Source organism: Microtus oregoni, unplaced genomic scaffold, assembly GCF_018167655.1.
Source record: "Microtus oregoni isolate MIOR12 unplaced genomic scaffold, Mior012 000008F_ref0000371, whole genome shotgun sequence".
NCBI lineage: Eukaryota > Metazoa > Chordata > Mammalia > Rodentia > Cricetidae > Microtus > Microtus oregoni.
In genome coordinates this window covers 32,815,345-32,920,312 of record NW_024543067.1, presented here as the reverse complement: position 1 = coordinate 32,920,312, position 104,968 = coordinate 32,815,345, and the positions used below count along the sequence as shown (strand labels likewise).

The 104,968-nt window shown below is 47.7% G+C and overlaps 1 protein-coding gene across 5 annotated transcripts; it reads right to left on the bottom strand.

Moving 5' to 3' along the window:
• Window positions 1–22,572: 22,572 nt before the first annotated feature.
• On the bottom strand, window positions 22,573–79,638 carry Smco4 (single-pass membrane protein with coiled-coil domains 4). 5 transcript variants are annotated; one of them, XM_041657414.1, is made up of 4 exons: window positions 79,527–79,614; window positions 50,207–50,245; window positions 46,006–46,082; window positions 22,573–23,305 (listed from the first exon to the last, which is right to left on the bottom strand). In XM_041657414.1, exon 4 carries the CDS (start codon window positions 23,221–23,223, stop codon window positions 23,044–23,046), a length of 180 nt encoding a protein of 59 aa, XP_041513348.1. In that variant the 5' UTR covers window positions 23,224–23,305; window positions 46,006–46,082; window positions 50,207–50,245; window positions 79,527–79,614; the 3' UTR covers window positions 22,573–23,043. The 5 variants fall into 5 exon arrangements, with proteins under 5 accessions (XP_041513348.1, XP_041513350.1, XP_041513349.1 ...); XM_041657416.1 differs by lacking the exon at window positions 79,527–79,614 and adding an exon at window positions 79,045–79,165; XM_041657415.1 differs by lacking the exon at window positions 50,207–50,245 and having other exon boundaries at window positions 79,527–79,638.
• Between the last annotated feature and the right edge of the window lie 25,330 nt (window positions 79,639–104,968).

Sequence of the window (104,968 nt, the reverse complement as noted above, 5' to 3'; positions counted from 1 at the left end):
AGTTTCAGCATGTCTGTCTCTGGCAGCTCCGTGGCTTCTCCTTGACTGTCTCCTTTCTCCCAGCATTCAGTTTAGTTTTCCACGCCTAGCTTTACTCTACCCTATTACAGACCTAAGACAGTTTCTTTATTAACCAATGGTATTCACAGCATACAGAGAGGAATCCCACATCAGCCCACAAAGGCCCCTTATGAAGAAAACCATAGGATTTGTGGTACTTTTATGTTATTGACTAGTTTCTAGCCTAGGCACAATGGTCTAACATGCTTTAAGCCTTGAGGTTGATCCTGCACAGCACAACAAAAATAAAAAGGACCAAAACCCTAAGCAAAAACAGAAGAAAGGCATGTCAGTGTTATCCTCAAAGATGGGAAGAAATTGTTTATTTAGAAATGGGGCCCATGATCAATCCACCATGAACTCATCAGATCTTGTCTACATCCTGTACATCCTAAACAAACAAATGATTGGAACGTTTAAACTTTCAATCTTCACCACATCCTAAGTCCCCGACCACTTGAGTCTCCTCAGAGTGACCTCATGGATCAACCTGGCTCATCAAAACCAAGATCTGGGATACAACAGTGAGGAGAACAAAAGAGAGTGTCCTAAGAACCAGCTGCCTCCATGCATGGGTGCATCGATTCATGCACAGGCTTGCATTAAATTGCCACTTCAGCCCTCCACTTAATATAAGCTTCCTTTAAACCATGCTTTTCATGGTTTGTTTGTTTTCTTTTTTCCCCCATAACAAAAGAAAAAACTTACTTTGCTTCATATAAGATAATTAATGGGCAGGCAAGATGGCTCAGAAGTTGAAGTGTTCCCTGCAGGTGCCTGACAGCCAGAGTCTAATTCACAGAACCACATAAAGGTGGAAGGAGAGGTCAGACTCCATGAAGGTAGCAAGCTGTGGTATGTGCAAACCTGAACACACACTACAAATAATAGATAATTTCAAACAACATACAGCTGCTCACCTATCCCGTCAATGTGTTTCACAGTGCAATGACCTGCTGTCTTAATCTATTTAGGCTACTGTAGCCAAATATCTTAAACCAGATGACTGTAAATGACAAAAGTTCACTCTTCACAGCTCCAGAATTACAGGTACACACTGGGGACTGTTCTGTGAAGAAGAAGGAAGAAACCAAAGAACGCCAAAGACTGACAGCAAACCAGCTAGGGAGGAGACCTGAATCCAGATCCTTCCTCAGAACACTCAGTGGGAACCCATCCAGTCAACACCCTGATTTCAGATGCTCTGCCTGAACATGCATTCCAGCCTGAGACAATACATTCTAGCTGTTTGAGGGCTTCAGCAACCCCCCCCCACCAGGAAAATACAAGAAGGCTGATCCAATCAGAGACCACAGACAGCTGAAGCTTTGTTAGGCTATCCTCTAGACAGCTGAAGCTTTGATAGGCTATCCAGTAGCTAGCTGAGGCTTTGTTAGGCTATCCATTAGACAGCTGAGGCTTTGATAGGCTACCCTCTGTGAAAGGTGAGGCTTTGATAGGCTATCCATGAGACAGCTGAGGCTTTGATAGGCTATCCACCTTTCCACTTTGAGAGTCTCCTTCACAAGCAGGCTTAAGCAATGCTTTAGTCACTAAATGCATAGATTAGCAAATGGGAAAAGACTCAAATCCTCTGCAGAACCTAGGAGCATAAAGTCCAAAAGAAAGAAAGCTGCAAAACAAGTAGGAAATAATGAGGCATAGAAAGCAATGACATACCATGCAAAGAAAGTAGAGAAAAACCAAAGAGCTGTCTCTAAAAGATAAATCAATAAAACTGACTAATCTATAGCAAAACTGACAAATTTAAAAAGAAAGAAGGGTATAAATTATCAAAACATAATAGTACAGATATGAACACAAATGGTTATCAGAAAACCAACTTAAAATGTACCAAGTCCTTAAAATGAAACCACAAATCAGTATAAAAGGCCTATGGAAACTCACATTTTGTAAGCTAATTTAAAAAGAAAAACTTTTAGATGCCTGTAGTAAGGAGCAGTGGGCTGCGTTCCTGCCACCTGGCTCCCCACTGCCCCGAAATAATTACACGGAAACTGTATTCTGTTAAACACTGCTTGGCCCATTAGCTCTAGCCTCTTACTGGCTAACAACTCTGGCATCTTGATTAACCCATTTCTATTCATGTGTGTAGCACCATGAGGTGGTGGCTTACCTGGAAGATTCTAACCTACGTCCATCTTGGGCCGGAGCTTCATCGTGACTGACTCAGCATTCTGTTCTGTCTACTCCACCTATCTAAATTCTGCTTTATCAGGCCAAGCAGTTTTCTTTATTAATTAACCAATGAAAGCAACATATAGAAATATGACCTTCCCACATCAGACGCCCTCCCCTTGGTTCAATACCTGTGGCTGCATTATCAGAGGCCAGGCCAGATCTAAGGACCCAAGGTGAGACATCACTACCCACCACTCCCTACCACTCCCCAACTCCACTAACATTCCTTAAAGTAGGCCCAACATTTCCTAGCAGCACCCTTCCCCTGGCTCCATAGCCCAGCCCATACCTCCAGCTTCTTTACTGGAAGTCAGGCTAGTCCTAGGGACCACAGGTAAGACATCACCCACCACCTAGTAACATCCCTTAAAGCCCATTCAACAACCCCAGACTGTACCTCCTCCCCTGGACTCCATATTCCAGCAAACAACTTCAGCAGAAGAATTCTGCTTTATCAGAGCCCAGGCAGATCTTAAGGACTCCGGGTAAGAAATCTCCCACTGCCCATATAAACACTCCTTAAAGCCTACCTTATATCCCCAGACTGTACCCCCTTCCCCTGAGTGCCATATCCCAACCCATGACCTTGGCAGAAAACTTTGGCTGTACTGGAGGCTGAACTATACTAGGAATCTCAGAGACCAAACAGGTACTGAGAGCCCCAGAGGCCACACAGGTACTTGGAACCACAGAGGCAATTTTGGCATTCAAAACCCCAGAGGTCTTTCAGGCTGTAAAAATGGCACTGGAGACAATCTACTAGACCTGAAGACTCACTAGTCACCAGAGCTCCTGGCCACTTAGGCTAGAAGATCAGATAAATCAAGGAACAAAACACTCATCCAACAAAAAATGTGGGAATCAACATCGAAACCTACAACCATCCCAAATCTAGATGCCTAAATGCCAGTGTAAGAATACAACAAAGGAAGGGCAGTATAGCACCACCAGAGCCAGCTATCCCATGACAACAAGACATGAACATTCCAGCATAGCTGAAGCACACGAAAACAACCTTAAAATCAACTTTATGAAGATGATAGAGGCCTTAAAGAGGAAATTAAAAACTCCATACAGAAATTGAAGAAAAACAGACAAATACTGGAGGAAATCAATAAATCCCTTAAAGAAAGCCAAGAAAAAACAAACAGATGAAGGAAACTGTTCAAGACCAGAAAATAAAAATAGAAACAATAAGGAAAACACCAACTGAGGGAATTCTGGAAATGGAAAATATGGGTAAATGACCAGATGCAAGCAAAACCAACAGAATACAAGAGATGGAAGACAGAATCTCATGAGTTGAAGATATGATAGAAGAAATAAATTCATTGGTCAAAGAAAATGTCAAATCTAGAAAATCCCTAATACAAAACATCAAGGAAACATGGACACTGTGAAAAGGCCAAACCAAAGAATATATTTAACAAAATGATGAAAGAAAATCGTCCTAACCTGAAGAACATGTCTATAAATGTACATAAGCCTCACCAATAGATCAGAACAGAAAAAGTCCCCCATCACATAATAATCAAAACATTAAACATACAGAACAAAGAAAGAATGTTAAAAATTGCAAAGGAAAAAGGCCAAGTAACATATAAAAGCAGACCTATCAGAATTGCACCTGACTTTTCAATGGAGACTCTAAAAGCCAGAAGGGCCTGGTCAGAGGTGCTGCAGATTCCAAGACCATGGATGCCAGCCCATCAGCAAATCCCTCAATTATCATAGATGGAGAAAACAAGAAATTTTGTAACAAAACCAGATTTAAACAATACCTATTCACAAATCCAGCCCAACAAAAGGCACTATAAGAAACATTACTAAAGCTTAAGTCATACATTAAACTTCACAAATTAACTCTGAGAGACTTCAATAACCCACTCTCACCAATGGACAGGTCATCCAGACAAAAACTAAACAGAGAAATAATGAAGCTAACATTGTAAGTCAAATGAACTTAAAGATATCTACAGATCATTTCACCCAAACATAAAAGAATACACTTTCTCCTCAGCACCTCACAGGACATTCTCCAAAATTAGCCATATACTCAGTCACAAAGCAAGTCTTGTTGACAAATACAAAAAAATTGAAATAACCCTATTTCTTCTTAGACCACCATGAATTAAAGCTGAATTTCAACAATAGAAACAACCAAAAGCCTACAAACTCCTGGAAACTGAACAACTCTCTACTGAATTATCACTGGATCAAGGAAGAAATACTTCCTAGAATTCAATGAAAATGAATGTACAACATACTCAAACTTACAGGACACTATGAAAGCAGTACTAACAGGAAAGTTCACAGCACTAAGTGCCTTCATAAAGAAATTAGAGAATTCCCATACAAGTGACTTAATAGCCCACCTGAAAGCGTTAGAACAAAGAGGAGCAGAAGAAGGTAGGAAATAATCAAACTGATGGCTGAAATCAATAAAATAGAAACAAAGAGAACAATACAAAGAATTGGTTCTTTGAGAAAATCAACAAAATAGACAAACCCTTGTTCAAACTAACTAAAAGGTAGAGAGATAATACTCAAATAAACAAAATATTCAACTTCACAAAAATGGAAATTTTAAAAGAAATGAACAATTTTCTTGATAGATACCACTTACAAAGTTAAATCAAGATCAGATAAACAACTTAAACAGACCTATAATCCCTAAGGAAATAGAAGCAGTCATTAAAAATCTCCCAACCAGACTGAACCAGCTACCTAGGCTGGAGTAGACCTGAGAAAGCAAGCTCCAAGGGAGTGGCAGCAGATTCAATCCAGGGACATTTGTGGACCAGGACTGAGTGAGTGACCTGGGCCAGAGCAGGAACAGGTTCAGGGGAGTGACCAGAGACAGAGACCACTGAGGGTGTGAATCTGGGACCTTCAAGAAAGTGTACCTAAGTCAGAACCTCTGTGGGTTTGGGCATGAGCCTAGGACCTCTGAGGGAGTAGGCAGGAACCAGAGATCTCTGTGGGTGTGAGTCTTGGGACCTCAGAGGGAGTAGACCTGAGCCAGGACCATTGTGGGTCTAGGCGTTGGTCTGGAAAGTCAAAGGGACTAGGCAGGAACCAGAAACCTCTGCGAGTCCTAGCGTGAGTCTGGGACCTCTGACGGTGTAAGCCTGGCCAGATCCTCTGCGGGTCTGGACAAACCTGAGCCTAGGAACTCAGAGGGAGTAAACTGAAGCCAGAAACCTTTATAGGACCAACTCCAAGCCAGGGACCTCTGCAGGAGTGGATCAAGACCAGGATTTACAGAAACAGGTCAAAGCAGTAACCTAGGCCAAAGTAAGCCTGAGGCAAGGAATTCCACCTTGGGCTGGAGCCAGCCTAAGGCAACAAATTCCACAGGAGTGGGACTGAACCAGCTACCTAGGCCAGAGTGGACCTAAGAAAGCAAGCTCCACCAGCAGTGGCAGATTCAGTCTAGGGACATTTACAAAAACAGGTCTGAGCTGACAACCTAGGCTAGAGCAGAGACAGCAAACTCCAAGGGAGTAGAGCAAAGCTTGAGAGAGCTGAGCATCCTCCAGGAACACTAAGTGACCAACAGGGTAACTAGAACCATGGCACTGATTGTACCATGAGGAACAACTAACTATCTGGGCCTTGGATTCACTGGCACCTAGAAGATTAATCAACAGAATCACTGATAGCCCCAACCACACCTATTAGAGGAAAAGATCAGTAGAAAAGGTAAGAAGAGGCGCAACACCACAAAGAGCAACACAACACCAGTAAAAACTAAAGACCCTACAACAGCAAGACTTGAACAACCAAATATAGATGAAGCAAAAGAAAATGACCTAAAAAATAACTTCAGGAGAATGTTTGAAACTCTTAAAGAGAAATGAGAAATTCCCTCAAAGAAATGGAGGAAAAGATGAAGAAAAAAATGGAAGACATCAGCAAATCCCTTAAAGAAAACCAAAAAAAAGCAATCAAACTTATGAAAGAAACTATCCAAAACTTGAAAACTGAAATGAAGACAATAAAGAAAATACAAGCCGAGAGAATTATAGAAACAGAAATCATGAGAAAATGATCAGGAATTACAATCGCAAGCATGAACAGCAGAATACAAGAGATGGAAGAGAGAATCTCAGGTGCTGAAGAGACAATAGAGGAAATAGACTCAAAATGCAAAAATTAACATCACCAACAATAAAAACTAAATTAACAGGAGATAGCAATCGCTGGTCTTTTGAGTGAGGTAACCCAGATACAGAAAAAACAATTATCACATGTACTCACTCTTAAGTGGTTTTTAAACACAGAGCAAAGAAAACCAGCCCACAAATCACAATCCCAGAGAACCTAGACAACAATGAGGACTCTAAGAGAGATATACATAGATCTAATTTATATGAGTAGTATAAAAAACCAAGATCTCCTGAGTAAATCAGGAGCATGGGGACCTTGGGAGAGAGTTGAAGCAGAGGGAGTAGGCAGGGAGAAGATCAGAGAAAGATGCAGAGCTCAATAAAAATCAATAAAAAAGAAAATTAAAAAAATCTCCCAACCAAAAAGAGACAGGGCCATATGGTGTTTGAGAAGTTCTGTCATACATTCAAAGAAGAGTTAATATCAATACTTTCAAATTATTCCATAAAAGAGAAGCAGAAGGAAGATTGCCAAATTCATTTTATGAGGCCAAAGATACCCTGATACACAAACTACACAAAGACTCAACAAAAAATGAAAATTTCAGATCAATTTCCATCATGAACATTGATGCAAAAATATTCAAAGTACTTTTACTCACAAACTGAATCCAAGAACATATTAAAAAGATCATCTACCATGATTGGGTAGGCTTCATCCCAGAGATGCAGGGATGGTTCAACATACAAAAACTGTCAGTGTAACCCACCATGTATACAAAGAAAAAAAAATCACATGAATATCCCATTAGATGCTGGAAAAACCCTAGACAAAAATCTAACACCCTTTCATGATATAAGTCTTGGAGAGATCTGGGATACAAGGAACAAACTTTAATAAAGGCAATATACAGCAAGCCCACATCAAATTAAACAGAGAGTAACTCAAAGTGATTCTACTAAAATAAGGCACACGACAAGGCTTTCCCCTCTCTCCTTATTTATTCAATATAGTACTTGAAGTCCTAGCTAGAGTAATAAGACAACTAAAGCTACATAGGCAGCCATACAGACCTGAGTGACATGCACTGACAATCAGGGCCATGGTGTCTTCCTGGCTGAGCTGCAGCCAAAGTCATGCCTGGTTCAGTGGCCCAGCTATAGTCAGAGTCTGCGTTGATGTCTGAGGCTCCTCAGGCATATCATCAGGGGCCATGTGGATACCCAGGATCCAGGCTATCACCTGAGGCCACGTTGGTGTTCAAGGGCCTTGCAGCAACTGGGTCATGTGATCTGAGTGTCACACACTGCAAACCAGGGCCGTGGTGACAGCCTGCCCCAGGCTACTGACAAGGACCAGGTCTGGGTCTGTGGTTCAACAGCTGGCAGGCTATGTGTTGATATCCAGGGCCCATGTTGCTACAAGGGTCACTCAGATATCTGGAATCTGGACCACCACCTAGGACCATGTTAGTGTCTAAGGGCCATGCCACTGCCAGGGCCATACAGATCTAAGAAGTTTGCACTGCCACCCAGGGCCATCCTGTCATTGGTGTCTGGGCTGCTGCCAAAGGTCTTGCCTAGGTCTGTGGCCCTGCTACAGTCTCAGTCTATGTTGATGTCTGTAGCTCTTGTTACCAATAAGACAGTAAGGATGGGGTTGCACAACTGGCCCTGCCCCAAACTGGTGCAGTACTAGGGAGAACTGGCCCTGTACCTCACCTTGGCAGCTCAGTAGAGCTGACCCAGTTGACGGGGTAGGGGAGAGTGGGTGAGTATGAGTGAACCTGCCCTGGAGGCTTGAGAGTAGGAGAGCTGTGGGGGCACCAAAGTGGATCCATTCCGCCTCAGCTAAAGGTCAGAGAGTTTAAGCCTATTCTTGCTCCTTCAAGGTTATTGACAAGAGATTTGACTTAAGGTGTGGCCACTAAGATATTTTGACCTAGGATGTGGTTCCTTGGTATTTTGGGTTTTAAGATAGTCATCACTTTGCTTATTTCTTATATCATGATTTAAAAAAAAAAGTCTTTTGCTTTCTCTCCCCCTTTTGGATTGGGGTCTTTAAAGATCATAAGAAATAAACACCAGCAGATTCAGTATTCACTAGGTTGCCCTCCAGGTACCAGCCTATGTCTCTGTATTTTTTTTTTATCTCTGTTCCTCTTACATAACATTTCTAATCCACATGTTCCTACCTTGTAACATAAGAAACCCCGCTGAGGCTGGACCCAGACAATGGCACCCCAATGTGTGGGTGTAATAGATGGCACCCACCGTGGGGCATGACAGATAGTGCCCAGATGTGAGGCCAGTGGTACAAGGGAGAATCTACTGGACAATGCAGATGACTAAGAAACCACATGTAAGTTTAAAAAGGGGGGGGGGCATGCTTATGTAAAAAGTAAAGATGTGGTGAATAACTCGGAAGTAAAACTGTAAATATTTGTAAATATGGGGAAAGGAAATAGTATTCAATTGTCTATACATTTGCTTAGATGTATTTTGATAGCCAGAGGAGCTGAGGTGGAGCAGAAACAGATTCAGAGATTTTTAGGGCTAGTAAATAATTTAAACTTCTGTCCCCTCTTCCACATTGGTAGTGAAACAGCTGTTGTGTTAGGTCTGCTCCTGGGCTGGGGGGAAGGGAAAGCAGGGAGGCCCCTCCCAGCAGGCCAGGTCTGTGGCTGCTGTGATGATGGTGGCTGCTGTGATGGTGACCGCTGATGCAGCTGGCTCCTGGAGCCAGTGGGAAATGGCCAGAGGCTACATTGCCTGTGAGCATAAGGAGCTTCTTTAAGTAGATCAAAAGCTTTTAGCAGAGGATACAGGAATCCTCCTAATTTTGTGATTACAAGATTTAAGATAGGAAAGTGGGAGTAATGAAAATGGCATGTCTCTGCCCACTTGAGTTCCCAACCAGCCAAGCTTGTGAATGTGGCGGTCTCAGAGCCACTGCAATGGCAGGCACCTGGGACCTGAGCTACAGGTAAAATATGCCAGCTGGTCACGGTCTGTGGAGGGACTGCTGAGTATCTCCTGTGAACACCCCCTCACTAGACATAGCAGGCAATGAGGGACCAGTGCCTCCAGGTCCCAAGTCCCTGGTGGGACAGCAGAACTGCATAGAATTCAGCATAGTTGTGCCCCACCCAGACAAGCATCTGTGAAAATGTAAATGAGCAAATTACAACTTGTCAGCTAGTGATGGTATGGGAGAATGGTCTGTATTCTGTCTATCATATATTTTAAATAAATGCTGATTGGCCAGTAGCCAGGCAGGAAGTATAGGTGGGACAACCAGACAGGAAGTAGAGGCAGGTCAAAGAGAACAGGAGAATGCTGGGAAGGAGGAAGCCCATTCCTCTGCAGTCCTGAGCTGACCACAAAAAAAGCAAGGTGTGACTGCCCCACTAAATAAGGTACAGAGCTACATGGCTAACACAGATAAGAATAATGACTAATAATGGGCTGTATAAGTTATGAGTTAATAAGAAGCCTGAGCTAATGGGCCAATCAGTTTATAACTAATGTAGACCTTTGTGTGATTTCTTTGGGACTTAACAATTGCAGGAACCCGGCAGGACAGAAACCCCCACAACAAAAGTGAGATTTGGAACTTGAACTAGAAAGATAGCTTACAAACTTTGATTTCCAAAAACTGCAAAAAAGTCAGATGGAATCTAGGAGATATTTTGGCAGGGAACCTAATGTGATCAATGTTCCTTATACTAAAAACCAGACATTCCTTATAATCAAGGACAAAGAATTGTGGAGCATGCCCATGGCTCCCTGAAAACACAATTTAAAAGATAAAAATGGGAGAATTATATTCTCAGTTGCCACATAATGCCTTAAATTGTGCCCTTTTTACTCTAAATATCATGAATGTGGATACCTATGAACATTCTGCCATGGACAAATTTTGTCATGATGGCACCAGAGCGACCTTTTACTTTAGTAAAATGGAAAGACACATGCACAGGATTATGAAAAGAATCTAACCCTGTTTTAATATGGGGTAGAGGGCATCTCTGTGCTTTTTCACTGGAGGAAAATGAGACATGATGGTTTCTGGAATGTTGGGTCTGGTGTGCACAGCAGAAGGATACCAGTCCTGATGATGTCATAGCAGTTGGTGCCCCCACAGAGGAGCCAGAGTGAGACTGCTGAACCTGTATTTCTGACCCTCTAATGTCATGCTGCAGTCTGAGAAAGCAAGGAAGATCGTGGTGATGGTTGGCAATTCCAAATTTCTTGCACAAACTCCCAGACCTTAGCGAGTCCTATTTACTTTGGAGCCTGCCCAAGAACACTGACTGGATGTTTGGCAGTTTATCCATACTTTATCTTGGGACACAGAACTCATTTTTTCCAGTATGGTGTTCATTCTGCTGTTGAAATGGAAGACCTGAGAACTGAAACCTCTGAAATTTCCCCTCTGGGGGAAAGAGACTGGTTAAAGCAATGGACATTATGATGGAGGCAAAGAGTGACTAAAGCCCCTCTCTAGAGATGAGAAGGATAGCATAAACATGTTCGCTGACACTGAGACTGACACAGTTCGAACTTATCTTTGAAAATTAGAAGCAGCAATACAATTAGATTGTAGAAAAGGAAAAAGACTCATAGTTCACCCATCACAGAAACCTTTTCTTGTCTTTTAATTAGAATGGATTTAAGAGAATTGCAATTTGACAAATTATGAGCTTATTTTTAATTTTCAAACTAGAATTATGGTCTTGACCTGTCAATGTGTGTTACTGCTTTAGTTGACTATGAAGATGTTACTGATTAGAGAAATGCTAAATCTTGGCTGAGAAAAATTTGACATAATGCCAACTAGTCTTTAGATTTGATATATTTAATAATACAAATTTGGATTTTGATGCAGCTAAGAAAAACTATTAGAGACATTCTGGACCAATTTAAAAAGGCCATCCCATCTTAGTCATCCTCCTCTCTTTTATTAGAAGATATTGTGGCCATAGGAACATGTATATTGCAAAACATTATCTGCTTGCATATGATTATCTAGTTTTCTTGATGGAAAGTTGGCTCAGAGGTACACAGAGCCTAGCTGAGACCCTTCCTTAACCCTTTATTTACAGTGTCTGATAGTCAATAAAGAGTAAGATCTTTATCCCTCCAGGCAATCTAAGACAGGACTTAGTGACAGAATGTATATATCAATGATGGGTAAGTCTGGAAAGTGAAAGAAGGATGCCTAAGTCAGGCACAGTCATCTGTCCTATAGCAGAAAGCAAGACTTTATTAAATAAATTAAAAGGTGAGAAATATATAGGTGCCCAAAGAAGTCAATCTGTTACACCTTGACTAAAGGCCAAAGAGTTATTGACGAGAGATTTGACTTAAGGTGTGGCTGCTAATAAAGATATCTTGACATAGGGTGTGGTTACTTGGTATTTGGGGTATTAAAATGGTAATCACTTTGCTTGTTCTTTGTATCATGATAAAAAAAGTCTCTTGTTTTCTTCCTCTTTTTTGGACTGGGGTCTTTAAAGATCATAAGAAATAAACACAAGCAGATTCAGTATTCACTAGGTTGCCCTCAAGGTACCAGCCTATGTCTCTGTATTTCTTTTGTATCTCTGTTCCTCTTACCTAACATTTCTAATCCACATGCCCCTATCCTGAAATGTACAAACCCATTGAGGTTGGGCCCTGACAGATGTCACCTCAACATGTGGCTATAACAGAGAGCTAGTCCCACTATCTTTCTGTGACATGGTGGTGTGGATAAGGGAGAGCTGACCCCCTCACCATCTACTGCAGGTGGGAAAACTAGTCCCAGGGTCAGCAGAAGGAAGAGCAGACCACGTCCCTTGCTAGCTTCAGCACTCAGGAGAGCAGCCCTGCACCTCACCTGGGCAGCACAATAGAGCTGACCCCTTTGACAGTAATGCAGATGATCTGGCCCAGTGATGGTGCATGAGAGATCTGTTCCCACCCCTTATCTGCCATACCTTAGTGGAGCGGGCAAAGGAGAAATACCCTCTCCCATCCCCTATCCCTTGCACCTGGAGCAGCTGGGAGAGCTGGCCCTAAGTTCATGAGAGTGAGAGAGCTGATCCTGTACCTCACCAGTAGCAGCACTTGGGAGAAAGAATGGATCCTGCACCTCCCCCAGGCAACAAAGTAGAACAACCCTAATGGTGGGAGTACAAGTGAGCCTGCCCTTGAGAGCTGGGGAACAGACCCCAGCCTCCTTCATCTGCCATGTGGTGGCATGTGTGAGGGAAAGAAGCTCTCCCCCATCATTCCTTGCCACCTGCAGCAGGCAGAAGAGCTGGCCTCAAAGTTACAAGAGTGGGAGAGCTGGCCTTGCTGCACGCTGGCTGCAGCACACCAGAGTGGACCCTTCCCCCTGCCTGGGCAAAAGACTAGAGCTGGTTCTGGTGGTGTGGGTCAGCCAGCCCCAAGGGCATGAGGGCAGAACTGGCCCCACTCTTGGCTGCCTGATGCATTGGGTGAGCTATCTCGGGAAATACTGGAAATCTCACCCTGGTAGTGAGGATAGGGGAGATCCCATTCATCTCCCCATCCCTTTATATCTACCCACTGCCCTTGCAATTCACCCGAATAAAATAAAATTTAAGAGAAAAACCAAAAACAATTGAATGTAACTAATATACGAAAGAAGAAAGGAAGGAAGGAAGAAGGAGGAAGGAGGAAGGAGGAAGGAAGGAAGGAAGGAAGGAAGGAAAAAAGGAAGAAAGGAAGGAAAAAAGGAAGGAAGGAAGGAAGAAAGAAAGTAAGGAAGGAAGGAAGAAGTCTTGGCATGGACTGCAGTGTGACAGTGAGTCACACATAGCTTTACTTGCAAGTCTCAATTGCAATGAGACATTGGTCTGGCTCAAGGCCCCTGGCTTCTGCTGCACCCTTGACACTGGTCCCTCACTGAGGCTCCCCTTGGATATCCTATTCTTGGCCTGGTCATGGAGATTCTGCAGCTTTGGGTCTGCAGATCCAGCCCTGCACGTCCAGTGTGGTGGATGCTCATGCTCAGCCTTCTTTCTCCTTTTGTATTCAGTTCAGGATCTCAGCACAGGGAACGATCCCACCCACAGGGGGCAGGACTTTCTGCCTCAATCAACCTACTCAGGATAACCCCCTCAAGCATGCCCAGAGCCCAGCCTCCTGTGCCTCTAGATCTCAAGGTAACAATCAAAACTGGCTGTCACCGGTACTGATAGGACCTGAGGTATCGCCTACACCAACACTCCCAGTAGATTCACAAAAATGCCGAAGCTATTCAGGAGAAGGTCTACAGCCTTTCAACAACAAATGCTGGAGGGATAGGACATTAAGAGGGAAAATAGTCATCTTACACTCAAATCAAGGTTGTATAATTAATAAATAATACAATTAGTAATTGTACAAAATAAATCGGGTGAGAGAACAATCCTGTAATCCTAGAACTTGGGACTCTCAGGCAGAAAGATTCTGAGTTGATCAGAGTCAGCCTGAGCTACCACCATCTGAGACCCTATCAAAAAGCAACAATGAAAAAAATGGGGGCTGGGGGATGGCTGGGTTAGTAAGTGCTTGCCATGAAAGAATGCCTTCAGATCTCCAGTATCCATGTAAAAATTGGGGGTAGTGGCCTGTGCCTGGTACCTCGCATGAAGACAGGCAGAAGCCTAGAGCTGCAGACAGCTGGACAGATAGCAAGCTCCAGGTTCAGTGAAAGACACTGTTTCCCAAAATTAGGTAGAAAGAGATAGAGGAAGACATTCAACATTGACCTTTGGCCTTTAGACACGAGCACACAAATATATGTGAATACAAAACACACCATAGACACTCAAATCCTGGATACAAATGTAAAGCCACAAATCTTTTAGAAAAAAGCCTAGGATAAAAACTGTGATTTGCAGCTAGGCAGGATTCGAAGATGTGACAGGAAAATCAAAATGCGTAGAAAGGCAAATTGGTAAGTGGGGACCTACCAAAACCAAAAACATTTGCTCAGCTAAAGGCCCTGTTAGGAAGATGAAAAGAAAACCTCCTGGGAGGATTTGCAAATCACAGGACTGACAAGAACTGGTGTCTAGAATGTATAAAAATCTCTGCAAACTCAACAGCAAAACAGCCAACAATCCAGTGAGAATACAGCTAAGAGATGTGAAGACCCATTTACCCCACTGCACTGAGGGGAAGCCAGGGCTGTCAGATAAGCATGTGGGGGATGGCTAAGCACCAGCATTCAGGAAATGCAAATTAAACTATAGTAGGAGCAGGGATGCTGGCTCAGAAAAGCAAAAGACGAAAATCCTCAAGCGAGGCTAGAAAGGCGGCTCCAAGTTTCAATCCCCAGCACCCACATGGTGGCCCACAACTGTAACCTCAGTCAGGGAATCCAACACCCGCCACAGGCACCAGGTTCGCATGTGGAACAGATACATGCATGCATGCATGCAAAACATTCATGTACATAAAATAAAATAAATCTAGAAAATATTTTAAAAAGAAAATTCTCAAATAAATTTTTAAAAGGGGCTAAAGATGAAAAAAGGTCATACTGCAACAGCAAGAGCAGAGAAATGAACAGTATGTGAAGTCCTGTGACAACCTGCGATTCATCTCAGTGGCACCAATGCCAGGCTACCCTCAGACCCTCATGATAGGTGTGAGAAAGTTAGTCTGGAGAGGGGGACGAGGTAAGGGGTACCCACAATCTTTGTGTCATTTCCTACAGCTATTTGTCAATCTATCGCTACTTCAAAATATAAGCTTACTTTTTAAAAACAATTATTCTTAGCCCCTGTCTGTTCAAGCAGGTGGCAAGCTGAACGTGGTGCACAGGCTATGGTTTATTCTGCAGAACTCAGTGCAAACAAGGTTTCATTAGATGGCCGTGCCAGAGAGAGCTGTCCTCTGGGTATGGCACGCCATTGCCCTCTTGACTGCTCAGCAGCGGATTACCTGCACAAGGTCCACGCAAGGTTAAACCCACAGATGTAAGGTTAAACCCACAGATGTTCCCACAGGGACAGCAAAGGGATCGTGGGGTCTCCCTTCTTGAACATACAAACTGGTTAGTGGAAAGAGAGCCATTTCTTCAGTGGTTAGCCACTGAGAAGTTCCCACACTCCCATAAGTAACTTCTCCACCGAACTCGTGTAAAGCAAGATTTGGAGTCTTCTGGTCCTTGTCATCACACTGCGGTTTCGTATTTGCACTGTGAGTTCATCTCATTTCCTAGTCATTTGGACCATCATTCAGCAGAAAGAAGTTTTAAATCATTAAAAAAAATCTGTAGTTAGACACTAGAGAGATGACTCAGAGGCCGAGAGTGCTTGCTGACCACGCATGAGACAGAAGTTGGAAGCTCAGCACTCGCGTGAAAAGCTAAGCATCGTGGTGCAAGCCCACAGTCCCGCCCTGGGGGGGAGGAAGCAGGAAACCTGCTGGGGCTTGCTGCCACCAGCCTCGCTCATTTCCACTCGCAGCAAAGTGGCTGCAGATCTTCCATATCCTGTCCAGCAATCGTCCGTAACCCTTTGGACAATACCCTGCTCCAACAGGTGTGCGTCCTAGCTCACACCTGCATCCCCATTCCTCAGACTGGTGGTGCCCAGAAGGTTTGACACACTCCTTGTCCAGTTCGATGGCTTGGCAGGGGGTGGGGTGGGGTGGAAGGAGGTGGGGGGATGTAGGGAGGTGGGGGACTTCTACTCAGATCCTTTGTCTTCTTTGCAATAGATTCATCTGCTTTCTTACTTTTGAGTTGTGTTCCCTACATATTTGGGATATTAACCCATTATCAGATTATAATTTGCAAATATTTTTTATCATTCTGGTTTTTTAAGGCTATTCACTGTTTCCTTGACTATGCACGAAAGTTTTTGCCGCCTCGGTTTGCCTATTGTTACTGAAGTCCTTACCCTAAGAGCCCCCCTCATCCACACCAGCCCTGGAGCTTCCCTGTTTCTCCCTCCACTCTTGATCTCCTGAGTCTGATTAGAGAAGAAATGAACAGCGCCCTTTCGCTTCCTTATACACCCCCCCCCCCCAGGCCAGATTAGCCACTTGCATTTCTCCTTGTCTTTCAGGTCACCTTTTATCATATACTGAAAGTTTTAGAATGTAAGATTCTAGCGACAGAGTAAAAGATAGACTTCTTATGTGCCCTCTTATTTTCTCTTCCCACTTCCCACTTGTGCCAGCTGTTCTTAAGCCGTGATCCCAGAAACATGACCATGGAAGGTGCAATTCTAAATCCCAGTGTAAATTCTCTTGCTGTACTTTCTCTATTTCTCTCTTGAATGCTTGAAATTCATATCCATAATTTCTCCATAAAATGCTCATGTGAAACTAATCTTCATGTGCTTCACATTCATAAAGGGTTTTTTTTTTTTTTTTTTTTTTTTTACTGCCATCTATGTTAGCCGTCACCCAGAAAGAATACACATCGTAAGAACAGGAACCAAAAAACTCTGTTTTCCTGCTGCTAGGTAATCAAGGTCAGGAACAGCAGCCAACACAGGCTACAGCACTCTGAGCACTGGGAACAGAGAGCTCAACCAGGAGGGGCCATGGACCGCCTGCTCCATGTGCATCTGCTTTCAACACCCCTCAAGATTTAATTTTGGTTTCCAGTGAACTGATCAAGGTGATTTCCTGTGATCTTGCTTAGCGCTTGTTGAGACTTCTGAATTGTAGGTCTGTATTTTTCACCCTATCTGGAAATTAAGCCAATTTTTATGCATGTTTCCAGGTGCGTGTTCTTAAGAATGCACATCTCCAGCTGAGGGAACATACTGCTTACATCTATTTATCTACCAGATCGAGCGTACCAATTTTATTATTCTGACATTCAGTTGCTTGAAAGATGAATCACAAAGCACAATCAGAATGAGCAGATCTCCCTGCCGACCCCCAGCAGTATGGGTTGCTTCCCAAAGATTTGAGGCCAGGGTATCAGCCCACACATCTGCAATCACATCATCCTTCCTACTGCCTGACTAGCATCCACCATCTCTTATTCCTCATAACACATCTGCCTTTTATTTGTTTCACTGATGTTACAACTGTTGCCATGGTTTCTGTTCATGTATGCTTGCCTCATATTTCCCCATCTTCTCATTCTCCATTTTTTTTAAATGTATGTCTTTGTAGATGTAACTATGTCTCTGAAAATCTGGTCTGAGAGGATTGTGAGGCGGGCATTTAATGTGACCAATACCGGAAAAGGAATATTTAAAAGTTGGAAAAATGTTCTTTCCGGGAGAGTTGAAAGGCAGACAATGTTTATGAAATGTGGGGAGGAAAATGCCAAGGGAAATAGAGAGGCTCAGCCAGTTTTACTGAGCATTCAGGAGCTCTCTGGGATCCACAACGCCTATGACTTAGCACCTGAAGGGATTAAAAGCTTTTGAAAAGGCTGATCTTTTAGAAAGAACTGGCAGGCAGAGAAATAACCCAGGACAGCACCTGACATATACTAATGTCGAAGAAGTTTGCTCGGGAAGGCAAGATACTATCCAAAAGACTCATCAGAAGAAATCAGGGCCCAGCAGGGCAGGCGTGGGAAGCCAGACAAGCCCACCTGTTCTTCCTAATATCAGAAATGTGAGAACAGGGACACTCACCTCCCAGCCCTGAACATCTCTGTTCTTACTGCAGGCATTCAGGAAGGACCTGGAAGGCAGCTCTCACATAGTTCCTTAAAGTGAAGACACTGTATCTCATGCCTGATGTCTGCACAGCAGTCTGTGGGAAATACCATCGAGAACTCAGAATCAGTAGGATTCCTACAGAGAGAAACCACATTTCTCGTGAAATCAGGAGACACACCGCATGGGTCGGCGTCAGGGAGCAGTTACAGCAGATGCCAACACACACGATGGTGGACAGAACCAAGCCACTTTCTCCTTCCTCTCCTCTAGCAAGTAAATGATGGTATAAGATCCTCTGCAGGGTGGGTGGGGAAAGAACCATCTGTTTAATGCTGCCAACAACCCAAGGCAAGTGTCAGCATCGCCAATACTCAGATGAGCCTGGCTGCTGGCAGGAAGCAGGGAGGGACACACGCCTATCACTCTTTGAACTAGCCAGGGAGGAATTAGAGGTGGCAACCTCAGAACTCATCAAACTGAGCCTTGCTCTCCCTGGTGCAGGCTCCTAAGTAACCAGAGCAGCCACACAGCACAGAGCAGATGGAGAGGCCATGCAGGCTTCCTGGAAGTTTCCATCCTCAGGGCTGCTGGTTCCCTGAGTTCTGCATGACCTTTTAACTCACACAGGGACTATGTTGATGCTGTATTCAGAATCTCTAGGGTATCAGAGGTTATAAGAGAAGCTATAGTCAGACATACCCACAGATAAAATGTTTAGCAAAACTTTTGTTCTCAATATTGTTTGTTATATTTATTATTTGTTATTATTGTATATAGTTGTATTTGGTTTAGTTCTGTCTTATTTAGACAAAAAGGGGAGATATAGGGATAAGTCCCGCCCCTTAGGGGGCATGTTCGCTTCGGGCTAATGTCTGCCTATAAATTTGGTGAGCGTGCTCCCAGCCACTACTTCTGCTTTCCTGGTCTCCGCCGGAACGGTGGTTCTGTAAGTCTATTTCGCCATTAAAGCTGTGTATATATTTTTACAATCTGTCTGCATTCGTTTACGCCGTTACAGAGGCGCTTGGCCAGCGTCACCCTGAGAGAAGACTGCTCTGAATTCTTAGTTTCCTACCCCAGCAGCCGCACTGATGGGTCACTGAGATTCTGCTTAGTCAAAGAATGGGTAAGCAAACACACAGGGTCGCACTGATTTAAAACAAGCAACAAATGACAGCATTTACACCCACTGCTGTGGCTCCTCTTCCTGTTTCCAACCTGGCTTCTATTCTGGAGCAGGCTCAGTAATGCGGCTTAAGCCCCTAGAGTCCCATACCCCACTGCAGAAACCGCAGCCTGGTTCTGACATGCCTAATACATCCTTCTGTTTCGGCACGAAGCCGCTGAGTACCTGGGGAGAACCCAGAAGCCAGTGCCTCAGCTCATTACCAAGTGCACCCACATGAGAGAACGCAATTTACTCTGAGAACTGGTGAGTTTCCACCCAACAGATCCACAGTATCTCAGGCCGGCCTGAGGGCAGCTTACAGCAAGATTGTATTAACCTCCAAAGTCTGCTTTAAGCCCACCTTCACTGAGCCTGCCTAGGCATTGCCTCTGTAGATACAGGTCAAATCTGCCTCCTTCCCCAGGACAAGAGGAAAACATCAAGGCAAGCAAGACATACATGTGATGTTATGGGCTCATCACATGTGTTCTGGGATATAAGCTGCTAGGAAAGCCCAGGGAACAGGACTGCATGTGTGTTCTGTGAGGTTCTGAACACACGGATCAGGGAAGAAATAGGCATGTTCTTAACACCTATACTGGATAGGATGCTATGTTGGTTTTGTATTTCGATTTATCTTCTTACCGTCCCAATGAAAAATCAACAGATGTGGAGCCCCGGAGTTCAACTGTGGAAGTCTGAGGCTGCTCAACTGGAAAGCCAAAGGGTAGGTTTGATCCACAAATATCTTAGCTGCCCAAACTCATGGTTTTAGATAACTCAAAATGTCGTATGTCAAAGAACCCCCAAATGTTTGTATAAGGAGCCCACAGGACAGACATCTCTCTTGATGTCTCCTGGCAAGGCCCTTCTTCACCTGAATGATGGCTTATGAAGTGCCCTGTAGAGGACACCAATGTCATCTACTAACGATATCTAAGACGCTGCACAGTCTCTCACCCTGTGAGGCCTGTTCAAACACTAGGAAGTGCAGATTTGAAGGAATCCACTGAAACTCTAATGGAGACTGTGACCTCTGGAGCTGGTCCCAGGTTCACCTCCTCCGCTAGGCAGATGGTAGCTTGAAGCTCATTAGCATGGGCCTCTTCCTCAGAATTCCAGCTTGTAAAACTGGGACCTCAAACTTCAGAACTCTGACTGCTGGCCAGAAGAATGGGATCCGAGTCAGATGTCTGGGCCAGAGTGGAGACGTGACAATCTGAACTGTCACACCGTTCAGTTACTCTTGAAGAGGAGACTCCTTCCAGCGAAGACCAAAGACCACCACTGTCCCCACCAACTGAAGTAAGCCTGTCAATCACCTAGATAGGGAAACACTCCTCAGGAAAACCTACCCAACTATGGAGGTTAGTACAATGGCCTCTGGGCCACAAGCTGCCATCCTTTCTTAAGAGGGCTCCTTTGTAGTAAACCTTTCCTGTCCTCTTCAGTACACTGTGGGTCTCATGGGAGTTCTTTTGAGGGAGACAAGGGTAAGTTACTGAGGAAAAGATACTGAGGATACAGATACTAAGTTTCGGTGTCGTTTCTATGACCTGAAGTTTCCAGAAAGAGAACTTATTGCCTTCCTGGAACATTCTACAGATGAATTGACCAAAAGGACTTCAACAATGCTAAGATGTAACAGTGTTGCTGATTCTGAGACTATCTTGGGCTATCTTGGCCACCTTGAAGAGCCTTTTATTGCCCTTCTTTATACATGACCTAACGCTCTATTAGACCCATCTTTTCGAGATGTATGAAGTCAAAAGTTAAAAATGTCATCATTCTATTACCTATGTGAGGCTTTAGCAGCTTCGCTCTAACCTGACGTTCGTTCCTACAATGTATCATAAAATGTCTTGATTTATGACTTCTTTGTTCTCTTGCTACAAAAATATCACAAAACTCTTATGCTGGAACATAAAATTTGGGGTAAACTAAATCTGTGTTCTGGAACCATGGTCATTCATATTTGGCTCCAGAAAAAAATTAATTCCTATCCCCTTCAAGGTGAGAGCTGGGGGTTTTATGCCATAGCGGAAACCTGTTAGTGAGCAAACACTTCTCAGTCATGAGGACCCTTACACAGTCTGTTCCTACTTGTGTTTGAGATCTCCCATAATAAAAGCCAAGGGAACAACAGGCCTGGGCCCCGCCACTGCAGTGGGACACGGATTCCTGGACTACAGGGCTCTGCCACTGCAGACCCTCACACCCACCCTAAGACAGGGTGACAACCATTGCCACTTTCTCCATAGGACATGGACTGAGTTCTAGCAGTGCAATCGGCATGAGAACTCAGGTCCACTCTAAAACTTCATTTTCCACTAGAAGCTTCCTCTCCCTAGTGTTTTCTAGCAGCTGCTCACAGAGAAACCAAGGTGCAGTGTGGTCATGCAATCCCTGTAGAATCTGAGGACTAAATGCAGACCAGACCACCAAGACACAGGCAGCCCTTGCTCTGTTGGTGGGAAGAAAGGCTGCTCTTGCCATGCCTTCAGGACATATACTCTGAGAGGAGGAGTCAGCCAGCAGCCTGGGGCCACAGTGGAAAACAGGGAATGGCTGCAAGCTTCCCCTCCAATTCCTGGTTGAGCAGGGCCTTGGGGCTGTGGCCTTCCATCTTTCCAATACCACCAGCTATTGAGGCTCGAAAGAGCCCCAAGTTCCCCACACTTGAGAGCTTGTTGTCACACACTCTGCCCACCCCACACTTGACCACTGACCCTCAGGGTGGGAAGTGGCTCCTAGTCAGTCACCCATGTTTGCATCTCCAGACTTCAGCTGGAGTCTTTCATCTTCTCTCCCAGAGAGGTTCCCTCCAAAAGTCTCCAAATATCCAGTAACATCCGTGAGTGCTGTCAGCGAGTCATTAACCACCACTGAAAATAGGAAAGCCCTTCCCTCCTTGCAAGTCTCTCTGTAATCAGCAGTGACAGAGCCAAGAGACACCCGTGAAACACTTACCAGGGATCTGACTTCTAAGGAGGCAGCTCCATCAGGCACCAGAACCTGGGAAGCTGCTGCTGGAATACAATGAGACTCAGGCCAATTTGCATTTAAAACTCAGTTGGACTGCCAAGAGCCTGCATCCATCAGCTAAGAACAAAAGCTAACCTGGCCTTTTACCACTAGGAATTAGGGTGTGTTGCCATTTGCAAATATAGCATCCAGCAAGAAAAGCTAACCAGGCAGAAAGCCTGTGTGGTCCAGTGAGAACTCTCACTTTGCTCAAAGAGGTCAGTTAGCACTCAGACTTCCTCCTTAGCCTTACAAAAATCTGGTCAAGATGCACCATGTTCCCGCTAGTGCAGAACAGTAGCAAGCTAATGGGGAGGTGGAAACAGCCCCAGGGGAAGGGACACAGAACAAGACAAACACCCAGTTTAAGACTATTATCTCCTTTATTCAAAAAATAAATATTTCACTTTGAATCAACATATTTCAAATCCCATCAAGCACAGAGCAGAAATGCTGTCCCCTTAGGAAGTCGTGAGCAGGAGCAGGAGAGCATGTTGCAGGGATGGGAGGGAGGTGGCACTGATTCCAACCAACAGCCTCACCCAGAGAGTCCTCGGCTCCCCAGGCGCAGTTATGCATCAATTTCAGCAGAAAAAGAAACACACGCACACACACACACACACACACACACACACACACACACACTGAAGTCTGAAAGGCACATGAAGTGGACCATCAGGTGTATGGCACATTCACTGATAAAATATTCCCTATTCCCTCCCCCAAACAAGTAGAGAAATTTTTAGTCAAGTCAAAGAGCAGAGAAGATAGGGCCCTCCTGCTGAGAGCTCGGAGCTGTAGACATCTCTGCAGAGGAGAGCTGGAACAGAGGGGCTCACTCGGTGACTGCGGGGCGCGTAGCCACATACACGAACACCACGATCAGGAGCACCACCACAGCCAGGGTGGGCAGCACCACTGTGGTGATCTGCTGCCGGGCCTCCTGCATGGCCTGCTTCCGCTCCTTCTTGTCCTTGGATGTCTCCTTCTTTGGCTTCCCCTTGAGCTGACGCATCTTTGCTAGAGGATGCTGGGAAGATGCGTCCAGAGAGTTCCCGGAAGAAGGGCTGCAATCCTCTGTCCCGGGCCAGGAGCCTCTGCAAGGAGAACAACTGTGATCAGGAAGGAGTGGAACAAAGGGAATAAAAGAAACCTAGAGCTGGGGAGAGGACTCAGTGGGTAAATGATGACACCACATATATGAGGACTTATGTTCAGAACCCCAATACCCTTGTTATGCCAGGAATGGTTGCACATGTCAGTGACCCCAACACTGGGGAACAGAGAGAGGCAGCATAGTCAAAACAAAGAGTATGCAGATTTACAACTTGTAAGTCATGGGCAAGAACAGGTCATGACAAGGTCTGGGCCAAAGGCTACTTCATCCAAACCCTCCTGAGCACCTCCAAGTGCTGGGCACCCTCCAGAGCTGAGCTAGAAGTGGAGTCTGCTCAGATCCATGGTGTCCATGGTCTCACCATCCCTCAACCAGCGTCTGTCTTATGTTAGATTCTGAGGCTCATGGAGATGCTCAGGTGATTGGAAAATGAATAAGACCCTCAAATAACTATAGTACAGTTTCTCTACAAAACTCAGCTTCCTAGTTTTAAGCAACAGAAATATACTTTGGCTGATTCGAATTGAGAATTTCACTCAAAACTTTTGGTACCTCATAGATTCCTCAAAAAGCGAGAAGGCCAGCTCAGAAAATGGGCAGCATAAGGGATGCCATGATGCCATAATCCGAGCCCAGATCCAGTTCCCAATGCACAGGTGCTACAGTCTATGTCTTCTTCATACAGTAGTGCTACCGCCATGCTAGGAACACATGCAATGCTGACCTCATTGCCAGGCCCAGCTCTACACTGCACAGACAAGGATCAAGCTCAACATGTCCACAGTCCACATTCCCACTCTCACATCAGGCAGAGCAACCTCGGACACAGGGACGAGTCAGGGTCAGATTCAAGGCAAGATATAACACCCACGACGATGGCCATGACAACATCCAGGGGGCCCACAGCAGGTGAGGAAGGGCTATGCTCCAGGGCTCCTCTGACAAGGACTTTTATGCCAGAGACCATGCACTCAGTATTGTCTGGGGCTGTGGGGTGGCTTGTCAATGTCTTAATGAGCAAAAAGACATTCACACCCAAGTGACCCTGCTGGGTGGCAGAGAGTCAGGTCTTGATACCTCCCCTTTTCACTGTAAGGGAACTTAATCTCTAACTGTTCCTGTTCCCATCCAGCACCTGGGAGTGTGCTCCACCCCATCTTATGGGTAGGACGATGAGAATTGCTGTGCTCAGATGATGTAACATCAGCCCCAGCTAAGTAAGAAAGTTTGCCCCTCGCTTTCCAACACCTCCATAACACATCTAGGAATAGTGGGTACTAGCAAAAGCCACCAAGTGCTTCCCCAGTGGCCCAGTTATCACAGGTCCCTATCCAGCCTATGGTGCTGCTGAGAAGGGCTGAACCCTTGAGGGGCGGGGCCTAGGTCAGAGGCAAGCCCCTCCTCTTCCTCTCATGTTGCTGTCAATCAAAAGGTGACCAGTATTACTATCACAGGATCCTACCATGTTATGCAGGGGAAATCTAACTGAAACTTCAAACTGTGAGTCAAAACAAACCCCTTCTCTTCGTGGGTTAACTGTGTAGGGCATCCATTACAGGATGTTCTGCAATAGTGACTGCCCAGCACTGATGCTTTTAGTGACTGCCCAGCACTGTTTTGAAGTACAGAAAGTCCAGGCAAGAATTTCCACGAGACTTTGTGACACTGTGTTAAAGTTCACAAGAACAGTTGTTGGGCCTCTTCCTCAGGTCCTGACACCTCTCAACCATGAGATCCAGAGGGACAGGATGGGGAAAGCACGTATCTAGTCAGGGAGGGCTCCACCTGCCCCTGGTCAGGGATGGCACTGGCTGCATGAGACATTCCACACACCTGCACTTGACTCAGGCAGAGGATTGCCGCAGCCCAGACTTGGTGACGCCCATTGCCCTCTCCAAGCCTAGGGTAATGTTGTAGGTAGTGGGTTAAATCCATTACCTTTCTTTTGGACATGGGAGCTACCTACTCTGTTCTAACACCTCACTCGGGTCCTACAATTCACTCACCAACTTCTGTCATGGGGGTGGACAGGACCCGCCCCTTCCCACTTAAGACCCTGTCCCTGCCCTGCATTCTTGCAGGTGATTCTTTTCTTACTCTTTCCTGGTCACACCTGCTCGCCCTGCACCCCTACTTGGTAGAGATATTCTCAGCTCCTTCGGGGTCACACTCACCTTGGCTTTCTTACCTTAACAGCCTCACAAGTTCCTACCCTAGACTGTCCTATCCCTACTCTCTCTGATCCAGTAGATCCCCAAGTGTGGGATATTTCTACCGTCTTGGTTGCTACTCACCACCAGCCAATCCCATTGGACCTTAAGAACCCTCTTCCTTCCCTTCCAGAAATTTCCTATTCCTGAAATCCACTGCTGAGCTGTTAAGCCTATTATCACCCACCTTCTATCTCGGGGAATTTTAATTCCTATCGACTCACCCTGCAACACTCCCATCCTTCCCATGTGTAAGCATTCTGGTGCTTACCGTTTGCCTCATAAATGAGGCGGTTATTCCAATTCATCCAATAGTTAACAACCCATACAATCTCCTGTCTAACGTCCCTCCTGCCACCTCCCACTTTACTGCCCTGGACCTGAAAGAAGCCTTCTTTACTGTCCCTTTACACCCTGATGCATACTTCCTCTTTCCTGACTTCCGGTCCTCCAGACAGCTTATATGGACTGTTCTCCCTCAGGGTTTTCAGGATGGTCCCCATTATTTACTCGGGATCTATTGACCTTTGACCCTGGTCCTAGCACACTTCTCCAATAGGTTGGTGATCTTCTCTGCAGTCCCACATTGCCTCTGTTCTAACAGGCCACCTCTGTGCTCCTGAACTTCCTCAGATCCCTGGGATATCGAGTCTCACCAACTAAGGCTCAGCTGTGCTCTTCTACTGTGGTGTATTTGGGTGTTCAACTCAGACCAGGGTCTAAGACCCTCACCTCTGACAAGGTCCAGGCCCTGCGGGATTTACAGCCCCCAACCACAGGGGCTCAGATCCTCTCATTTTGGGTCCTGTTAGGGTTCTTCCGTCATTGGATCCCTAACTTTGCCATCACTCAAGCCTCTGTACCAGGCAGCCTCTCACCCACCAGGCCATTGTCCATCACCATTTCTCTCTACTGCAAGATGCCCTTTAACAGCCCCTGCTCTTGCTCTTCCAGACCCCATGAGACCTTACCTTCTCTATCCAGATGAGAGGTCAGGAGTGGCCACAGGAGTTCTAACCCAACAGGCTGGGCCTGAGAATCAGGCTGTCGTCTTTTTATTCAAACAGCTGGACCTCACCGTCTGTGGATGGCAACCATGCCTGAGAGCCCTGGCGGCAGCAGCTGAACTTACCCCGGAGGCTCCCAAGATCACCTTGTCCAGGCCGATCAAGGTATATTCCACCCACCGCCTCTCAGATCTTCTGAGACACTCCTCTCTCTCTCTCTCCTTGGGCCTTCACGAGTCCAAGTCTTTCACTTACTGTTTCTAGAAAACCCCCAAATTACCTTGGCCTCCAGTCCTGCCCTAAACCCTGCAACCCTCCTTCCTGTTGGCCTCACCCCATACCTCCTTCCTCTTACTCCTGCCCAGAGGCTGTGGAAGCTTTACGCTCACCTTGGCTGGTCTCCTAGACCAACAACTTACAAACCTCCAACTCGCCATGTTTGTTGATGGATGTTCTCTTACAGAGAACATAGGAAACCACCAGGTAGCATATGCAGAGGTCACTTCTACTAAAACAGTTGAAATGACCCGCCTGCCAACAGAAGCCTCTTTACAAAAGGCACCTGAGCACTCCAGCTAGCCAAAGGTCAACAGGCTAACATCTATACTGACTCTAAATTTGTCTTTTTTTTTTAAATTTATTTATTTATTAAGGATTTCTGCTAAATTTGTCTTTTTAATAGCCCATATCTACTTTGTCCTCTTGAGGGAAAGGGCCTTCCTCACTACCAAGGGCACTCTCATAGTTAAAGGACCCCTTAAAGCCAACCTCTTGGGAGTCCTCCAGCTCCCTGCAGAAGTAGCCATGATCCACTACCGGGGACACCAGTCCTCCAAGGACCCAGTGGCCTTAGGCAATGCCAAGGCTGACTCAATAGTCCAGGGTCTGACCTTCAGACCCTTGGATCAACAGAACATATTTTGTTTCTGACTCCCTCCTTCCAGCCCTGTCATCACCCAGGAGACTGGGCGAACTCATAAGAAAATGGGCCACACAAAGGATTGCTGGTTCTTCTTACATCACCGTCTCACCCTCCCTCAAAACCAGGAGTGTCCATCATTTCAGACATCCACCAGACCTACACATAGGCCCCAGAGCTTTGTTCCATAACTTAGGGCCCCTCTCTGACCCCACCCATCTCCGAGATCGTATTTTCCAGGTTCACTCCTCCGGCTGTGGGGCAGTAGATATGGAGAGAGGAAAGGGAACTGAAGAGAAATGCTCACCGCTCCTTGCAGGGCTCAGGAAAGCCAAGGTCAGTGTTGAGAAGACAACTAAGACAGATCTAAGTTGCACGCACTGGTCACTGCACCATGCCTGTTGTGGAGGATTTCAGTGGGGGATGAGATGGGTTGAGACCAACAATTGCAGGTTGTTATTGATGTCCCAAACTTGTTCTCACTTGTCTAAGTAACAGCGTGCTTTGGAACGTAACTGAGTATGCTGATTCCTTCCTGGAGAGAATTTGGCCATGAAAAACAAACTGGCTGAACACACTCAATGCACAGCTGATGACCACGTGGCATGGACACCTTCATCATCTCCTGAACCGTAAAGAGAGAGGGCACATTTTGGAAAGTGAAGTGCAGACAGCTTGAAGTTCTGCTAGAGGACTCTGTGTGACAAAAAGGGGTTTCTGGTTTTATCTTAATAAGAGGATAAGCAGGGGGTGTTTGGGGCTTAGCAGAATGGAAGAAAATCCTCTTGCTAAAGATGGAAATGGAAGGAGCAGAAATGAGAACATTTTTCAAGGAAGAGAGGAAAAGCAGAGTAAAGAACACAGGAAAGAAGCTGATGAAGAGAGGCAGAATCATGGGTATGTCCTGAGGACACAGAGGGCCAGGTCTATACTGCAGGGGACACCGACGGTCAGGTCTACACTGCAGGAGACACAGGAAGGCCAGGTCTACACTGCAGGAGCCACAGAGGGCCAGGTCTACACTGCAGGAGCCACAGGAAGGTCAGGTCTACACTGCAGGAGCCACAGGAAGGTCAGGTCTACACTGCAGGAGGCACAGAGGGCCAGGTCTACACTGCAGGAGACACAGAGGGCCAGGTCTACACTGCAGGAGTCACAGGAAGGTCAGGTCTACACTGCAGGAGACACAGAGGGTCAGGTCTACACTGCAGGAGACACAGGAAGGTCAGGTCTACAGTGCAGGAGACACAGAGGGTCAGGTCTACACTGCAGGAGACACAGGAAGGTCAGGTCTACACTGCAGGAGACACAGAGGGCCAGGTCTACACTGCAGGAGCCACAGGAAGGTCAGGTCTACACTGCAGGAGACACAGAGGGCCAGGTCTACACTGCAGGAGACACAGAGGGCCAGGTCTACACTGCAGGGGACACAGAGGGCCAGGTCTACACTGCAGGAGCCACAGGAAGGTCAGGTCTACACTGCAGGAGACACAGAGGGCCAGGTCTACACTGCAGGAGACACAGAGGGTCAGGTCTACACTACAGGAGCCACAGAGGGCCAGGTCTACACTGCAGAAGACACAGAGGGCCAGGTCTACACTGCAGGAGCCACAGGAAGGTCAGGTCTACACTGCAGGAGACACAGAGGGCCAGGTCTACACTGCAGGAGACACAGGAAGGTCAGTTCTACACTGCAGGAGACACAGAGGGTCAGGTCTACACTGCAGGAGCCACAGAGGGTCAGGTCTACACTGCAGGAGCCACAGAGGGTCAGGTCTACACTGCAGGAGACACAGAGGGCCAGGTCTACACTGCAGGAGACACAGGAAGGTCAGGTCTACACTGCAGGAGACACAGAGGGCCAGGTCTACACTGCAGGAGACACAGAGGGCCAGGTCTACACTGCAGGAGCCACAGGAAGGTCAGGTCTACACTGCAGGAGCCACAGGAAGGTCAGGTCTACACTGCAGGAGACACAGAGGGTCAGGTCTACACTGCAGGAGACACAGAGGGTCAGGTCTACACTGCAGGAGACACAGAGGGCCAGGTCTACACTGCAGGAGACACAGAGGATCAGGTCTACACTGCAGGAGACACAGAGGGTCAGGTCTACACTGCAGGAGACACAGAGGGTCAGGTCTACACTGCAGGAGACACAGATGGTCAGGTCTACACTACAGGAGACACAGAGGGCCAGGTCTACACTGCAGGAGACACAGGAAGGTCAGGTCTACACTGCAGGAGACACAGGAAGTTCAGGTCTACACTGCAGGAGTCACAGGAAGGTCAGGTCTACACTGCAGGAGACACAGAGGGTCAGGTCTACACTGCAGGAGACACAGGAAGGTCAGGTCTACACTGCAGGAGTCACAGGAAGGTCAGGTCTACACTGCAGGAGACACAGGAAGGTCAGGTCTACACTGCAGGAGACACAGAGGGTCAGGTCTACACTGCAGGAGACACAGAGGATCAGGTCTACACTGCAGGAGACACAGGAAGGTCAGGTCTACACTGCAGGAGACACAGGAAGGTCAGGTCTACACTGCAGGAGACACAGGAAGGTCAGGTCTACACTGCAGGAGACACAGGAAGGTCAGGTCTACACTGCAGGAGACAAAGAGGGTCAGGTCTACACTGCAGGAGACACAGAGGATCAGGTCTACACTGCAGGAGACACAGAGGGTCAGGTCTACACTGCAGGAGACACAGGAAGACCAGGTCTACACTGCAGGAGTCACAGGAAGGTCAGGTCTACACTGCAGGAGACACAGAGGGTCAGGTCTACACTGCAGGAGACACAGGAAGGCCAGGTCTACACTGCAGGAGTCACAGGAAGGTCAGGTCTACACTGCAGGAGACACAGGAAGGTCAGGTCTACACTGCAGGAGACACAGGAAGGTCAGGTCTACACTGCAGGAGACACAGGAAGGTCAGGTCTACACTGCAGGAGACACAGGAAGGTCAGGTCTACACTGCAGGAGACAAAGAGGGTCAGGTCTACACTGCAGGAGACACAGAGGATCAGGTCTACACTGCAGGAGACACAGAGGGTCAGGTCTACACTGCAGGAGACACAGGAAGGCCAGGTCTACACTGCAGGAGTCACAGGAAGGTCAGGTCTACACTGCAGGAGACACAGAGGGTCAGGTCTACACTGCAGGAGACACAGGAAGGCCAGGTCTACATTGCAGGAGTCACAGGAAGGTCAGGTCTACACTGCAGGAGACACAGGAAGGTCAGGTCTACACTGCAGGAGACACAGGAAGGTCAGGTCTACACTACAAGAGACGCGAGCAGAGTGGTTCTCTCAGGAGGAGACATGGGGGCTGTCCATACTGAAAAAGAGAGGAGGGATGGTTCTGCCTGCCTGGAGGGGATATAGGAGGCTCCTATGTCTCCTCCAGTGTAGACCTGGCCTTCCTGTGTGCCAGGACAAGTTAGCTGCAGTTAGGAGGCAGGTCTAAGGAAAGGAGGCTTAAAATGACATGGGATTTCCCTCTCTATGCTGGGGACCCCAAGTGCTAGCCTGAGGGCCTGAATTGGGTGATCTCCTGGGCCAGGGCTGCACCTTGCAGACACTGCAAATGGATAGTTTTCTTCCTGCAGAAGCGGAGCAATTGGCCTCAGTTCTGAACTCTGAGATCAGGAGGAGTCACTGTGCTGGTCAAGCTCTGCATGTGAAGTGAGAAGAAACTACAGAAGCTATTCAGTGTCCTGAGACAAAAGCAGGGGAGCCAAGACATGGTGGGAATCAGGAACAGAAAGGCAGCTTCACTCAGGGAGGACCCAACTCTCACAGGGCCTCTGTCCTGAGGTTACTGGCATTTGTTTCGGTAGTAATAAATGCCTTCACCTTGACGTGACTCTGATGTTCTGCCCTGATTTAAATATTCCCCCAGAGCTCCCAGATTACCCAAAGAGGGAGATACACAACCCACTGCCAACCCACGAGGTTTGCCTACAAGCCTGCACGGGCACCACCCTGTGGGCACACACCACACACCTTTCTGCCCTTAGCTCTCTTTAGGGCCTTGCCATTTCTGAAGGTGTCCCCCAACAGCTCAGGCCTGCCTTCACCCACACTCTTACTAACTGCGCCCCCAGTAGAGTTCCCCTACACACAGGCAGTTACATTCTTTAATCAACGTTTTTTTCCAGTAAGAGATCACAATGCACATACCTGACGTACCCAGTAAGACGGAAGTTGATGCTACCAGTTGGTCACCCGCAGCCTCTGGCTCCCTTCACCAAGGAAACGGAAACATCACAAACACTGAGTTCTCCCTGATTCTATTGGGACTTCATAGGCTATGTCCCACACCCACCAACGGAAGCCCATGGCAACAGGCCAACCCTGGAGCTTTCTAAGAGGTCAGTGGGAGGAGCCTGGAGGTAGGGGTATATGCAGGAGATGAGAAACTGCTACGGTTATGGTTTTGCTCAATTATAACTATCTAGCCTCCCATACGTGTGCACATTGATGGATACATATATATGTTGTATGTTCTACAATGACCTCTTTCCCTCCACTTCAGAGATCATAATGTATACGACACTAAAACCCAGTAGGGGAAACCGTGGTGATATTTTGTTTGTGCTTTAACAAATAAAGCTTGAAAAAAACCAAAACAAATAAAGCTTGCCTGAAGATCAGAGTGCAGAGCTAGACACACTAGTTAGTCATAGAGGCCAGCCAGTGGTGGTACACACCTTTAATCCCAGCACTTGGGAGACGGGCAGATGGATTGCTGTGAGTTCAAGGCCACTGTGGGCCACACAAGATTGAATCAACCTAAAAGAGAAACAGGGTAAAGCAATGGTGGTTCACACCTTTAATCCCAGCACTAGGAAGGTGGAGATGGGAAGGGATATGGCTGGGCAGAGAGAGGAGTATGTGGTGGGAGGAGACAGGAGCTCAGGATTCAGTCTGAGGTTTCATAGAGATTCAGTCTGAGTACTTATAGGGACAGGATCACCCCTTTGGACTGAGGATTCAGTAGAGGTAAGAACCAGTGGCTGGTTGCTCTGCTTCTCTGATCTTTCAGCTTTTACCCCTATAACTGACTCCAGGTTTTTATTAAGACCAATTAAATTCGCACTACACCATGCTACAGGAAACAGCTGGAAATAAGAGCCTGGTTGAGGTCAGGGCTGAGCCTCAGTTCTGCCGCATGCATGGAGTCACAAGAATCCAGGCAAGACACTAGATTTTTCACAACCTGATTATCCTCTGTTGATTGGGTATGAAGGCTGCTTTGTAGAGTTCCTGAAACACTAGAACCAACCTACTACTAGACGTGTCCAGGGTACTCAATGGGCCAAAGCGGAGCCCAGTGAACAGCACATGGAAGCTTACTACCCAGAAAGGCTGTCCTTGACCTGAGGGTGGACACTCGGAAGATTGTTACCCAGAGAGTTGTCCTTGACCTGAGGGTGGACACTCGGAAGATTGTTACCCAGAGACTTGTCCTTGACCTGAGGGTGGACATTAGGAAGATTGTTACCCAGAGAGGCTGTCCTTATACCTGAGGGTGGACACTTAGAAGATTGTTACCCAGAGAGTTGTCCTTGACCTGAGGCTGGACACTCAGAAGATTGTTACCCAGAGAGGCTGTCCTTGTGCCTGAGTTGGACACTGTTGTTTTTTAATTGACCGTATAACCTATGGGAGACAGAATCCTCAGTGCTTTATTGTCTCCTAGTCAGAAACCAGCTGCTGGGCAGATGTGCTCAAAGGCTGGTTCCTGCCTTCAAGAGCAGGCTCTGCAGAACAAAGTTGTTACTTCCAGCTCCCTTCATCCCAGATCGACTAAACCCTCTTCCTGAACACTGAAGCCTGAGCATTTAAAACCCTGCTGAGGGACTGGAGGACAGCGCCACAGTCAAAGTGAGCAATGCTCTTGCAAAGAACCTGAGTTCCATTTTCAGCACCCACAGGGCAGCTCCAATGCCTGCGACTCCTTCTTCAGAGAATCTGATGCCCTCTTCTGACCTCCACAGACACACCTGTATGCACCTGCTCACACCCACATGGAGTCTGATGCCCTCTTCTGACCTCCACAAACACACCCGTACACACCTGCTCACACCCACAGTCTGATGCCCTCTTCTGACCTCCACAAACATACCCGTACACACCTGCTCACACCCACACAGTCTGATGCCCTCTTCTGACCTCCACAGACACACCCATACACACCTGCTCACACTCACAGTCTGATGCCCTTTTCTGACCTCCACAGACACACCTGTACACACCTGCTCACACTCACACAGTCTGATGCCCTCTTCTGACCTCCACAAACACACCCGTACACACCTGCTCACACTCACAGTCTGATGCCCTCTTCTGACCTCCACAAACACACCCGTACACACCTGCTCACACTCACACAGTCTGATGCCCTCTTCTGACCTCCACAAACACACCCGTACACACCTGCTCACACCCACACAGAGACACATTCACATAATTTATAAAAACTTAAACTGACAGATCTTCAAAATGAGCCATGTTGCTTAATACAGACCATATTTTGGTAGATTAGTGCCAAAAGTTGCATGTTGAAATGATAATATTTTGGATACCCAGAAAGTTGTCTTCACCTGTTCCCTGTCTTAATTTGGCTCCTAGGAGCATTTTCATTCCCTCAGTAGCTTGCACAACACTGTCGTAGACACTGCTGAGCTTGAACGGTGCTATAAGGAGCCTTAGACTCTGCCCTCCTGGAAATGTCAGCAACACGGGCTTCACCCACCACAGTGACAGCTCCCCAGGGTTTTCATGGCCCAGCGCCACTGGCTCTCCCAAGCTCCTAAAGCGGCATGACCCATGGCCACCAACACACTGGGCACCTATACTCACAACTAATCCCGTACTTCCCCATGGGCACCCACGACCGCCGTCACACTGGGCACCTATACTCACAATCAATCCCGTACTTCCCCTTGGGCACCCTCTTCTGGGCACCATCAGCTGCCACAGCCCGTCCCACCCTTGGTCAGCTCTCACTCATAACCTTCCCGACACTCTCCAGGCAGAAGAAACGGCTCCTTATCTGTGACCTCATGACTCAATCTGTGCCTTTACAAGAGCCCTCGCTGGTGGCCACTGCCTCACTGGCTGGGCCTCTGCCACTTGCTCCCAACTTCTCGGGGACGGCAAATGAATCCCCTGGGCTGTCGGGAAACGCTGAGAGTAACAGGCACTTAGCAGAAATGTGCTGGATGGAGGACGAAGGCCTAACTGAGGCAGTTCTTCAGCAAACCGTCAGAATGGGAAGACTCAGGTAGGAACTATGGACCACTTTGAGCCCTCGCTTCACACTGACCATGGCCCCTAGGATCGCCACTTCTACTATTCTACATGATGGAAGAAATTCAGATCAGCACAATGAACTTTCCAAGTTTAAAGACTGTGAGGGAACCAGCACAAGGTCAAGTCCGGTGAAAATCCACAATAAACATGCATGAAACATTTAATGAGCAATAACTGACTAAGATCTGAACTCAGGACAGACTGAAAGCAGCTCACCCTCTTTGTTACTCCATGGGGCCACCAGTCACCCACAACTGAGAACAGTAGCTGCCGCTTCCCAGGCACGCCCTCCCCAATAGCACTCTACAAACAGGCAGACCGGAAACTGAGGCTGGGAGCTGCAGGCCCCGAGTCCCAAACAGGCCCAGCTGCTCCATGCAGCTGCTCCATGCAGCTGCTCCAAGACGGCCCGCAGCATCCTCTCCACAAGCCTCTGGACTACCTGTCCTGTTCATCGGCTCTACAGTCTGAGGCCACAGGAAGAACGTGAGGCCTGCAGGCTGTCTCACTTGCTACGGACAGAGTCCAGCTCAAGGCAGGCTTGTGCTGATGTCGAGAGCACCAGGCCAGAAAGCTCTCTGCAGAGACACCACTTACGTCATTGTGAGCCCGAGAATCCTGCTGGTGCCTAGGCTGCAGCGCGAGGTAAAAAGCCAGGCTACATCCTGTCATAGTGAGTACGAACTCAAGGCAGCTCCAAACCCCTGTGGGTCAGTGTAGCTTTCTCTGGCCAGCACTACACTGACAAGGGCCAGCACGGAGACAGCCCAGAATTGGAGTTGTGCTCACCAATCACAGCTTGATCTGGCCTGGAGTCCATAGTAAGAAGCTGAGGACTATGGCAACTGTATCTGACCACTCAACACATGGAAAGTTCAGGAACCAGGTCCCGGGCAGATGGCTGGCCTGTTCTCAGTGTAGGTCTCATTGCTCAATACCAAAGAAGGTAGTTTATGGAGCCGCCTAAGACCTGCATGGCCTTTTTCTCCTACTGTGTACTGGGATTCCTTCACTCCACCCTTCCACAGAGTAGGGGCAAGGGGCAGGCAGGTTGCTAGGGAGACTGAGAAAGAGACTCCGGCTGAGCTTCTGCAGCTAACCTAAGTGCTTTCCTGGGAACACACAAGAACAAACAGTGAGGGCCATGCAGGAGCCTGCTCCTCCATCCCCTCTGGCTAACAGGCCAGAGGGTGTGTGTGTGTGTGTGTGTGTGTGTGTGTGTGTGTGTGTGTGTTGTAGGAGATTAGGACTACACACAGAAGCACACCTCACAGTGAGGGCAGAAGGACCAAGAAAACATAAAATTTGACAACACCAGAAACAGTCATGCCTAAAGAGAAGTCCCAGGACACAGGAGAATCTGGGGGCTGCTGAACAGAAGCATCCAGGGTTCTCAGTGCCTTGGGCAGGTTACATGTCTTAGAAACTGGGGTTTGCAAAGTGCTTTCATGTGCACTATCCCTCTTATCCTCACAGCCACTCTGTGTGGCATTTGCAATAAGAAAAGACAACACACACACAGCAATCGGGTACACGGCAGGGTCTCAGCCCTAGCCCAGTAATTCTAGGGATGGCGACTCTGGCCGAACACTTAGCCTCTTAGACCTTCAATTATTTCATTGCAAATCAGAGATAAAAATACTTCTCATCCAAATATTTCTTGACTCGGACAATGGCAAGGAGCCAGCTATGAACCACGTGGGCAGAAATGTTGCCCTAGGTAGCAAGTGCTCTTCCTTCACAGGGGATGTGAGAAGACAGACACCCAGCCTCCAGGAAGCTGCTAACTTTCTGCCAATGGTGGCAGAGGGATTCAAAAGAAAGTGAGCCTGGACCAGAGCCTAGAAGAAGGTGAGGAACAGCCCGTCAAGATCTCTGGGACGACCTTCCAGGTGGGCAGCAGAGCAAAGTCAGTCCCTCTGGTGGGCATGTCGGGCACACCGTAGCATGACAGAGCGGCCAGTGAGGCTGCAGAGGGCAGGAGAGTATCATGGGGAACGATCAGAAAGTGGGAGCAGGCCAAGGGCACATGAGGCCCCAGGAGCCATCTGCTAACATTTTATAATAAGGACTCTATAGAAAAACTCACTAGAGGCAAAGACTGAAACAAGGGACTCAGCTGAAACTAACAAACCCTTCACGCATGGTATGGGGACTTGGTCCAGAGCGAGGGCAGATGTGGTCACATGCTGGGTGCACTTAGAGAGGCCAACAGACGGGGAGAGCGGCATGAAAAAGAAACAGTCCAAAGTCTAGTCTGAGCAACAGAGCTCGGTAGGGAAGACACTGGAGGTGTGGGGGATACAGAGAAATAGGAACCTGGATGTGTGAGTCAACTCTAAGATCCTGACAGACCACATCAAGACCCTGAGTAGGCAGCTGGACAGGACCCAACCTTCGGTTCAAGGAGCTGGTCTGGATTCAGGAGATAATGGAAGATGAAATGTGGTCACAGAAAGTTCATGAGTAGCCGCAGGCCAAAACAGAGTCTGAGAACCAAGCCCTGCCGCCAACCAATGCTTGGAGCTTGGGGAGTTAAAAGGAACTGGTAAGAGATAAAAGAGAATCAGGAAAAAATGGGTAAGAGCAGGGTGCCCTGGAAGCCAATTGAAGAAGGGGTTTGGGGAAGAAGGAGTGCCCACTTGATGTGACCACAGGTGGGTCATCAGAGCCTCTGAGCAGCTGTGGTGGGGGCAGGCAGGCAGGGAGAGGGAGTAGGGGAAGTCACAGAGCACCTGTTCAAGAAGGGCATGGAACTGCTGGAGAGCTGTGGTGGCTGAGGCATAGCATCCTAAAACAAGGTGAGCCAGCTGCTACCGTCAGCAAACACTACCATATCCTCAGCTCTCCCACGCCCACTAAGCCACAGCCCTCCCTTTTCAGTCTGAGTTATCACCACATTTCCCAGACTAGCTTACAACTGCATAACTCGCCTGCTTATGAAAAAATCTTGGCCCAGAGGTGTCCGAGTATTGAAGGGGAGACCTCACGAGCACAGGCTGGTCTCACAGACATCTCCCATGATCGATTGAGTGAGCTGAGGTCAAAGCTGGGGCCCCAGAGGAACCCTGAACCAGTGGACAGAAGTTACAGGGGGCTAGCCTGGACTACTTTTGAAGCAGGGAGCTCTCCATCTCTAGAAGAGGTCAAAGGAGGCAGAAGAGGAACTGCAGGCTGCAGAAGAAATTCTACAGTTGGGTCACAGGCCCACGATAGCTGCTGTTCTCCCTATTCTGGAGCATTCTCTACCTGATAAACAGGTTTCCTTGAGACAGAAAGGACATCACATGTATGAAGGTACCCAGGAGTGTGACCAGCTCTTCCACGCTGCCATTCCTCAGTGACAAATCCTTATGCAAACCCACAGCACCTCAGCTTCACCCGATATTCAGTTAGACACTTTAAGACAGCAGGCACACCATGCTAGACCAACTCATCCCTGGCCAATGACAGCTCAACTCTACAACAGCTTAGGACTAAAGCCAGGTTCCAGGGAGACTTCATGAACAGGTGCAGACTGGCCAACCGCATGTATTTAGTTTAAGACAACATTTCTCTAATTTCTCCATCTGAAATAGACAGAACAGAGTGGTCATCCTTCTTTAAAGGCCAGGTTTGGAGCACAGGCAGCCAAAGAATAAAACTCCATTTTGTCTGCTCTATTGTCTTCAAATGTCAAGGCATCATCTATAACATTAGCCTTATTTGTACAGTGTCAGACATCACGATGAAGCCATCCGTGGCTCCCACTGACCCCTGACAACATCCTTGGGTCCCCAGCTCTCCCTGGGCACCAGGCCCTCGTCCCAGAGACAAAAAGCCAGTTTAAAGGTTCAAGAATTGGCCCAGACATCAGAGCACAAACAGGTAGTGGATCAGTGTCAAACCTGAGCAGACTGGCTCCATGGCCTTTGCTTCACTAATAAGCTTGTTAAATTCTCATCCAACACTATCCATGGTTAATATTCTTTATATGTCATTTCTCCCAGATCAAAAATGCTCCTCAAGAGGACATGCACATCATGCTGTGGTGCTATCTCACCCAAAGCAGATGCACTATGGGGTACCCCAAATAAGAACACTATAATTTGACTAGAACCTGTCAGCCCATCCCTGTGTTTCTAAGGCCAGATCTGGGCACACTCCCCTCTCCTTTCTAGACATGAGCGCACCCCTCAGTTCTTACAGACATGCTCCCCTTTCCTTTCTAGACATGAACACAGCCCTCGGTTCTTACAGGCACAGACTTCATCAACAACCAAAATACCACAAGCATCAGTGTCTAGTGAACCTTTAAAATGAAAAATCCATCTCTAAGCTAAAATATAGTAAGTAAATCACAGATCCCAGCTGATGGCAGATACATCAAAAAGTGAAGGGCTGCCTGCATTTTTCAAAAAAGAATGGAACTTACTATTCCCAAAACTCTGCATGTGGGCCTTCCTCTCTAAAGAAACTGGGGCTCAATGACCTGCGGGGCCGGACCTGGAGATGAAGACAGAGAAGAACTCACACCACACTTCATTTACTCCACAGACAGTCATCGTGCACCATTGTACCGGGACCCACATGTGCAGATTCACTGGCAAACTCCATCCACTGTCTTCCTGGTGTTGATTAGCCGGTGACTGTGATGACTGCCTGCCACGCTCAGAAACAGCCACGACTCACCAGATACAAAGCAACTCTGCACGTGCGTCTGATGCCGGTGGTGGACCTGGTCTCGGACTCCAGTTCTGACTGAGGAAGACGATCATAGACAACTGTGTGCTGCGTGAGAGGGACAAGCGGGAGCACAGGGAGAGGCTGAAGCACTCAGTGGCCCAGAAAGCTGCAGGACTGGATAGATGGGTTCAAGAGACTGAAGGGTGATTGGCAACGTCTCGAGGCTTATAATCTGGGTTCACAGTAGCCCCAGACTCCTGAAAAAGTTAAACTATTTTGCAAAAGGCAGGCAGTGAACTGGGTGCTCTAAATGTTTACCAAATAGTGTTATTCCCTGGGATAGCAGTGTGTGTTCACTGGGAGTTTCCTAAGAATGGGTCTTGGGGTGGGAGACAGAAAATGGCCCCATCAGACAAGGACCTTGAGCTACTAAGGTTCATTTGTCAATAACAAGTTGATAACAACTTAGCCTTAAATTGAGATGCCATCTTTTGGTTGGACTTTAAGCTGACTTTCTAAAGTAGGTATCGAGGTGGGCGGCCTGGGTAAACTGCACAGAACTAAAAGGCTTTCGAGCACAGAAGGTGCTCATCTTAGACTTCCCAGTATTCCAGGTTAGCCTGGCCTCTGCCCACGGAGACCTCTGCGAAGTCACTGTCAATAAGTCCATTCCAAGGGCCTAAGTCAGTCAGTGCCCCACTGCCGCCACACTCGCCTAAGTCAGTCAGTGCCCACTGCTGCCACACTCCCTGCTGCTGACGTGCTCTTGACGGGGTTCACCAGCCTCCTACAGTACTAAACCTAGAATCTGAACTCTCTACAGCCCAGGGAAGGCAGAGCTGCAGTCCCCACTGACATTCAGTGTCCATCTGACCTGCCCCCCAGTCCCTCAACCTCCAAATGTCAGGATGTCAACAGAGCCAAGGGCTACTCAACCAAGAGGCCTATTGACTCCAACTGCCAATGCTACACCGTGCTGATGTGGCTGGGCCTTCAAGGTCCTTCACGTGTGGAGTGTGGACCTGGCCCTGGACCATGGCCCATCCACAGTCGCATATCTGTCTGTACAGAGTGGGAAAACATTGCTACTTCAAGCTTTCCCGTCTGACTGGTGCCAGCCTACTCCTCTTGTTAACACTGCTGGAGCCAAAGCACGGACTTCCCCAACCTCTCCTCAAGCATCACTCCTGGCATAGACGCTCTATCCCTGCCCTTCTCACTCCCCAACCTTTCCTCCCCCAGCATCACTCCTGGCATAGACATTCTATCCCTGCCCTTCTCACTCCCGATTCTGCTCCTATGTCCCCTTCTCTTCTCTGTCCCCATAGCCTTGAATTCAGGCCTGATCTTTCTTTCTGAAGGTTGCCAAAACAGTTGAGTAACCCGTGTTTTCTCCTAAACTCAGTACTCTCTCAAGCCCTAGGTATGAAAATAAGCTTAGCCCCATCTAAAACCGCTGCCCACACAGGCAGGGTAAAGTGTGCTATACCTGCCCATCCCCCTCACTTCCCCTTACCAACAAAAGCAAACTTCAAAATCACTGTGGCAGCAGATACGGGAGATGTGAACATCCTCAGCAGAGGGGTACAGATGACTCACCTAAACCTCATGTCTGTCTGAAAGTATAGTCGCTGGAAACTTTTTCAGCATGGAAATATCACTGTCATAAAAAAGCATTACTCGATATGCAGGGTTAAAAGCCAACCTGTCAGACTAATAACAAGAAAGTCAAGCGAGCAGTAACTGACCATTAAACATATAGATTCCCAGCAGCTAGAAACTGTTATGAATTCAGGATTTTGCTGACACAGCACCATGAGAGTGCTGTTTCCAAGATCCGAGGGAGCCTGAAGCCAGAATGTCCACACACAGCAGAGCCCTGGCTAGTAACGTTGAGAGTGCAGAAGCCCCCGCCCCCAGACTCCTGCAAGGCACTCGCTGACCAGTGCATCCAGCGGCATGTCACCTTCGTGGTTAATCAGTAAACTGGAGTCAGACCTCAAAGGACAGATCAAAGGAGCTGGAGAGATGGCTCAACAGGTAAAGGTGCTTCCCACCAAGCCTTGCAGCCTGCCTTTGAGAACCACACGGTGAAGAGAACTGACCCCTCAAGCTGTTCTCTGATGTGCACACATGCCATAGCGCATCTCCACCCCAAACACAAACACATATGCTCTCTGATGTGCACACACGTCATAATGCATCTCCACCCCAAACATAAACACACATGTTCTCTGATGTGCACACATGCCATAGCGCATCTCCACCCCAAATACAAACACGTATGTTCTCTGGTGTGCACACATGTCATAGCACATCTCTACTCCAAACACAAACACACATGTTCTCTGATGTGCACACATGCCATAGCGCATCTCCATCCCAAATACAAACACACATGTTCTCTGATGTGCACACACGTCATAGCACATCTCCACCCCAAACACAAATGTTCTCTGATGTGCACACATGCCATAGCGCATCTCCACCCCAAACACAAACACGTATGTCCTCTGATGCACACACATGCCATAGCGCATCTCCACCCCAAACACAAACACGTATGTTCTCTGATGCACACACGTCATAGCACATCTCAATCCCAAACACAAACACACATGTTCTCTGATACGCACACATGCCATAGTGCATCTCCATCCCAAACACAAACACATATGTTCTCTGGTGTGCACACATGCCATAGCACATCTCCACCCCAAACACAAACACGTATGTTCTCTGATGTGCACACATGCCATAGCGCATCTCCACCCCAAACACAAACACGTATGTTCTCTGATGCACACATGTCATAGCGCATCTCCATCCAAAACACAAACACACAATAAAACGTACTTTAAAAAAAAAAAAAAAGAATAGATTAAAAGACACAACATGGTAATCAGACCACTGCCTTTTGGCTGGGGAGGACATGAGGAAGAAGGCAGCCATATTCCAAAGAGGAATCTGACCCAGAACTCCCTAACATAAATTTCTCAACAATGTTCCTCTAGCTAAAGAAGCCAAACTCCTTGTTTAACCCTGTCCCCAGGTAAGGTCCTCCATGATCTAGCGCCTACGCACCTGCCAGAGCTCATGCCCCACCACGTGTCCCCAACAGTCCTGGGGACCTCCTACTGTCTGAAGCGGTTGGCAGTTTCCCTTAAGACATACTGTAAAGTTCACATTACTTTCTACTCTGAAGGTGAGGAAGGAGTCACCTGAGCACCTAGGGTCACTGGGCATAAACTCAACCACAGTGCTTGCAACACCCGTAGAACTCTCCTTGTGAGACAAATCGTGGTCATTTTTGTCATGATTCATCAGTCATATTATTTCAAATTTAAGATCACGGGACAGCTGAGTTCCTTAGAGAGCACACTGCACCAAATCACTATCCCCTGTTCATTATCTTGACCAGGAAGCTGGTGAGGATGGGGTGTTAGGTAAAGAGTTGTGCTGGCCTGTGCAACTACACACCAGAGAAAATTCAAGGTCAGATAAGAACAGCAGGTGCTGCGGAAAAGAATGTGTTTAACAGAAGGGCCAATCTGCCAGCTTGAGCCTTTTTCCTCCTCTGCAGGATGTTGGTCTTGCTCTTTTCTACCACTAGATATAGTCATGAGTCCCTGAGTGACATTGCTACTAAACATTCTTATGCCAAGAATATTTGAGGGAGAGGGTCACTCGGGAAGGAAGGAGGTGTTAAAATGTTTTTTTCAGTATGTAGCGGCTGTGAGCTTATCAAGATCCCAAATGAAACGATGATTCACCTCTGAGGTCTAAGAATTGAAGCTCCGGAATTCTTGGGAACAAATCACCCCCACCCCGTTCCATGTCCTATAACACCACAGCCATCCCACTTAGGCCTTTGAAAGCCTGACAGGTATCTTCCTGCACTCGGAAGATCAGCGTCATGGCAATCTTCAGTGCACACAGTCCCCTCAAGCCTACAGGCTCCATCCAAGGGCAGGAAGAAGAACAATGGTTGTACTGTCAAGATAACTCTCAGCCCAGAGAGAGGGTCAGGACAGAGACAGAGAGGTGCCAGGCAGCTAGCTGACAACAGGAAGCTGGTCTGGACATGGGAAGGAGTACATGAGGATGAGATTAACTTTGAGAAAAGTACTGAGGCCTTCAAGATTTGAAAGAGAAAAGGTGACTATGCCCAGATGACTCTCCAGGTCTTGGCTTAAAAGGAAAAGCAAGGGAACCACTCTCCACCTGGATGAGATGGAGGGAGAGCAGAGATCTGTGAGGAGGGAGGGAGAGCAGAGATCTGTGAGGAGGGAGGGAGAGCAGAGATCTGTGAGGAGGGAGGGAGAGCAGAGATCTGTGAGGAGGGAGGGAGAGCAGAGGTCTGTGAGGAGAGAGAGCAGAGATCTGTGAGGAGGGAGAGCAGAGATCTGTGAGGAGGGAGGGAGAGCAGAGATCTGTGAGGAGGGAGAGCACAGATCTGGGAAGAGCTAAACCATGGCCACATGGAGCTTGAGGCGCCCCTGCCATACCCACGTTTGCCAACTGTTGAACAAGAAACAGAAAAGACGGGACAGCACAAAGGAATCGTGGGGAATAATGAGCACCTGAGGGGGTCTCTGTGCTGACTGCTTCTGTCATCTTCACTCACTGAGTGTCCCTGCCACTGTGCCAGCTCAGGATGCAGTGCAACCAGCGAGACCAAGCTCAACTAGGAGGTGTGCGGCTGCCTCTGTCACAGTCCCAGCATCACAGGCACCCAAAGAAAACAAAAACCCTTAGGTATCTAATGACAAGAGGAATGGAGAGAAAGAATTTGGTTTATATGGAATTTTTTTGCACCCATAAAGGCAAAATTATGTCATTTGCAAGAAAATGGATGCCGCCAGAAATAGTCATATTAAGCAAATTAAGTCAGTCTCAGAAAGACAAATTTCAGTTTTCTCTTTTTTTTTTTTGTGCTTCCTAGATTTCACGGAGATATTAAAATTATGTATATATGTATACATGACATGAAGTAAAACTGTCCAGGGAGAGAAAGGGACTAACGGGTGAAAGGGGAAGGTAGAGACATGGGGGGAGGTTAATACTCTAAGTATAATACTTGTATGAAAATTCCTCCATGTGACAGGACAATATATAGTGGAAATACACAATGAAATCTTTTTTTAATTTGCTTTATGTTACAACTGTAAGTGCACAGCCCAACAATAAATTCTTCAGTTACAGAGTCATGGAGCTCTGCTGATCTCTCCCCTCAGGTATTCCTAGGAACAGAGCGGTGGTATTAGTCATGGGTCCTGCAACTCATACCTGGAGAATATGGGCCTGTTTAGAAGGCTCCGTTCAGTCCCAGGGCAACTGGTATCAAACATAGAGGAAAGCCTTCCAAATGAAGAGACCGGAAAGGTCAGCCTATTTCAGGAAACAATGGTTCATTGAAATTGCATCCTGCTCTCAAGCGAATTTGCCTCCTTCTGGACTACAACCTGGCCTAGCACTGTGGCATCTGTTTTCAAACTTCCTCAGCAAAGGACACATCAAATGTCAGTTGACAATCTGCTTTCTAATTAAAAGTTGATTCTTTTCTTTTTTTAGAAATTGCATTTAACTAAACAACTCCACACGGCAATTCAGTGTGCAGTGCCACCTTGATTGACAGGAGCATTTGCAATTATTTTAAAAATGAAAAAGAAAACATCATCAGATGCAGCAGAATCGTTGATAGGACACTGACTTCAGCTGATTTATCAAGTAGGACCATGCAGCGTTCATATGAAACAACTATACTCCCAGCATGTAAATGAGCCCTAAGTGCAGAGAGGGCACTTTCAAGGCTGACTGGAAGGTACCCGGAGGAGGCTCCTGGCTGTAGAGGAAAGCTGGCGATAGAGAAACAGCAGGGTCAACCAGACAGCAAAATCCCCTGAAAGCCACTTGAGGCTGGGAAGGGTGGGGCTCCAGGTTTCTTTACACAAGCAGACTGCCATGGTTTCCAAAGAGAAGACCACGATGCTACAAGGGAGGGAGTAAACAGACTATGTCCACACTGGCTCGTGCCCTTGGAACAAGCTCTGAACTTGTGAGCTGGTTTGCTGACTTGGAATGAAAGGCTACCATATGCCTGCCTGTCTCCCAAGACTGCTGAGAGAAGGGAGCTGGATGCTGGGTGTAAAATTACCAGCAAATGGGAAGGCACTTTAGACCCAAGAGACCGTGTGGCTATGGTCACCAAGGAGCGTCTGGGACTTGTCACCCAAGGAGCGTCTGGGACTTGTCACCCAAGGACAGCAACCAAGAAAGTGATGGGACAGCCAGCAGCTTCTTTGGAATAACTGCAGGTACATAATGGTTTGAGAAAAGGAACCGGCTACTCTACAGTGAAATGTTGAGGTAAGAAGACAGTTCCATGAAACTGTTCACCAAGCAGACCAGAGGTTCACATGAGAGGTCTGCCAGGCACAACCACAGTTCAAAACCAACCCTGTGCAGACACTGGAGGAAGGCCTCTGACGAGCGAGAAGAGAGCAAGCCAAGCAGAGAGGAGGCATAGCTGCCATCTTCCTAAGGATGAGTAGTTTTTACCTTTTCTTCAAACTCAGGAGCTGTTGCTTCAGTGACGCCAGTCAGCCGACTTCCAGTCAGGGTGACCTGAGTGACTCCTGTTGAGAAATCAGACATGAAGGAGTAAGAGATGTGTTGAGATCGGCTATCTGTCCTGACTCCCACCCATGCTGAGAAGACAGACACATGCTCACTCCTCCAACTGCCAGGTGAAGGACGGACAGTCAACCGCCGTACCCGAGAGACAGCCCAAACTGGTGCGCCTCCTACGAGCACCCCCAGCAGACTGCTGAGTTTGTTCCCAGCATTCCCAGGAGTCCTCACAATCTTCTGCCAACTTAAACTGGTGAGAGCATCCCTATTTCCTGTAGCCAGCAGTCACTATTGTAAAACAAGATCCAGGCTGATCCAGGAAAGGGACCAGAGGATGACAGTGAAGAAACAGTGGCCTCTTGATATATTTTTTTTATTTTTTAAATTTCATTTCACATTCCAACCACAGTTCTCCCCCCTCACCCCTCTTCCTGCCCCCCCCCCATAGTGGCTTCTAAAATAAAGACTTGGGGAAAAGAAAAGAGGAGTAATGGCATGGGTCTCACACCATTGGACCAAAAGTATTCAAGAAAGAAAATGTAGGGACCTAGAGTACAGAGCTAAAATATAAATTCTAAAATCCAGAGTCACAAGACATTAGGACGGAGGCCCAGACTGCAGGGGAAAGTGCATAGTCAGGGCAGGACCTGTAAACCACCAAAGAGTTTCCCTGGACACAGAGCTGGGAGCATCGTCCCTAGGGGCCTCACATAGGTTCAGCTGCAAAACTAAACCAGTTGGTTTTAAATGTCCACACCACATGTGAAAACAGATACCTGGAGACACATCACCCTGCCGCTAACATGCACTCCCCTCTGCAAACACTCATCCTGGCTGACCTCAGAAACTCCCAGGAAGCTTTCGGACTTAGAAATGAACGGAAAAGGACTTGGAGACACAGAAGAACAGGACATCATTTCAAAACGACGGCCACTGGTTCCTTTGCAAACTCATACCCAGCCTTAGCTGCAGACACTTTTAGGAGGCCCGAGAGTGCCTACACTTTCGTATCTCCATGTCGGCAGGGGCAGGTCTGAGCCTTCTGGAAGGCTGCTCACCGTACTCTGAGAAACTGGGAAGCTGAAGCCACAGATTCCATTTTCCAATATCTACAGTAGGGAACGGGTCTGAGACAGAACAAAACTAGACCATAGAGAATAACCATGGTAGACTTTTGTGTGAGGTAAAAATCAAAAAGAGCTCTTGCCAACAAAAGGAAAATATTGGATAAGTAAATGTGGTGGGTTCATAAATAAAATTTTATTAAGCCATTAAAATAAAAAAACATTTTATGCAGAATTTTTAACAAAAATAACTGCAATTCTTAAGTTAGCGAGGCACTCCCCTAAGCATATATTGTATATGTTCTCTCTCTCTCTCTCTCTTTCTCTCTCTCTCTCACACACACACACAACAACAACAACAACAATTCTACCAACTCAGGAATGCGGTATTTTATTTCAACCTCACGATCAGAAAATGAGTGGCTGAGAATCATTTCTGAGTGGCTGAGAATCACGATACTGGCTCACGGTCATCTGGCCTGCAGGAGGGGGCTGCGTGATCTAGACCCACACAGTACAGCCTCAGAGCCCCTCTGAAGCTCTGCAGACTGACAAGAGCCCTGTCCAGAAAGCTGTGACTGTAACCTTGCATGGATAACTCAGCAGATACCAACAACCTTGAGTTCAAGCCAGGATGGACTCGAGGCCAACAGAGTCTGCAGAGCGAGTGTAACCCAGGCTGAGAAACTTAGTGATAGCCTACTCAAAACTGGAGAAACTTTTTTTCTGGAATTTTTGTTTGTTTGTTCACTTTAAAAAGCAATCTGGGACACAGCTCCGAAACAGAGTGCTGGCCTAAGGCCCTGGGTGTGGACTCATCCTAGTACTGCAAAACAAAACAAAACAAAAGCAATAATCTGAATAAGACCTGACTGCCACAGCTGACAGAAGCAGAGGGCCAAGAATAAGCCGCCTATAGCCAGTTGAGGGGTCAGTCCTGCCTGCACCTTGATTTGGGACTCTGGTCTCTTGCAACTCAAGGAAACACAGTTTACAGCCATTCCATACATAGGAAGCCATTGCAGCAGGTACAAGAAACCCACGCAAACACCTATACTGTGCTGCAGCCAACACAGGAGAGAACACTCATGCCTTAAGCAATAAAAGCAAATCAAAATTTATATACAATGATCTTAATTATGCATATAAAATACACACAAATACAACAAAATGTTTTTAGTGATTGTCCCTGAATAGAAACATGTTCAGCATTATGCTTTTTTATATTTTTCCAGTTTCTATAATTTAACGTGAATTATTTTCACAAAGAGAAGGGTTTCTTAATTAGCAATTCATAGTATTTCTTCAAATCTAATTCAAACACAAAGACTAAAAAAATCAAGAGGTCCAAAATTCCCTGATAATCATCTTAATTCAATCTCAAGCCACCACCTGAAGAAAACCACCAACTGAGGCCTACCACACTGTTAGGGAACTTCCCCAGCCCTCACTTTCTCATAGACTGTGTTGGGAGCAGAGAATGGCATGTTTTCCTCCATCTCTCCAGACTTGTGGTGCTGGGGACAGCCGGGTCAGCCCAAAGTCTGCGATCATGTGCCAAGAACGGAGAGTACCAGTGAAGGTAAATGTTTAATTTCTCTGCAGGTAACGTTCCAGAAGGAGACATGAAACAGCACCCTAGTCTCCTCGCCCCGTCCTGACTCTTGTCACAAGGCTCCTGTGCATCCCAACAGCCAAAGCCAGCCTCGCTGTACCTACACCTGTGCTTTGATCAGACAGACTCGCAGGGCGTATTAGCGTTTTCCCCAATGTGTGGGCAGTACTGGACCAAAACAGACAGCAGGATGTGTCTTTCTGATCTGCATTTCTCACAGGAAGGTAAAACAGAGAGTAGCTGGTTCTCTCTAGCTGAGGCCAGACCAGGTTCAGAGAACACACCTTATACGTTATCTGATTTCAGACCTTGGGGGGCAGAACAGGGAGGGAAACACTGAGGAAAGCAGAGGGTACTACCGGTAAGAGTCCATCCTACAGTCCAGGTTTCCCTAAGTACATTTCTGAACTGTTTGATTAGCTAGTCAATGGATACATGGGTACATCACCTATGATGTCCCACATGTCAAAAAGGCAAATTCAACATGCTGCCATGGAGGCTGACTCAGGATGGCATATGGCTGACAGCAATGTTATCTGGAACACAAGGATACTGGTAGCAGTAGCCAGAGAAGGACCCATGGGCAAGGGAGAGCGCTACAGGGCAGCTGGGGACAAGTGATCTAGTATGGTATACCTCTTAGGAAGCGGCCCCCACCTGCAATGTCAGTGACTAGCCAACACGCGTTGGTGTCTCCTACCCAGCCCTCCACTTCCCACAGCACCAGCACCTAGTGATGTCTACACCTACGGGCTCACCCAAGAACAAACACAGGCAATTTTACCATCTGTTATAACAGAAAGGCTGGGACTGAGTGACTATTCTCCAGGACTGGAGTTCACAACCACCTGGACTCCAGCTCTGAGGTATCCAATGTCCTCTTCTGGCCCACATGCTCAGACACACATAAATAAAAATAAAATAAATCTTTTTAAAAAGGGAAAGGCCAGAGTACACGATTATTAGGAGGAAGACATGGTACTTTCTCATACAGCCCAGGCCCACTTGCCTGGGGATGGTGCTGCTCACAGCAGGCTGGCCCTTCCCACATCAATAGAGACCCCCCCACCCCACCCCCACAGAAATGCCCACAGGGCAATCAGACACAGGTAGGGGTAATTCCTCAACTGAGGCTCTCCCTTTCCAGGTGTGTAGAGTTGTCAACCAAGATGAACCTCACAGAACAAATGACCACCAGGTGACCCCGAAACAGGACAAACGCAGAGCCTTGAGACAACAGAAAATTCCAGCCACTCTTCTTACTGATGTCCTGTTCTGGAAATTGTTATTTTCATTAGGAATGTGCAGCTGGGCTGGAGAAACACTTTCAAAAGCGCAGGAATAGGAATTCCCATCCAAAGCCCACATAAAGGTTGGGAGCCACTCGGCCACCTGTGAGCCCAGTACTTAAAAAGGAAAGGCTCCAGGACAAACTAGTCAGCTAAATTACCTGGAATTGGGGAGCTCCAGGCTCAGCAAGAGACTCCACCTAAGGAGAAAGAGTACACAGTCATTGAGGAAAATACCCAGCACCAACTTCAAGCCTCCACATTAGCACATTCAGACACGCATGCACGCACGGACACACAAAGATGACAGAGGTGTGCAAACACATGCAAATGCCACACACACAAAGAATGTCTAGATACTATGAAGCCTGGTTATTATTGTTATATCTAACTTAATATTCTGAAGTCATTTCTACTATATAAAAGTTTCTAGACATGGTCTGTCTACATGAAAGGTATTCAGATGGCTTTGCTGGGGAAAGGCCTTGAAAACACAAGGACCACAGCTTGGACCCCAGAACTCAAGTACAAGGCGGGTACGCTGGCAATAGGAGCAGCATACATATACAGATTCCAAGGAACGTGTGGGCCAGCCTGACCTCTGCAGCCAAGTTCCAGTCAATGACAAATGTCTCAGACAGAAGGCAAAAGGTACCTAAAGACCAAGAGTCAAGGTCATCCTCAGACTCGCGCTGTAAGCACTCTGCCGTATACATTCATGTTGAAATAGGAGCGGCGGGTTACATTCAGGCACCCAGCCGCCTGCACGGCTAGCTTTACCCGAAATAATTACACGGAAACTGTATTCTTTTAAACACTGCTTGGCCCGTTTCTATCTAGCCTCTTCTAGGCTAATTCTCACATATTAACTTAGCCCATTTCTAATCATCTTCATAGCACCGCTAGGTGCGCTTACTAGGAAGATTCTAGCCTACGTCCATCCTGGGTCGGAGCTTCATTGCGTGTGCTCAGGAGAGAGGAGCCTGGCATCTCTGCTCCAGAGAGCAGAGCTGACAGTCTGAGCTCACTTCCTCTTCCTCCCAGCATTCTGTTCTGTTTACTCCTCCCACCTATGTTTTAACCTATGAGGGCCAGCCAAGCAGTTTCATTATTTTTTTAACCAATGACCTTCCTCCATCACATTCACACACACACACACACACACACACACACAACAGTGAGATTCTCTCTCACATACACATTCTCCCTCACACACACTCATATTCTCTCATACATAAACACATGGTGTGGGAGAATTGTCTGTATTCTGTCAATCCTGTTTTAAATAAACACTGATTGGACAGGCAGTAAGTATAGGTGGGTCAACCAGAGAGGAAGTAAAGGTGGAGCAAGAAGAACAGGAGTATTCTGGGAAGCAGGAAGATCCCTCCGAACTCCTGCCCAGACTCCGAAGAAGCAACATATGATCTGCCCCACTGTGAAAGGTACTGAGCCACATGACTAACATAGATCAGAATAATAGGTTAATATAAGCTACAAGAGCTAATAAGAAGACTGAGCTAATGGGCCAATCAGTTTTATAACTTATGGAGATCTCTGTGTGATTTTCTTTGGGGCTTGCCGGCTGTGGGATACTGGGCAGGACGAAAACCCCAACGCGCAGGCCCCTCATGTTACAAACACACACACACACACACACACACACACACCCTATTCAAGAAAACCTCTCTAATTTTAGGACTTAGAAGAGTCCTAAACCCAAGCACTAGTCTGGTGTCGTAGGGGTCAGAGAATGGAGGAATGGAGGTTAATACTGTGGTGGCACTTGGAACTGATCTTCCAAGAGGCCAGGGAAGGGGGAGTGCTACCACAAGTGCCACTGCAGACTGGTCTCTAAGCAAGGCAAACAAAAGCACTCTGCGCGCCACAGACAAATGATCTAAGGACAAATACGATGGGAAGTCACAATGCAGAGCCCCAAAGACCCATTATTACATCCTAAAAAATGAAACACAAATTTCTACAAAAGAGCAGAAATGGAGAGATATTAAAATTTAATGGCGGAAGAAGAAAGAAGAAAAGCCAGAGCTTATAAAGCAGACTTGTATCCAAATAAAATCCTGCAAAGTGAAGGAAATCATGGCAACAAATGCAGGGCTTTAAATCTCTGAAGATGCCAAAATCAAGATGCATTTCAGGCAAGTCTAGAAAATAAAATTACAGGGGCCAGCAAAGAACAGCAAATTGAAGAGCAAAGAGGAAAAAGAAAGCACCCAGCTGCAATCCCAACTCTCGAGGCCGAGCAGTGGGGCAGCTGAGAACTAGGATAGCCTGGGCTACAGACAGATGCTAGGGGGTATATCAGTATGTACATAGTCAGACAGACAGGAAGATAAGGCAGTGAGGAGAGGACAATGGTCTCTGTTGGCAGAGCTTGAGTGTGGGCCTCAGCCAATCTCCACACACTGCACCCCACTGCTGGAGAAGGGAGGGGGAGCAGAAAGAGTCAGGTCCAGCTGACCTCCTGAGCAAGCATATGCCCTGGAAAATATCTGCTTACTCCAACCTGGACCGAGCGCTGCAAATTCACTCAATCAACTTACACAGCGATCTGCTAAATCACAAAAGTTCTGGATGGAAAACAATGGCAAATTGTTCAAGCTCATGGGGCCTCAGTTTCCTCTTCTGCACAATGAGGGGCCCACCATCTTTTCCAGGATGGTGGGCAAGAGACACCACAGAAGGGTGGCACTGTGAGCCTGGGTCTGGGACAGAGCAGGCGCTCCACAAGCAAGATTATCAGAGATTATCTGATATTATCAGAGCAGCTCTACTTCAGAGCCAAATCAGAATCTAGGGTTTTAGAGTCAATACCTGCTGAGGGCTCCCGAGGCCAGCTGTCAGAGTCTGAAAATTCACTCACATCTTAGAAGTGGAGAAGGAATTTGAATGGGTTTGGCCAAGATCACGCATGTCTAGCTGAAGAGATCTGTCCTTGACCAAGGCCTGGGTCTACGTAGCCTCTTTGGTGCCAGGCAGCCTGCATCACAGAAGTACTCTGCCCAGCAGGAAACCCAAGGCAGGAAAGGTTAAAGAAATAGCTGGCTTCCTGGACAACAGGATGGTTAATCCCATGGACCGTTCATACCCTGTTCCCTCCCCTGGGTCAGGATCACCTAGAGGTCAGCTGCCAGCTATTGCCAGCCCTGGCTTATGGAGCACAAGAATGTTCCACTGTTCACTTTCTTGTGTGTGTGTGTGTGAGAGAGAGAGAGAGAGAGAGAGAGAGAGAGAGAGAGCGCACATGTGCATGCATACATCTGTGTGTAGAGGCCAGTGGTGAACCTCAGGTGTCTTCTTCAGTCTCCACCTTGTTTTTTCATGCATAATGTCTTATTTTCCATCCAGACTTCACCACAGAGATTTGCCTTTTTTATGTTGGTACCAGAATTCAAATTCAAGCCTTCATGATTGCTAGGCAAGCGCTTCACCACCTGAGCCATCCCCCAGATCTGACTGCTCTCTTGATCTAAGGTCTAGGACTTTCAGACCCCAGCAGAATGGAAAGCTCACCCAATGGGAGTGGGTCAGCAGATCAGCTTTCACTTGGAGTAGATGTTGGGAGTTCAGTAAATAAACAGATAAAATCTAAAAGATTTTGACCTAGTCTATGTAATAAAGATAGCCAATTAAATGTATCCCAAAAAGGTCAGGCACAAAGAAGACTAAAGACCATTTTGACAGACATGATCAATTTGATTCTTCCCTCTTCTTTGCCTCCCCCAGATAATGGAACAGTCAGTATCTTCTTGGCATGCCAGGTGCTGTCCTCAGTGCCTTTGGACAGGTCTTAAGTGAGCAGGAAACTTTCTTTATGACTGTTCTAAGCACAGCCAACTAGTAAAGGTCATGAAGAGACCTAAGTCTGAGGTGACCAGGTTTATCAAGGTGCTGAGAGACCAAAGAGTAAGAAGATTGATAGTCAACAGAGAGGAGCTGGGAAAGCAGCAGAGACCAGAGACAGGGTGCCTTGTGACCACCCAGATTTCATACTCTGAAGTGAACAGGCTCTGAGAGGTTTCCCTGAAGGAAGGCACTGCTCTTTCTGTATAAGAAAGTGTGGCTGTACAGGGCTCTATCACACAGAACCATTCCAGCTTTTACTCAGTGGCCACATGTAAGTAGGACACTTTACACGCAGGAACATGCACATGCTCACAAACACACACGGCCTCCCTGGAATGCTAGCGTTACCTGGGTCCCTAGGCCAGCTCCGCAAGCTCCTGGGACTGTTTCATCAAATGGAAAGCAGTAGGAACAACATTGGCACCACTCTCTAGAATGTTGCTGGGGACAGATAAATCAGTGCACACGAAGCCCTTGCCAGTATAAGCCACGGTTATGAAACCACTGCCACACACGAGTCTCACCAACTACATCTGTCTGACTACATGCAGAACCTCCAACATTTCCATTCTGCCCTTTTCTTCCTGTGTCTTTGAAAAGCTGATTTCAGAATCTAGTAACAAGGACAATGACCTAATCTTAGAGATGTTGGCTTCAAGTCAGGGGATGAGTGAAGGCAGCAGAGCCCACAGGATTTGGTGGGCACTGGGTCACTAGTGAGGGACAGGAAAGGGCAAAGACCCTCTGAAGTGTCTGGAGTGGGGGTGTAACATGAGGCTGGGGATTTCAGAAGACAGAGCAGTTTCAGCCTGTGGGATCAGGAGACTGTACTTCCTCCCACACCACTGTCACCCTGCACAGAATGGCACCCAGCAGCAAGAGGCCAATTTTAACAATGACTAATTGATTAGGTCCTGAATATTACATTCAGATTCACAATTTCTAGACTCACGGCCTTATGCTGTTCCTGAAGCCACCATTTCTACAGCAGCGATTGCGTCTGTCACGCATTCCCGCACAGCTAAGGACTTAGGCCACCTCCTACTGCCATCCTCAATCATCCCCATGGCACTGGTGACACACAGACACCAGAACAATGCAGCTGAGGAAGAGTCATGCCAGCACCCAAACTGAAGGCCAAATCCGCACGCAATTATTCCGAAATCTCGGGACATGGAGGACACCCTGTCTGACTTGGAGACGGCACTCTCTGCTCCCCAGGACACAATTAACTCAGAAAAGGCCTTCTTCGGGCACAGAAGAGGCCATCCTTTTTCAAGAGCCATTCATTTGTTTCCTGTAGATACATAGGTCAGGTCAAGCAATTCTGGGATTACAACTTGAAAGATTAACTGTGCTCACCGCACATTTTGTTTAGAATATTAATAATATTCAGGATAGTGGATTCATTAATGCCAGGCACTTAATAAAATAATCATCTCCTGTTAGAGTCCCTAAGAAAAAGGCAAGTCTAGGGAATTGTCAAAAGTCAGAGTCCACAACTCTTAAGTGTGTGAGTCCCAAAAGAAAAAGGTTCTGTTCATCCGGGACAAAGGAAAGGATGTAGTTGAGGGGGATGAACTAGTGAAATCTGTACACTTCCTGATAAAGTGTATCAGGAACTCTTCTCTACATCAGATCTAACCTGCAGACACTAGACTGGCAAGCACCGATGGTAAGCAGCAAGCATCCCAGCAGACACCACTAACTGCAGCTGGGGTACTGGGAGAAAACAGGACAAGAAAGGAGAGGCTCAGGGGACTCATGTATAGACAAACAATATCCCAAAACTAGAAAGCCTACTCCACCAGTGTGGACCGAACATGAAGAAACAAAGCTATTTCTTTACCCATAAGAGTAGCCTCCACCCTCCCACCTTACTCCACTAAGGACCAAGAAGACCTTCCCCAGGCCTTACTAAGCTGCAGGGTCCACCAGGGCTGGACGGCAGGGGTAGGAGTGGGGATATGAATATGGGTGAACGTATCCTCTATGTGTAAGAGAGAAAGAAAGGGTGTGTGAGTGAGTGAGTTTCTATCTTGTGTAAGAGAGAGAAAGGGAAGAGGGAGAGAGAGAGAGAGAGAGAGGGAGAGGGAGGGAGGGAAGAAGGAGGGAGGGAGGGAGGGAGGGAGGGAGGGAGGGAGGGAGGGAAGGTACAGCCTGATCTCCTCACTGGGATACAGACAGATGTCTGTTGAGCACTGCAGCATGCCCGGCACTTCCCATCCCTCTCTCTCCCGACAACCTTAATGGGACACACCAATGTGAGGCCTTCTTTAAACTTGCTGAGAGGACAAAGATCACTTCCCTGACGAATCTGCCCATGGCACAGAGCGACAAACCAGGATCCCAGCTTTGCCAACCAACTCCACACTTACTTCTGTCCCCTCACTGAAGAGCCCCACCCAAGCTGTATGAGGTCATTATAGAATCTCACCTTCACAGAGACAGGTCTAGCTGCCTATCTGATTTTTTTCAGCTGAGGTAAGGCAAAGACACTGTTCACCGATAGTGGGAATATAACCCAGTATAGCCATTAAGGGAATAAGTATGAAGGTGTCTTAGTTATTATTCTATTGCAGTGAAGAGGCACCATGACCATAGGAAGCATTTAATTGGAGGCTTACAGTTTCAGAGGATTAGTCCATCACCATCGTGGTGGGGAGGATGCCAGCAGACAGGCATGGCAGCTGAGAGCTCACATCTGATCCACAGGCAGAGAGAGAACGAGACGGGGCCTGGCGTGGGCTTCTGAAACCTCAAAGTTCACATAGGTCCTCCAAGAAGGCCGTACTCACTCCAATCAAGGCCACACCTTCTAATCCTTCCCAGAGAGTTCCTCTAACAAGGGACCAGCTATTCAAACAAATGAGGCCATGGGGGAATTCTCTTTCAAACCACCACAGGATGTTTCTCAAAAAATAAAAATAGAGCTATTACATGGTCCAACAAAAGCACTCCTGGGCATAGACCCCAAGAGCTCAGCTGGATTTTAAGCAGCAAAATGTCACCTAAGCTATAACTTCACCAGGAGCCACAAAGCTGGCTCTGGGACATTTCAACCAAAGGAAACTAGCAAGGGAAAAGCACAGGCTGCAGATAGGGACAGTATCTGTGGTTGGGTTATATTCATCCTCTGCCCACATTCTTGTTCTTGGTAAAGCCACATTTGCCTTTGGGATGGATGGTATGAACCCAGGACCCATCTGCAGTCTTTAAAGCCTATCTCTGCTGTATCTCTTCAGAGGTCGGGCCCTTACAAAAGACTGGGTCAAAATGAGGCCATGGAAAAGACAAGCAAGCATGGGAACCCGTGCAGAGCACACTGACACCCTTGAGGGTTCTTAGTCTCTCAGCAGCTTTCGCGAGGTTTGTGGTCACCAGTGATTATAAGGGCGACAGCAAGGTGGGAACGCAGGGACGGTACCAAAAGAGCAAGCATGCAGTGCACCTTTAAGTTAGAACAACACTGTTGAGTGACTTCAAAAGAGAAGACTGACATTTCTGATAGAAGCAAGCAACTAATGTGGCAGGGACAGCTGGCCAATCAGGTAAGAGGCAGGGGAGCTGGCAGCATTCACCACACAGGTGTTCGGTAAGGCAGGAAATGGGACAAAAACAACTCAATTAATTCACTGTGCATTCTTGTCCAGCAGAGTAGGGAGATAAGCCTGAGACATCAATGGAGGGCCAGAGACTCACTCTGCAAATGCTGGGGTTGACGAAGAAGCACATGCATATAAAATTATACAAAACTGACTCCAGCAACCTCTTCCCAACTGGAAGCCCTGAGCAAACAAAAAAAGAAAGCAAGGGGCTGTGGATCACAAAGCCCCTCCTTTCTAATCAGGGATTCTTCCCGGGAAGCGATGGGGGCGGGGATATGAATGCAGAAAGAAAAAGAGAGGAAAGATGTAAAAGCCAACAGCAAGGCAATGGGATCACCCTCATTTGTAAGCTCCCCTAGGTGTGAGACTCAGCCAAGCTGAAACTTGACACAAACACAGCAAGCAAGCCAAGCGGCAGAACATGCTAGCAAAAAGCAGGTGCAAGAGGTGTTGCCACAGCCAGGAAAAGGGAAAGACACCGCAAATTAAATTGAGGTAAGAAAAAAAAAAAAAAAACAAGGATGATCAGGGCCAACATATGACAGAGTAGCTACGAGTCCTTACTGGAAAGGGGGACCCCCAGTGCTGCAGCCAACACCATACCACTCTACCTAAAGCGAGCAAGACACAGGCAGTGAAAAGCAGAATGTCTGAGTCAGCAAGGACCCACAGCAGGTGGACAACACCCTTGTTTTACAACAACGAAGCTCACGAGGGCGATAAACTGACAACATGGCCACTCCATGATACGGTCAAGGGGAAGATTGTTATTGTCGATATGAAGGAGATCTACCAGAGACTTCTGTTAGAATCCAGAGCACAGAGAGAAAGCAGTAGACTGGACACAGGCAGCAGGCTGGGCCGGGCCAGGAGAGAAACAGGAGCAGAGAGGGGAGGTAGAAGACACAGACAGAGACCAAGAAAGCGCACAGCCAAAACAGCAGGGTTAGAAGAAGGAAAGGTTGGTGAAGGGAAGCCTGTAAGCTGGAACAGTTCAGGGGTATGGGGTGAAAAGAGCCAGGAAGCCAGCGTGGGCTCTAAAAGATGTGATGCTGTGGGAGCCTAGAGACCAGCACACATTTGGCATGCTAACAGTCACCACTAAAGCCATTTGTCCCTCCTGCTAGTGATGAGGGAAAAGAAGCCTCTGGTAGAGGGTTTTTCACAAGTTCCTGAGGAATGCTAACTTTTGTCTGACTGCCACAATCTGAGGAAATAGAGTCTCCTTTGGACCTGACAGGGGGCTGGGGAGATCACTCAACGGTTCAAACACTTGCCACCAAGTGTGGCCAGAGTTCAGATCTCCAGCACCCATGGAAATGCCAGTGGGGTGTGGTGGCCCACAAGCTGGCCAGCAAGACCAGCCCTATCAGAGCCCTGCCCTGCCTCAGTAAGGTTGAAGACTGATCAGGGATGACTTCCAGCATCAATCCTGGGCTTCCACAGTCCTGAACCCCATATGTATACACACACACACACACACACACACACACACACACACGCACACTCACACATGCAAGTGGAAAAAGGAAAAGCACTGAGGTACTCACCCAAATCACAGAAACGGAGTCAGAGTCAGCCTGGCTGAAAGTCTGCAGGCTTAACCATTAGGCTTGACTCTAAAGACACTATGTTGCTAGCCAGCAGGGAGGGACAGATTCTATTTCAAATAAAGTAGGAGGTAGAAACTGTCATTGGCTAATTCTCAACATGTGATGTGGGAGTGATTTCTTTCTGATCTGTTGCTTTCATTGGTTAATTAATAAAGAAACTGCCTAGGCCCATTTGATAGGCCAACCCTTAGGTGGGTGGAGTAAACAGAACAGAATGCTGGGAGAAAGAAGCTGAGTCAGGAAGTCGCCATTCGTCTCCCACTCCAGACAGATGCAGGTTAAGATCTTTCCTGGTAAGCGCACCTCATGGTGCTACATAGATTATTAAAAATGGGTTAAGAGGCTAAAACTAATGGGCCAGGCAATGTTTAAAAGAGTACAGTTTTCACGTAATTATTTCGGGTAAAGCTAGCCGTGCGGGCGGCCGGGAAAGTAGCCCGCCGCTCATAACACAACAAACATGTACCACTGTTGCCTCTTCCAGCACCAAAAGAAGGAAAGGGGGAAAAAAGAAAAGAAAAGCCCACTTGTAGAGATAAAGGGAGGGAGAGTTCATGACACTCCGGCCTAAGGGACAGAATCGAACAGATTCAGACTCAAAAACAAGAGCTGATGTTAAAACTCAGCACAGACGCCCTCCACAAACCGTGTGGGAGGATGTGTGGGTGGCCAGTCATGGCCTTGCTTCACTGCAGGGCTGCTAAGGCCAGAGAAGAACCTCAGAACCCTGTTTGCCGGACCAGAGAGTCCACTAAAACCGTCACTGACCTGGATACAAAGCCTCCAGGTTCCCTTAAACTGCTACACTGTTTCAGAAAATAAAAAGTGCCTGCTGTCCCAAGCTGCTTCATCAGCTCCTCCAACTCCAGCGGAGTCCCACTTCCCCATCTAGGGAAGTATAAAACCAGGAAATTTCTTAACTACACACCTGTTCTACTTCAACAGCCACAATCAAGCCACAGGTGAAGTTCCCAGTTCAGTTCAAAGTTCAAGAAGGGGCCTCTTATGGGGAGCACGGCTCCAGCTGCACCTTGACCCCAAAGTGAGTCACATCGTCTTTCTCAACCCTAAACACAAAACCAAGAGCAGCAGATGGCGCTTGCAGATGCCTGGCTCTGGGCCAGCTCATGTCAGCTCCAGTATCTTTGAGGTAGGCATGTTTTCATACCCAGCTTCAGGATGGAGGGGGCATCCAAAGTCACATAAGAATTCATTCCTGGGTTTCTCAAGCTGCACAGTCCAAGCTTCTGTCACACACTCATCTCTGCAGCAGAATGAAGACACCACCGTTTGCCCTGGAGGCATCGACCAGTGAGTCCATAAGGAAAGCTGACAGTAGATAGATCCGTCTACATGGGGCATCATGTTGAGGGACCAGAGTGCAGAGGGATCAGGAAGCAAAATGCCCCAGGGAAGGAGGGAAATGCAGGCGATCTAGGGAAGAACTGATTTCTGGGAAAGAAGAAAACAGAAGCATCCTGTGGCAAAGTGAGTGTGATGTGGCTCCCCCTTTCCCATGGCATCCGTACAATCATCCCTGGCTTCAGGATGCATCTTCAGACAAAGGGAGCTCAGATCACTCCCCTTCCTGTACACGCTGACACATCTGAAGTCCAAATTCACATATTTGAGGTGGTATTTTCCTGATCTCCACCATCTTCCTGTTTTCTTTATTCATAAAGCTAAGGCAAGACCCCCTTTATGGTCCCTTGTGGGAACACCGTTTGGCACACTGACCTGCACATTTCTCCAGCTGTTCTTCCAGCTGTAACAGAAGCCACAGGCATGCTCCCTGACAGGCACACAGGTAAGTGGTAGCTGATGGACACAGGACAGGGTCTAGGGAGTCCAAGGAAGGACTTCTGACCCTGAGACTCCCAGCCCTTCGTCCCACTGCAGAGCTATCAGTAGAAGACCAAACTTGCAAGCGGTCTCATGTCTGATGAATTCAGACTCGACAGTCAGCACCTCCACCCCATCTCACCAAGACCAATACTAAAGGAAAGAACCCTCGTGTGACTTTCGGTTCATGAACACGACCAGAACTTGAGGCCTCTCTGCCCTACAGGGTTATGAGTTCCTTGAAATAATGAGAATAACTCAAGAACACATGGCAAATACATACAGCACTGGAATCCTGAAGACTAAACACCGAGGTGGTTTCCTGGCTCCCTGTACTTGTCTACACTCGAGTTTATGAACACTAAAGGAAGGAGGGTGGGTTGGGGGGAGAGTTCTCACTAGACAGCAAGAGCTGCACACACAGTGTTCTGAGAGGTGGCTAAGGGGCTTTCAGAGTGAGCTCATGATGATTACTCAGTAAGCGACCGTGTTCAAAGTGCAGGTAACCAACACTCATGTTCTAAAGACTGTTTCTAAGCAGTTTTGCCTGGCATGTTAGCTCATATCTGTAATTCCAGCACTCAGGAGACTGAGGCAGAAGGATCACCATGAGTTCAGGGCCAGCCTGGGCTACAGAGTAAGAACCTGTGTCGAAGAATAAATAAACTGAGGCTGGCAGGATGAACAAGCAGTCAAGAGCACTGGATGCTCTTCTCAAGGACCAGGGTTTGAGTCCCAGCACCCACATGACAGCTTACAACTGTCTGCTACTCCAGTTCCAGGGATGCCCTCTCCTGGCCTCTGCACACACTGCATACGTGTGACCCACAGACACAAAGGCGGGCAAAACAGTCATACTCATAAAATAAAAAAAAGCACTTTAAGATAAAATAAAAATGAATTAGTCAGTTCTCCCTTGTCACTTCACCCTTCAAGTCCTGGTCTGGGCATTTCTAAAGCCGTGTGGTTACCATGGTTTCCTTAGGTTTTTGGCAGCTGAAACCAAGACCCCAAACCAGAAAGAACAGGTATTCCAGTCTGACTCTATCGTGGTGACAAAAACCATGACCAAAAGCAGCCTAAGGGGAAGGTTTACTTTACCTTCTAGGTTATAGTCTGTCATCCAGGGAACCCAAGGCAGAAACTCAAGCAGATGCTACGGAGGAACAGGCCAGACCTCCTGCCTAGGGAGGGCACTGCAGGCTAACCAGATGAAGGAGATTCTTCAGATGAGCTTCCTTCTTCCCAGGTATGTCAAGTGGACCCCAATATTATCCACTACAAACAAGACAACCGGCCCTCAAATCAGGGCTCTCTACAGGGTCTCCCTGCGAAGGTCTACAGAGCAGATCACTCCCACTCTCTTTGGGGAAAGGAGAGGGTCTCAGGGCTCAGCCAGCAGAGCAAAATTGATGCTTTCTCTAACATAAGCTGGCATAAAACTAAAGACAAACAGCAGCCCATGAGTCGGGTTCTATGGTTCACACAGTCTCATTTGTGTCTCACCATAGCTTCCCAGATAAGTATTACTGGAAATTTAGATGGACACAGAGAGGAAAAGAAATAGTGGCCAGCCCCTATTCACAAAGCCAGGAAACGCTGGGAGGTGACAGCTGCTCCTGATGGAGAGGCTTGCAGGTCCCAGCAAGCCCCAGGCGGATTTTGAGGAGGCGCTTCATTGACAACACAAGTTGATTTTAAACAGACACCTTTTCAGACTGTTTTTTAGGAAAAACTTTTAGGAGAACCCTTTTCTAACGACTGTTACTTTGCTTCAGTAGGATCCGCTCATAGCTGACTTGTTGTGTGCTGAACCTAAAAAATATTTTAGAAGAAACTACAGCATAAAGAAAGCATGCTGCCGGGTGGTGGTGGCGCACGCCTTTAATCCCAGCACTCGGGAGGCAGAGGCAGGCGGATCTCTGTGAGTTCGAGGCCAGCCTGGTCTACAAGAGCTAGTTCCAGGACAGGCTCCAAAACCACAGAAAAACCCTGTCTCGAAAAACCAAAAAAAAAAAAAAAAAAAGAAAGCATGCTATCTAAGTGCCAGGTTGCCATAACATGCATCTGTAAATGGAGATGGACGATGGTGACCCTGAGGGATATTGGCTAAGCCAATCCCTGGGCAGACCACCTCCAGGTTCTAATAAGACAATCATCAACCTGGAATAGCAATGTCCCCTTCAGGACTGCCAAAGCTAGAGAGCAAGATGAAGCACTCAGCCACCTCTACACTCAGACTTGCTCCTCAAACCACAGGCAGGAAGGGAAGGCAGGAAGGCAGGAAGGCGAAGGCAGGAAGGCAGGCGGGAGGGCAGGAAAGACTAACAGTCTGGTGAACAGCTAGAGTACACACTGGGCTAGTGGAAGGCAATAATGTCAACACCTGAACAGTGCAGGGGTCTTAACCAACATCGCCCACACTCAGGAGGCTTGGGTGAAGACACCTAGCAAGGCAAGAGAAAAGTCACTGAAGGGTGAAAAAGCCACAACCTCACACTAGCTCCAGGGAACTCCTCCTCCGCCCTGCATCCTGATGAAGGTGGGTCCTGTATCTTATCTATTGCTTTCATTGGTTAACTAATAAAGAAAACTGCTTGGCCTGATAGGACAGAAAATTAGGTAGGTGGAGTAGACAAAACAGAATGCTGGGAGGAAGAAGTTGAGTCAGGCAGTCGCCATGATTCTCCTCTCCGAGGCAGACGTAGGTTAAGAATCTCCTTGGTAAGCCGCCAGCTTGTGATGTGACACAGAATATTAGAAATGGGTTAGATCAATATGTAAGAGCTAGCCAATAAAAGGCTAGAACTAATGGGCCAAGCAGTATTTAAAAGAATACAGTTTCCGTGTAATTATTTCGGATAAAGCTAGCCGGGAGGCGGGAAGCAGCCCAAAGCTCCTACTACAACAGCATCCAAGTCCCCAATACCCACAGCCATTCTTCCTTCAAAAAGAGGCCAGAGCAGCCCACACAGCCTCAACCAAGCACTCACCCCACATGGGGGTATCAAAACCAGCAGTGTACAAAAGGCTAGACTCCGGCCAGCAGTGCTGTGTGGGGTCTTTGACCCTACCATTTCCGCCTCACTTTCCAAGGTGGCTGTGAGGATTTTGTGAGGACTTCAGAAAAAGCTCAGCACACAGCAAGTCAACAACAAACAGCTACTGACTTACAACAGAAGCGAAAATAAAAATCGCTACAGAAATAAACCTGATTTCTCAGAAGGTGAGTTCATGCAGTTAGTGAGAATCAAGGGATTTCAGCAAACTTAGGAAAAGTGGGGTAGGAAGATCCCACCCAACACCTGGCCTCTGAAGGGTTCCACAGTCTCTCTGCTACCGCTCCCCAGAAGGCCCTGGGGAGTCATAGTGTCTCCTGTTCCAGCATCTTCACACTTTACAGAGATACCCTGAAATGAAGCAGAGAGCTTGTGGCCAGTCTCCTGAGCAAATGAGGCCAGCCGGATTTGCTCTGGAAATTAAACATCCATGGAAGGTAGCCAAACTCGTTCAAAACATGTATCTGTGACCTACTTAGTCGTCCAGTACCAAACCAGTCTCAAAGCAGAAACCAAGCAGATAGTGAGACGGGGCCGCTAGCTTCAGCAGAGCCCTGCTTAGACCATCCTGTGTCACATGAGGCACGCAGCAGAGAGGGCTCCAAAGCAAGCTCAAGGTGCTGAGACAGGTGGGCACCCACTACAAGCCACCGAGTGAACAGCTGCTGAAAAGCAGAGTGGAAAAGGCATGCCAACTGCTTGTGCCCTCTGATTCTCCAGCAAAGCACTTCTGCCTATGCAGACCAAGGGTCACTGGTCTTCTGCCAGTGCCTGTTCATGCTACTGAAGCCTTCACCGTCCTGTGACTTCCCTCATGAAACCAGGGCTTCTGTGAGAGCTACCCCATCTTCCCCCGTTATCTTTCAGTGTCTTGCACACAGTGGGTCTACCAAGGTGAACACAAATACACACACATAGCAACATAGCACAACTTCCAGCCACTCCCTCAAAGGGTTAGAGAACAAAGCAAGTCTGGGTTTCAAACAAGCCAGCCAGAGAACAGCACTAGCACTTAGAAGCCCTTGGGACCTCTAAATGACAACTCCCTTCAGCAGGGAAGGTGAGTCTTGTAGAGCGGATCTAAGGACTCCGCGGGGTGAAGTGCGGAGCATTTGGCACTGGGTACACAATACTGAGTACACAGAGGAATAGTCCCCCTCACCAGCTAAGCAAGGGTAGAGGGAGCCTGCCGGCGGCAAAGCAGAGTAAAACCAACCTTTCAGATCCAACGTCCTCCTCCCTCTCTGGGCTCAGCCCCCTCCCCAACAACCCCAACAGGAGAGCTATCTCAAAATAAAATAAGGGAGGGGGAGGAAGGGAGGGACGGAAGGAGGGAGAGAAGAAACAAGACCAAGCATGAAGACTGAAACGTGGACCTTCGAACTCCAAGTTCAATGCTTGCTCTCTGCATCACCCAGACTCACTGGGCTCACATATCTAAGTGCCAGGCACTCTTCTGCCACAGGCCACTCTGTCATTCTACAGACAGAATCCCAGCAGGCAGTCTATACGCGTCCACCTTCTCAGTAACGAGCACAATAACCACCAGCTTCAATACCACAAAGTCAGGCTGACCAGCACAGCCCTAACCAATACACATCCCCCACTGCTGGAAATCTCTAGAGAAACAAACACAAGTGAACAACTTTGTATAGCCAGTGTGGGGTAAGCATAGGATAAGACACAGGGACCCCCACAGCCACAAACCAGAGTACCCAGTAGGCAGCTATCAGTGCTGCATTAAGGATGGTCTCTGGAATGTACACTGGGATCCTCATCAATAACTCTGCTCAAGTCTCAGCCTCCGCAGATATAGAATGGTAAGTTCAGGAAAGGACCTAACAGCAGAGATACAGCCCTGAACTGTACACATGAAAACAGTTTAAGAGGCCAGGAGTAGGAGGCTGGAAAGATGGCCTAGGGGTTAAGAGTACACCTTACTCTTCCAGAGGACTTGCATTCAGTTCCCAACACTCCCACCTGGTAGCTTACAACCACCTATAACTCCAGCTCCAGCGAGTCTGAAAGTTGTGTACACACACATAGATAAAAATAAATAAGAGTCTAGGAGTGGTGGCATACACCTATAATCCCAATACTGAGAGTGGTAGGGGCAAGAAGATCACAAGTTCAAAGCCAGCTTGAACTATGTACAAAAAAAAAATTACAAGGGTAAGAAGCTTCATGCTGTTTATACTTTATCACAGTAATAAAAGATTATTATTTATATTTTGATAAATAATTTTATTAGATTACATAAGATATTGTAAAGGTATGTCTTACAATGTCTGGTACCTACTAAATTCTAGTAAGTAGCAATGATAACAAAACAATATTAATAATAAATTGCTACTTACAGAAACCGTATCTGAGCTAGAGATATATGTCAATTGGTACAATGCTGTCCAGCAAGCATGAAGCCCTGAGTTCAGTACCCAGCACCACAAGAACTAGACATGATGGGGCACCCCATCATCCCGGCAATTGCAGGGAGGAGGTAAGAGGATCAGAGGGTCAAGGTCATCTTCAGCTACACAGCAGGTGTGAGACCAGCCTGACATACATAAGACCCTGTCTCAAAAAGAAAAGAAAGATGCAAATTTCTAAGAATACAAAATATAGCTAACCAGGGAAATAACCTTCTAGTATTTCTCCTGTGCAAATGCACTTCTCAGTAAATTTACAGTGTAATATATGTAAAATCCTGTAGTCATGACCCATTTTTTTCCTTGAGTTATGAAAACAACCCCCAGAAATAAAGGGCCTTTGTTCAAGGCAAGGAAAGAAAGTTATGTGAGACTTGAGAAAACACGGAGATTAGCCAAGCAACTGAAGCCACTGCCTCCAGAAGCAATGTGGGGGTTCAGCCAAGTCCTCCCCTCTGTACCTCCCTCCCAAGCACCATTGCCTAGGAAGCGAGGACCCTGGAGGCTGGACAGTAGGAATGGGGTGCTAGAGATGCTGGCCATGACTTCTAGGGGAGTCTCAATGTGTCAGGTTCTCAATAAAAAGAATAGCCCTACCCTCAAGGGGTGCCCACATAAGGAGATGAGGCCAAGAGGCTGCCCAAGTGGGAGAGGGGGGCACAAGGAAGAGAGGGGGGCACAAGGAAGAGAGGGTCGTCTGGTCCTCTCATCCATCCTGCAGGGAGAGACGAGCAGAGGCTTGGCAGTGGAGCTGCCTGCAAGCTGTGCAGGGAGCTCCAGGACGGGATTTCCGTGCCACTGCCCATGATGGGGTGGGGTTCCCAGTAATGCAGCTGTTTTTGAGTCATCTGTGCTCTGGCAAGTAGCCCCAATAATATCTCCAACCGAGGCCCAGGGTGGCACGTGACTTTCCCAAAGCAGCAGGAATGAGAAAAGAATTTAGTATTGCAGTCCCAATGTGGGGACGCTGAACTCAGATCTCACAGCATCCCATAAGCCTGAAAGGCCCCAAGACATGGCCAAGTCCACACTCAATACTATCTCGCCTATCAACACTTACTAAGTGCTCAGGACACAATGATAGAGACAAAAGGCGTCCCCAGGCTCAGGACCAAGCTGGTTCATAGTCTTGGACTGTCATCTGGCTATGAGACAAGGATTCTCACTGTGTATATAACGCAGAAACAACACTGGCCTGTGACATCGATAGGACGCCACCAAGACCAGCTTCCTGATTGGCTCCAGCTGAGAGAGACTGCATTTTAAAAAGCACTTCTTCTGCAGGAGTCACTTTGAAGGCGCTAGGAGAAACACTGTCAAAATAACCCTGGGGAAGAATTACACTCTCACAAAATGCATGGGGGGTAGGTGTGCATCTCCCCAAAGGCAGCAGCCACTCCTGACACAGGCAATTCTATTCCCATCTGCACTTACACATAATTATCATCGAAAACCATGCCCTTCACAGGGGACTGGGGCAGCAGCACCACCCAGCTAACCTCCAAACACGACTTCTAGGAGCTCCTGTGTGGGTGCAGGAAACAAGCTCCACCCACTGCCTACCTCTCAGGAGCCTTCCTCACAGGGTACCAAGCCCTTTCCTTCTGAGGCTCCAAGAGGAAATTCCTTGTCAGTTAGACAAGGTGGCTTCCAACTCAACACTGAGCTATTTCCTCTGCAGTCACGCAAACTGACCCCAGGGGCCTCGGGCAGGCCAAGCAGGCTAAGGCAAGCTTCCATCTGAATCTCTTCATTTTCATGACTGCAACTTCATGTTTTTATGAAAACTTTATGAAGGCCCTGGGCTCAGGTACCAAGAACACAAAGCAGATGAGCTCTCTCCACAGCAAACATTCCTGCATTTTCAAGGCCAACCGTGGGAGCTGGCTGGACCCTTCACTGCACCGTGACTGTAACACCTTGCAAGGATCCAGATGCTGAACTGAACATTTCCAACATCTGCCTGAGGTAAGGACAGCACCCACCACTCTGGAACAGAATCAGGGAGTGGGAGGCCATGCAACTCAAAGCAGGGTGGCTTTGCGTGTGCATCCTTGTGCAATGCTACCCAAGCTCGTGCTCACAAATGTGGCAAATGTGAGGGGAGGTGGGTGGGTGAAGGAAAGGGCACACACATACATGCACACACACACATGGGGCACATGCATCAGGACAGTCACCTGAACTTAGGAAAGTCCTGTCACTGTGCTTGCAGCTTCAAGGGTAGTTCACACCCATCTACATGAAGACCAGCATCTCCAATAAGGACAGGACGGCACCTCCGCTATCCTTAGCCCTCAGAAGATTGCCTTCCAGACTTCCCCACGACACACACACACACACTTGGCATTTCAAACACACTGACCCTGCACCATCTGGGGAAGGGCGCGTCCACCTCAGAGACTCTGTTGACCTCCTTCTTTCGTGTATCAGTTAACTCCAGCCCTAACAGAGAACATTCCCTCCTTTTCCTCCCCTCAGGCTAAAGCTCAAATACACACTCCTTCAGTGAGCCTTCCCAGGCCCTTTCACATCTTCCCTCTGGCTGCCCCTCTCTCTGCATTTCAGCCATCACTTCATCTCGCTTCTAACTGGCTTGAACAATATCTCCAAATCTATGACCACCTGGACTTCAGGCTTGACCGCCTGGAACTTCAGGCGTGGGACCTCATGTGTAAACAGGACATGTGCAGTTAGTTCTAACTTAAGTGTGGCATTAATTTTATGCATGGATTGAACAGCCCTAAGGTGTCCAGACATTTGACCAAATTTCCCGTGACATAGGAGATAGAGGACTGAGAAAAGCGGACTTCTCTGCCTCAAGGAGAAGTAAACCGAACGAACCCCGGAACAGCACAGCTCGTGTAAATGAGAATTCCTGCAGCTGACTGCCCCAGTACTCAGAAGGCTCTGGTCATTTCCTGCCTTTGTTCTTGAGTTCAAACTCAGGCTTAAGGTCTCCAGTCTGCCAGCATCAGACTGCAATTTCTGTTGTTGGCTCTCCCGCCCCAGGTCGCGGGGCCGCTGTGCTGGGCCTAGCTTCCCCAAGACAGATCCTAGGATATTCTGACCTCAACAATGCTGTGTGGGCCAACACATTACAGTACACCACACACACACACACACACACACACACACACACACACACACAGAGGCTCCAGTTCTCAGGAAGAGCCCTAAGACAATGAAACTCGCTATTGCACTAACTGCTTGTTCTGTGCCTCTGGAGACCTAGCACAAGAGAGGTAAGGAGAGCCCCAGGTGATGGCAGAGCAAAGAACACCAAGTAGTTCGCCAGAGCAGGATGGGAACAAGGAGCGGACTCCTTTGGAGTCTGAGACCTGGGGCAGAATCAACTTGTGCTGCTTAAGTGTCTGACTCAGGGTTTTGTCACAGCGGTAACAGGAAGCCAGCAGGTCCTCAGCAGGACAGACCTTGGCTCCTCCCACTCACTGTAAGACCCTCAACAGCAAGCACAGTCACTGCGTCAGGAGGGGCGGACCTTAAGCCTGGAGACACCCTGCAGAGACTGATGTTCTAAGGAGGAACCAGACAGCCAGGTCAAGAGCTCACTGGAAACTCATCCCTGCCTTTCACAACACTAGCTTCCCACAGGTGGTGACCTACTGCCTTCAGGAGAGCTGCCATAGCAAAACTGCCCTGGGCCAGAGGACAGGATCCAGCTCAGCCCCCCCCACTCCCTCGGACTGTGACCTTGAACCAGCACCTCACCCCTTGAGGTCTCAGTGTCTTGTCTGTCAAATGCAGCTTAATAAAAGCCCAGTGTGTCTTCTCTCTCCAGGCTGGTTTAACTTGTGCTGGCTCTGACAAGCCTAGACCTCCAGGCCCAAGGTGAGGCCTCGATTCTGCTGACTTACATTCAGGGCACATCTTGGCACCCACTGCACACTGCGCTCAAGGTTCTCTCGCACTGCAGGCCACTATTATTCCACCTGTACCATAACTGTCACACACTGTCCGGACTCACGGCCCAGCTGCTGTGACTGAAACTCTGCATCTGTGAAGGGTGTGCTGGGACCCCACAGGTCCCAGACCACATGCTCACGCACAGCGTGCAATAACAGTGCTGTCTTTTTCCCAGGTAGCTACTACACCGGGGCTGTTCTGCAGGCCTGGGGTACGGCCTTCTCCATACTCATCCAGTAGGCCTCAGACACTGGGTAGAAATAAACCATCAGCAAACAACTTAGGGGCTGTGAGTGAATTTACCACACACACACACACACACACACACACACACACACACGGAGTGGTGCAAATACGACCATCATGGTGACTGGGGAGAATGAAATTGCAAACACATCAGCCTGATTGGTGCCATTAGGAACACAGAAGTGAGCTTCGTGGTCAGGCAGCCATAATCACAACACCACAGACAATCCCCTCCGTTCCTCACTTTACTTCAGTGCCCTCAAGGCACTGGAGCCTCAGGACAGCAGAGGCCACAGTCAGCACTGTCCACATCTGGAACTAGGTAACAGGTGACAGTGAGCATAAGATGGAGAGAGTCCTTAGTCCCTACAGCCTGAAACTGGGGCTTCCTCTCAGTCCTGCCCGCTGTGTGACCTGAAACAGACACATCACCTTCCAGGGCCTCGGAAGAGTTCATTCTAGGTCCTCCAGCGCTCAGTCACGGGATGAGCTCCTCTCCTGCTGAGGCTCCCTGACCGCCCCCACCCCGCACCCCTTTCTAGTCCCATCTGTCTCTAGGCAACTATTCATCTCCAGACCCAGCCCAAAATGTTAGCAGACTACAGTCGTTCTCATGTGGAGCCAATCAATGCACAAGCATTCACTTATAAGAGCATTTATGATGGTTCAGAAGGTAAAGGTTCTTGCCACACAGGCCCTGACAACCTGAGCGATCCCTGCAACCAACATAAAGATGGAAGGAGAAAACCAGCTCCACAAAGTTGTTACCTCCACACATGTATGCCCGTGCGCTCACACACGCGCACACATACACACACACACACACACACACACACACAATCAATTAAAATATTCAAACCATTTAATAAGGAGAGGAGTTTGCAAACAGAAGAAATTATTCCCATCACTGAGTAGCAGCTGGGTAGCTGTCAAAACTCGTTCATACAGAGCACTCTGCATCCTCGCAAGCACCCTGTGAGTTAAGTCCTTGATGTGCCTGGATTCCCAGTGGGGAAACTGAGGCTAGAAAGAGAACTAACTAGTGCAGGACATACTGGGTGTGGCCCTCTCCTCGATGAGGACTGAGCAGGAGCTGAGTTCCTTCCTCGCTCCTCTTCTCTACCCCCACTCTGGGACCCCCTTGGTACAGAAGACTGAAATGGTCCAATAAGCCAAAGTTTCCCAAAGTCCATGGCCCAGGCTGCGGCCAGCCCAGAGGAGTCGATCTATAGGTACCATCTGTCTATCGGCCTGCTAAGACTCCAGTTTCTCCCAGAGCCCGGTACCTGGCGAACTGTCACAGTATCCCACAGCAAGCCAGGGGCGGGAGTGATGGCCTACCCCACACAGGCTCTCCTATCTCTGTGGACGCCACAGCATCTGGTTTTCAGGTGTATGGTCACCACACAGGAGGCCTCTTTGGCAGATCAGCCTCAACTGGTATTTACACACACAGTTCCCCAGGGAAACGCTACAAGATCTACTCAGGGACCCTACACCAAATTCCAAGTGTCCTGTCACCTAGGCTCTGGCAGACGTGGAAAGAACATAAAACCAGGTCTGGCTCCCAGGTGCCACACTGCCAGCCCTGGTGACACAGTGCTTATGTTAACCTACGTAGAGCCAAGCAAGGTCTTTGTGAGCTTACTCAGTGGTTACTATAGGCCCGCCCACTCTAAAATCTCACCACTGAGATCTGGAGGCTCAGCAACCAGTGCCACGACTTTATCAAGAGAACACTTATCAAACACAGTCATTTCTTCCACTCAGTATAAGTCAGCTAGTAAGGAAAGGGGCAAACTTGTAACCTGTAGTAGAAATCAGGGCATCTAAGAGCATCATGGGGGCACTGCTGCGATGCACTACATGACTGTAAACACGTGACTGTAAAACCCATTCCAGTTTTAGAGAAAGACAGGCATTAGTAGAAGAAGAGCAAACTTCATGAACTAGCTCACCTGTCCGTCAACAGGAAACCAATTCATGGTCTGATAACCTACAACATACTTTATAGACAAGACAATGGAGAAAAGATACATGCACATAAAAACTTCACAGTATATTACAAGAACCAAGAAAGCGATGAAATGGTGCATACAATAAAATCTAGGTTTGCAGAACAAAGAAACCCTATGCACACGTGTATAAACAGGCTGATAAACGGCTTCAAGATACTCATCCAACTGGTAAAACTAGTTGCTGCTAAGGACTTGGCGGGAAGGAGGTATCTGGGAGAGGGTTGTTGGGTATCGACGGGGCAGGTTTCCTTTTCCACGCTCTTTCCATGGGAAGGTGGGAGTGTGGGAACAGATACGCATATGCCACCTGTATGATCTAAGAAGAAAGTACTGGCCTGACTATAAACACCACCACCCGAACAGATTCTCCTGCTGGCAAAACTACACCACACATCTGTATGCTTCCATACTACACTCCAGGAGGAATTAAAAAGATTCAAGCCTAATTTCCAAGCTCTGACAACAGGCCAAACTGGGACTGACAGGATGCAAGGAGAGCTCTGAGTTCCTGAGAACACAGGCCTTTCCCACCCTCACCCTGCCATCCCAAATGCACCAGGTCTTTCCCCTCACACAGATGCACACAATGTCAAAGGAAAAGTCCCCTTCCTGTAGCGGGGCGGGGGTACGAGGGGGGTCTTCCACCTTCACCCTCTCAGCATCTCCCAGTCAAGCCAACCAAAAGGTCTGGCCAAACTCCACCTTCCCAACAGAGGCTCGGGAAGCACCCTTGAGTCAGTGCCTGCCTTAGCGGGAGAGCCAAGACTGGCAGAGAAGTCTGCTCTGTGGAGTTCCTCCACTCCGGCAAGCAGCCCAGGATCTTTCTCCTCCCTCTAAACAAATCCAACAACTCTGCCAACAGAGCAGCGTTAGCACAGAAAGATAAATCAGCAGTATCCTGGCTAAATGTATATTTATTCTTCCCGCTTGCCAGAGCCACAGACAGCACTGCTGCAGATTTAAACATTTGATAAATATCTTTCCTGAATCTTAGTAATAATTAAAACAAACAGACCCCAACACACACACACACACACACACACACACACACACACACACACCTCAAAAAAGAAAACCAGTAAAGACGTTTTGCTTTGGATATAATACACGATGCAGGTATGACAGCTACTATCTTCAGTAAGCACACTCTTCTACAGCACAGCCCTACCACCCCGACATGAATGCTATTGCAGTCAGCAGTTTCGGAGACCAAAAAGAGGTACCTTAGAACAACGATGCAAGGCCACCTCTTCAGAGGAAAAAGTAAACAGCTAGCAGTAAGGGGTGAGGGGGTCCACACATACTGTCTCCCAGCAGAGACTGTGACGTGTGCTAGAAGCAGTACAAAAGGGTCCAACAGGTAACCCAGCTGACTCCTCATAAAGAACATAGCCCAGACAAAGCCAGAATCTGGCCAACAAGTCCCCAGTGTGACTAGAACAAAGAAGAATGCAAACAGAAAGCAAAAGGCCATAAGCAAGTTCACTACCATCTCAGCACAGACAGGGGAGAGGTCCCAAGATTTGTGAAGAGTGTGTTCGTGCAAAAATTCCAGGCACCCAAGTCCCAGGGCTCATAAGCTGCTCCACCTGAGTTTGCCAGCCCCTGCTGCGCACGCTACAGAGCTGAGAGCAGCGGTTCTCAAGCTGAGGGTCTCGATCCTTGTAGGAGTCACAGATCACATATCCTGCATATCATATATCTACAATTCATAGCACTAGCAAAATTAGAGTTATGAAGTAGCAATGAAAGAATGTTATGGCTGGGGGACCTCACAACCTGAGGACTGATTTGAAGGGTTGCAGCATTAGGAAGGTTGGGAACCACTGCCCGAGGGAAGATACCCTCCATTCCTCAGAGCACTAGGAAGGTTGGGAACCACTGCCCGAGGGAAGATACCCTCCATTCCTCAGAGCAATAGGAAGGTTGGGAACCACTGCCCGAGGGAAGATAAGCTCCATTCCTCAGAGCACTAGGAAGGTTGGGAACCACTGCCCGAGGGAAGATACCCTCCATTCCTCAGAGCAATAGGAAGGTTGGGAACCACTGCCCGAGGGAAGATACCCTCCATTCCTCAGAGCTGGTCACTAAGCATAGCACAGGTGTCAGCACTGCCTTCCCCAGCAATCCCACACAGGCAAGCATAGAAAACTGAGGACTAACCCTAGTGTCTGCTTGGGGACCAGCAATGACCGGGATGCAAACCACTCTGAAACTAGGCTACATCCATCCCTAAGTGGGGTCTAAGAAGCCCAACTTCAATCCTAAAAAACCTTCTGAAAATGATAAGGTCAAAGGCCACAGAAAAGGCCTTTCTGGTCACACTCAGACACCTGTCTCTAGCTGGCAGCAAGATAACAACAGAAACCACACCGGCTACTGCAGACTTCCTCTTGCATCACCAGGCTCAGAACTCAAAACTGAGAAAAATGAGCATCTAGAAATGGCTCCTCTGCACTGCAGCATCCAAAGATCAAGACCCCAAACACTGCATCTTCCCATCACAGGGTCCCCCACTGTGCACCTCCCCATCACAGGGTCCCCCACTGTACACCTCCCCATCACAGGGTCCCCACACTGTATACCTCCCCATTACAGGGTCCCACACTGTACACCTCCCCATCACAGGGTCCCCACACTGTATACCTCCCCATCACAGGGTCCCACACCATGCACCTCCCCATCACAGGGTCCCCACACTGTATACCTCCCCATCACAGGGTCCCACACCGTGCACCTCCCCATCACAGGGTCCCCACACTGCACCTCCCTATCACAGGGTCCCACACTGTATACCTCCCCATCACAGGGTCCCACACCGTGCACCTCCCCATCACAGGGTCCCCACACCGGGCACCTCCCCATCACAGGGTCCCACACTGTACACCTCCCCATCACAGGGTCCCCACACTGTACACCTCCCCATCACAGGGTCCCCAGAGTGTGCTCCTTCCCCATCACAGGATCACAGTGCTGTATTTTTCATGTGGGCTGTGTTTCGAGCCCACTATATTAATGGACTCTTTTCGCTGCTAATTTCCATTTGCTGCGCTTAACACTCCTTGTGTAGACTTGCCACTTTCTACCAATGATGCTTCCAAACTCCATGACAGTGGTGGTATCCTATCCTAAGAAGAGTAAGCACAGCCCACCCTGCCCAGAATCAATGTATGCACAGGCCATAGTCTAAGGCTGACCATTTGTTGGTCACGTGTCTCTGAACCATCACATCTATGACAGACTCAAATTCGCCAAGCATGCTTCTGAGCGCTGGAGACAACATGTCAGACTTTCATGTCTGTGAGACCCATGTGCCTGTGAGCCATCACTGCCCATGCTTTGTGCATTATAGGACAGGCCTCTCAGGTGTGTTGTCAGAGTCATGGCCATGTCAGGACATCTGAGCTCTCCAAGCAATCCAGCTGTCCCCAGTCTGGTTCAGTACACTCTGTTCTTTATGTCCACACCACCTCTGCACAGTGAGCAAAAATTGGGCAGAAGTAAGCTCTATGGTGTAAAAACTGGGCTTGCAAAATGTAAAAGAAACCAAAATTAACCCATTATTAAAGCAATGTAAGAACCGGGAAGGAACAGGTTAAAATATAAATTCCTCAGATGTTTGGAATTTGTTTCAAAATTTTACGAGGGTGACAGTTCAGAGACTCACAACAGAGACATTTCCATGGCTTAAAAACTTTTTAAAAAAATAAATACCTTCAGGGAACTAGAAGGTACATTTATAGACTGAGTAGATCCTAATAAAAATACTGGCATCCGTCACAACAAACACCCTCTCGGAATTTAATTTCCTTTTTCGCACACAACTGACTACAAAAATTCACTGCTGTTGCCACTAAGGCAAGTCACAATCTGCCTAGAGTGAAAAACTTCAAAGCCCCAGCAGAGGCAGAGGACTTGGTGGGAAGAGCTTCCTCATCTAAATCCACTCTCAGTCAGATTCGCTTCCTCCATGACCTTCCAGCCCGTTCCTGCTCCTACCCTCAACCCTCTTCCAGGGTCCCAGAAGCCGCCAAATCCAGTTATCTTTTCCTTGTCCAAAAACAAAGAGAAATCTAGAAAATGAGCAAAAGAAAACTAGCTATAACCACCTCCATCTACCAACACAGGACTTGCCCTTTCTGGCTACGGATTTTGTTCACTTCCTTCTAGAACCCATCCATAGCCCAAGGCCCTGGAATGTTCTCTGTGTATGCTGGGATTGGCATGGGGAGGCAATAGCCGGAGGAATTATTCATAAGAACAAAAATGTACTTTAAAAAGCCTTTCTCCCCTGAGGACAATTCCTCCTGGAAGACTTAATCAATCCCATTATCTGGAGTGCCTGAGCAGGGAGAGAGAGGAGGGGCCAGCCTTCACCCAGCATTCTCAGGTGAGAGAGAGCAGCATGGCAGATCACAGGCCAGCATGAGGCCAAGGGCTCAAGACATACACCTGGGCCCACTATGCTCCACGTTCACTTAACAGGCAGCGTCCAGTGTCCTCCAGTGCTCATGGGGCAGCATCCTGAGTAAGAGCATGTGGATTTTCAGGTTTGTGATGTCGCCTAGAGATTGCAACCTTTTTAGACAGATAAGGATCGCTTTCCGTAGCTGCCAAAGGCTGTCTGGATGCAGAGAAGCTGCAGTGACCCAAAACTTGGCCTCTTGGCTTTGCTTTCTCACCTGTGAACCGAAGCCCATTCCGCTTCGCCAAGTCTAAAAAGTCAGGATGCAAATGGTAACTATATTGGAAAACATGATTTTTGTTAATTCAGCAGTCTCTGTTAAGGTCATATTCACACATGCACACAATACAGATGCATGTACGTATGTATGTATACATATACTTGTTTTTGTTTTTTTGTTTTTTGAGACAGGGTTTCTCCGTAGTTTTGGAGCCTATCCTGTAGCTCTGTAGACCAGGCTAGTCTTGAAGTCAGAGATCTGCCTGTCTCTGCCTCCTAAGTGCTGGGATTAAAGGTATGTGCCACCACCACCTGGCAACAATACAGATATTTTAAGGGTTGGCTGTAATTAGTCAAGTCCTTAAGTGTTTAAAATATTATTTTATACTATGTTAAACTTAACATCTACTGCCCCTCCCAAGAAACTAGCAAAACATGGTTAAGGATTACCAAAAATGACATGGCCAAATCAAACCAATGTGGATTCTGAAAGCTGAAAATGGAAGCAGGCAGGAGAACATTGTTATGATAGAACCCGAAAATCCTCCCCACCTGCCCACACAGCTCGGTAGTTAATAAGCTGGTTACTGTGATTCTGTGACCGCCCTCAACACCCAAGTTCAGAAGAGGGGCTGCTGAGGTCCTGGGGTATGAGATGGTGCAGACACAGCACACACGGCTCCTTGAAGCTATTTCTTCCCGGCTGCACCCACGCATATCGCATGCCTATTTATTTACTACTTTCACGTGAAAGAAACCGGCTTAGTTCCGAAACACCACACTCAATAGGGCATCGGCCCGCTACTCCTAAGCTGGGGACAGAAGAGATGGCAGGGCTGCAGGTGCTCGAGGCTCAGACAGAAGGATAATGAGATCTGGACACGTCCTTCAGGGAAGGCTCCATCAAGCCAACTCAGCGACCACCCCGGGCTTGAAAGCTAAAAAAAGAAACCGTTCATGCCCATGGGTGATATGTTCAGTGTGTTCTCAGTTTTACAGCTGCTTTACAGCAAAGACAAATGGGCAGCCCGGAACAGGCACCGCCGGGATACACAGCACTCACAATGTACACCTCCTACCAAGAAAGACGTTTTGGTTTTGTGTGGTCAATCTTTTCCACTTCTGCTTTCCTCTAAAACTATCGCAGTTTCTTCCAGAGAGCACAAGACTACACTTCAGTCTTCCACAGAAACCTATTCCTGCCTCCCACAAACTATCCGGCTTTTCTCTCCTATTGCACAGATAACAACACTGAGGTCCAGAGGGCTAACCCAAGGTCAAGTCCCGCTGGTACACTGAGATTCTCTCAAGGACCCAAGAGGCCCCTGGCCTGGGCCCACAGCTGTGTGCTACTGTGCTGGACTTGGCAAATAAGTGTCTTGGATACTAAGTTTATTTAGAGGTGGGAAGGGTCATCGGGTTCATCAAAAGGGCACCGCATAGGTTGTCCTAACATACGTGGGCATCCGCTGAAACCTTGTTTGGGAAGTATCCAACGACAGACAGAAAATCAGAGGCCACGTCTCCTATCCACACACTATGCCTAGATGTGCTGTGTGGCTCTGGGCAGCTGCTGGCCCAGCCCCGGGAATCTCTTAAACGCTAGGGGGCCCGGACTTTCGCAGCGCTGAGCCGGGAAGGAGAGGGTGGGTGGGTGTGCGTGCTCCATGCGGTCCCATCCCACTCTCCTCGGAACACCCTACACGTACCGTTCACTCCGCGGCCCGCTCAACTTCCCCAGGACAAACGCACCGCAGTGTGAGGTGAATGAAGCACCGGGAGGGGCGGTCCTGGAGCCCGCGACGCAGGAAACCACGCTAGGCTCCTTCCCCACGGGGGCCCCGGACGCCACGAGGGGCCCCCAACTCTGGGCCGGGCCCCTGGGCCGCAGCCGGGAAGAGGCCAGTTCGTCCCCGCCGCCTTCCCGGGTTGCCCGGCCGCCCGCCGCCACCTGCAACCCCGCGCCCCTCTGCGGGCCGCGCGGGGCCTCGGCCGCCCGCGCCACACTTCCCGCCCGGCCCCGAAGCCAGCCAGCCGCCCCAACTTTTCCCGGCCCGGCCCGGAAGGCGCGGCGGGGAGCGCGGAGCCGTCCCGCCTGCCAGCGCGCGCCCCCCGCGGCGCCCCGGCCTCCCGCAGCCGCGCGCCGAGGCCCCGCCCGCAGCCGCGCGGTCCCCGCAGCCCCCGCGCCCACCTGCCGCCGCCGCGCACGGCCGGGTACGTGGCAGGGGCCGCCGCTCACCCGCCTCGCCTCTGCTCGCGCCTCGCGGGCGGCTCCGGGGCGCGGGAACGCGGCGCCAGGCGCCCTCTGCCGCCGGGAAGCCGAATCCAGCGCCCTAACCCTAACGCGGCGCCGGGCCACGCGGCACCCTGCACCCCGCGGGCGCCCCGCAGGCCTGGGCGCCCGGCCCGCCAGATGCAGGCACGCACGCGTCGCTGGCGGGGCCCGGCGGAGGCAGCCAGGCCTGCCGCACCCCGGGTCTGGGAACCAGTGAGTGGGAGCTGGGGGTCTGGCTCGCCAAAGCGAAGTGCTTTATCGCACGGTCAACTGCCAACAGGCCAGGTACACCCAGCCGCGCCTCCGCCTTTGGTGAGGGGGAAGGGAAGGGGTAGGGTTTGGGGAGTGAGTATAAGTTCTAAATTCTACATGACTGAGAAGAGACAGGAGGCGCTGGCTTCCACCCTTGCAGAACTGTTTTCTGGTGGTCTTTGAGGACATTCAGAAAGCTGCACCATTTCTTATCAGGAGCAGGTCAGTGCCTGATGGTGGAAGTTTTTGCTGTGACCTGTGCCTGGGGTTTATGAGGAAGCAAAATAAAAATACAGATCCTTCCCCTCCCATGCAAGTAGGCTTTCACGCCTCAAGGGGATGCTCCGACAACAGTGTTTGTTTCTTGTAAATTATACATGTGCACACATGTTGAGTTTATCATAAATAAAATGGGATTCCTTGCTCCTTATCTCATCAGTATTAAAGCCCCACAGGGCGCTAAGCTAAATGTTACTAAGGACTTGTAGCCAAACACAGGATTTAAAGCAACCACTGGCTCAGGATTACCAATTTCCTTTTGTCAAAAATGAACTCATCCATAATAGTCATAAACCTACTTCCTGATATTGTGGTTTGAAGATCCACAGAGATCTTGTACAGCACTTAGCATAGCCGTGGCGCTTACTTATTTTATTACTGGTCCATCGCAGGATGAAAAAACACATGTGTAAGAAGGCTACTTTGGGGGTCTAAGGAGATGAGTCTGTAAATTACTGGCCACCCAAGCATTGGGACCTAAGTTCAGATCTCTGCATCTCCATAAATCCTGAGCATATTGCCAGCTCTCTCTATCTCTTTCTTTTTCGCTCTGTCTGACTCTCTCTCTCTCTGTCTGTGTCTCAAAATCCTAGTGGGGGAAAAGAACATTCCTGAACTCTTTTCTCTCTGACCTGCTAGCCGAGCTAAAAGGTTGAGATCTAGGTTCCATGAGAGAGCCTGTCTCAAAAACAAGGTCTCAGCCATAGAGGAAAGACCACTGGTGTTGGCCTTTGACCTCCACGTGCACAGGTACCTGCAGGCCCACAGGGACACACACAAAATAAGGGCTAGTTTTTAAGGTTTTTGTTTACACGTACGCATGTGTTCCCTGAGGACGCCAGAAGAGGGCACCAGATCCCCTGGAGTTTCAGTTACCCTAGGTTCTGAGCTTTCTGACACTGGAACTAAAACTTGAGTCCCCTGGGAGAACTGCAAATGCTCTTAACTTCCTCGCTCTCTCTCCAGCCCCTAAAAAGGCGATGTTTTCACTTGAGGACATCTTTGTATCTTAGGTTTTGTTGAGATTTGTTTTGTTTTGTTTTGTTTTGTTGGGTTTTTTGTTGTTGTTTGTTTGTGGTCCCTCCCCCCAGACAGGGTTTCTCTGTGTAGCCTTACTGTCCTGCTCTGTAGACCAGGCTGGCCTCGAGCTCACAGAGATCCACCTACCTCTGCCTCCTGAGTGCTGGGATTAAAGGTGTGCACCACCACCTTAAGGACATCCTTAAAACCCCACGTGGTAGCTCTGCCCCTGATAAGCCAAGTTAACTCTGGGAACAAGGCCTCTCCTGTCTCTCCTCCAGAGTCTCGCTGATACACTGGTTTGTTAAGAGCTGTGGCACTGCCCAGGTTTCCTCCAGAGCTTGTTGCCGATCCTTTAAGAAGGACTGCCGGTAGATGAGGTGACCTCTAGAGCACACGGGTGTTTCATAAAACACTATCAGTGTAGTTAGCAAGCACATAGGACAAACTATTCAGTGTTGTGGGCCCTGATCCACGTTTCTAAAGATCCAATTCCAAACGATCAAGGACACCCTAAAGGGGGAAAAAAAAGACCACTTTACTCATCTGTCCTAAGCATTCATTCACATAAATCCCCACCAGTCTTTAGTATTGGTAAAACTCCCCCAATTTATGGTCTTACAGAATTTTTTTTGGTTGATACAGAGATCTGAAGAGATTCAGAAAGCCACCACTACAGACACTCACCATTTCTGTTCAATACTACTACTCAGAACATACAGCCCAACACCCATAAACGTGAGGCAATGGGCAGAGGCTATCCTCTCTGCAGTTGCCTTCTGGCCTAACCTCAAATAAGGAGTAACAATACAAATGAACCGATTAAGACTAATGACTCAGTACCCCAGCTTAAAAACCCCCACACTTGTGCCTTGCGGCCTTCCTACCTTAAGCCACCTTTGCACCGCCGTGTGTGGTTCAGCTTCAGACACCCACAAATGAGTAAAGAACCAGTTAAAAGAAACTACATTGCCGGCCTTGGCCAGCCCATTCACCCCGCCCCCACACAAGATAGATTTTGTCACTACACCCAAGACACCAAACTCCAGGGTAAGAAACGGTGTGAGGGGAAGACTTTGTCCTCAAGTTTGAGCTCTGATGGGTGTGACATGCACGGGTATCCTCCATCTAGGGCACCAGGAATGGCATGCAGTTTATATAAAGTCAGTAAGCCTCAAGGTTTAGTCTGCAGCACTTTTTCCGCTAAATATGCTGTACATAACTTCCCAAGTCCACTGCCAAAAATTCACAAGTATTTTTATGAAGCATTGAAGAAATCCGCCTTTTAATAAGATGACTCCAAGTTCCTTTATGTTTGGCAAGCACCTGTTTTGCGTCCTAGTGAAAGGACCGTCATTTACATGTTAGAGTTGCCTATTTCAAAGGTCAAGAGGCATTAATCACCCAGCACTCCCCTGACTTGGAAGAAGTATGCCCACCCTAAGATGGCCCCCTCCCATGCTAACTATGTGACCACTTTGACCTGTGGGTATATTATGAGATCTTAGGAACTGAGTTCTTACTCCCTGCTCTTTTGGTGGGTGTCCTCCTAAGATTACCACAAAGAACCCCAGTCTAACCTCTATGAAAGACCCCCAAGGAGAGAAAAGTCCTGCAACACAGCCTGGTCCTCACCTGAGGGAGTCTTGGGCAAAGCCAAACACAAGGAACCCAGGATTTCAACCCATAAAATGGTACTGGTTTAAGTCATTCAGCATCTGGAATGGTTTTTACACGACAATAGATAATAGAGACACCCACCCTTTCTGGTAAGCATTTCTACAGTTACAAGGTCTTGGTGAAATTCACCCAAGAATCAGTCTCCAGCTAGTGTTTGCCGTCATGAAGTATTCAGCTGCAGCCTGTGTCTGAGCTTAGCCAACCGGCACATTTTATGTAAATGCTTCTCCCAGAGTTCTTCACTGAATTGGTTCATCACTGAGCCTGGCAGGTTAAAATTCCTTTGCTGCCAATATGACAAGGGGCTGGCAAGGTCAGCTTGTAAGCTATCAAGCTGAGCCTATCTGACTTGAATGCCAAGCGTAGGTGTCATGGAGGCTGGGTAGCTGATTTCTTCCCTATATTGTAAGCTCCTTAATGACCGTGTGTGTGTGTGTGTGTGTGTGTGTGTGTGTGTGTGTGTGTATGCGCATGCATACTGTGCTGTGGTGCATGTGAAGGTCAGATAACGGCCATGGGTGTCAGTCCTTGCCTTCAGCCTAGTGTCTGGAGGGGTCTCCTGTTCACGGCTGTGTCTACCAGGCCAGCTGACCTATGAACTTCTGGCAGTTCTCTCTTTGCCTCCCGTCTCCCAAGAGGGGCATGATGGGATTGCAGATGCATGCACTACTGCATCCAGCTCTTCTTGTGGCTTCTGGGGCTAGAACTCAGTGGTACTGCATGTGCAGCAAGTGCTTTGCCCCATAAGCCATCTCTGCAGCCCATGATGAGATGAGATCAGGAAATACTGGGGAGTGAAGAACAAGCAGGATCATTTACTCTAGTACCTGTCCCCATGGATCTGTCTCTGCGCAGACTCTCTTACATCCCTGAACTGTTCTGGCTGTCCTTTTTAACATTTGTTGCAGTTTAAAATAGTCTTCCTGGGACTGGAGAGGTGACTCCGCTGGCTAAGCACCTGCTGCTCTTTCAGAGGACCCAAGATCAGTTCCCAGCACCCATATCAAGTGACTCACAACTGCTTGTAATTCCAGTTGCATATCTGACCCCTCTTCTGGCCTCCTAAGGCACCCACATATATTCACAGAGACACATACACAAATAAAAACATAAACCTTTAAATACAATGATCTTGGACAATATTTTGGGCAATCTAAGAACTAGGGTAGACAACATCTCACATACACACACACAAAAAAAAATGGTGGGCAGGTAGGTGGCCTGCAGTCTCTTCATCCATGTTTCAGAAGGGCCAAGAGCTGGGGTCACACAGGAATTGTTGGGGACCAACAGGCCTCCAGAAGGCTCAACTACTAAAACAGCCACTGGTTTTCTTCTGTGCCTTCTAACCCACAAGCCCTACAAGGAAAGCAGCTTGGCCTTACATGGTCAAGATTACTCCTTTTGCTAGTAAAGATTTGTATATCTTCCCTGAGTTAATGTGTGTGGGGGGGGTCCCAACTTCCTATATTAGAAAAGGTATGTGAGGATGTTGGCGGAGGTTTCTCTCCCGCCTGGTCCCGCAGCTGTTCAGTTAAATGATGTGGGTTTCCCCTCTGTATGCTGTGAATACCACTTGAAGTAATAAGGGCGACGGCGGGGCTGCGTTCTCAGCACCCCCGGCCGCCTGCCCGGCTAGCTTATGCCCAAAATAATTACACAGACACTGTATTCTTTTAATCACTGCTTGGCCCTTTAGCCCTAGCCCTTACTGGCTAATTCTCACATCCCGATCAACCCATCTCTAATAATCTGTGAGAACCGAACCGGTCTTACCGGGAAGATTCTAGCCTAGTCCATCCTGGGTTGGAGCTTCATGCCGGGAGCGGGGCATGACATCTCTCTCAGGCGTCTGCTCCCGAGAGAGCTGTGGAGTCTCTGACCTCACTTCCTCTTCCTCCCAGCGTTCTGTCCTGTTTTCTCCTCCCACCTATCCTCTAACCAATAAAATGGGCCAGGGCAGTGCCTTTATTAGCCAATGACCTTCCTCCATCATTTCCCCTTTTTCGGTTTAAACAAAAAAAAAAAAAAAAAGGCTTTAACTTTAACATAGCAAAATTACATATAACAAAACAGTTATCAAGTAAAAGTTACAATAATCTTTATCATAACTAAGGAAAACTATAACTATAACTAACTATTCTTAACTCCATCAAAGACTCCAGAAAGATATAATATTACCTAAGTAAACAAGAACTAAGAAACTTCAAACTCTAGAAATGACAAAGACATCTCGCTGCCTGGACAGTCACCCAAAGTTCTTTTGTACCGTTGGGGCATCCATCTTCAGCCTTCAGGCCCATGGTATCCAGCAGACATTTCCATAAAGCAGGAAAATTCAAAGTCAGTTCAGTCACTATCTGTTGTGTCCTGCAGAATGTCTCACAGACTCTTTCATGAATCAGGAACCCCGAAAGATCATCTCACCTTAGGCAAGTTCAGTAGTCCTCTCCCTGGGGGTTCTCTGTGTCCAGTTTATGCAATAGTCCAGGCAAGAGCAGTTGCTTGCCCAAATGGCTATCAAAACTCCATAACGAGCCTCTTCAATGCCCATCTTCCTCTTGAAGTAGATTGGTGCTGCCAGGAGCAGAGTTTCTCATTGTCATGAAAAGTCCTCAGTTATTAAAACATTAAATGTCCTATTCTGTAATCTTTGAAAGACATGAAGAATGTCTATCTAAAATATATCTCTATATATCTAGAAAATCTAACAACATGACTACAAGCTTTACTATTATCGATGATTATCCATTAACAACCTATATTTCTTAATTATACAGTACATATTTAAATGAACTACACAATCACAATACCTTAATCAAAATCAGAAACACTTATACATATAACAAAATTGACCGTAAATCTCTATCAATAAAGCAAAGTCTATACTAATGCAAATTATTCATACCTATATCATATCCCCCTTAAAATGTAAAAGAACGTTTATAAACCATATTTGGGAACATGGGCGCAGTTTTTTCTCTCCAAACTGCTTCCTGCTGAATGGGGGCGTCGTTAATTAGGTCTTTCACGGTATAACCTGTGTGTTAGCTTCATCTCAGTTGGCAGTTGAGCGAAGCAATTTTTTGAAGGCGTTCACACCAACCCTTCAGGAGGGCGTGGTCCATCATACCAAATCAGAATAGAAGAAATGAACAGCGTCTCATCCTCTGTGAAAACAAAATAAGAAACTCCTTTCCAAAGTATCATGTCCTTAGATCCAAATTTCAAAGTCAAGGCATCAAAATATCTATGTCGGATTAGTTCAGCAGCATTTATAAATAAATATCTTTTAGCAGCTGTTGCTCCTTCCTCAGCATTCAAACAATTCAAAGAGAGCATAATAGCATACAGTATCAAGATTCTCTGTGTATTTTCCATCTTTGTACAGCTTTGTTTTAACCTCTATTTTGTTTATTTTTACTTTTAACTTTTTGCTTTTTGAGATAGGTCCTCTGTATCTTTGACCTGAAGTAACTCTGTAGACCAGGCTGTCTTTGAACTCTCAGAGATCCGCCTGTCTCTGCCTCCCAGGCATTGGGATTAAAGGTGTAAACTACTACACCTTGAACTCACAGAGATCTGTTTGCCTCTGCCTTCTAGGCACTGGGATTAAAGGCGTGTGCTACCATACACAACAACTCTCTTCCTTTTCTTTTTTTGTTTTTTACTTTAAGAACTTAAACTTTTAGTCTGCATATATTTTTAACACACTGTAAACCATTTAAAAATTTTCTTTGTCTTTGAATCTCTCTTTACTGTATATCTCTCTTTTTCTGACCACATGAGTCTTTAATTTACCAAGCAATATCAGTAGGATTAAAGGCGTGGCTTTGACGGCTGGATCCAGCCCATTCCTTAGCTTTCCAGCCTCATGGCTGAGGTACTGGCTATAGCCAGCAAGCGAGCTTCAGCAGCCTGGGCTTGCAAACCGCACAAACCGCCTGCGTAAAAGAGTCAGAGTTTGTCCTGGCAGGACAACCCAGAAAGCCGGCATTTTTAAACGGCGCAGCTTTTTTCCTGCTAAGGCCGAAAACCGAAAAGCATGTGTTCAGCTTTTCGTCAACACCGTTTAAGTGTTTCGTGGCAGGACCTCTTAATGAGCTGCAGGCTTTGCAGCTAAAGCTGAGTCAGGAAGCCTCTCTTAGATGAGAGCGCTGGCTTGCCTCTAGCAAGCAGAGTAGAACCGAGAAATTGCTGCTACCAAGAAACCAGGCACAATGCTTTCATTTTGTTCTAGAATTACTTCCCAAGCTGTCTCAGGCTTTATGTGGAAGCAGTTGTCCACGTGGGCGCCATATGAAGTAATAAGGGCGACGGCGGGGCTGCGTTCTCAGCACCCCCGGCCGCCTGCCCGGCTAGCTTATGCCCAAAATAATTACACAGACACTGTATTCTTTTAATCACTGCTTGGCCCTTTAACCCTAGCCCTTACTGGCTAATTCTCACATCCCGATCAACCCATCTCTAATAATCTGTGAGAACCGAACCGGTCTTACCGGGAAGATTCTAGCCTAGTCCATCCTGGGTCGGAGCTTCATGCCGGGAGCGGGGCATGACATCTCTCTCAGGCGTCTGCTCCCGAGAGAGCTGTGGAGTCTCTGACCTCACTTCCTCTTCCTCCCAGCGTTCTGTCCTGTTTTCTCCTCCCACCTATCCTCTAACCAATAAAATGGGCCAGGGCAGTGCCTTTATTAGCCAATGACCTTCCTCCATCAACCACTAGTTAATAAAGAACTGTCTTGGGCCTGAACAGGGAATAGAGGTAGACAGAAACTAAACTGAATGCTGGGAGGAAGAAGGCAGAGTCAGAGAGAGAAGCCATGGAGTTGCCACCAGAGACAGATATGCTGAAACTTTGCTGGTAGGCCACAACCTCGTGGTGATGCACAGATTAATAGAGATGGATTAAAATAAGAAGTAAGAGTTAGCCAATAAGAAGCTAGAGCTAATGGGCCAAGCAATGATTTAATTAATACAGTTTCCGTGTGATTATTTCGGTTCTGGGCAGCCAGGACAAACAATTGGCCCTCCTATAACAGTTAAAGAAATACCCAGAAGTCTACATTAATTATAAACTGATTGACTCAGGCTTCTTATTAATTCTTACATCCTAGATTAACCCATAATTCTTGTCTGTATTAGCCATGTGGTTTGTTACCTTTTTTCAGTGAGGCATTCTCATCTTGCTTCCTCTGCATCTGGGTAACGAATGCAGACTGACCCTTTTCTCTTCCCAGAATTCTCTTGTTCTCATTGTCCCACCTGTACTTCCTTCCTGGCTACTAGCCAATCTGCATTTTATTAAAGCAATACAACTGACAAATATTTACAGGGTACAAGATCATTGTCCCACAGCATGAGGGGGAGGTTGGCACAGTAAGAAAGTTCAGCCATACTCAGAAAGACAAGTGTTGTGTGCTTTCTCTCCTGTAGGTCTAAAATTTTATGTGTATACCTAAAACTATTTATATGTGTATATAGTATGAATGTGGACATGAAGCTGGCTGGGAAAAGGAAAGGGGCCAGTGGGGGGTAGATTTTGTCAAAAAGTCCATCATGTACTTAATCAAAATGTCTTTATAGCTCTCAATGACTGTGCACCAGTTAGGAAGAAAAATCATATTGCTTTATATCCCTATGGGTCTGCATTTCCACCAGAAGCTAGCTTGTTCCCTCCATGAACTTTGCTGGAACCCAAGTTCCACAAAGAAAACTAATATATCTATCAAGCAGTGTAATAAAAACCTCTTTTTTTCTCACAGTAATGTATAATTTTTTCACAAAGAGTTTGAACAAAAATTATACCTACTCTATTGCACAGCACAAGGTACACTTGATGATTCTCACAAAGCTGTTAAAGCCCTTAGAAGGAAACAGTTTAAGATCTCTGCTTTTGTGCATGCAGAGGACTAGATACCTTCAAGCTTACTGCTCCTAAGCTCCTGGAGTTGACGCCACCAGCTAAGAGACAAAAAGCAATCCCTACCCCTTCTCTACTAACAGCCAAACATGGTGTCCCAGGCTTGCTTCCACCTTAGCCTCCTGAGTGCTGGGATTACAGGCCTGTGCCAACCAGGCCCAGCTCAAATTTTAATTTCTTCCTAGAGTGCCAATAGCTTCCCTGTCTTCATGTGCCTTCGACTCCTTTCAGGGTTTCACAAGGGTTCTTTGGGAAAGTAGGGCCACACTAAATCTACTACTGCCCAGAGCCTGTTAAAAGTAGAGCTGTCTGTGTTAACTATAGAACAGTTCAACAGACACTTGAAAATATTACAAGATTTTGAATGCTTTCATTATAAAGAAATGATCAACTTTTGAAGACCCAGAAATATTTGATCTGATTTAAATATTGTACAATGTATATATGAACCAAAACATGACATGGTATCCCACTGATATATAAAGTTATATTTTTTATGTACGTTCAAAACTAAATTAGATTGAAACCTGAAAAAAAAAAAGTGGAGCTGTCAGTGTGTGGAGGACAGAGCTTCCCAAAGGCCAAAAATAGCCCACGACAGACTGAAAAGAGCACATCTAATCCGTCTTTGTTTATCATGGCCTTCAAGAGAGCCATCGGTGACTCAGCTACCAGCTGTGCCTTTTTGTCTCCAAATTCCAACATCAGAACTTGTTTCCTGTCACCTCTTTCCTTGTCCCCAAGTGAATTTTCTTATCCAAAAACAGTGACAAAGGCTCTAGTCCATGCTCACCTCCTTAATCAGCCTACACCCTTTGAGTGAGTACATACAAGGTATTGAGTTTTGTGGATACAGGGGTGTGCCTAAAATATGTGGTCCTTTCCCTCCAAGAAGAAGCTCATAAACCAATGAGGAAGTAAATAAACGATGTTATAAATAAATTGTTTGAGAAAAAGAACTAGTTCTGTGAGACAGTTTAATAAAGGAAATGGCTTGGAACTGACAGACCACGAGACTTTGGGGGAGATTGTCTGATGAGCAGGCAATGGCCCTGTTAGGAAACTGCTCCTATGTGGTCATCACTCGAGGCTTCTAGATCTTAGACAAGAATGGGAAAAGAATGGCTCTTCCCAGTGCATCAGAGCAGAGTCCTGGAGTTAGCCCTGTCTTCCCACAGACACAGCTGCAGCACAAGGACCAACCCCTCCCCAAACCTCCCAACAGCAGCTCCTTTCTCCACTCAGCCCACTCTGGACTTCCAGAAATTCTTGACTACCATTGACTGCAACACCTGGGTTACTACCCAGGTGAGTGTCAGCTGTGCCAGCGCCCAGGTGAGTGTCAGCTGTGCCAGCGCCCAGGTGAGTGTCAGCTGTGCCAGCGCCCAGGTGAGTGTCAGCACCCAGGTGAATGTCAGCTGTGTCAGCCCCCACCCAGGTGAGTGTCAGCTGTGCCAGCGCCCAGGTGAGTGTCAGCCTTGTCAGCGCCCACCCAGGTGAGTGTCAGCTGTGCCAGCGCCTAGGTGAGTGTCAGCCTTGTCAGTGCCCACCCAGGTGAGTGCCAGCTGTGCCAGCGCCCAGGTGAGTGTCAGCCTTGTCAGCGCCCACCCAGGTGAGTGTCAGCTGTGCCAGCGCCTAGGTGAGTGTCAGCCTTGTCAGTGCCCACCCAGGTGAGTGCCAGCTGTGCCAGCGCCCAGGTGAGTGTCAGCTGTGCCAGCGCCCGGGTGAGTGTCAGCTGTGTCAGCGCCCACCCAGGTGAGTGTCAGCTGTGCCAGCGCCCAGGTGAGTGTCAGCTGTGCCAGCGCCCAGGTGAGTGTCAGCTGTGTCAGCGCCCACCCAGGTGAGTGTCAGCACCCAGGTGAGTGTCAGCTGTGCCAGCGCCCAGGTGAGTGTCAGCTGTGTCAGCGCCCACCCAGGTGAGTGTCAGCACCCAGGTGAGTGTCAGCTGTGTCAGCGCCCACCCAGGTGAGTGTCAGCTGTGCCAGCGCCCAGGTGAGTGTCACCTGTGTCAGCCCCCACCCAGGTGAGTGTCAGCTGTGCCAGCGCCCAGGTGAGTGTCAGCCTTGTCAGTGCCCACCTAGGTGAGTGCCAGCTGTGTCGGCCTAGGCTAGTGCTCTCCTGTACTTCCGCAACCTCCACATTCAATCTCTTGGCTCCTGGAGAGGGAGCTGCTGCCTCAGTCTCCTTTTTTGTGCTCAAGACCCTTGCCTGCCAGCTTGAGTTGTAACCACCTGTTTGCTTAATGAAGGTGAATTTTATCTCATCACATCCTGGTGTTCAGTGTCTGATCTGATACAGGATAAGAGATAAGCCAGAGTCAGCAAGTGTGCTTTATATCTGAGATGATGAGGGAAAGGCAGGAAGAACACCTATGCAGAACTATGTAGAGCCGCCCCTGAAACCAAGGAGCCCAGCAGACAGGGTTTTGATTGACTTAAGACCCCACTGTATCCACAACATGCGTCCCGATAAACCTGTTACCAGTGGAAACACCATAACTCAAATGCTTTGCAAACGCCTAGACTGCCCAGTATTGCCGTGTGGCCACAGTCTCCCACACAGTCTGTCAGTCTGAATGTGCAGCTTCCTGGAAGTCGCAGTCACTGCCACAGCACAGCATAGCATCATACTGTGGCTTACAGAGCTAACCTGGAAAACACTAAAGCTCAAAACTTACATACAGTTCCTGTCAAACTCACTTCAGCTCTGAACCATCATCAGGATCGTCCATGTGCAGACTCGAGTCCTGATAACTGGAACACAAAAATGTATGAAACACAAGCGGGAAGTCAGCGCCTGTCACTACATTGATGATACTCAGCTTAGACTTTGGTTTCCATCTGCTTTACAGTCATGCTTCTGGCAGGGGGCGGGCAAAAACGCCTCAGAATCTTTCTGGAATTGTCTTTCTTAGATTTGGTCTAGATAGCGTGTCATCGAGGGCACCCACCTTTCCTCTCCTGGCCACCAGGTTAAATCACCGGATTGTAAGAACAAGAATGGGAGTGTGAGGAGCTGATCACCCCAGATGTGGGATGCTGATAAGAGTGCCCACATCTGGCTCCTGCGTCAGATCCTACTAGATACAGCCAGAGAACCCTAAGTGGGACTCTGCCCGTCACTGTTGGTTCTAGAACTGAGGTCCCCATCTGTATTCTGTGACTTGGAAATGATCTATGGATATGTCCAGAAAACAGCTATCCTTCTGATGAAAGGGTCTCCAGTTCTCAAAGCTGTCTGTATCAGTTGCTTTTCTCATTGCCATGACAAAACACTCCACAAAAGCAATGTTAACAAAGGAAGTGTTTATTCTGGTTGGAGTCTGGGGGCGTTATTCCATGACGGTGGAGAGATCATAGAGAGGAGAGCATGAGGTGGCTCCTCACATTTTGTGGAGTCGGGAAGAAGAGAGTAATGGCTCTGCTCCCTTGCTTTCCCCCTTTATTCTGTCTGAGACCCCAGCCTGTAGAGCAATGCTGCCCACGGTCAGGGCGGACTTTCCCACCTCAGCCCACTCGACCTTCACTGTGTTCTTTTCCATGTGAAGGTAGGCAGCTCACGGTGTCATGAGCTATGTATGTTACTTTGCCCCTTCAGAAATCAGATATTTTCACATCATAGCATTACAGAGATCTGGGAATACAATTCATGCCTCTCATTACTTTAAACTTAGAGCATTATTAAATCCTTAGTAGATTAAGTTATTCAACAAGTTAATGAAGTGTATGCTTTACTTGGGGCTTCAATATTTTATAACTGTGTCTCAATAGAATTGGCTTTCTTTGCGATCCGTATGCTTTATTTTACTGAAAATATTTTCCTGAGATGAGGACCAAGAGCTCCATCAGGCTGCTGGCTCAGCCGCAGCACCCAGAGGCCAAATGACCCTTGAAGAAAAGTCCCGTAAGAGTCTCCTTCCCCGTCCAGCTTGATTCTACAACAGCTGGACATCTTGACTTCTAGCAGTTCAACTTCTGGATCCAGCCAAGAAGCACACATTGCCTGGGTTCCAAAGAAAGAAACTTATATGAACCACAGGACAGAAACAAAAATGAGAAGGGAGGGGAGAAAGGAAGAAAGGGGTCAGAGGGGAGGGAAGGAGAGAGGGAGAGATTAGGATGATTATATCCACAGAGAGCAGATTGGCAGGGGGAGGGGGGCATGGGGAGAGTAACCTGTCTGGGGCACAGGGCTTCCTTTTACAACTAGACAGGTGACCACGACAGAGCACTGCGTGTGTTCTAAATGTCACCAAATTATAGAGTGCAAAGGGTTCATTTTAATGTGAGAATTCTATTCTAGTCCAGTAAGATATAAAATGCAATAAGACCAATAATAGAAAACTCCATAACCACCCCTACTATGAATTATTTAAGGTCCCACTTAGAGAAATAAAGGGAAAATGCCCCAGAGTTTATTGGCATTTGTTTCTTTCCCCTCTGCCCACCCTCCCCCACTTCACTAGTGCCTCCTGAAACTTCAGGCTGTTTCTGAAATTGCTAATGTGTACTTAGCCTCCACAGTAAACTCTGGTTGGCACTTAAGCTTATTAAAACATACCACTAAATACTCGCCTGACAAGCTATATTTCAACCCTCAAACGAGGCTTTCCTGTGCCAGGAGGCATTTTTAATGCACCTGCTAAGTTTCTCCTGGATTGGAAAATAGGCAGCAGTGGAGACTGAGGAGGAGCAGGAGGCGGCGCTCTTCTGTCCCCGCCTGCTGTTCAGTGTCTAGGGCTGTGAGCTGGAGGACGTGGGAGACGGTAGTGGGGATAGTGTTAAGTCCCCCAGCCCTCCTCTGTTCTCTCCACGTGAGGGCTGGATTAGAGAGTTGTTCCAAGACAGACAACTGTGGTGTCTGTCACACATCCCCACTTCATGCCAGACTCTGGCGCTTGGCTGCTCTTTCTGCATCCTGCCTGTGGATAACATGACACCAGTCAGCTGTCTGATTTCTTGGGTTGTGAGCCGCACTACACGCTGGCCAGCAAGGGCTTTTTGTGAGAGATCTGAAGCACCATCTTGTCTTGCTGCCGCGGATAGGACCTGGGAGATCACTGCAGATCTCCGCTCCCAGGAATGCACACCACAGCCTGGACCTCAGCCCTTGAGGAGGACAGCTCCAAACCGAGGGCTCTGGCACATATGTCCTCCCTCTCCTCCAGTCCCTCTCACGCCTCTTCCTGTCAGCCTTGCTCTGGCATCCCCCACTGCACAAGGCTACACCTCTGCTTCACACTTGGTCAGTAAACACTAAGGGGCTATTTCCTAAGAAAGCTGCTACAGACGCCACACATGTCTGCAAATGTTGGAAAGACAGGCATGCCTTACCCTCGGGCTCCATCTTAAAAATAAAGATTTTTTCCACTTTATTTTCCATTTTTGTCCCAATTATTTCATGGCATATACTCACATTATGCAAAATTTGTGAAAAAATAACACCTATCGCCTCTAAATCTCAATAATTTCAAAGGTTTGCTCTTAACCATACATTTTTAATGTTGCATAGGTGAAAATGTCCCTTTCTGAGGTGTCGTGAAAGGCTACATGGAAAGCAACTTGAATTCCTTGCTAAAAACACAGGGTAAACCAACTCATGCCACAAGTCAACAGCTAACCCAGGAACACTGCCCCCAGGGCTCACACGGGCCTCGTTGCACACTCTAGGGACCACGTTCCCTAACTTCTCTGAGCTTTGATTTCCTCAGCTGTGACATCCTTTCTTTCAAGCAGCATTCTCGTTGAGCCATGGTGGACCAGGCACAACAAGGCTCTGGGTTAGGATAAAACCTGAACCTTCCACTGACGGAAGCACATGAACTAACTAACTACCAAGGAAGTAGTACCACATGTACCCCTCAGCATGTGAGAGACTGATCTAATCCATATAACAGCCCACCAGACCCATCCAACAATCCTTCATGGAAAATCCAGTATGCACCGTCTAGATTAGTGCCTCTACTAAATCCATGCTTAAATCCTGATCCATAAAATGATGACAGAAGGGAATGGGCCTTTGGAAAGGTGATAGGGTCATAAGGGCTTGCAAAGTATTAGGAGTCCAGACCAGTGGTTCTCAGCCTTCTTAATGCTTTGACACTTAAGTATCACAAATGTTGTGGCAACCCCCCAGCCATATCATTATTTTCATTGCAACTTTGTAATTTTGCCACTGTTCTGAATCATAACATAATGGTTTGCCAAAGGGGCTGCAGCCCACAGGCTGAGAACCACTGCTCTACAGGAACAGAACAGACAGGAGGAACACAGACTTGGAAATGGGATTTAGTAGATTGGCTTACACAGCATAGGCTAGGCAGCTCATCGATGTCTGCCTGCACAGGAAAAACACCGAGTCCAGAAGCTATCTAGTCTGTAAAGCTCAATGTCTCCGTAGTCCCAATCTGGTACTGAAGCCTGAAGGATTCCCACAGAGTCACTGGTCTTCAACTAACGCTGGAAAGCCAAGGAAGCCAGGTACAGATGTCAGTGGAGGGTGGCAACAGTACTGGCAATCACAGGGCAATCACACTCACCAGCAAGGAGCAGACGCAGGGAAGGAAGTCTGTGTTTCCCTTAGACATCTTTATGTCTGGATGGCTGCCAGGAGATACTGCCCACTGTTAGGGAGGGTCCTCTCCCCTCAGTTCATCTTTCATGGATACACCCTCACAGACCCCCCCGAAGAGGTGTATCTTTTGATTGATTCCAAATCCATAAGATTGGCAATCAAGATTAATCATCCCATGGCAATTAGCACAGAGATTTGCAGCTGGACGATGTGCAGAGAAACTTTGGAGTCTCAGTCCTAAATGGGATGCCTTCATCAAACCTCTCCTTCCAAGACACAGAGATGTGGAAGAGAAGGAAGCAAGACCGTAAGAGCCAAAGGTGGCAGATGATTCCAATGAAACAATGGCTTTCAGACACAGCAAGGCTGACACCTTATGAATGCACAGAGACTCCGAGAGCAGGCACAAGACCTGTATGATGTGGGATTCCCCTCTGTATACTGTGAATACCATTGGTTAATAAAGAAACAGGCTTGGCCTGTTAGGGTAGAGCAAGCTAGGCGAGGAAAACTAAACTGAATGCTGGGAGAAAGGAGGTGGAGTGATAGAAGCCATGGAGCCTCATGGGAGACAGACATGCTGAAACCTTGCAGGTAGGCTACAAGCCTCATGGTAAAATATAAAATAATGGAAATGGGTTAAATTAAGATGTAAGAATTAGCCAATAAGAAGTTAGAGATAATAGGCCAAGCAGTGGTTTAATTAATACAATTTCTGTGTGATTATTTCGGAAATCTGAGCGGCCAGGACAAAGAAGTCTCCTCCTACTACACCTGCATGTGTTCAAGACAGACAAAATCCCAGTGCTGAGAAGTGGATGCAAAGCCCCACCCACAAGAAGAAGCTGTGTTCAACTGGTACACACTGGGCAAGGGAAAATCAGTTTCCTCCAATGGAGTGGCACTTGGTACATCATCCACACTCCAGGGCAGGCCCTGTGGCCAACACAAAACTGACTCCATGTGTTTTTGTGTTGTGCTTTTTCATTTGTTTTGGTATATTTTATCTTATTGGGATTTTGTTGGTTGATTTTGATTTTTAATTTTTGTTTTGAGGAATTTTTTTTGTTTGAGAAAAAGAGAAAGAATGCAGGTAGGGAGGATCTGGCAGGAGTTGGGGAAAGGGAAAGAAAATGATCAAAATATATTGTGTGAAAATGACTTTAATTAATTAAAAGAGAGTATAAACAGAAATAAAAAGGCCATTTTCATGGATAGAAAAAAGACTAGCCTTTAGAGTGTCCTGTACCTTATGCCTCATGGGGTTGTAGTGAGAAGATGGCCGTCCAGGAGGAGACAGTTCCTCCACACTCACGGAATCTGCCCTGAGCTTGAACTCCTTAGCCTACACAGCTGAGAGAGGGGTTTCTGTGCCTGATGCCACCCAGTGCATGGGATTTCGCTGGAGCAACTAGACCTGACTCCGACAGTATTGTCATGGCCATCACGATTATCAATTATCATCACTCACAGATGAAGATGCTAAATCCCAGAGTGTTCAGTAACTCACATTACATGCTGTTATAGTCGGACAGGCATGTGTGTCTGGACTCATGGTCCCCAGCTGGGAGTGCTGTTATAGCAGAGTGGAGACTGCATGGGGAACTACCTGGAGGGCTTAAGATCTAGCTCTCTGCTCCCTGGTCCTCTGACATGTAAGCGCCTTCAGGGTCCAGCTCACTGCCATGAAGATAGCCCCCAAACCCCAAGCCAACATAAATCCCTCCTCTCTGAAGTTGCCCTCATCAGGTCAGGGGTGTGGTCACAGCAATGAGAAATGTAACTAATACATATGGCTGGTCATAGGCAGACCTAGGTAGTTTACTATAGAGCCCTCACTAACACAAGATTTCACTTCCATACTCTCTACTGCACCTCGGGGCTCAGGAGATAGAGCCTTTATTTTTGCTTTTGGTTTTTTTTTTTTTTTTTTTGTTTTTGTTTTGTTTTTTGAGACAGGCTTTCTCTGTAGCTTTGGAGCCTGTCTTGGAACTCATTCTGTAGACCAGGCTGGCCTCGAACTCATAGAGATTCACCTGTCTCTGCCTCTTGAGTGCTGCGATTGAAGGCATGTGCCACCACTGCCCAGAAGAGCCATTAATTATCTGAACAAAGTCATAGATAGGGGACATCAGACGTGAGTCTGTATTTCAGGCATGAGCACAAGGAGAATTTCAGCAGGAGGAACAGGAGCAAGGAGCAGCCAATGGAGCAGCAAGGGCAACCATCTAAAGGTATTCCAGAGCCTGGAACTCTGAAGCTGCCAGGCAGAAGATCAAGGCCATTGAGTCATAGTGAGAAATCCAGGTACCCTCCTGTTAACCCTGTGGTCCTAATGTTTCCTGTAAGCAGCCATATGTAAGCAATGACACCAGGTTTCTTCAAACACAGGTCCCTGAGCCAGTTTCTCTTGTCACTGCTGCACACATCTTAGTGAACCCCTGGAAAACAGGCCTGTTAAGTGACAGATGTTGGCATGGGCTGTGGCGGGGGAGGTAATCATCACTTAAACGTCAGAGCTTTTAAAAGGCATAGCACACATTAAGATACACGTTCCTAAGATGTATCTCACCAGCTGCATACTGAGGACTCGTGCTGTACACAGAGGATCGGCTTGTAATATCACAGTGAGCAAGTCAAGAGAGCCACTGTCCCACAGCCTGCAACATATTCTAGATGGAGAGAGGAGCAAGCGTTAGGAAAAGGGCCATGAAAGGCCACAGTGAGTTCTCAACAGCAGAAAGTCAGCCCATCTAGGGATCTCGTGATTTGCTGTCAAGGACAGACACCAAAAATGCTGACATTGTTACTAAAAGATGAGCAGGATCTGTCCATCAGTGGGGCTGAGCACAGGTGTCTGTGCCATCAGTGGGGCTGAGCACAGGTGTCTGTGCCATCAGTGGGGCTGAGCACAGGTGTCTGTGCCATCAGTGGGGCTGAGCACAGGTGTCTGTGCCATCAGTGGGGCTGAGCACAGGTGTCTGTAATCTCAGTGGGGCTGAGCACAGGTGTCTGTGATGTCAGTGGGGCTGAGCACAGGTGTCTGTGCCATCAGTGGGGCTGAGCACAGGTGTCTGTGATGTCAGTGGGGCTGAGCACAGGTGTCTGTGCCATCAGTGGGGCTGAGCACAGGTGTCTGTGCCATCAGTGGGGCTGAGCACAGGTGTCTGTGATGTCAGTGGGGCTGAGCACAGATGTCTGTGATGTCAGTGGGGCTGAGCACAGGTGTCTGTGCCATCAGTGGGGCTGAGCACAGGTGTCTGTGATGTCAGTGGGGCTGAGCACAGGTGTCTGGGATGTCAATGGGGCTGAGCACAGCTGTCTGTGCTGTCAGTGGGGCTGAGCACAGGTGTCTGTGATGTCAGTGGGGCTGAGCCCAGGTGTCTGTGACCGCTCCATGTGCTTCTATGTTGATTAGAATAGAGGTGGCATGTCCTGTCCTAAAGATTAAATGAAGGGAAATGCGACATGCCTCGTGGAAGCTCAATAAAGGCCACCTGTCTATCATCGCCATCCTTATCATCAGCACCACTGTCCCGCCAGTTCAGTAAGCTCAGAGACAGGTCATGTCAACCATCACAGACCAGATGAGAAACTCAGGGCTTCATGGACAAGCAATTGCCAGTCCTTGCTGAGCTCTGTCCCTTTTGTTGTGTTAAGAAGTTTAGCATTGAGAGATTGGCCCTGGGGCAGAGGACACAGGAGTATGAGTCAGGAGGCCTCTGTAATGGTCCAGGCAGGAACCTTAAACACACACCTCTTTGATCTTAACAGCTTTAAAAATGAAGTTGTGCATATTTCGCAGTTCTGCGCATTTTTGACGGGATATGTTTATATAACCTTCTGATGCAATATTTAATCATGGGTAAAAGTATGTTGCTTCCTCAGGGGTCTCTAAGAGTGCTCCTCAACATCCGTGACCAATTCTCCAAGTCTCCAGACAGTAACTCCATGTCCCCAAAATAGGATATGTAATTAGTGTCAGCTCCAAGAAGTTCAGATTCAGCTCCACAAAATGCCCCACTGTAGGCATCAATCCCAGGTCCCGAGGTACCCATGCTTCTGACTGGCTGTTAAGTCCCAGGTTCCCATGGTTTCCCCATTAGAGATGGTAATCCCTAGAACAATGTGCAGAACCCAGGAAGACACCTCATTTACAACAATCTGTTTGAGTAGAGGAGGTGCCTCCAGAGCACCCGAGTGGGCCTCACGGTGAGGGCATGGGGTGCTCCGAGCATTCTGGGTGCACCGGTCTCCCAGCACCACGGTGTACTCTCCAAATCCTGGAGCTTTGCCGACCCTGTGTCTGGTAGGATCGGTCACCCCTCACTCTCCGGTCCCCACACCTTCGCAGAGTTAGGGATAGAGGTTGATAGTTTCAGGTGTCAAATCAGGATTTGCTCTTTCTACTGACTCACACCTATTGTGCGGCCATCTTGAGGCCTGCCAGAATTGCCTCTACAATAAAAGATGTTCTGATCACTCTAAAACTCCCAAGGTATTTAGGAACTCTACGACAAGAGCCAGGGACAAAGGTTCTATGCATAGGGTACACCACACCCTCGATTGGACTAATATAAGCTTTTCCCCCTAGAGAAGAACACACTTGTTAATTACATTTAGAATCAGATATGTGGACTATAAACTATGTTCCTGGTCTGTGATTAACTGTTAGGATAAGAACACCGCAGGTCGTGTGGGCAGCCCTCACAATGCTATGATAAGCTTTGGGATTAAGCACTTCCACAGGGCAGGCTTTGGCCTTCACATTGGCAGATACCTAGTGTGATCCCTGGCACACGGAGCTGTTCAATCAGCGTTTTCCAAATGCGTGAATGAGTGCTGCAGAAACCCGGCAGTGAGATGTGACCCCTTCCCTTGAGGAATTTGAAATGCATTTGGAAAGAAAACAGAGACACAGATGCTTAAATAATTCCTCCCCAAATGTCTCATGAGAAAAAGGTTCTGTATGTGACCAGTGCTCTTAGACTTCAGAGGTGGCCTTGGATGTACTCCCTCTCTCTGTGCCCTTAAAGAGTACTCCCTTCTCTACGCTTCCCTGTTCTATAAAGGGCCCTTGTGACAGGTAGGAAGTCCACCTAAGCGCTTAGAGTGGTGCCTGGAACAAAGAAAGTGCTGGCAATTTGAATTCCAAAGAGGAAGGAGCTTTTGCCCTGAGTTGTACCCGTGTCTATCTGGGTTAATAAGAGACAAGATTAATAAGGGGACAATGGGAAGCCTGGGTGACTGGCATCCCGCAAACCACTGAGGCTTAGTCTCTCTCCAGCAGAGAGGTTTTGGGTCTTCAAGAGCAACTTACATTAGATGCCCAGTGGGTACCGTTGCAGAGTCAATTTGGGAGCGATCCAACCCGTAGTGGTGACTGAACCTCCTCCAAGATGCCAGTTACTCTGTTTTTGGCTGGAGGAGGAATGAGTGAGAGGCTTCTGCTGCCAGATTCAGTTGGTCACTGGCCATGCATTGGCAGCCCACCTCCGGAAAGCATGGCCTCGTGCTGTGGGTTCTGCATTGACATCTCCAATGTTGGCTTTTGGCCTCCGCCATGGAGCCTCAGAAAGCAGCAAATAAAGCCATGGCTTCTTGGTGGGGAGACAGACCCCCTAACCTGGGCTCTTCTCAGGGCGTGTAGCAGCAGACGGAGTGACCTGGCCTCTCACTTCCATTCCCATGAACTTGGCACCCTCCTGGCTCTTTGTCTTTGGAATAGCACAGATTTAAGACATTTAAATAGAGATAAGCCCTACTTCTCCTTCATTCTGATCTCTGGTCTGTTCCAAGCTGTTAAAGGCTTGTCACACCCTGGAAAACCTAACTAAGAAGCCCAGCAGAAAATAAGGAAAGGAATGTGTTGTTGCTTGTTTTTGTTTTTTTTTTCTTTGTTCTTTAGTCTCTTTGGGGGCCTGCCACCCAGCTTCCAAATAAATACACACACGGAGTCTTCTTTCTCATGAATGCCGGCCTGAGTTTGACTTATTTCCAGCCAGCTTTTCTTACCTCAAATTATCCCATCTACCTTTTGCCTCTGGGCTCTTTTGTTGATGGATGTTTTGTTTTTTGTTTTTGGAGACAGGGTTTCCCTGTATAGCTTTGGACTTTGTACCCTATCCTGGAACTCGCTCTGTAGACCAGGCTGGCCTTGAATTCACAGAGATCCACCTCCCTCTGCCTCCCAAGTGCTAGGATTAAAGGTGTGCACCACCCACCACCCGGGGTCTCTGGGCTTTTATCTTTATCCTGTATACCTTTCTTTACTCCTTACTCTGTGGCTTATTGTGTAGCTGGATGACTGGAGACTGATGCCTTCCTTCTTCTCTTGCTCCTCAATCCTTCTTCCCAGATTTCTCTTCCTGTTCGTTCTCTCTGCCTGCCACTCCCCCACACCCCCACACCCCTGCCTATTCCTCTCCTGTCTAGCTACTGGCTGTTCAGCTCTTTATCAGACAAATCAGGCATTTTAGACAGGCACAGTAACACACTTTCACAGAGTTAAACAAATGCAACATAAAAGAATGCAGCACATCTTTTCATCCTTAAACAAATGTCCCACAATATAAACAAATGTAACATTTTTCACATTACTAATTAATATTTTACTAACATTCCACAACAGGGGTGCAGCCTCTGATGCAGCAGACTCTTCCGCTACCCTTGAATGGTCTCCAAAGCATTTCCAGGACCTGACACTTGAATATGAAGCTAGGGATGGTCAGCACAACCAATGCTACCTAGAACCTAGCTCGGTGGCACAGACTGTGGCTCTTCCATCAATTCTGTTCTTCTAGCTGTAGACTACACACATTTCAATTACAATCTGCTATACTTGTTTTCCTTATAATAGGGATTCCAACAACCAGAGACTAAAGCTTATGATGGTGTTGGCCTGGTAGAAATGCTGGCCTCAACTTACTGACCAATGGTCTGCAGCAAGACACTTACCAGTGCCTCAGTTCCTTTCTCTGTAAGAATGAGATAAGTTAAGCTTTGATGACATGCTAACAGGATCACACGTGTGCACAGGTGGCCTTAGTGCATGCCTACCACGGACCTCATGCCCAAGCTGCCTATCAGCTCCTCATGCTATTTCTTCTTTTCAGCGCTTCTGATTACAAACTGTTGTGTAACTTTTCCTGAGGAGGTGTGAGCAAGCATCTGTTCATCCCAGACAGACCAACAGAGGATGCACAAAAGAATTGCTTCCACCTGCAAGTCCATCTTGGTAATCCAATGAATGTATTGGAGTTACTTGCAGAAGCAGGGGTGATTCTGGCAGCTGCATCAGTGCAAAGTCTGCCCCAGACTGGGTGATGACAGGCAAGCTGTGTCCATGGAGCTGCCTGCAGGGCTTGCAGACTTGCAGGTGGCTGAGAAGGTAAGAGAGCCTCCTCTCCCCAGCAACTATAGATGGTTACTGTTTCTATAGTCCAGGGAGGGGCTATGAGTATTGTGAGTATTGTAGTCCTCCCGGTAGTTATGCGACTTCCCCAATACTGCTACAGTAATGTTTCAAACCACAGATAGCAACTCCACAACAGCACAAACACTGCAGGCCTTTTGCTTGCTCATCAGTTAAGTGTAGGTGTTTCCATTGATGGGGATTATATTAGTCTGAGTTCCCCTGGGAAAGATATAGGCACAGTAAGTGGAAACTTAGTACAGGAATCGGCTTGTGTCATAAAGGAGGTCAGCCATCTGAACACCAGCAGTGTAACTTAGTTCAGAGGACTCAGTCAGTGTTGAAAGTTTAGCTCAGAGCCCCAAGAGGCAGAAATGCTGATGCCTAGGACAGGAACAAAGTGGTATCTGTTTTCGTTTCCTCCGCCTTTTCCATATGTGTGCACATGTTCATGTATCAGTGCGGTTGTGTCCATAAACATGGAGGCCAGGGGCTGAGGTCCTTTGTGTTCCTCCATTACTCTGCATATTCCCTTTCAGGACAGGATCTCTCTCTGAACCCAGAGCTCATTAATTCGGTAAGGATGGCAGACCAGCAAGCTTGGGGAATCTACCTGTCTCATTCCCCAGATCTGGGGTTACAGACCTGAGCTGCCGCCACACTCAGCAGATGAGGGCGCTAGGGAGCTGAACTCACTTCCCCACCCCCATCCCACACGTTTGTGACCCTCAGGCTCCTACGGCTCAGGAATCTCTCTCAAGGCTCCCATGTTAAAGGCTCAGATGCCAGCCTCTAACTACTGTCCTTGGGATCTTCTGGGATCTTTAGGTAATTTTTTTTTTACTTTTAAAGTTAAAATGATCTTTCATAGCCAAAAAGGAAACACTTTCTATCTTGTGGCTCCTATTACACCCTGAAGTGGGAGACTCTCTCCTGCCTTTAACTATTCCATTTCAAATCTTTCACAGAAAATGAAAAAAGTCCTTATTCTTGTACAATTCCTTTACCCTCAGCTCTGCATTTTAGATGTTTGCCTAATAATTTATAAATAATAAAATAGCAAAAATACAAGTTCAGTAAAGTTAAATTATACAAACGAATTTTTTAAAGGCAACACAGAACCCCAGGAAGGTGACACTTTGAGCTAAGTGCCCACACTGGAAGCAGGTGCCCTGTCATCAGGCCAGATCCTCCTATTCTAATGGCACTATGGTCCTGAATCAGCCACGCAGAGCACAGGGACTGTCGTTGGCAATGGGACCCATTTGGAGAGTGTGCTCTCTGGCTGCAGTCAGGCGTGCAGCCCTGCGGCAGAGCTGTGCCCTTGGACTTTGCCTTTGAGAATTAATGTATCACTGTGTTTTCCAAAGTACAGGCAGCCAGATGGCTTGCAACAAGGTGTCGGCCACTGCCAAGATCTGGTGTTTGGGATAGGATGCGTTTCCTGGCCTCGCAGGGCACATGCTCCTGTAATTCATAGTGTCCTTGACTCTTGTTCATTCAGAATAAATGATTCTTCATCCCTGGCTTAGACACTAGGCGTGCATCAAACTGTGGGCTATTGTTTTCTTTAATCCATTTCTTAGGGGTCTAGTAACACTTTCAAATGTGTATAAGGCCTTGCTCCTAGCACAGTCCTGACACATGGAAAACTAGCCACAAACATGCAGATCCGAGTTTGTACAGAAGAGAGCTGAGGTGAGAGACAGACACCAGTACAACAACACAGCTGCACAACTGAAAGGAGAATACTGAACAGGGATGTTTGCTCACAGTTATGCTGCTGCGAAGAGACGCCACAACCAAGGCAACTCTTATAAAAGAAAGCATTTAATTAGGGGTTTGCTTGCAGTTACAGAGGCTTAGTCCATTATCTTCACTACAGAGCACAACAGTACACACTGTGGAATAGTGGCTGATAGACAATGGGCAGAGAGAGAGAGAGAGAGAGAGAGAGAGAGAGAGAGAGAGAGACGGGACCTGGTGTGGGCTTTTGAGACCTCGAAGCCCACCCTCAGTGACACACTACCTTCAACAAGGCCACACCCCCTAATCCTTCTAATCCTTTCAGACAGCACAGGTGAGGTCTGAGCTTCAAGACATTCTGAAAATGGAGAAGCTCTGAATACAGTAAAAAGCCTGGAGACTTGCAGGAATGCAGTCAGGCAGGGATGAATGTGCAAAAAAGGAGGCCCAAGAGCAGAGAGACTGCGCAGT

Bases quoted from the DNA above. Each gene is read 5' to 3' on its own strand.
- Smco4 (XM_041657415.1), bottom strand. From the start codon at position 23,223: ATGCGTCAGCTCAAGGGGAAGCCAAAGAAGGAGACATCCAAGGACAAG.